A 123706-nucleotide genomic window follows, 5' to 3' on the forward strand; every position below is an offset into this window, starting at 1 on the left:
CTGGGCTAAGGGACACCCCCTCTGCCCTGTGCATGAATTTCATGCACCAGCCATCTAGTAGTACCATAATCTAGTCTGTGAGCTGTAAAACAATACAGGGACCAACTGTCCCAATTTACTCTGAAGCTGGGACTTTTGGAGCTAAAACTAGGAGTATCTCAGGCAAGCCTGGAAAAAAGTTGATCACCTACGCTGATAACATTGCTGATGCATAGTAATGGTTAAGGAAGAATAGTGGAAATTGGAGTTGGGACATGTGAATCAGTAGTAGTTGAAGTAGCTGTAAATTCCCAGAGGATTGAAGGGTTTGCACTAAATGATCTTTTCCATCTGTACAATCTCTAGGTCTAGGGTAGGGGGATCACAAACTTCATTAAACATTAGTATCACCTAGAGAGAAATTTTAAAATGTTGATCTCTGGGCCCTGGCCATTCCAGTATAATTGGTTTAGGGAGGAGCTCAGGCATGAGTCATTTAAAAATGCCCCCAGTGATTCTCAAGTACAGTCAAAGTTGAGAACCTGTGGCTTAGATGGTCTTTACTTTTCAGAGTGCGGGGCCCCTTCCACGAGCAGCATTGGCTTGTTAGAAATGCAATTTCAGGCTCCACCCCAACTGTATCAGAAACTCTGGGTGGGGCCCAGAAAACTGTGGTAACATGCCCTTCTGGTGATTCTGATGCACACTCAAGTTTGAAAACCACTGATTTAGAGCGCTGGTCTCAGCCTTGCACATTAGATTCACCTGGGGGACTATTCCTTTTTTTGGGTGGGGGGGGACCATTTAAATGAGTCCTCTGGGCTTCATCCCTTCCGATATTCTGATTTAATTAATTTTGGGTGTGGTCCTAACATTACTGTTTTAGAAATTCCCCAGATGACTATAATGTGCAGGTAAGCATGAGAATCACGGTCTAGGATTTTTTTCCCCAAGCTCAATGTTTGGCTTGATGAGTAAAAGTGCACATCAATTTGCAGATAAAAACTAACTAGCTGGATAATACTAACCAATAGGCTAAATACAGGCACACCCCATTTTATTGCATCTTGATTTACAAATTGAAGGCAAGACCCTCTACCAGCAAAAAGATTAGGACTCACTTTATTACAATGGTCTGGAACTGACTCCAAAATAACTCCAAGGTATGCCTATAGCTTGCTTTTCTACTTCCTCCTTGTCTAGAGTCTCAGACCAGTGGTTTGCCTATCTTTTTAAAGGTTTGCATCCCTTAAAGCAGGCGTCTTCAAACTACGGCCCGCGGGCCACATGCGGCCCACAGAGGAGTCTGATCCGGCCCGCCAGGTTTTTTGGGCAGTGAGCGCAGCCGAGGTGTTACAGTAGGAATTAGTAGTTCATATAGTCCGGCCCTCCAGCTCTCTGAGGGACCGTGATCTGGCCCCCACTTTAAAAGGTTTGAGGACCCTTGCAAGCCTTCCCTTTCCCATTCTTCCTGCGGTTATTTTGATGAGTGTGGTAGAGAGTGGGGTTTAGAGACAATCAATTGCTGGTAATTCCAACTAAACATTACAATTTCCTACAGGACGAGAGAAAAGTGATCTCATTTTAATATTAAATTAGGACAATTGCTCTAAGGTAGGGGTGTTGAACTCAATCAGAGAAGGGGCCAAAATCTAAAATCCAGCCTAAATCGCGGGCCGAATGGTTTACTGAACAGTCATAAACTGTCATTGTGATGGAAACGCAGCGGAGTGCAGTGACGACAGCGCGGTTTGGGCCACATTGCAAGGCCTGGTGGGACGGATTTGGCCCGCGGGTCTTGTGTTTGACACATGTGCTCTAAGGGATTTGTCCTCAGCATGCTTCTTATCTGTCTTCCAGAACAGTCTTCTCATTAGGTTCATGTCCAAGTTGCTGATTTTGCCTTTATTGCAGTTTGGGATTTTCACCTATGGCAGTGGTTCCCAGTCCTGGCTGAACATTGAACTCCTGTGGTAACTTTAAAAAAATCCTAGTTACTGGGGCTTGGCCCTACCCCCAGATATTCTGATTTGATTGGTCTGGGTGTGGCCCAAGCATCTGAACTTTTAACTGATCCCCCAAGGTGCTTGGAATATGCAGCAAGGAGTATGGTCCTCTGATTAGGGCTATGGTTGCCAAACTTGTTTGCATGCAAAATCCCCTAGGGATCTTTTAAAACTTCCAAAACCCAGGCCACACCCCAGGCCAATGAAATAATCACTATCTCTGGGTATTGGCAATTTTTGAAGTTTCCTTGGTGATTTCAATGTGCAGCCAGTGTTGAGAACCCTGGGATAGAGTATTTGATTGTTTTGGGTTTGGAAGGGAGAAAAGAATGATTGGCATTTGCTGATATTTAAATCTTTCAGCCCTTCACCTTCAAAATCACATTGCCAATTTATAATTTACAGGGTCATGGTCATTTTTTTTTTGAGAAATATATTATAAAATGGCATGCCCATAAAGCGCAGTCATGAACCAACTGAAGCTCTCTTAGAGCTTACCAATTAATGCAAGGGCAAAGGGACAATTAAAATGAAATATACTTATTATGTCTTAGACTTAGAAGTTTTCAATCAGCTGATTCCATCTGTGGACAAAAAGGGGCCACATGCTAACCTGACAAGCTCAGAGAAGGCCTGTCTGGCAGCCTTACAAGTTCAGAGACCTAAAGTAACCACAAAGGAAGGTCTGAGATTAAAACTTCTTAACTAAAAGCAGTTTATGGCAAGTAGTCATGTCCTAGGCTAGAATTTTCCCTGACAAAAGTCCGTCTTTTAACTGAGCCTGTTGTCTATGACTAGAAATTCATACAAGGGGCTCAGCCCCCGAAGCCATGATGGCTGCCTCTGCCTCAGCCCTCGCAGCAGCCCTGGGACAGGAAGGATGTCCAGTCAAATTAGCATATAACACTTTTATTATTATAGATAACATACCTTTGGAATGTCAGAGTAAATTCCCCTTTACAGACCCCTCAGGGCACAACCAATGTATCACAGCAGAGACTAGAAATCATCTTTGTTATTTTTTATTGTGTTAATTGTTGACTGTTACCTATCCTATATCCACCTATATAAAAAATATATCATTTTACTTTTTATTCAATCCCAGAGGTCTCTCCTTGCTTTGCTTTCTCCCGCCTCCTTAATCTATCACCAATGAAATCATAATCCACTTATGTCTTCTCTTTGGATTGTAATGCATAAAATAAGGTGCAAAACTGCCGTTCTCTGGAGCATTACCTCGATGTGTAGAGATTTTTGCTTCCTGGAAATTGTCCACAGTTTGGCTTAAATAAGCTCACAAAAATTCTTTACGGGTTTGAATGTTTCTTACATTGACATTTACTTAGTGTAGTGCAACAGGATTGCAAAGAAGCTCATTCAGGACCACCCCTAAGACCCAGACCTGGTGCTGGGATCCAGAAAAGGGCCCATTGAGCCTGCCAGATGCTGCCACATCAGGTGAACGTGGGTGAGTTGTCTCTTGGATCCAGACCTTCCCTTGCTTGTGGCAGAGGATTTGACTTTATTTGAGCTGGGGTTTTTTTGTTTGTTTTTTTAAATCCTCAAAGTGGAACTATGGTTATGGGTTGAAAGAACCCAGGCTAAAGTGGGACAGGAGGAAAAAATGAGTGGCTGGTTTTTAACTTTGGCTTTTCCATTGGAATTACTTTCTTAGTGTCTGAACAAATCCTTCACTATATAAATTAAAGCTAAATAGAAGACATAAGTGGGTTATGATTTCACTGGTGATAGATTAGGGAGGTGGGAAAAGGCAAACTGGGGGGGGGGGGCGGTTGGTCTCGGAGTGAGGAAACCTCTGGAAATGGATAAAAAATAATATGATAGACATATAACAGATAGTTAACAGTCAACAATTAATATGATAACAGTAACAATGAGAGGATTTATCATCTCTGCCCTGGTGCATTGGCTGTGCCTTGAGGAGTCTGAAAAAAAGGGGAGTTACCCTGATATTCCAAAGATATGTTATGGTAGATGCAAAGGACAATAACCTGAGTCAAAGTAAAGAATGACTTTTGTCAGGGAAGAATCTAACCTAGGACATGACTACCTGTCCTAAACTGCTTTCAATTAAGAAGTTTTAGTTTCAGACCATTGTTTGTGGTTATTTTAAATGTCTGAGTTTGCAAGACCACCAAGCAGGCCTTCCCTGAGCTTGTCAAGTTAGCATGTGGCCTCTTTTCATCTCCACCATATCAATTCCAATAGAAGCTGTAATGGCTATAAAAACACTGCCCTCTATAACTGCTGCCAAAACACAAGAAATTTACTTATGAAACTCTTACTGTCCTCCAGGCCTCTGAATTTGGATAGTAATTATAACATACAGTGGTGCCTCACACAACGAACTTAATTCGTTCCAGGAGCAAGTTTGTTATGCAAAAAGTTCGTTATGTGAAACGCGTTTTCCCATAACAATACATGTTAAAAAAAATAATTCGTTCTGTAGCATAAAATATGCTAAGATGACATAAAAAAGATAAATTTTTTGTTATTATTTTTATTTAGATACATCATGATATAAAAAAAATATTGAGTTTAACTTAAAAGGACGACTGCCGTGATACGTGCGTGATTTAATTCGTAATGAAGAACGATTGCCGCGATACGTGCTTAAGTTAAGCGCAGTGACTAACGACTGCCTGCAGTGCCTGCGCGGAAGGATGCAATACATCGGCAGCGATCGTGGAAGCTCGGGCGAAGCAGTCGTGGAAGCTCGGGCAAAGCGGTCGTGGAAGCTCGGGCGACTTCGTTGTGTGAAACGAAGTTCGTTGTATGAATCATGAAATGAAGTTCGTTGTGTGCAGCGTTCGCTGTGCGAGGCGTTCTTTATGCGAGGCACCACTGTACAATATTACGTTCTTATAGCCTTGGCCTCAATATTTTTTTTTAAAAAAAGTAAGATTTCATCTTTCTATTATATAACTAGCAGTAATTAAATTAATAACAGCACCTAAATGTTTCCAGTGGTAAATAAATGGGCCATAGTAAATAGAAAACCATCTCATGGTCAGATTATAAAAACTGAAAAAGTATATTTTATGTCCTCAAAGTATAAGTGAATGTTATACTAGCTACAAACTATAAAAATGTGAGACAGGCAACAAAACCTGGATCATAATACTGTGTAGTTTAGAAATAATTTAGAGTGTTTTCTTAATAAAGGCCCATAAGGTATGACGGCCTTCCATTTACCTATTTTTCACTTTGGAGGAAAAAAAGTTCAGCCTTGACTTTCATCCAAGATTACAATCTTGCCTCATCCCCAATGCTTCATTATTCAGCAAGATATATACTAACACTGAAACTTCCTATGAATGAGCATTCCTATGAATGAGCACTGTGGAACCTCGTTATCCATCCAAAATGGTTGTCATCAGAACATCTTTTGGATTAATTTATGATGAAAAGAGGGATGTGCTGGACCAATAGACATAGCATCCTAACCTGACAAGCTCAGGGAAAGCTTGTGTGGTGGACTTACAAACTCAGGCACCTAAAGTAACCACAAAGGATGGTCTGAACTTAAAACTTTTTAAAAAAATATATTTTTATTGATTTCAGAGAGGAAGGGAGAGGGAGAGAGAAACATCAATGAGAGAGAATCATTGGTCAGCTGTCTCCCACATGCCCCTCACTGGGGATCAAGCCAGTGGCTAAATGCCCCCCACTGGGGATCAAGCCCATAACCCTGGCATGTGCCCTTGACCGAAATCAAACCTGGGACCATTCAGTCCACAGGCTGATGCTCTACCCACTGAACCAGAGCAGCTAGGGCCTGAACGTAAAACTTTTTATTTATTTATTTATTTATTTATTTATTTATTATTATTATTATTTTACTAATACATTTTTATTGTTCAGATTATTACTGTTGTTCCTGCTCCCCCCTTAGTTCCCCTCCACCCTTTTTTCCACCTCCCTGCTCTTACCCCCCTCACTGTCATCCATAGGTGTATGATTGTATGATTTTTGTCCAGTCTCTTCCTGTACCCCCCACACCCCTTTCCCCCTAAGAATTGTCAGTCCACTCCCTTTCTGTGCCCCTGATCTATTATATTCACCAGTTTATTCCGTTCATCAGACTCTTTATTCACTTGTTTTTAGATTCACTTGTTGATAGATACGTATTTGTTTTCACTTTGTTGTTCATAATCTTTGCCTTTACCGTTTTCTTAAAGAATACCCTTCAGCATTTCATATAATGTTGGTTTGGTGGTGATGAGTTCCTTTAATTTTTTATTTTATTTTATCTGTAAAGCTGTTTATCTGACCTTCAATTCTAAATGAGAGCTTTGCTGGGTAGACTAGTCTTGATTGTAGATTCTTACTATTCATCACTTTGAATATTTCTTGCCACTCCCTTCTGGCCTGCATAGTTTCTGTTGAGAAATCAGCTGACAGTCCTATGGCTACTCCCTTGTGGGTAACTAACTGTTTTTCTCTTGCTGCTTTTACTATTCTCTCTTTGTCTTTTGCTCTTGGCATTTTAATTATGATGTGTCTTGGTGTGGTCCTCTTTGGATTCCTCTTGTTTGGGGTTCTGTGCGCTTCCTGGAGATGTAAGTCTATTTCTTTCACCAGGTAGGGGAAGTTTTCTGTCATTATTTCTTCAAATAGGTTTTCAATATCTTGCCCTCTTCTTCTGGCAATCCCATAATTCTGATGTTGGTATGCTTGAAGTTGTCCCAGAGGCTCCTTACACTATCTTCATATTTTTGGATTCTTTTTTCTTTTCCAGTTGGGTGTTTTTTGCTTCTTTGTATTTCAAATCTTTGACTTGATTCTTGGGATCCGCTAGTCTGCTGTTGAATCTCTGTATATTATTATTTATTTCAGTCAATGTATGCTTAATTTCTGACTGGTCCTTTTCCATATCCTTGAGGGTCTCACTAAATTCCTCAGAGGTTTCTAGAAAACTCTTGAGTAACCTTATAACCGTGGTTTTGAACTCTATATCCAATATTTTGCTTTCATCCATTTTTTAAATTTGTGACTTGTTTCTTGTCTCCACATTTTGGCTACTCCCCTGTGTTTGTTTCTATGTCCTGGATAGCTGCTAAGTCTCCTTGAGTTGATAGTGTGGTAGGTGTCCTATAGGGCCCAGTAGTTTAGCCTCCCCAGTCACTTGAGGTGGACGCTCTTGGTGCACCCCTTTGTGGGCTGTGTGCACAGTCTTGTTGCAGTTAACCCTTGATTGCTGTTGGTATCACTGGGAGGAATTGACCTCCAGGCCAATTGGCTGTGAGGACCAGCTGTGTCTACATTGGAAGATCTGTTGTGCAGGAGACACCCTTATGAGGCAGAACTTGTTTCAGTGGGGCTTAGGTGTTCACTGAGTCTGCCCCTTGAGTGTGTCTCTGCAACCTTCTGTTTCCTGCCACTCTCCCTAGGAAAGAAGGGTAATAATAGTGCTTACCTCATGGGATTGTTGTAATGCATTCAGGGAAACAATATATGTAAAGCACTTTGCAAATTGCCTGGTAAAAAGTTGGCATGCATTATGTGAGAGTTATTTTTTAAATATATCTTTATTGATTTCAGAGATGAAAGGAGAGAGATAGAAGGCACACTCCATACTAGGGATCAAGCCTGCAACCTGAGCATGTTCCCTGACCAGGAATTGAACCATGACCTCCTGGTTCACAGGTTGAGGCTCACCCAGCCAGCCAGCTGGGAGAGTTATTCTTAATAATCTGATTATTTGTTGAAGGAGTAAATGGATGCCATAGTCTGCTTTTCCTTCCCTCTCTTGAGATTATCAAGCAAAAAGAACCTAATCAAGTCAGTTTCTGTATGATTTCAATACTTAATTTCAGGTAAACAAAACCGAACACACATTGTAAAGCGTCCCTTCCCTGTTGGCGTGGGTGTTTCTCAGTATTTATATTATAGTCAAATGTTGCTGCTTCTAGTAAAAAGTTTAAATACAGTTTGAAGAAAAATGAAACATAGAAAACAGATAAGGCCAAACCTCTCATTTTATCACCCTCATAATATTGGCTGTTAAAATAGCTAGCTTGTCAAATCCAATCCCTTTGTACTACTGTGAGAAGTGCTAATATAAGACATGTAAAATAACGGTGATGAGGTGTCATGAATTAAGGGCTTTGGTACGGAAGTGATGGAGTTCCCTTCTGAGTAGCATAGCTCAGGATCATAAATTGACCAGAACATCTATTTATTTACCTTTTCCATCTCCTAAAAGGAAACTTGTTTCTAGGGATGGGTTTTTATAAAGCTAACATATTATAAATGCTTCATGGGATCTTGGATTAGATCCTGGTCAGAAAAGGGACACTAATGGAAAAAACTAGTAAAATCTGAAAAAAGTCTGTAATTTAGTAAATAGTATTGTATTAACATTAACTAGTGGCCCAGTGCATTAAATTTGTACATGGGGGGGGGGTGCCCCTCAGCCCGGCCTGCACCCTTTCCAACCTGAGACCCCTCAGGGGATATCCAACTGCTGGATCGGACCTAAACCAGCAGTTGGACATCCCTCTCACTGGCTCCTAACTGTTCATCTACCTGCCAGCCTGATTACCACTAACTACTCCCCCCATTGGCCTTCTCGCCACCAACTGCGCCCTGCCAACCTGATCACCAACAACTGCCCTCCCCTGCTGGCCTCATGCCCCCCAACTGCCCTTCCCTGCCAGCCTCATGGCGCCCAACTTCCCTCCCCAGCTGGCCTGATGGCCCCCAATTGCCTTCCCCTGCTGGCCTGATCTCCTCATCTGCCTGCCCATCCCCCCTCCCCGCTAGCCTGCTCACCTCCAACTGCCCCCCTCCTGCTGGCCAGCTCGCCCCCAACTGCCTCCCATGCCAGCCTGATTGCCTCCAACTGCCTCCCCCATGTCGGCCTCATTGCCCCCAAGTGCCCCCCTGCCAGCCTGCTCTCCCCCAACTGCCCCTCCTGCTGGCCTGATCGCCACCATCTGCGCCCCCAAGCCAGCCTGCTAACCTCAATTAACCCCCCCCCCTGCCAGCCTGCTCGCCCCTAACTGCCCCCCCTCCTGTGCTGGCCTGCTCACCCCCAATTGCCCTCCCTGCCGGCATGGTTGCTCCCAATTGCCCTCCCCCTGCCAGCCTGATCGCCCCTAACAGCCTCTGCATCAGCCCCACCACCATGGCTTTGTCTGGAAGGATGTCCCAAAGGTCTCCTGGTCTAATTAGCATATTACCCTTTTATTAGTATAGATGTCATAGTTTTCTTTTATCAACATACCAAAGTTGTGTGTGGTATTAATGTTAGGGGAAGCTGGATGACAGATATATGGGAACTCTGTGCTACATTTACAACTCTTTTGTAAATCTAAAATTCTTTAAAAATCTAAAGTTAAAAAAAAACACCAATAAATATACTGATTGAAAGCTAATTCTAGAGAAACCAAGGCTGGGTAGGTGTTGAGACCAGGGCTCTAGGGAGAGAATAGTGCTCACCCACATACCCAGATGTAAGCACTATCCTAACAAGGTGACCAGGGGAAGGGAGTAGCATGTGGTAATGCTTTAACAATAAAGAATTTTTGGCAGCCTATAAAATAATTCCCTTCTCTTTGTATAAGCTAGCCTGCTTGAAAACGCAGCAGCCTGATTTAAAAGAGGTCCAAATAGATGTTTTCCTAGCTGCAATCTTAGAGTTTGGTCAGCTAGGTGTTTGGAAGGAATTTCTCATAGTACTACTAAATCTGAAATGGTAACTGTGCTGTATGTGAGAAGGCGTGAGTAGAGGAAGGCTATTTTAAAGTTCCAGCCCCTTTAGCATTCAGTTCTTCTCTATTCTCTGAATATGAGGTAACTTGTGCCATTTAAATAGAAGGTGTCTCAATTACCTAGTATGACCAGCATGACAATTTTTAAAAATATGTGATTATAAAAGGTGTTGGCGATATGGTGGAATGTAAATAAGGACTCTGGTTGCTTCATTCTCTTAAGTTCTTTAGGGATGAACTCTTCTATGTATGTTTTTCATAACTGTGCTCAGCATGTGTACCTATTTTCTATTTTTGTTTTCACTTAACATTATTTCACTTCCTGGTTCCTGCCCACACAGTGCACATAATTGTCATGTTTAATGGTGGTGGGTGTGACATTCCTTTATATGGAATAGCATGGTAGTTCTTAAGACTGGGCTTATTTTTTTTGGGGGGGGGGGGGGTCAGGAAGGGGATTATTTTTCTTCTGAGCAGATAGAAAAGGCCTGCTGTCTCTTAGCACCAGAGGTCTATTTTAGTCTCTGGAAGTGGCAACTAGCATGAGTGTGGAATTGTGTGGGATTCCTTGAGTCATCACACAGCACAGTTTGAGTGCTTTGTTAACATGGCTCTGCCCAACACCCGACAGCAGAACCTCCTGGGCTGCCTGGACCTGAACCAGGCACTTCATGGGCACAGGCATGGGAATTCTATAAGCCCCCTGACTCCTGTGACTCTCAGCTGATACTATTTCTATATCAACAGCGGGAACTTCCCACTGCTTTCTTTTGAATAACTTCACTTGTCTTGCCCACAGAGATTGATGTGAAAGAAAGGGCTAGGGGAATGGGACATTGTGATTATAGCTAAAGGAATAAGGCACAGGTCAAAAGGTCCATGGCTACAGTTCTTTTAGGTGCACCTGTGAAAATGAAGTAGGATGAGGGGATAATTTCAAGGCCTGGAAAGCTGGATAATAGCTCTCATTCTCTATACCCCTTGCTGTCAAAAACCCAAATTTCAGCCATCAGTAAAGATTTACTAATGTGATGTCAGGAAAGTACTCAGAGCCTTCAATTCTGAGTGATAGCTTTGCTGGATAGAGTATTTTTGGCTGTAGGTTCTTGCTATTCATCACCTTGAATATTTCTTGCCATTCCCGTCTGGCCTGCATGGTTTCTATTGAGAAATCAGTTGAAAATTGTATGGGTGCTCCTTTATAGGTAACTACCTACTTTTCTCTTGCTGCTTTTAATATTCTCTCTTTGTCTTTTGCTCTTGGAATTTTAATTATGATGTGTCTTGGTGTGGTCTTCTTTGAATTCTTTTTGTTTGGGGTTCTGTGCACTTCCTGGACTTGTAGGTCTAATTCTTTCACCAGTGGGGGAAGTTTTCTGTTACTATTTCTTTCAGTATGTTTTCGGTATCCTGTTCTCTCTCTTCTTCTGGGACCCCCATAATTCTGATGTTGGTTCGCTTGAAGTTATCCCAGAGGTTTCTTACATTACCTTAAACTTTCTGGATTCTCTTGTCTTCTTGCTTCTGCGGAGGAGTATCTTCTGGCTCTTTATGTTCCAAATCTTTGACTTGATTCTTGCGATCTTTCATTCTGTTTTTAGGACTCTGTATAATATTTTTTTATTTCAGACAATGTATTCTTCATTTCTTGTTGATCCCTTATTATTTCTAGTTGATCCCTTTTCATATCCTCATAGGTCTCATTTATTTTATCGGCCTTTTCTAGGAAATTCTTGAAAAAACTTATAAACGTGGTTTTGAACTCTATCCAGTCGCTTTTTGTCCTCCATTTCTTTTGTTTGTGATCTGTTTCCTTGTCTCAGCATTTTTGCAGCTTCCCTGAGTTGGTAGCCTTAAAAGTCTCTGTGTTTAGCTTGGATGGGCGGAGTTTCAGGGTGGAGCCTACAGCCTTGGCTTCTGTCAGCCCCGCCCTATGAGGCTTCTGAGTCTCAGTGTTCCTCGATATCCTTCAGTACTCGTTGCCAGCACCTCTGAGAGTAAGGTGCCCTCGAGTTTTGCCTTCTACCAAACAGTCTAGGCTCTCCCCCAATGAGCCTGGAACTGGGGTTCAGTTCAGTTGGATGTGGGGTTGGAAGTGGGGTTCAGAGCAGTCTGGAGCTTTTGTCTCCTTCCTGCTAGGGCAATCCAGCGGCACAGTCAACCACCCGTTCTCTGTGTGCAATGTGCACACCTCCAGTTCTTCCTTTCGCCGCTCCCCTGGGTTTCCACCTTACAGCCCAAGCTCCCTCTGTATGAGCCTGAGTCCCCAGGGTCTGGCCTAGAACTGGGGTTCAGTGCAGTCAGAAATGGGGCTCAGCACATCCAGAGCTTTTGTCTCTTTCCTGCTAGGGCAATCTAGCAGCAGAGTCAACAGTCCGTCCTCTGCACTTAATGTGCATGCCTCCAGGGGCTCTGCCTTTCGCCGCTCCCCTGAGATTCCGCCTAATAGCCCAGGCTCCCTCTGTATGAGCCTGGGTCCCCAGGGTCTGGCCTAGCACTGGGGTTCAGTGCTCTGGGATCTGGGGTTCAGCACAGTCTGGAGCTTTTATCTCTTTCCCGCTAGGGAACACCAGCCAGGCACTCAGCCTCCCCCTCCTCTCCAGCTCTGTCCTCTCTGCACGCGCAATGTGTCTCCGTACCTTAGGCTTTTACAGCTCCTCTGCTTTTCCTTCTGGTTTTCTCTTTCCTTCTCGTTGTACCGTGTTTCCCCGAAAATAAAACATCCTCAGAAAATAAGACCTACTTACAGGTTTCCTTCTGAGTGAAATATAAGGCATCCCCCCCGAAAATAAGCTCCCCTCGCCCCGAGGCTCTGTCTCAGAATGAAAATTAATTTACCGTAAACTGGTTGCTAGGGCTGCCCCGACTGGCGTCTAGCAACCAGTGATGTTATAAGGAGTCCTGACATCACGGCTGTGTGGAGGTGGAGCAAAGGTTGGAGTGAGCGGTGAGCACAGGGCAGGAGAGAGGAGGAGACTTTCGCAGATGTGTGTAGAAGAACCGGAGGATTAGAGCTGACGGAAAGCGGCAAAAGTGGTGAGAGCTAGTCTGTCTCTGGTGACACTACCTGATGCTCATGGCCACGCTCATGATGACTGAAGGTTCTCAGTCAGTGGCAGACCCTGCTTCAGCCCAGGCAGGCCCCAGGAGGTAAATGTCTGATAAAGGGGTAGCGTGGATGTCTGGTGAAGGTATTCAGTGGCACAGGGGTGGGGGAAGGGGGATCACTTAAAATGACACAGGAGGATCAGAGGAGGCAATCAAAATGACACAGGAGGATCAAAAGGGGTTACTAAAATGGTAATCCCCCCTCTGATTCTCCTGTGCCATTTGATTCCCCCCTCTGATCACCCCTGTGTCATTTTAAGTGATCCCCCTCCCCCACCTTGATAGCCCAATTCCTTTTTTTTACCCCTAGAAATGAGCGCAAAAAGAAAAAGCTACTCCGTGGAGTACAAGAAAGGAATCGTGGAAGAGTCTTGGGGCCAAAATCTTACTGCTTTCTGCAAAGAGAAGATGTTGAGTATCCGATTGGTCCGAAAATGGCGAGCAGAGTATGGTAACCTCATTGAACAAGTGGACAAGGCAAATGCTAAAAAGCACAAGTGTGGATCAGGTCGGCAACCATTATTTTCCGAGCTGGAAGACCTTATCTGTGAATGGGTTGTTGACAGGAGAGCAAAGGCTTTGGTTGTGAATAGGGCTCAGATTCAAGAATTTACCCTTGCAATGGCACCACAGTTTGACATAGCCCCCAAAGACTTCAAAGCATCACAACACTGGCTGGATAATTTCCTTCAGCAAAGTGAACTGTCTTTAAGAAGATCTACCAGTACAGCATTGTTTAGGTTGGAAGATACTCAAGTTATTATGCGAGCATTTGCATTCAAGTCCTTTATTGATAATGCTGACTTTTCTAAATACAATCTTTCCAACATGATTGCTATGGATGAAACTGCAGTGTTTGTGGGCCAATCACCTCAAACAACAATTGAACAGCGGGATGCCTCCTTAGTGTACATTCCCTCCACTGCTTACGAAAGTGCACGTGTTTCCTGTATTTTGGCAATTCCTCTGGATGGCACTAAAATCCCACCTTTAATCATTTCTAAGGGCAAGAAGGAAAAGATTGAACGTGTTTTGGGCATTTTTATTCTTGAAACTGAAAAAGGCTGGGCCACACAAGCAGTTATAAGGAAGTGGGTCGATTTAATGCTGCCCCTTGTTATGCGAGGGAGCCAAAGAGGTCTGCTAGTCTGGGATGCAGCCAGCACTCACCGCGCTAAAGACATGAAGACATTTCTTCACAAAAGAAAAATAGATCAGATAATAATTCCCATAGGAATGACGGCCTATCTGCAGACTCTTGATCTTGCAATAAACAAGCCATTCAAAGACAATTTGCGCATGGAAATTAATGACTACATTGAAAATGGAATGGAGAGAAATCAGTGTGGAAACTTTATGAAACCTAAACTGGAAGAAGTTGTGACTTGGGTGAAGAATTCATGGGAGAAAAATCACTGACAGATGCATTGTAAATGCACTGTGAGCAGGCTACCTTGACAAGAAGTACTCATTTAAAGACAATGCTATTGCTAAACATGAGAGATTTGGTCCACTGATTCTGAAAGAAATGGAGTCACAAGAAATTCACCAGGAAATTCAGGAATTGGATTGTTATGATGATGTTCCAGAAGATGATGACATGATTGTCATTGAATAAATGAGTAAATTCTTGATGCTGTAGGATTCACAGTTTGTCTGGTTTGTGTTGACAACTACCGTACTACCATACCATATTCAGGTAATAAATTTCCTTTATTTTCACTTGACAAAAATGTGTACCATATTCTTCTTCATGGAAAAATAAGACATCCCCTGAAAATAAGACCTAGCGCATCTTTGGGAGCAAAAATTAATATATGACACTGTCTTATTTTTGGGGAAACAGGGTAGAATTTTCAGTCAGTCGACTTTCCTGTAGTTCTGGGTAATGTCCATTTTGTATTTTAGTTGTATTTTATTGAAATTGTTGTGTGAGGCTGCAGTTAGGTGTTACCCATTTCGCCATCTTGGATTCCTCCTCTTCCCAGACATTTTTATCTAGGCTTCTGCATGGCATGGAATTGGAGAGTTCATATTCTCCCATAGATTTTGGATTGTTATGTTTTCATTGTCATTTGTTGCCATGATGGTTTTTATTTCTTCTTTGATCTCTCTGGTAACCCAGTCATTGTTTAATAGCATGCTATTTAATCTCCAGGTGTTTGATTTTTTTGGATTATTTTTATTGTAGTTGATTTCCAGTTTTATGTCATTTCGATCTGAGAAGATGCTTAATTAATATGATTTCTATCTTCTCGAATTTGAAGAGACTTTGCCTGTGATCCAACATATGATCTATTTTTGAAAATGACCCATGTGAACTTGAGAAGAATATATATTTTATGGCTTTGGGGTGAAATGTTCTGAAGATGTCAATTAAGTCCATCTGATCTATTGAGTTATTTAGGATTGATGTTTCTTTGCTGATTTTTTGTTTAGAGGATTTGTCCAATGGTGATAGTGGGGTATTAAAGTCATCTACTATGACAGTATTACTGTCAATCTCTCCCTTGATATCCTCCAGAAGTTTTTTTTTTTTTTTTTTTTTTTTTTTTTTTTTTTTTTTTTTTTTAATGTATTTGGGTGCTCCTGTATTGGGTGCATATATGTTTACCAGAGTTAAATATTCTTGTTGAATTGCTCCCTTTAGTATTATGAAGTGGCTTTCCTTATCTCTTGTTATGTCCTTCACTTTGAGATCTAATTTGTCAGATATAAGTATTGCTACCCCAGCATTGTTGTGTTTTCATTCCCATTGGCCTGAAAACCATTTTCCATCTCTTTATCATCAGCTTGTGTGAGTCCTTTTTTCTGATGTGCATTTCCGGTAGACAGCAGATGTATGGGTCATGCTTTCTTATCCAATCCATTACCCTATGTCTTTTGATTGGGGCATTTAATCCATTTACATTTAAAGTTATTATTGATAGGTACTTGTTTGTCACCATTTTTATTCTTTATGCCTGTGTTCTTTCTTCACTTCCTATTTCTTCTTTTAATAGCAGACACTTTAGCATTTCTTGCATTGTTGGTTTTGTGGTAATAAACTCCCTTAGTCATTTTTTGTCTGTGAAGCTCCTGATTTCCTCCTCAATTTTGATTGATAGCCTTGCCGGGTACAGTATTCTTGGATTCAGACCCTTCCTTTGCATGAATTTGTATATTTCATTCCATTCCCTTCTGGCCTGATGTGTTTCTGTTGAGAAATCAGTCACTAATCTGATAGGGGATCCTTTGTATTGATAGTTAACCTTCTCTCTCTCTCTGGCTGCTTTCAATATTCTTACTTTGTTGTTGGTGTTCCTCAATTTTATTATAATGTGCCTTGGCATCAGTCTTTTGAGGTTCATTTTGTTTGGGATTCTGTGAGCTTCTTGGACTTGTGTGAGTTTTTTTCTTCCTTATATCAGGGAAATTTTCTGTCATTATTTCTTCAAACAGGTTTTCTATTCCTTGCTCAGTTTCCTTTCCTTCTGGCACCCCTATTATGCAAATGTCATTTCGTGTTTTTTTTTGTTTTTTTTTGTGTGTGTATGTGTGTGTATGTGTGTTTTCTAGAAGCTGCTCTGTTGTGGTCCTCTGCTTCTTCTAGTCTACTGTTGATGCTTTCTATTTTGTTCTTTATAGCAGCAATGTCATTTTTCATTTTTTTCTTGGTTCTTCATTTCATCTTGATTCTTACATATATTGTTGTATATGTCTTTCATTCTTTTCATCCACCTTATGTCCATTTCTCTGAATTCTTTCTCTAACAGGTTTCTTGCTTCCACTTCATTTACTTTCTTTTCTGGTGATGCCTGCTTTTCTTTCATATGAGGGCTGTTTCTTTGTCTCCCCACGATCTCTCTTCTCCTGGTGTCTAATTATGTAGTTCCCTCTCTCTCCTGCATTGATGTAAAGCCACAAAATACAACCCAACAAGGCCCAACACTGAAGGCTCTATACACAAATGTATTAATGATACTAAAAACCCCTAAGAAAGGTCACCACCAGAGAAAAGAGAATTAGGAGATAAGAAAGAAAGAAGAAGAGAAAAAATAGAGAGGAAAAAAAGGAGCACAAAAATGAATTTGAGAAAAGGAATAAAAAGAAAGAAAATTAAAAAGAGGAGAAACTATTTACATGGGGAGAAACTAATAGAACAGCCACTAACATCAACAAATGCCAGCAACTAATACCTAGAGATGAATGCAAACTACAAACAACTACTAATATCTAACGAAGCGAGGGAAAACAGAAGCAAAAAACAAACAACAACAAAAAAGAAAAAGCGAAACAATCTCACAAACAAGCATAAAATAAACCAATATTATCAACAATGAAGCAAACAACAACAGAAGGACAGAGAGGGGGGAAATTTGGATAGTGGAAAAAGAGAAGAGAGAGGTGAGTATGGACTTGGAGCAGGGGATTGGAAATTAGATATATAAGTAGGGTGAAATTTTAACAGGGTAAAAAGAAGGATTAGGGGAAATCTAAAGCAGGAATAGGGTAAGTGAAGCAGGACAACAAAAGAGGAAAAGTGAGGAAGAGAGTGTTGGCATAAAGGTAAATTTAAGATAGAGTAAAATGATGCTAAAGGAAAGATGAAAATAGAATGTAGAACACTGATCACACAATAAAATAAAGAGAAAATAAAATGACACTTAAAAAAAGGTAAAATAGTAATAATAGTGATTAAAAATAAAAATATAATAATTAAAAAGTTAAAATGAAGTGAAGAAAAAGAAAAAAAATGTAGTTTTTTAAGTAAAAGATGAGAAAATAATAAAAATAAAAATGTGCAGTAGTGGAGGTCATTCACATCCTCTACTGTTCTGTTTGGCATACCTGTTTCCTAATCAGGACAGTATTGAAGTTCCCTGCATTCCACTGCTCCTCAGTGTTATAAGCCACAGTCCTGATTTTCAGTCAGTCAGTCAGTACTTCTTTTTTTTTTTTTTTTTTTCCTTATATTCCTTTATTTGTGTTTACACAAGAGTCAATTTGTGATTCAACCCCTGGGTGGCAGTGTTTCTGGATTGACCTCTGGGTCTATAGGTCCTCTCTAGCTAGTGTTTAGATTTTGTTTTCCCTGTGGCACTTAACACTGGTTTGGGTAATGGGCTGCCCAGAGCTGGTTCTCTGGTCGTTATGCCCCCACTCTGATCCTCAGGTTCCACAAAAATAATTTTCCTCTGCAGTCTCTTAGAGTGTCCCCAATTGGGTGATCCTATGTATTGAGTGTAGTAATCAAAAGCAAGGATTTAAAGAGGAAAAAGAAAAGAAAAGAAAAGAAAGGAAAGGGAAGGGGAGGGGAGGGGAGGGGAGGGGAGGGGAGGGGAGGGGAGAGGGGAGGGGAGGAGAGGGGAGGGGAGAGGGGAAGGGAGGGGAGGGGAGGGGAGGGGAGGGGAGGGGAGGGGAGGGGAGGGGAGGGGAGGGGAGGGGAGAGAGCCAGAGTAAGTGTGCAAACTCTGGCACTGCAGCAAAAGTATGTGCAGTCTTTTTTCCCCTTGGGTATAAGTATCCAGCACACTGTTAAAATTTTGAGGCTGCCCTTTTGCGCCCAGTTCAGCTATGGGTTGCTTTTTAAAGTTCCCTTCTGTTAGCAGCCCTATTGATCCCCTTCCAAATTCACGGATCACACCAGCCCCAATGGCCGTGGACTTTTCTGGGCGCAGACTTCCCGGATCTTCTAGCTCCTGCAGTGCGCAGTTTTTTCTCTTGCCTGGACTACAGACCTCACCTTATCCCAGGTGAAATCGGAACTTTCTGTGAGGAGGCGCAGAGCTCCTCATCACTTGGAGACCCGTGTTCCCAGGTTCGCAGCTGTTTGCTGGGTGCCATTGTTGTAAGTTCCTGGGATTTTCAGGCTTCCGACAACATCCACTCTCCCCTTCAAGATGGTGCAGTTCCTGCGTCAGAGCTGGTAACTCCACGAGGGATCCCAGCAGCAGTAGAGGCTGCCTGGTCAGGGGAACCTGGTCTGGCAGTCCCTCACATACACCGGGAGTATAGATGTCCCTCAACTCATAAACAAACAGTCCCCATGCGACCACACACTCTCCCTTTGTTTTCTCATGCACTATCTTGCAGCCTGCCTTTCCTATGGCAGCCATCTTTCTTCCCTTCTTTGTCTGCCCCTTTGACTAATAAGGCCATGGCTGAAAGGACCCTGAGGCATGGTGGACACCGGAGGCAACTGGGTCAATCTGTTTGGAGAGATAGGCTACTGACCTCTGCCAGGGTCACAACTCCTGAGTCAGAACTCCTAGGGCTACCCCATTGTTCTCATGAACAAAAAGGTTAAAGTCTCATGTCACATCTGGGAACCCTAGGGCTGGCACCTCAGTGAGCTTTGTGTTTATGGTTATAGAGTCTCTCATAAAAGGCTGCTGGACTTTCATCAGGCCTCTGGAAAACCTCAGAGGTCTTGGCCATATTAGTAGGCTTCTTGGCCCCAGCCCACAGCCCCTGGAGGAAGGCCAGCCAATATCTCTCTAATCTGGCCCTCCTGTCCTCCGAGTTCAGGTCTCATCTGGGTTCCACATCTGGGAGAGCCTCCCTGGCCCATCTGTCTGTCTAATGTCCCTGGCGGGGCCTGGGTGTGGAACCATTTTCTAGTTTCTGTTATTTATTATTCTCATGCACTCTTCAGTGTTAAGAAGCATGAGGAGTTGTTTGTAGTCAACCCAGATGGGCTTATGGGTCTGAAAAATTGACTCCAGAAGGTCAACTATGGCATGAGCTCTTTCATAATGAGCAGGAGTGTAATGCTTCCAATTTAAGAGATTGGTCATAGTGAAAGGCTGGTAGTAAAAGACTGATCCCCCCCTCTGTGAGTTCCCACTTTCTACAATTATATGAGGATCCTGCATTTCTAGGAGAGGCATCTGGAAAGCTGGGAGTGGTTTGGGTCCCCAATCAGCTGAGTGCAAACGTCATCCAACTGGTTCTGTAGAGTGTGGTTGCGGGGAAATGGAAGGAGGTGGTGTTTCTAAGCTTCCCTGGCTAGGCAAAAGGGCACTGGGTACTGCTTGAGGCACATATGGAGGTGCTAGAACTGGAAGGGCTTCCTCAGGGGGTTCCTTCAGAATAGGAGGCTTATTCTCCTTGTGAGGGGCCTGCCCTTTTTACTTATACAGTGGTGCCTCACACAACGAACTTAATTCGTTCCAGGAGCAAGTTTGCTATGCGAAAAGTTCGTTATGTGAAACGCGTTTTCCCATAACAATACATGTTAAAAAAAATAATTCGTTCTGTAGCATAAAATATGCTAAGATGACATAAAAAAGATAATTTTTTGTTATTATTTTTATTTAGATACATCTAAAAACATAATTTTTTTAAAAAAAAATTATATTAAAAAAATATTGAGTTTAACTTAAAAGGACGACTGCCGTGATACGTGCGTGATTTAATTCGTAATGAAGAACGATTGTTGCGATACGTGCTTAAGTTAAGCGCAGTGACTAACAACTGCCTGCAGTGCCTGCGCGGAAGGATGCAATACATCGGCAGCGATCGTGGAAGCTTGGGCGAAGCAGTCGTGGAAGCTCCGGCAAAGTGGTCGTGGAAGCTCGGGCGACTTCGTTGTGTGAAATGAAGTTCGTTGTATGAATCATGAAATGAAGTTCGTTGTGTGCAGCGTTCGCTGTGCGAGGCGTTCTTTATGCGAGGCACCACTGTATACACAAAACTGGATCCAAAGTGGCTTAAGCTCTGCTATTTCTAGCCACTGGTTTATATATGAGAACTGGTTTGGATGACCTGGGCCTTCTGTGATAATTCTGCGAACATTCCTGATCATGGAGACATCCAATGTGCCCTTTGATGGCCATCCTACTCTAAAAGATGGCCAGTATATTTCACACATTCTTTTTAACTCCCAGGGGACTGGTTTTACCCTGTAGTCTCCACTAAATCCCTTTTTAAAATTCCTTACCATACTTTCTAAGACATTAGAGTTTGAGGAGGAGCTATTATCTATGTTGCAGGGAAGGACCAGTTGCCTCCTCTTTTTTAAGAAAATTCCTGAATAAAAGAACTGATCAAAATAAAGCTTATTTTCTAACTTCATTTGTCCTGTGTGTGGACAGCAAATGACACTAATCATATTTCTGCTATCAGTCTCCCTGAGTACATTGACATAACCTATTTAACCTCCATTTAGGGAGGCAAAATGCAAATCATTTACTCCCAAGTATCTTTGGTTTAGGGAAGACAGGATTTACAAGATGTCTCCAATGTCCTTGATTTAGAGAAGACAGGATTTCTGCTCAGTTTCTCTATTCTACTTGTCCCAGCTTACTGGCCTGTCATCCATTCAATTTTCTTTCAACATTTCTCTTTACCTTCCTCCATTACACAAAACCATACTTTCTTTCCAGACAGAACTCTTAGCCTTAATTTTTATATGACATGTAAATAATTAACATTCCTCAAACTAGCAATACATTCATATTTTTAAGAGATACAAACGGAAATTTCACTAGCTAAGCAATTTAAACAAGCATATTTAAACGATAAAGACAGAAAATATTCCCCACTAAAAACTTTGAATCACTACGGAAACACGGGAGAGATTTAGAAAGGTTAAAAAAACAACAACACAGAAACAAAAGACATCAGTAAATAAACACTTTTACACTGGCACACACCACATTTACACCACAAAATACCCCGCATCACAAAATCAGTTTCAATTGTGCAGAAATACAGAAAAAGTCCCTGAATACAGGCAGTAGAAAATTGCCTAGGAAGTCCCAGAGACAGTGAATACCGTCTAGAAGCCATTCCTCCAGATGATCCGAGCTATCCTGAGGTAAATAATTACCTAGGTAGGGGCCAGCTACTTTTTCTGTCCCATAGGACAGGCCAAAACTCAGACCAATTTCCCTGGGGAAAAACTTAGTTTCAGATGTCTGATTTTGACTTCCCAGGAGGGAAGTTCCAGAAAGGTGTTTCCTTTCTGTTTTGGGCCCGCTGGAGCATGGAGTCACCACAGTCCTTCTGGGCCCCATGAGTTCAGGAATCAGTAAATTTGCCGATGACATGTCTTCCTTGGGTCCCAGAGCCTGAAGCTAGTACCCCAAAGTCTGCTCTCCTCAGCAGTGGCCTAAGAGCCAGCTCAACTGATGTTTCTCAGACAATGTACCAAATGTTATGGCAGAATGCACAGAAGGATCAGCTAGCACTCTGAAGGAGGAAAGTTTAACCTTTGTTTCTCAGATCTGCTTGTCCAGGGGATTCCCGATCCAAAGCCTGAGCTGAACTCAGGGAGGCTCTGGCTTTTATATGTCTCCTCCTGTGATGGGTTCCTGAGGGTCCCTGCAGCTTCCCAATGGGGCCTTGGGGACAAGCTCCATAGCTCCGCCCAAGTCAGCTGTGGCAGGGCCCTGGAGTTAGGCTCTGTAACTCCACCCAAGTCAGTCAAGAGTAGGAAAGTAAGACTACAGTTTTAACCAGATTCTGAACTAGGTTGCAAGCCCTTCCCCCCCCCACCCCCCCATTTTCCCTTTCACCAGTCACTGTTCTTTGTGCTCTTGGCTGGGGCAGAGTGGGCTGCCGGTAAGAAGAGAGGGTGTGCAATTTGAAGCCACCACCCTCCTGATTATCTAGAGTAGGGGTGTCGAACTCAATCAGAGAAGGGGCCAAAATCTAAAATCCAGCCTAAATCACAGGCCGAATGGTTTACTGAACAGTCATAAACTGCCATTGTGATGGAAACGCAACGGAGTGCAGTGATGACAGCGCAGTGCGGGCCACATTGAAAGGCCTGGCGGGACGGATTTGGCCCGCGGGCCTTGTGTTTGACACATGTGATCTAGAGAAAGGAAAGGCCTCTTAAAGCTGTCCAGTCAAGGGCCCACATCCTGATAGGCTTCCTTCTCTGTCATTCCCCAGGAATGAAGGTCTGGTGGGGCTGAGCATGGGGCTAGATTTTGGAGTGTAGAGGTGACTATGGGAACAAAGATTATGAATAGCTTAGGTCAGTAAATGGAGTAGCATTAGGGCTGTGGGTGGGTGGCTTTGACTTGGATTACTTCTGCCCCTCCCCCTGAGGGCGTGAGTTGGGGATCTCAGCTCTACTGTCTCCCACTCCAGCATTAGCCTAGCTTTCCAGGCTGTCTTCAGAGGAGAGCACGCTTCCTTCCTCTAAGACACCAAATCTGGGACAACCTGGGGGAAGTGGCATCACCCCCATTCCCAGTCACTAGCAGACTGAGACTAAAGCATCACTTAATAAAGACCCCTGAAGCCCCCCACCAAAAATGTTTTAGAGGTGAGTGATGACGAAACAGTGATTCCAGGCTTGACATCTACCCCACCCATGGTCAATGGCATTTTATAGTTAAGAATGCTAGTTTGGCCCAGCCTGCATGGCTCAATGGTTGAGGGTAAACCTGTGACCTAAGAGGTCATGGTTCAATTCCCAGTTACGGCACATGCTGGGGTTTCAAGTCTGATCCCCATTGGGGGCGTGCAGGAGGTAGCTAATTAATGATTCCCTCTCATCATTGATGTTTCCCTCCTTTCATCTCTGAAATCAATTAAAAATATTTTTAAAAAGAATATTAGTTGGTACAGTTCTCTTGAGAAGAGTGGTGTTGTGTTTGTTGCATTTCCTTAAGTCTTGCCAGTAGCAATTGCCTTGAAAATGAGTGGTTATGATAGGTTACTAGGAGAGAATAATGATATTCAAAACACAGCTGGTAGGCCCTAGCATTACTGGTTTGCATACTCCAACCCTAAATTATCATATTGTAATTCTTCCTTACCCCTTACTGTGTACTAACTATATGACCCATGTCCTGAAGATCATAGTGGATACCAAACCTGATAATGGGGTACCACAGGATTGGTTGAAACAACATGTGAATGTAGAGTGGTGATCAGAGTTGAGTAGTTGAAAACCATTCAGAGCAGAGAGACCCCTCTACCTATGTATATTGACTTCTCTAGTCAGAAAGTCCAGGCCTGTCTTGTAAAACAAAATGGACAAGTACCCAAAGCCATGTGTGGCTTGTTGAATGATGGACCAGGTTCATATGTTTGAAGTGACTCTAACAGGAGCTAGTCCTTAAAAGACCTTGACAATGAAAGGAGAGAAACTCCAAGGCAACCACTTACCTGAAAGAAAATATGCTCGCTGGGCTCAATAAACTATTGTTAATCTTGGTCTCTCAGTTGCCATGCTGAGACAGATTTGTAAGAGCTCTTTGGAGCATTTAGGATTCTCGAGGACAAGGATGAGAGCCAGTGGTTGGCAGTGATTATAGGTACCCTAGATTCTCTGTGCTCTTTGTACCTTAGAATCTAAGACATCTCTCTTTGTGTTGTTCTTTGCAGAAAAGAGGTATAGCTATCTAATAATCTAATCTCCTCCCCCTAATAAAAATAATAGTAACTAATATGTAATGAGGTACTCATTATGTGCCAAGCTCTATGCTAAGCATTTTGATATGGATTGTCCCCTTTGATCCTCACAACAAGCCTATGAGGTAGGTAAGGTACTCTGATTCCTGTCTTCACTTGGAGAAATTCCCAGATCAGCTAGCTTGATAAGGGGTTCTACAATACAGTAACAGCCAGTGGTAACAAAATTAAAATTCATTAAAAAATAAATGAGAATGTTGCCTGTATTTTTGGAATATTCTTTAGGGAACTTCTTGTGATTGATGGATTCCATGTAGAAAAATTTCGTTGACACATTGTATGAAGGGAAGTGTCTCAATATATTGAAATTCAGTTTGGTCAGAGGTGGTTTCAAACTAAATTCATCCTGCATACATTCATAGATGGCACTCCTATCCCCCTTTAGTTACACTTCCCCCTCCCTCTGAGTTGAGAAAGTATGTCTGCTTCATAAACACACATGCCATAAAGAAATGTGGATGGTACAATCTTCTTGAAAACCTTGGTTTATTGAATTATAATTTCCTGTCTGATAAAATTCTTCTTTAGTAGTTATTTGTTGTATCTCTGGGTGAGAATGATTGTCAGCATGGTCAGTGATACTATTGGGAAAACTGTAGGGATGTAGGTGGGTAAAGAGTGGCCATAGAAGACACAGAGAAGATGTAGATCATGTACTACATAATGACATTGGGGTCAATGATAGATTGAATATATGACAGCAGATTATATGGAGTATAAGAAAAAAGTTTGTTTGCGATATTGAGAGGAAAGGCTGAACCCTACTAAGATGTTGAATTTACTGGTAGTTCTGGGTGGTTTAAATAGACGAGAAGACTCAACATGTTTTCTATCCACCGTGTTCCTGCCCCAGGCTTGGGCCTGGAGTTGCCAGAAGGAGGAAGGGAGCATGGGAGATCACAACCCCCATACCCACCAACCCTCTGTTTCTCCTCACTCCCTCTCTCTCACCTCTTTCTTTTATTATTTCTCCTCTAGAGCTTTATTTCTCTGCATCTCTTTTGATCTATGCTCTCCCTTTTCTCCCCTTCTCTTTTTTCCCTTTCTCCATTCCTTACTCGCTTCTCCTAATGTTTTTTCTCTCTCAGACAGTGCTTTCCTCCACAGCCCTCCCCTAGCCCCCGCAATGTGTGTGTGCATGCATGTACGCACACACACACACGTACTTTATCTTTAATAAAATATTTTACTGTACCTTTCCTATGTTTAGATATGTTTAGATACACAAATAGTTACCAGTATATTACAATTGCTTAAAGTATTCAGTACAGTAACATGATATACAGGTTTATAACCTAGAAGCAATAGGCTACATCATAGGTATATAGTGGGTTATATCACCTAGGTTTGTGTAAGTTTGTACAATGACAGAATTGCCTAGCCATGTATTCCTCAGAATGTATCCCCCGCATTAAGTGATTCATGACTATATTTGGATAGGGAGGACAGAGCTCTGGCTCAGGCACACAGACATGAATTTTAGGAGCAGCTATCAGTGAACAGCTGTAAAGTCTTGGGCAAGTCAACGTCTCTGAACCCCAAGTTCTTCATCTGGTTAACGACTGGGTTGGACTAGAGGCTCTATAACATTCCTTCCAGCTCTATGACTAATAGGCTAAATCCTGGTCAGAATCTGGTCAGATCCACAAGGTTCCTGGGTGGTTCCCTTGGAGATGAGGCCATATTGCAATGTATAATAGGAAATGACACAGACTTGGTGTCAGACTCTCTAGGTTTTTATCTCTCAGAAACAGTTATAGTAGGCTAGTTGGTTTATGCTGCATGGTGAGACTGTATCAAGTAGGAGTTAAGAATATGAATTATAGCCGAAACCGGTTTGGCTCAGTGGTAGAGCGTCGGTCTGCAGACTGAAAGGTCCCAGGTTCGATTATGGTCAAGGGCATGTACCTGAGTTGCGGGCACATCCCCAGTAGGGGTGTGCAAAAGGCAGCTGGTCGATGTTTCTCTCTCATCGACGTTTCTAGCTCTCTATATCTCTCCCTTCCTCTCTGTAAAAAATCAATAAAATAAAATTAAAAAAAAAAAAAAAATATATATATATATATATATATATATATATATATATATATATATATAGAGAGAGAGAGAGAGAGAGAGAGAGAGAGAGAGAGAGAGAATATGAATTATAGCTGAAACCAGTTTGGCTCAGTGGATAGAGTGTCGGCCTGCAGACTGAAAAGTCCCAGGTTTGATTCTGGTCAAGGGCATGTACCTTGGTTGCGGGCACATCCCCAGTAGTGGGTTTGCAAGAGGCAGCTGATCAATGATTCTCTCTCATTGATGTTTCTAACTCTCTATCCCTCTCTCTTCCTCTCTGTAAAAAAAAAAATCTATAAAAATATATTTAAAAAAGAGAATATGAATTATGGGGTTGGACCTTAGTTTGAAAACCAGTTCTGCTGCTTCCTAGGGGTGCCTTGGGACAAATGATTTCACCTCTCTGAGCATCAGTTTCTGGGTCTCTAAGATGAGTACCTCATAGGCTTGTGAAGATGAAAGGCATTAATGTATTGTAAAGTACTTAGCTCAGCACCTGGCAAAATGGAAGTGCCCAGTCAGCCATGTCTATGACTACCACTCATTGCTATCAACATAATTCTCCTGACATGGGCATGTCTAAGTTTCATTATTTTTCCTGGATTTAGCTTTATCTTTCGGGATGGAATTTGAGAAATGTATAAACATATCTTTCTGGCCAAAGCATCTGTAGAGTAAGATCAGGGTTTAGTTCCTTGCTCTTCTTACAGGCTCTGGGACCTTAGGCAAATTATTTAACATCTCTGTCCTTATCTGTAAAATGCAGACAGATATAGTACCTACCCCCAAGGGTTGTGATGAATATAATGAATGTGGATAACTTAGTGCTGTGCCTGACATTTATAAGTCACTAAATAAGTGGTGGCTATAATACTGATAGTGAAAATAACCAGTGTTGTGAGAATAATGATTGCCTCCACTACTACTACCCTTGTTGGCATCGAGCTTTGAGTGTGTTCAAGTTTGTACAGTTTTTGCATACCTAACCAAAGTGTTAGGAGAGGCAGCTGTTCCTGTTCCTGAAGGGACAGCAAAAGAGTTGTTGCCAGACTTCACTGACAGTGGCTGGGAATTTAAAACTGAGTTGTTTTTGGAGGCACGAGAAAAATGATTCGGCAGACCATATTCTCAGCAGAAAAGTTCTATTTATTTCTGCCAGTCCCATTATATCCAAAAACTGTTGGGGAAAAATGTAATTCTAAACTGGCCCTGTACTTCTAAGACTCAATTTCAGTCGGTCAGCCAGGGCATGTTGTTCATAGGCTTCCTGGGGAGCATCTGGGTGCAAAAATGTAAGGTCTCTATTCTTTGTCAAGGTTGTCTTCATTCTCAAATGGATGCTAACTGTTCTTGAGCCTCTCCGTGGGTGTAACATTCATTTGATGGATAGATGTACAGGAAGCATGGGATTTCTCAGGAATAAGATGTTCGAGTAGGTAAAGTTGTATGGGACTGTAGAGGTATTAGTTAAATGGAAATTTTAAAAAACTGAAATCATCCTAATGGTTCTTGAGATGAATGCATTTACTGAGGGAGGGATATTAGATGTTTCTTTTTATGTCCCTCCGTTTTTCTCTTTAGTAGTCTGTTAAAAGTAAAAAAAGAGACAGAAAATAGCCAGTCACTGCAAGCAAAGCTAAGCTCCAGGTTTCCTGTCCTTCCCAGACCACTCCAGATTAGGAGGGTATTGGCCACTTTCAAAGGGAGTGTAGACTCCACCTCAGCAGGCACCTACCCTCTAGCCTGGATTTTCTCTCACTCTTGATTTTTCCCTTCTCCCCTTCCTTAATACTAACCACAGGTTTCAAAGATGTCTTCATAGGCATCTTCCAGCATCATCTCCTCTACATACCAGGTAGGCATTCTCTTTTTGGGGCTGGGTTCTGAGGTTATAGAAAAGAAAAATGGATTTCAATTTTGTACAGAGATTTAGGGGTAATTTCAGATATCTATAAAAACACTTCCTCTATTCTTCCCCCAGATTTCTTCTACTCAGTGCTCATCTTCACCCCTCATTTCAGATCAGTGCCTCTCTCCTCTTCTGTGTCCCTGGGCAAGTCTAGGTCTCTTTGTATAGATATAATAATCCAAGACTCTGGGGTAGCCTGAGAGCCAGATCCCTGGAGAGCAGAGATGAAATTATAATATTGATACTTGACCAGCATGGTGACTGGGGTCCCAGCAAACACTGAGAATGAGGGGCAAAATAAGAACAATAGGCCTTCAAGTCCTCACAGCTATTTTTCTTTAATGACTTTATTATATTGGGGGAAATCATATAGCTTATTATAAAAAGAAAATTTCCAATAAGACAAAAATCCAAAGAAAGGCACCTAGGCCTTTTATTTCTCTCCTAGTATATCACACCTATAGAAAATCACTGCTAATGTTTTAGTGATTTTTCTCCAAATATTCTGTGTGTGTAAACATCATGCTTCACATGCTATGTTCTGACTTCCCTTTTTCTTTAACCAAACATCAGGCTGTGGAAAACTTTTCATGTCAGTAAATATAAGTCAACAATAGCCCTTTTAATGTCTGCATAGTATTCCATTGTATAGATGTACCATACTTTATTTAGTTGTTTTGCATTGTTAGACATTTAGCCTGTTTCTAACGTTTAGCTATTGTACATAATAGTGTAAGTGGACAATCTCAAGCATCCCTTTTTGGGATACTTGTGTAATTATCTTTGGATATAGATAAAGAAATGAGTTAATTGGTTCACAAGGTTTCCATATTATCAAAGATATATATATATATATATATTGAGAACAAAAGGGAGAAGACAACCAAAGTACTCTCCATAAAGATTGTGCCAATTTGTACCTCCACCATTGGAAATTATAACTTTTAAGTGATATATAAATTATAACCTATACCCATTCAGACAAAGATCTTGTGTCAGCCAGTGCTGGAGTACTAGGTGATGGTATCCAAGGACTCTTTCTGTCCTTCATCTACTTCTCCTGACCACCAACCATAGTATGAGAAAAGAATTTCAGACTCAAAATAGGAATACTGTTTTATACTTTGTGAGAAAAAGGTCTCTATATAGGGTGTCCCTTCAAAATGGATACATACTTAACAGCTGATAGCTCGATTGATGTTTCTTTTCAGATTTAACCCATTGGAATTAATCATTATTCAAAGTGCGTATACATTTTTGGGGACACCTGTATTTTTTCTTCTCTGACTAACCACTTATCTAGCATTACCTTCAATAAGATCATCATCATAATCATCATCATCATCATCATCATCATAGACGTACTCATTGTCATCATTGGTATAAGTTGCTGGAAGCTGAACATCAGCTTTATAGTTGTAGTGAAGCTCAGTAGTGTTTTGAGTTCCATTTACCTCAGAACATTCATCTTCCTCCATGGGTTCATCTAAAGCAAATGTCACTGATACATTCTTTTTAGGTCTTAATCTTATGTCTTCTTTCTGTACAGCAAGGTGAAGGGGGGAAAGTCAGTTGGTTCCCAACAGTTTAGAAATTGGTCCCTGGGGTAATAATATTTAAAGAGCCATTTACCAGTAGGATTGGCTTTAGGGGCCTAGTTTCCATTGAATTTTGTCCTTCTTTTTCCTCCGTCATTTCTATGTTGGTAGAGAAGCTGGGGAACATAGAAAGGACAAAGCAATAGTGAAATTAGACACACTTCAAGCTCCTTAATTAAATTCAGCTGTTATCCCCTTCCTGCATATTTATTTGAACAATGAAAGGGACAACAGAGCAAGAGGACATTTCAGCCTTTTATCCCTCAAAACCTTGATCACCTTCTGTTTTCTTATTTTTCTTTTTCATATTCCTCTTCTCCCCAATATTTTCTTATTACTGGATCAGATAACTGCAAGTAGAGAATGTGGGGTGGCTCCAGGACATTTATATAGAGACTATTGCCTAGAAGTTCCTTAAGGGGCTTGTGTTCCTTTTCTTCTCCACATGGCAAATCAGGGAATAAAAATCCTGTTTTAGAAAAGCTCTAAATTGATAGTTTGACTTTCCCTTTCTGCAACTCATCCCACTAATGTGACCACTTAAGTTGTGCCAGGGGGAGGGTATACCTAACAATGTTGGAAAGTTTATGGTCACTGACTTAGCCTCATTTGAGCCAACTGATCTTGAACGATTTGGTCAGAACCACACAGAATCCAAGCATTTCCCAGAACTCCTTGCTTATGTTGAATATTGATTCCTGCATCTTTTTAAAAAATTATATTTTTATTGATTTAAGCGAGGAAGGGAGAGGGAGAGGGAGAAGGAGAGGGAGAGGGAGAGGGAGAGGGAGAGGGAGAGGGAGAGGGAGAGGGAGGGAGGGAGAGGGAGGGAGGGAGGGAGGGAGGGAGGGAGAGAGAGAGAGGAGAGAGAGAGAGAGAGAGAGAGAGAGAGAGAGAGAGAGAGAGAGAAACATCAAAGATGAGAGAAAATCATTGATTGGCTGCCTCCTGCATGCCCCACACTGGAGATCAAGCCTACAACCAGGGCATGTGCCCTAACCGGGAATCAAATTGTGACCTCCTGGTTCATAGGTAGACTCTCAACCACTGAGCCATGCTAGTTGGGCCTTATCAACCTAATAGAGGCAGCTCAGTACCTGACTGATGCACATTCATCTTCAGAGCCTCTGGTGTCCTTGGAGGTTGGGGTATTCGAGGTGAGTGACTGTTGGTGAGCACACAACTCTTCCTGTTTATTCTGAATGGCAGTTAACAGCCAGCGCAGCCCTTCAAGTAGGGGCTGATGGTTGTTTCTTTGGAGGTCTTGAATAGCTGAACAAGGTTCCTGTGACCAAAAGAACCTGAGATCACTGGGGATCAAATTCCCTTTCACTCTCAGCCAAGGAGCAGGGGTACACATAAGCTCTGTAGTGCCTAGAGAGGCTTTAAGACATCCTAGGAGAACTCGGTGCTCACACCTGAGAATGTAAGTAAAAGCTAAAAAAGCTAAGGTCATTTAATAAAGTGGTTGTGATATAATGTCTTAGATATGTGACTTTGGGCCTCATCCATAAAATTAGGATGTTGAAGCTTCCAGCTTTACAGAGCAATTTTGAAGGTCTAATAAGAAAACAGATGTGAGAGTGGCTAAAAGTGTGATATTATCATCACCGAGTCAGAAATCATCACTATAGATATTGCCTGGCAGGAAGAGACTTTGCCTGAGATCTAGCATATGGAGCTGATTGTGGAATGGCGCAAGGTATGCTTCAGCTGGGCTTGAGAGGGTAAAGGAGGGGAGGGGTTGACACTTACCAATCGGCACATGAACTTGTTGTCACTCATTATCCTTTCCAGGAATAGATTTTTAATAATATCACAAGGTAAGAGGGCATTATTCTTGTCTTGTTTATTTGCCAGTCTAGAGCAGGGTACAAGAGAGAGATTAGGAAGAAGAGAGGAAGAGTAAAACAAATGGAGGCAAGAAAAGAAGGGAAATAGGGAGAGAACCTATTATAGTACAATTGCTATATATTCAAGAACTAGCTTTAAAGACATACACAATGAGATGAACCAGACATTTTTTCTAGTCAATTCTCAATGGAGGAAAGAATAGCACAAATAATTTGAATCAAGATCACCCCCAGATCTAATTTCTCGCTTCATTTCTACACTATGCAATCGAACTTTAATTAGAATTACTAACTGGGATATGAACAGATTTGGAGTTTTTAAACAGCTTCTGCCAAACTCTGTTCATACTTGAGTTGGGGGTGCTAATGAGGAACAAAAAATGCAAAAAGGAGGTGGGAGTGATGATTGATTGGGCCATCTGAAGTATCACCCTGGAATCAGACATGACTCTTGGGTACTCTGTGAAGGGAGGAGGCCATTGGCATTATTATACAAAATAGAGGTGGTTTTCTACCATCATTTCAGGGGTATAGACTGAAGCCAAAAAAGAGAAACAAAGGAAGATAATCTCCAGAAACAGTCAAGGGATGGAGGTAGGAAATCCAGATATTACTCTCCCTTTCCCTTTGATGCTTGCTTTCAAAATTACATTTACACAATTAGGTAACATTTTCACCCATGGCAGTGTGTAGTAGAAAGTAGCTCTTAAAAACAGACGCCAGAAGACTGGGTTTCCCCCTCCACACACACACTGAGCTAAAGGAAAGAGGATCTAGCTGTATGTAAGTGACAAAGGGACCATTCATCTCTTCCTTTGTCTACTTGTCTTCTGAAGGCACAAAATGGGAAGGGGGAATTGAACACAAAGGCAGAGGCTTACAGTAGGATGGGTTTTCCTGCCACTCTTGCATCAGACAGCAGATGTGATAAAGTGGTCTTCACTTCCTGCATGCGTCCTAAGTCACTGGAATCCAGGACAAAAACAAGCCCGTGTGCTTGTGCGTAGTAGTTGGGCCAGATTTCTCGTCCCTTCATATCTCCATTCAGATCATAGATAGAAACTTCATATTCATCTAGCAGAACTGTTGTCAGTTTAGATTTCATATAACTGTGTATCTTGCTAGGAAGTACTATGCATAAGGGAAGAGAGGAGAAGCAACCACAAAGCAGAAGGATATAGTTAGATGAAAGAATTTGTTAAACAAATGTTGACTAGAGCCTGTCCTGAGGAATGCTACTGAAGGATCTTGCCATCCTGTTCACTCATGGATTTATTTTCCTAAACCAGCACTTTTCTCAGGTGACCCTCTCCTGGCTCAGTAATCTTCAGTGAGTGGCCACTGCTCCCAGGAGAGAATACAGACTCCTTTGCTTCCTAACCTGCCAGCCCTATCCCTACCCTGTCTGGTGTCCACAGTGTCCCTGGTACACACCCAGTCTTTTCTTCCCTTTTCTTTCTTGGCTCACTCTCCCTCCACTACACAAGAATGCCATTCTCTTTTGTGCCCTGGGCCTTCACAAGATGCTGTTTTCACAGCTTACAACAATTCTGACACTGCTCTTTCCTTGGTTAATACCTATTTATATATATATATATATATATATATATATATATATATATATATATATATATATATATTATTGATTTTTTACAGAGAGGAAGGGAGAGAGACAGAAAGCCAGAAACGAGAGAGAAACATCGACCAGCTGCCTCTTGCACACACCCCCACCAGGGATGTGCCTGCAACCAAAGTACATGCCCCTGATCAGAATCGAACCTGGGACCTTTCAGCCCGCAGACCGACACTCTACCACTGAGCCAAACTGGTTTCAGCTAATACCTATTTTTAAAAATCTATTTAGATCTTGTTTCCTCTAGAAATTTTCCCCTAACTCACACTGCCATCCACAAGTTTGGATAAGGTACCTTTCTTCTGGGCTTATCACTATAATAGTACTTATGACAGTGTTATAAATTCAACAATTTACTAATATGGATTATACACTGCAATAGTACAGGGACCCTTTCAATTTTATTCACTGCTATCTATATTCACGATGCCAAGGGCAGAGGTGTTCAGTAAATATTTGTTGAATGAGTTTGATGAATGAATGAATAAATGAATGACCAGGAGGTCTTCTCTCCTACCCCTTTTTCAAGGCTCAGGAAGGCTTCTTTAGAGAAGCTTCTCTGACCAGCCCAGCTCCACTTTCTCTCCCTCGTTGAGCACATGGCCTGTTAAGCTGGTCATTTGCCTCACTGTGCATGCCATATCTCCCCAACTAAAATAGTGAAGAAGGGGCTCTGCATTAGTTTACACTCAGTAGGTGTTCAATGCATGTTTATGGTGCCTGTTATTGTGGGTAAGTATGAAGTACTTTTCATATCTCTCCTAAGAAACCATACCAAATTCAGATACATATGCCCTGTCAAGACCATGGACAGATCATACAGTCCCATAGGGCATTCCATACCTAGTCTGACCCCCATAGAAGTGCAGTTCAAAAGGACAATTGTTCTACAAATTCCAGCCCATTGAACTGAAAGTTCTGACCTAGATTTCTGTCCACATAAGCAGCAAAATGATCTTATAGGTTCTCTATACTCAGACTTGGGAGTTCTAAGACCAGAATTAGTAGCTTTCTATTTCTAATCTCAGATCTATATGTGACATTTTCCATAGGATTGCCAGAATGAATCATTTAGCCGAGAAGTTAGTAAAATGGTTTCAAATTTTTGGTAACCTAGTATCATATAGACATTTACATGTGTATATATTTATATTTATGCATATATTATCATTATTACATCTTAATGTGATCTTATAACTTCTGTTTTCATGTAAGTCAATGCTCTTTTTAATTATAGCTTTCAGATAACATACATTTTTAAGTTACAACTTTGATGTGCTATTTTCTATGTCTGCACTAGGCTACTTAAAATAATAAGTGAATAAAGATAGTTTTCATTTGTTTCCAGCATGAAGGAAAACTTTGTTATTTTTCCCTGTCTAGTCAAAACATTTTCCTTAGTTATTTTTTCTTTTTACTTGAAGCCTTACCAATTCCTTCAATAATGCAATCTATTGTTTGTTTGTTTTATTTATTTATTGCTTAAAGTATTGATGCAATCTATTGTTGGCGAACTCTAGAAGCCATGAGAAGTTGTTGTTCCCTGACACTTTACATTTCTCTTATTTCCTCTATTAATTCATAAACTCCCTGAGGACAGGTAATGAGTCTAATTCATCTCTATATCCTGGTAGAGTATTTCATAAATCACAATAGTCTGAGTACTGTCAGCTTCTGAGTTAAATGGTAGTGATAAAGTCCTATCCTACATCAATTGAATCAGAATCTCTATGCTGGGACCCAAGTATTTGCATGTTTAACAAACTCCTGTATTTAACAAAATCTGTAGGTGATACTTCTGCACTTTAAAGTTTGCGACCCACTATCCTAGAGAGCAAAGAAATCCATGCCTGTTGTGTCTCACCATCATCTGGTGCTGCTTGTTAGATTTTGATTCCATGCCCCCAACCCCCAGTTCAAAGTATCTGAGCCTCCAGGTCCCACTAATTAAGTGTAAAAGAATCCCACATTATTCTGATTTTTGGCTTTCAGTACTAATTATGCTTAAGATCACCTATGGAGCTTTTAAAAACCTTCTCTGAGGTTTTGATGCCATAGATCTGGGGTGGGGCTCAAGCATCATGTTCTTTTTAAAAAGCTTCCCAGGTTATTGAAATGTATAGCCAGATTTGAGAGGCACTGCCCTAAATTTACTCATTTAGGGTGGCTGCTTATGCTCATCCTTGGGTTTTTCACCCCATGTGACCTTTCCAGACAAAACAGTTATAGTATATGGCGTCATTGAGAACAATGGTTTCTGATCGCAGATAGTTTATAGCTTCAAAGTTACTACTTATAATAACACAAGTTACTACTTATAGATTGGGATTTCCTTCCTAGGCTATAATCTGTTATCTGAAATCATAAACATTTGCAGGAACAGGAGAGGTACACAACAGCATATTGTGTACAGAGCAGCCTAATAGATTGACTGTAGTAGCCCTGTACGGACTGAGACATTCCTTAGAATGTGACGTCAGTGGAACTTTGCTTCTTGGCCTTTAGAAACTTCTCTGTGAGCGAATTTACAACTCCAGGCTCTATCCTCTAGGAATCAGAATGGAAAGCATATACTATTCTCAAAGACAAAATAGCATATGGCTAATTACAGATGAGTGCTTCCCAAAGCTGGCTGCCCATCAACAACACCTGGTGAGTTCTTAAAATATAGATTCCCTGGCCCTACCCAGGTAGATAATGGAGAAGACAAAATGCTAGGTAGTGGGACAGCATTATAGAAGGCATAGGTATGTGAAATAGATCAGTATGATGGCAGAGGAATGGCAAGTCATTTGTTTTGGCTCTATCAGGTCACATGCAGAGAGCATGAGAAATGAAGCTGGAAGAGAAATCAGAGACCAAATCATGGAAGACCTTGTGTGCCTCTACACAACTTAAATTTTATCATATTTTAATACAATGGGGAGGCATTGAATGCTTTTGAGCAGAAAAAAAGAGCCATTATCAATTTTTAAGTCCTTCAGGCAACTGTGTTGATTGAATGCTAGGGGGACAACTAGAGATGGAAAGATCAGCCAGCAGCCTGTTGCTGTAGTTCAATAAAATTGATGCAGTTTTCCAGTACACCAGTGGGAGAGGAGTCAGGTTAGCCCTTTCCTAGACTTTGCTGAAGGCTTCTAAGTGATATAAAATTCAGCCATATCATCATACCCCTACTTTTATTTAATAAACATCAATGGAGGGCATCATAACCAGCCTGTGTGCTGGGCTCTTTGACTCACTAGCATTTAGCTGTGTCTTCACAACTAGAACAGTAGCTCCCTGCAATTCTGTGTAACTGCTGCTTGAAATGTCAATGTATTAAACTAGAAATCTGGTATTAAACTTGCATATCTCTGAACTGACAACATTTCTCAAGTTCCTCTATATTAACTGTCATAAAGTATTTAATGTCATTAAACTTCTTAAGAGCAAATTCTACTTTAATTGAGCTCTGAAACTAGACACTTTTTCAAACATGCTATCCTTCATAATTGACTGCAGTGCTTTACATAATTTGTCATTCATACTGACACTATATGAGGATGTTCAATTAGAATATCTTGTAAAGGGAGATGGTGACAGACATTACATGAACAAGGTGAGGGTAGGATTGTGTATATGTGTTGGAAAGTGCTTATTTATCTTCAAAAGAGGGAACCTGAGGGCTGTGAAGTAAGGTTAGAAAGGAATAATTATTTCATTTGTCACTGGGGCCCACGAGAGACTTAAACCAGTGTCTAAATGCTCCTAGTTCCTTACGTCTGTGGAAGGCATCCACAAAAACAGTTTTTCCAGCATTCTCCAGACCGATGATGATGATGGTCACATTCCTATTAATGGAAAAGAAAAATGAGCCAAAGCCTTAAAAGCAGTCAATTCTTCTTTTTTTTAGTCAATCTTTATTGTTATTATTACAAATGTTCCTCATTTCTTCCCCCCTCCACCAGGTTCCCACCCCACCCTCTGCCCTTTCCCCACCCCCATTGTCCTCATCCATGGGTGCACAGTCTATGTTCAGTCTCTTCCCGCATCCACCGCTCCCCTTTTCCCCGAGAATTATCAGTCCACTCCCCTCCCGTATCTCTGATTCCATTATAATCAACAGTTGATATTGTTCATCAGGTTTTTTAATTTCCTTGGTTTTTTTAATTAATAAACTTTTATAGTTTTAAGAATAAATTTTAAAATCTAATAATTTTAAACCTTGTTTTTTCTGCCCTGGGAACTGAGAAGCAAACTTGTTTACATGTAAACTTGCCCTTAGGCTATCAAAAGGTGTAGCCATTCAAATGTAAATGAACACATTGTTTAAAGATAGCTGCTGGCTGGAATTGGATTACCTGTTCTGGGTGGGAAGGGCTTGTCCTCCCCTTTCTCCATTAAAATTAAGGTGTTAACTTTAAAACCTCTTTTTGGCTAGAGACATTAAACTTTTAGAACTTTAAATTTTTCAGGTAGTAAATCAATTACTTAGTATTTTCTCAAATCAATAATACCTCCACATGCCCAAGGATACACTTCACACAAAAGACACTTCCAAATACATCAACCAACCTCATCCAGACCCCACACAAGGCACTCAGATCAACACCCCAGCACTACAACAACTCAACACATCCAGATCTAAGCCTTCATCACTTGCTTCAGCAGACCCTCAAGTTCCCCCCAAAGTTTCCAGCCATGTCTGAGAAGCAGCCCTGGGGCATGGGCAGGTGAGGAGCGAGCTGTTACGGCCCGGCTGCTCCGGGTCTGGCCTCTATTGCTCTGGGCTGCTCCACAGCCAGCTGCTCCGGGTCTGGCCACTGCTGCTTGGGGCCTGGTTGCTGCTGCTCTGGGCCTGGTTGCTGCTGCTCCGGGCCTGGCTGCTTCCGACCCGACTGTTCTGGGCCCGGATGCTTCGGGCCTGGCCGCTCCACAAAAGCAGTCAATTCTTAAGCTAAACAAAGAAGTCTACTCTTCCTTGGTATATGGGGATCTTCCTACAGTAGTCCCAATATATGTACCATAAAAGGCACAGCCAAGGTTGTAGAAGGTTATATAGGAATCTCTTCCCAAGGTCTCCAAAGATGTGTTTCTTCCTGAGTCACTTGCCTTGTCCTCAATCTTGCACACACTGACTAATCACTTCCCCTAACAATATACAGTATATCTTGATTTGTCCCATAAGGGACTGTGGGAAGAAACATTGGAGGAAATGGTGGAATAGGTCTAGGGTAATAATTACAATATTACCTTCGAGTTCTATCAGTATTTAGTTGAGGCCAGCAGGATGTCACTAGCTTGAACATGATTCAGCTTTGTTCTGTAATATTAAGGGAAACAAGCAAATAAGAAATCAGCCCCATTATTAACATTGAACTTGTCAGCTTATGACTACATAGGTGCTGATAAACAAAAGCTTGGACTGACAGAAGTCCATTACTTTATTCTAGCTACCTTATCTATAAATGTCATAAAGTGAGGAGTGGGTAATCCTCAATTCTATTGGCATATTCCTGCAAAATGGGATGGTTTCTTGTTAAAGCAATCTATGCAGGCATGATGGCATCAGGTATGGCCTTCCCTTCATCCATAGATCATCCCTGTTGGGAATATCTTAATTCAACAATAGGTGGGGTGGGGTGAAGCCTTGGAGAAGAACGAGCTTAGATTTCAAGGACCTATTTATTGGGAAACCTGTTCTAAGTGACAACCATCTACTGTGCTTGGTTCTCTTATTGCCTCTGGTTAAAAAATGTTGGTGACCATTGTCATAAGTTTTATAAAATTCCTAGAGTTATAAGGGACCTTAGAGATCATCTAGTCTAATAGATAGCAAACATCAGTCCAGTTGCCCCACTCTCAAAGATTCCCAGGGAATTTCATAATCTCTCCAGGAGTTTTCAAAGTGCAACCATATTTGTAAGTGAATGTTTAAGTAAAAAGGATAATTTAGACAATCACCTCAAGGTTCATCCATGTTGTAGCATATATTAGTATTTTTTTCCTTTTTATGGATGAATAATATCCCATTGTATGGATATACCACTTTTTGTTTATTCATTAGTTTATGGACATTTGGCTCTTGTCAATAATGCTGCTATAGACATTTTTGTACAACTTTGTCGACATATGTTTTCAGTCTTCATGGATACATGTACTTAGAAATGTAGTTGTTGGGTCATATAACTCTACATTTAAACTTTTGAGGAGGTGCCAGACTGTTTTTCCAAGTGATTGCAACATTTCACATTCCCACTAGCAGTGCAGGAGGGTTCCAATTTCTCCACATTCTTGCCAACACTTGTGGTCTTTTGTTTATAGCCATCCTAGGGGGTGTGTAGTGGTATGTGATTGTGGTTTTGATTTACATTTCCCAAATGACTAATATAATAGAGCTCAGAGCTGGGGGAACTCTGGTTGAGCTACCAAAGTATTTCAGCTGATCCTCAGATGGGCTTTGCTTAGCTCTCTGATGAGCACACTGTATGTTCCAGTTTATCATTGGATAACATCAGAGTCATCCACTGTTTTGGAGAATTGTCATTCCCAAATAGGGACTCAACATTTTATAACATTTCTTAGAGTACAGTTTGTTCCCTAGGAAATCATTTGGCTTCCTTTAAGAACCTCCTGGAGAGTGGCTCTGGTTTATGCTAGACAAAAGGGAAACCATATATATGGCCTGTGATAAAAACTTTGTTCATAAAGCTGATAAGACCTTGAGCCTGAATCACCAGAACCTGACTGTCTGGGTTCGGACAGTAGGCATCTCTCTTTGAGACAAGGCCAGTAGCAGCTTCATGTCTATATCTTTACAATGGGAAGAGCCTCCGAACTTGAGCTAAGGCACTCTGTATTTGTTAGTGCCACCAGGAAAGGTCAAACTGGCATTATACAAGTTCTTCCTTAAAACTTATTCTAAAGGGAGATCCAAGATGGTGGTGTAGGTAAATGCCTATACTCACTGCCTCCCATAACCACATCAAAATTACAACTAAAATACAGAACCACCATCATTCAGAACCACCTGAAAGCTGGCTGAATGGAAGTCCTCCAACAAAAGAAGTAAAAAGAAAGCACATTGAGACTGGTAGGAGGGGTGGAGGCGCTGAACAGGCTGGTCTGATACCTAAATGTGCCACTTTTTTTTAATCTGGAGGGAGATCATCTCTGTGGAGGCCTCTCGTAAGAAGCAAGGGGGTCCCAGCCCCACAACAGACCCCCATCCCAGGGTCCCAGAGCTGGGAAGAGAAGTCCCCACAACTATGGCTGTAAAAACCAGTGAGGATTGAGGATGAGAGACATGTAGGCTGCTGGAGACCCAGCTGTTCCTTTTAAAAGGCCAGCACATGCACTCAGACTTGATACCTCTAAGCTCCAGCACCAGGTGCCTCTGGGAGACCCAGACACATATAAAGAGGAGCTGGACTGTCTGGCATCAGAGTAAGAACTCATGGGTGGCTTTCATCTAGAAGGGTTGCTTGCAAGGGTCATTGTTCCTGTGCTGGGACCTCCCATGCCACAAGGCTGACTGGCAGTCATAGCTGAGTCTCAATCAGCCTGGAGAACTCTCTTAGCTCCACTGTGAGGACTACCTGAGACCTCATCCAATTTGCATCCCCATCCAAGCTGTTTGCAGCAGTTTTGCCTTATGAATGGCCTGTCCTGGCTAAAAATCTCTCAAACAAGCTGCAGCTGAGGGCAGAATGCCTCAAATCTATCTATAAAAGGCCCAAGACCCATCACCAGCCTGCCTTGCTTCACAGCTGGGCCTCACTTTCTGCACGGCAGTTCTCCCATTGTAGTTGCAGCTACTCCTCACAGCCAAATTGGCCTATACGTATACTTCTCCCAGAGATGCCAACAGAAATCAAGGCTCAACTACAAAACTGCACACAGCCCACAGAGGGGAACACACAGGGGGTGCACCTAGACTGCCCAGCTCAGGTGGCTGGGGAGGCTCAGCCACTGGGCCCTACAGGACACTCTTCCAATTCCAGGAGACATAACATCTCTGCCTAATAAATTGAAACAAACACAAGGAAGCAGCCAAAATGCGGAGACAAAGAAACATGTCACAAATGAAAGAAATGGAAGCAAGCATACTACTGGATACAGAGTTCAAAAACCATGGTTATAAGATTACTTTAAGGATCTTGATGAGACTTTCAAGAATCTTAGAAGGTCAAATACATGAAAAAAGACCAGACAGAAATTAAGCATATACTAAATCAGTGCTCCGCAAACCGCAGCTCGCAAGCCACATGCAGCTCTTTGGCCCCTTGGGTGTGACTCGGGGTTAGAACACTTCTTCCAAATAGACTCGCCCAGTCCGAAAACTGACTTCTGTGCATTGGCCAAAAAGTTTCAATCGCACTGTAAATGCATGCCCGCACATGGTATTTTGTTGAAGAGTCACACTCAAGGGGCCAAAGAGCCACATGTGGCTCGCGAGCTGTGGTTTGCCAACCACTGCACTAAATGAACTAAAAAGAACAAGTTATAGGGGATTTAGATTGTTGAGGTCTAAGCCCTGAAGGGCCTGGCCAGTGGCTGGCTGTGGGAAGGTTTGGGATCTCCAGGCTCTGTGTAGAGGGAAGGCCTTAGGCCACTGGAATTGCTGAAAGGGGTTAGATGGAACCAAGGGTCTGGAGCCAGAGAACCTAACCCTGGCCTGTGGGTCTGCACAACGTAGCCCAGAAGGAGCTCAACCTCCAGGATTTGGCATATTTGCAGAGGGACTCACCAGAGCACATGCCCTTTTCCGTGTTGCCCTGGTGGCCAGAGTGTGGAGCTGGTCTCCTGGGAGGGTCCTGAGGATCCTGGGTAGGTATGATCAGGAATAGAGTTGAAGGGTGAGGCAGGCAGACAGGGCTGCAGCCAGGGCCCAGTGTTCTTCCTAGAGGTCTGTTGAACCCTGATTAGAGCTGGCTCTGCAGGGCTATCCTGGTGCACAATTCCCTCCCTCTGCATGTCCTTACTTAGCAAGGTTGGCTCTGGATCCTGTTTGCCCTCTGCCAAGTCCAGGGATTGAATTAAGCCTTTTCTACCAGGGCCACCAGCTGAAGAGCCCCCAGGCCCCCATTGCCCCTTCTTTCCTCCTGCCTCCTTCCCCCCTCCCCTTGGCCCTAGCTTGAACCAGCCTCTTCCAGAAGGTAAGGTGATTGCAATCATTTAGAAGTCTGGAGGTTTCCCTTGAGCTGGTGTTGGCATTGTCCTAGGTGGGGTAGTCTACCATATCAGCTCTGGGATCTTGGGAATTTCCTTGACCTGTGTCAGCCTCTATTTCTTATCAATCAGATTGTGGTAATAAAAGAGCCCTCATAGAGTGGTTATGAGAAATGGAAAGGGTATAAAACTCATTTAGCAGGCCTTGGTTTTATTAACTTCTTTTTTAAAATATGTTTTATTGATTTTTTACAGAGAAGAAGGGAGAGAGATAGAGAGCTAGAAACATCATTGAGAGAGAAACATGGATCAGCTGCCTCCTGCACACCTGCAACTGGGGATGTGCCCACAACTAAGGCACATGCCCTTGACCGGAATTGAACCTGGGACCCTTGAGTTTGCAGGCCGACACTCTATCCACTGAGCCACACCAGATAGGGCTTATTAACTTCTTTAGGCCAAGAGTTTTGGGGAGCAGAGACAATAATCACCTTTTATTTTTGGAGTCCCCTATTTTGTGTGTTCACTAGAAATTTGTTTACATGTGAATGTTCCTGCCTGGTCCTCGCCTCTCCAAGTGGCTGGGGTGGGGCCAGGCCAGCCAGCAGCCAGCCCCCTCAGACAAAGACCGCAGCCCCTAGTCCCCCATCCCTACTTCATCCTCAACCACTCCTGGGAGAAAGCCAGCTGCCTGAGTACTGCTCCATCTACTTGTGCATATTCATTTATACAGTAGCATTCTCTGCCTGTACATTTAGGTGGCCACATCTACTGGGATTATAGATACCAATTGTCCTTGGTATATATTAGGCCCTGTCCTACGCACTTTCCATAGTCATATTCTCCACTTGAGAGGCTGATACAGTGCCTAGCTGGTTAATGTCAAATTGAGATTAGAACTGTCAACATAAGAAACATGCAAATCTACAGGGAATTTTTGTGAGTTTATTTGAACCAAACTATTGACAATTGCCAGGAAGCACAATCTCAAGGGATTGAGAAAATGCTCCAGAGAATGGCAGTTTTGCACCTTATTAAAACATGTGCATGCACACACACACACAGACACACACACGTTACAGAATTCAACAGTCGAGTAGAAGATTCCAAGAATCAAATCAATAATTTGTCATATGAGAAAGCAAAAAACACCAAATCAGAAGAGCAAAAAGAACAAAAGAGGAGAAGAAGAAGAAGAAGAAGAAGAAGAAGAAGAAGAAGAAGAAGAAGAAGAAGAAGAAGAAGAAGAAGAAGAAGAAGGAGAAGGAGAAGAAGAAGAAGGAGAAGAAGAAGAAGAAGAAATAGTGTAAGGAGCCTCTTGGACAATTTCAAACATACCAACATTCCAATTATGGGGGTACCAGAGGGGACAACAGAAAGCAAAATATTGAAAACTTATTTGAAGAAATAATAATAGAAAACTTCCCCCACCTGGTGAAAGAAATAGACTTACAAGTCCAGGAAGTACAGAGTTCCAAACAAGAAGAACCCAAAGAGGACCACACCAAGACAGATCATAATTAAAATGCCAAGGGTTAAAGACAGAGAATCTTAAAAAAATAAAATAAAAAAATAAAACAAACAAACAAAAAAACAAACAAAAAAACAGAAAACAAGAGAAAAGAAGTTACCTACAAGGGAGCACTCATACGACTGTCAGCTGATTCCTCAACAGAGACTTTGAGGGCCAGAAGGGAGTGGCAAGAAATATTCAAAGTGATGAATAGTAAGGACCTACAACCAAGATTACTCTACCCAGCAAAGCTCTCATTTATAATTGAGGGTCAGATAAAGAGCTTCACAGATAAGAAAAAGGTAAATGAGTTAATCACCACCAAACCAGTATGATATTAAATGTTGAAGGGTATTATTGAAGAAGAAGAAGGAGGAGGAGGAGAGGAGGAGGAGGAGGAGGAGGAGGAGGAGGAGGAGGAGGAGAAGGAGAAGGAGAAGGAGAAGGAGAAGGAGAAGGAGAAGGAGAAGGAGAAGGAGAAGGAGAAGGAGAAGGAGAAGGAGAAGGAGAAGGAGAAGGAGAAGGAGAAGGAGAAGGAGAAGGAGAAGGAGAAGGAGAAGGAGAAGGAGAAGGAGAAGGAGAAGGAGAAGGAGAAGGAGAAGGAGGGGAGGAGGAGGGGGGGAGGAGGAGGGGGGGGAGGGAAAACAAAAAATATGAATGATAAAATGGCAATAAATACATATCTACCCACAATTGAATCTAAAATTCAAAATAAATGAACAAGAAATCCAATGAACAAAATAAACTGGTGAATAAAACAATTAGGGGTGTGGAAGCATGGAACAAAATCTAAGAGGGAAAGGGGGAAAGAGAACAAGAGATTAACCAAAAATCTTACCTATGGACACAGACATTAGGGTGGTGAAGGCCTGGGATGGGGCAGGAACCTGGTGGAGGAGGACAAGGGAGGGGGGGACTGGGACATTTGTAATACTCTCAAAAACATATTAAAAAACAAAACAAAACAAAAAACCTTATCCTAAGGGAGGATTAATGGGGTAGCCAAGGAGGAAAATTATTAGACTAGGGATTGGTCCTTTCTTTCATTTCCAGTGCCTCCCCTGGGTACCCTGGGATGAAATCACTTAAATTCAGTCTAAACTTTTCAGATTTCTTATTGAAAGAAAGTGCAGAGAGTCCTAATGTACAATAATGATATATTTTTCTTACCTGAGGTGGTTAATTACTGATCAGATTACTGGTTCTTTATGGATGAAAGACATAAGATTTGTAGAGTAATAGGAAGATATGTTGAGATTTCTAGCCTTCATACCAGATTAACACAGCTCAGTTGCCCACTTATGAGGATATAGCAGTGACCTAACAATGGCTCCCAATGTTCTAACATATTTATAGCAACCACTGCCTGGTCCATAGCAACCAAACTCACATCTCCCTACCTTGTATGATGTACAGCTGATTATTAAATGAATTTTTAGTCATCTTTTTTTTTTTAGTTTAAAAAGTATTGACAGAGAATTTACAACATGCCAGTACTCATTTAGGCACTTTATACATATTAATACATTCAATCCTTATTACAAAAAGTAGGGGCTATCATTCCTACTTTTATAAGATGAGGTTCACAGCAAACATTTCTATGAGTAGAAAGAGTACACTCTAAAATAACAAAGTATAGTAGAGTGAATTTTAAAATGAGAAAGAGAGATGAGGTTCAAGGTAATCTGGCTAATAAGTGGTAAATCAGAATTGAAACTCAGGTGGTCTGGCTTCAGAGTCCATATATATTAGGTTAAGGGTCTTACTGTCTATGTAAGTTGAGAAGACCTCGGATATCAGAGAAACTGCCCTGCTCTGGACCTTTTCATCTCTTCTAGTAAAATCTATTTTTTTCAATGAACTTTTTAAAAAGTACGTTGACATACAATATTATATTACCATATTTTCAGGCGTATAAGACGACCCCCTAATTTTACAGTTAAAACATAGGTTTAGGCCTATATTCGCTGTATAAGACTAAGCTCCACTTCCGAGGCAACACCAGTTCTTTTTTTAATAGACCACCTCTCTGACTCTGGCCAATCTGAGCAGGCTTTTTACTAGAACACAGTGTAGCTTCGGGTACAGAACGTGTATAATTTGCATGCATAAAAAGCCTGCTTGGATTGGCTGAGTTAGAGAGGTGGTCTATTAAAAAAAGAACTGGTGTTGCCTCGGAAGTGAGGAGTAGTCTTATACAGTGAATGAATATAGGCCTAAACCTATGTTTTTACTATAAAATTAGGGAGTCGTCTTATACGCTGGAAAATACGGTAGTTTCAGGTGTACAACATTGTGATTTGACATTTATATACCTTAGTAGAGGCCCAGTGCACGAAATTTGTGCATGGGGGTAGGGAGGATCCCCTCAGCCCAGCCTGCACCCTATCCAACCCAGGACCCCTTGTAGGATGCCCAGCTGCTGGTTTACGCCCAATCCTGGGAATCAGGTCAAAACCGGCAGTAGGACATCCCTCTCACAATCTGGGACCACTGGCTCCTAACTGCTCACCTGCCTGCCCACCTGATCACCCCTAACTGCCCCCCAAATGACCTGGTCACCCCCAACTGTCCCCCTTTGCCAGCATGGACACCCCTCACTGGCCCGCCCTGTCAGCCTGGTCACCCCATCCAGCCTGCTGTTCGTTCATTTGGTCGCCCCTCTCTAACACCCCTACTGGCCTGGTTGCCCCATGTGGCCTGCTGCTCAGTCATTTGGTCATCCCTCACTTCCCCTCCCACTGGCCTAGTCACCCCCAATTGCCCCCTGCAGGCCTGGTCACCCCTTGAAGCCTGCTGTTCAGTCATTTGGTCACCCCTCACTAACACCCCTGCCGGCCTAGCTGCCCCACACAGCCTGTTCATCATCCATTTGCTTGTTTTGGATGTGATGGTCACTTAGCCTTTCATATATATAGATGATGTGATCACCACAATAAGACTAGTAACCACCTGTCACTATAAAAAAGTTATTTAGTGAACTTTAAAAAAATAAACTTTATTTTAAATGGTTTTAGATATACAGAAAAATTACAAAGATACTACAGAGAGTTCTCATATTCCCTGAACACAGTCTTTCCTATTGTTTTGTTGTTGTTAATCCTCATCTGAGGATATTTTTCCATTAATTTTTAGAAAGAATGGAAGGGAGGGAGGGAGGGAAGGAGGGAGGAAGGGAGAGAAGAAGGGGGGGGGGAGAGAGAGAGAGAGAGAGAGAGAGAGAGAGAGAGAGAGAGAGAGCGAGAGAGGGAGAGAGAGAGAGAGATATTGATGTGAGAGACATTCAGTGATTGGTTGCCTACTGCATGCACCCCTATCAGGGACAGGGATTGAGCCTGTAACCAGGGTATGTGTCTAGGCCCCACCCCCTATTCTTAATACCTTACACTAGTATGGCACATTTGTTACAATGAGTGAACTGATGTTGATATGTGATTATTTACTAAAATTCATGCTTTATTCACATTTTCTTAGTTTTTACTTAATGTCATTTTTCTTTCCAAATATCCCATTTAGGATACCACAGTACATTTACTTGTCAAGTGTCCTTAACTTACTCTTGGTTGTGACAGTTGTGCAGCCTTTGATGACTTAGACAGGAGCACTGGTCAATTTTGTAGAATGTCCTCACTTGGTGTTTGTTTGGTATTATTCTCAATATTACACTGGATTTATGTGTTTTGGGGAGGAAAACTACAGGGGTAAAGGCTCTTCTCATCACATCATATCATGAGTAATGCTATCAATATGGCTTATTGCTGATGATGTTGACCTTGATCACTTGACTGAGGTGGTATTTATCAGGTATTTCCACAGTGGAGTTACTTTATTCTCCTTTTCATGCTCTATATTTTGGAAGAAAATTACTATGTGCAGCCTACACTTAAAATGGTGAATTATGCTCTACCTTCTTGAGGGTGGAGTATCTACATAAATTATTTTGAATTATTATATGGGAAGTTTATCTAGTCTCAACCCTCTGTTTATTAAATCATTTATTAATACAGTATGGGCTAATAGGTATTCATTTTATACACTGAGTTATAATCCAATACTACTTTATTTACTTGCTCAATTTGTTCCAGCTTTTGTATTGGGAGTTCTTTCTTTCTTTTTTTAAAAATATAATTTATTGATTTTTTGCAGAGAGGAAGAGAGAGAGATTGAGAGTTAGAAACATGGATGAGAGAGAATCATCCATCAGCTGCCTCTTGCACACCCCCTACTGAGGATGTGCCCGCAACCAAGGTACATGCCCTTGACCGGAATCAAACCTGGGACCTTTCAGTCTGCAGGCCGATGCTCTATCCACTGAGCCAAATCGGTTTCGGCTGTATTGGGAGTTCTTTCAACTGACTTCTCTATCCCTTTAACATATATCCAGTGTTGTGGTTTTTTTTTTTTTTTTTTAGAACATCCTCTCTTGCTAGCACTGTGAGAGGCTTCAGGCTCATTTTCTGTATTCTGTGCGTAGTCTTAGAATCAGCCATTTCTCTACGGAGCCCTGGATCCTTTCATTAGAGAATGGTCTTAGAAACTGACATGTGGGTACTAGATATGCTCATTGCTACTGGAGTCACATTGCCTCTAGGCCCTCTCAGATGACAGAGCAAGGAAATATATGTAGGTTTACTAGCGTGGGTGTGTACACATATCTATAAACATTTATGTGACCATGTTTATCTATATTGAACTAGACATGAGATCATACTGATGTTTTCAACTCTGACCTATCACAGTGTGTATCATTCTAACCTTCTCCCTTTGCTTGGCTGTAACCTCCCATTACAACAATGAAAAACCTGGCTTCTACCATCCACAATCTATTTACTTGATTGCTTAATTCCAATATACATGTATAACAGTATCAGAATTGTTAACTCATATACCCCCTGTGGGAAGCCACTTGATCAGCTAGAGCACATGTGTCAAACACAAGGCCCGCGGGCCAAATCCGTCCCGCCAGGCCTTGCAATGTGGCCCGCACCGCGCTGTCATCACTGCACTCCGCTGCGTTTCCATCACAATGACAGTTCATGACTGTTCAGTAAACCATTCGGCCCGCGATTTAGGCTGGATTTTAGATTTTGGCCCCTTCTCTGATTGAGTTTGACACCCCTAAGCTAGAGTATAGTTCCATATACAGTTCCTTTTACCTTTAATGTTACAGACTCCACTTATTTCCAAAATTACTTTGGTCATCACACTTATACTACCCCCTTCAATGAACTTGTTTCATACATTTTTAATGCACATCCTGTGATAATTTTATGTGTAACTTAAGTGGACCATGAAATGACCAGATATTTCATCAAAATAATTTTGGGTGTTTCTGTGAGGGTGAGTTAGGATGACAGTAACATTTAAATAGATTGTCTAAAGACAATTGTGTTCCCTAATATGTAGACCTTATACATTCAATTGAGGGCTTGAATAAAACAAGAAGGTTGACCCTCTCCTGAGAAAAATCGGATTCTCTATGCCTAATTGCATTCAAAATGGGACAGTGGCTTTTTTCCTGACTTCAAACTCACACTAAAATAGTGGTTCTTCCTGGATTTTGAGCCTGCTACTTTCAGACTGGAACTATACCAATCAGCTCTCCTAGATCTATAGTTTGTATATTAATTTTACAGATCTTGGAACTTACCAGACTCCAAAATTTCACGAACCAATACCTTATAATAAATATATACATACAGAAAGATATACAACAAATAAAGAGGAAGGAATACAAACACAACACTATAGAATGTTATCAGCATACAAGAGAAGAGAATAAGAGAACAAAAAGGAACAGAAAAGAACTACAAAAATAAAAAAAACACAATAAAATGGAAATAACTACATACTTATCAGTAATTACTTTAAATGTAAGTGGATTAAATGTTTCAATCAAAGGACATAGGGTGGCTGAATGGATAAGAAAATATGACCTATACACATGCTGCCTAAAAGAACCCATTACAGGTAGAAAAGCACACACAGACTAAAAGTAAAGGGATGGAAAAAGATGATTTGTACAAATGGAAATGAAAAAAGCAAAATAGACTTTAAAACAAAGGCCAGGAATCCAAGATGGTAGCAGTAGGTGGAAGCTATACTCAACTCCTCCCAGGATCAAACTGTAATTGCAAATAAGTTATAGAACAGTCATCCTGGATAACTATCTAAAGACTAGTTTAAGAGAGTCTTATAACCAAGGAATTTCAGAAGAAGCCACATAGAGACTGGTTAGAAGGGCAGACACAAAACACGCTGGCCCTGTTCCTACAGGCAGTGGCTGAGATTCCAGAAGAATTATTTGTACAGATTATCATTTTCTATTAGCTGTGGGATATCCCCCTGAGAAGCATAGGATCTCAAGCGAAAGCCAGGCTTCCAAGCCCAGAGCACCAGAGCCATGAAGGAGTACCCACATAGCATCGGGCTGTGAAAAATGGGGTTTCTATCTGTTGGAGAGAAGCAGGAGTCCACTAGATACACAGGAACCCTCTTAAAGGGTCAACACACAAAATTTTGTTCATAGCCACTAACCCTGGGCTCTAGCACAGGGAGGACTGAGCAGACTGGAGTCACATAAGGAGAGACTGGGGTTTGTAGTTCTGGGGAGAGAGCTGAAGGATCCCTATGCTGATCACTCTTCCATATTGCAGATGCCATCTTTCTTGGGTGGAGAACTACATTCTGTGTAGTATGATCCTGGGGGAAATTAATAGTCCCACTCTTTGGACCCCATTTGCCCCACACTGTAGAGAAACACCTTGCTAAGGAGACAGCTGCCTTGATCAGGTTGTACAGGTTTGGACAGACTCAGGGGGAGTCAGTAATTGAGTTGAGTTTTGGGGCTGGGGTCATTCCCCAATCATTACGTAAACTGGACTGGCTCTTATTCCTCACTGGAGACCTGTCAGAACCACCCTTAGGGCACCAGAGGACCTACCTGCCCAACTCCTAATGGCTCTGCCTGACCAAGGTGAGGCAAAAATTCAGGACAGACTGAGTTGTGTGGCTCTGGGGTAGGAAACACAACCCTTCACCTTCCCCAAAGCCTGACAAGCATCTCCCACTCTTTGGACAACTACTCACCCCTACTTGGTAACACACTGTAAACCTACTTACTGCAACTTGAGTACTGCCAGAGGCTCTTTCAGTACTAAGCCTAACAGGAGCTGGTGTCTGATATTGGCCTGCACCAGAGTTTCCTCCAAGACATCTCAAACCTGTGGCCAGATTCAGACAACATCAGAGTAGGATCCAATAAGCTTCACAATCAGCATATCCAAAGGGAGATCTAGGTAGGGACCAAAACCTATTGAGGCTAATTTGGCTTCATGTGGTCAGGACATACACATTAGCTCACACACCATGGTCAGGATTGATCTACACAGTCAGCATGCAAGAGGGTCGATCCCAGGCATGAATGGGCCAAGAGCAATCACAACTTAAGTACAACAGGAAGGCCCACATAATCCACACAAGGGACATTCCTTGAGTATTCAACTCACTTGATCAAAGAGACTGTACCACTAGATCCCACAGGACACCTATATCATAAGGCCACCACAGAAAGAGTAGGAGTCATGGCAGATCTATCTAATACATAGAAATAAACAAAAAGGGAATAAAATAGGGAGACAAAGAAACAAGCCCCAAATGAAATAACAAGAGAACTCTTCAGAATAAGAGCTAAATTAAACGGAGGCAAGCAATTTATCAGATATAGAGTTCAAAGTAATGGTTATAATGTTGGTCAACAGCATGAAAGAGGACATAGAAATAATAACAAAAGGATTAATCAGAAATGAAGAATAATATATATGAAATGAAGAATTCACTGGAAGGAATAAGCAGTAGGTTGGAAGGAGCAGAGGACTAAATCAATGATTTGGAATACAATGTAGAAAAAAAAAAACACATGCCCAATCAGAGCGACTAAAAGAAAAATTAGTTTAAAAGAAGAAGTATAATTTAAGGGACCATTGGAACAACATAAAGTGCAACAACAGAAGGAGAAAAGAGAGAGCAAGGGATTTAGATTCTATTTGAAGAAATAATGACTGAAAACTTACCTAACTTGATGAAGGGAAAAAACCACACACAAGTTTAGGAAGCATAGAGAGTCCCAAACAAGATGAACCCAAAGAGGCCTACACAAAGACACATCATAATTTAAATGGCAAAGATAAAAGACAAAAGGGAATCTTAAAAGCAGCAAGAGAAAAGCAATTCGTGACCTAAAAGGGAGCTCCCATAATACTATCAGTTGCCTTTCCAACAGAAATATTTCAAGCCAAAAGGGATTGGCATGAAATATTCAAAGTAATGAAAAGCAAGGATATAAAATCAAGACTACTCAATCCAGCAAGGCTATCATTCAAAATAGAATATGAAATAGAGAGCTTCCAAGACAAAATATGCTAAAGTAGCTTATTACCACAAAATCAGCACTGCAAGAAATGTTAAAGGGACTGCTATAAGAAGAAGAAACTAAGAGAGAGGAACATAGGCATAAAGAATTAAAATGACAATAATTAAGTGCCTATCATTAATCACTTTACTAGTAAATGTAAATGGCTTAAATGCTCCAATCAAAAGACATAGGGCATCTGAATGGATACGAAAGCAAGACATATATATGCTGACCATAGCACAATTCATATTAAAATACCAATGGAATATTTTAGAGGTCTAGAACAAATACTCCAAAAGTTTATATGTAACCACAAAATAACCCAATCAGCCACAGCAACCTTGAGAATGAACAAGTAGAAGGGATCACAATACTGGATATCAAATTATACCACAAAGCTATTGTAAATAAAACAACCTCGTACTGGCACAAGAATAGGCATATAGATCAACAGAATAGATCAGAGAACCCAGAAATTGACCCAAGCCACTACGCTCAATATTTGCCAAAGGACACAAGAGCATACAATGGAGTCAAGACAGTCTTTCAAAAAAAGGTGCTGGAAAAATTGGATATATATATATATATATATACACACACACACACACACATACATATACCAACAACTTATACTGTACATAAGAATAAATAAAAATGGATAAATTACTTAAATATAAGTTGTGAAATCATAAAAATCCTAGAAGAAACCATAGATAGCAAAATCTCAGACATCTCTTGTAGCAATATGTTTGCTGATATATCTCTGGGAGCCTGGGAGCGAGGGAAACAAAGGAAAAAATAAGCAAATGCGACTACATAAAAATAAAATCTTCACAGCAAAAGAATCCATCAACAAAATGAAAAGGGAGCCAAAACCTGTTTGGCTCAGTGGATAGAGCATCAGCCTACAGACTAAAAGGTCCCAGGTTCGATTCCAGTCAAGGGCATGTACCTTGGTTGCGGGCACATCCCCAGTAGGGGGTGTGCAGGCGGCAGCTGATTGATGTTTCTAATTCTCTATCTCTCTCTCTTCCTCTCTGTAAAAAATCAATAAAATATTTTTTTTAAATGAAAAGGGAGCCCACTTTATGGGAGTACATATTTAGCAATGATACACCTGATAAGGGGTTAATTTGCAAAATATATAAAGAATTCATACAACTTAACAAAAGGAAGACAAACAATACAATTTAAAAATGGGCAAAGGACTTAAATAGATACTTCTCCAAAGTGGACATATAGATGGCCAAGAGACATGAAAAAAATGATCAAAGTCACTAATCATCAGAGAGATGCAAATTAAAAAGACAATGAGGTATCAACTCACATCTGTCAGAATGGCTACCATCAATAACTCAATAAACAAGTGTTGGCGAGGATGTGGAGAAAAAGGAACCCTAATAAACTGATGGTGGGAATGCAGATTGGTACAACCACTATAGAAAAGTGTGGAGTTGCCTTAAAAAATTTAAAAGTGGAACTGCCCCTTGACCCAGTGATCCCACTTCTAGGAATATCCTAATAAAGAGGGAATATGCAAATTGACCGTCACACCATACAAAATGGCTGTGCCCACAGTGGAGGCAGGGATTCTGTAACACAAGATGGCTGCTCCTACAGCAGAGGCGGGTATCCCATAACACAAGATGGTTGTGCCCACAGCAGAGGCCAAGTTGCCGTAACAAGCCTTAACCAGCAATAATCAGGTATCTGAGGCTGCATGTTGCTAGGCTGGGACAGAAGACCTGAGGCTGTGCCCCCAGCCTGGTGGGGTTTGACAGGGGACCTCAGGTGGCATCTCCCACCCTGGTGCTGGGCCAGGGGACCTCAGGCCATGCCCCCACCTCAGTGCCCGGCAGGGAGACCTCAGGCCATGCCCCCTGCCCTGGCACCAGGCCAGGGAACCAGAGGCCATGCCCCATGCCATGTGGGGCTTGATGGGAGACCTCAGGCAGTGCCCCCTGCCCCTGCCTGTGGGGGATGACAGGAGCTTGACAGGGGACCTCAGGCCATGCCCCTTAGCCTGGGCCAGAGGACCACAGGCCGCATCCCCTCCCCCCCCAACATTGGGATAGGTGACCTGAGGCCAGGCACCCAACCCAGCAGGGCTTGACGGGGGTGGAGCCAGCTGGGTCTGAATCTAGTCCAATGGGGTGGGGTTGCCTGGGTCTGGGTCTCGCGTGATTTCGAGGCACACATGGGTGGTCATGGACTTGACTCTGGTTCCCATGGAATGCCCAGATTCTGTCAGGAGGGAGATTTTCATATACATTTTACTAATTTTCTTTCATCTCTGACACTTCTATTATAGAGAAAGGGCAAATAGCAATATTAAAATATTTCCTACAATTAATTCCTTTTTCTTTTTTTTATTGTTTATAGTATTACAAATAGTAGTACTTATGTCTCCTTTTTTCCCCATTGACCTTCCCCCAGTCTCCCTTACATACCAGCACATGCCTTCACTTCACCCTACCCCCAGTGACTTGTGTCCATTGGTTATGATTCTATGCATGTATACAAGTCCTTTGGTTAATCTCTTACCATCCCCGCAATACTCCCCAGCCTTCTGGCTATAATTTGACAGTCTGTTCAATGCTTCTCTGCCTCTGTATCTATTGTTTTGTTCATCAGGTTATAATGCTATTTATTATCCATAAATGAGTGAGATCATGTGGCATTTTTCTTTCACTGACTGGCTTATTTCACTTAGCATAATGCTCTCTAGTACCATCCAGGCTGCTGAAAATGGTAAGAATTACTTCTTCTTCTTCTTTTTTTTTTTTTTTTTATAGCACCATAGTATTCCATTGTGTAGATGTGCCATAGTTTTCTAATCCACTCATCTGCTGATGGACATTTAAGCTGTTTCTTAAATGTGAATTAATTGTGAATTAATTGTGCTGCTATGAACATAGGAGTGCATATATCCTTTCTGATTGGTGTTTCTGTTTTCTTGGGATATATTTCTTGAAGTGGTATTACTTGGTCAAATGGAAGTTCCATTTTTTAATTTTTTTGAGGAAACTCCATGTTGTTCTCCACAGTGGCTCCATCAGTCTGCATTCCCACCAGCAGTGCATGAGGATTCCTTTCGTTCTGCATCCTCTCCAGCACTTGTCATTTGTTGATTTGTTGATGGTAGCCATTCTGACAGTTGTGAGGTTGTACCTCATTGTCGTTTTGATTTGCATCTCTCAGATGATTGCTGACTTTAAGCATGTTTTTATCTGTCTCTTGGCTTTCTGAATGTCCTCTTTAGAAAAGTGCCTATTTAGGTCTTTTGCCCATTTGTTAATTGGATTATATTCCTTTTGTTAAGTTGTATAAGTTCGCTGTAAATGTTGGAGATTAAACCCTTATCGGAGATAACATTGGCAAATACGTTCTCCCATGCAGTGGGCTTTCTTGTTGTTTTGTTGATGGTTTCTCTTGTTGTGCAGAAGCTTTTTATTTTGATGTAGTGCAATTTGTTTATTTTCCCCTTAGTCTCTCTTGCCCTAGTATCTGTGTCTATAAAGATATTGCTATGACATATGCCTGCAATTTTGCTGTCTATGGAGTCTGTAAGATTTTTATGGTTTCCCGTCTTATATTCAAGTCCTTTAGACATTTTGAGTTTGTTTTTGAGTATGGTGTTAAGTTGATGATTTAGTTTCATTTTTTGCATATATCTGACCAAATTTCCCGGTACCATTTATTAAAGACACTGTTTTGACTCCATTGTAGGCTCTTGCCCCCTTTGTCAAAAATTAATTGAGTATAATGGCTTGGGTCCATTTCTGGATCCTCTACTCTTTTCCATTGGTCTATATGACTGTTCTCGTGATGGTACCAAGCAGTTTTGAGAACTGTTGCTTGGTAATATAACTTGACATCTGGTATTGTGATCCCTCCAACTTTGTTGTTCTTTCTCAGGATACCTGTGGATATTCAGGGTCTTTTTTTTTTGTTTTGTTCCAGATGAATTTTTGGAGAGCTTGTTGAAATATGCCATTGGTATTTTAATGGGTATTGCATTGAATCTATAGATTGCGTTAGGTAGTATGGACATTTTAATGATGTTGATTCTACCAATCCATGAACATGGTATGTTCTTACATTTGTTTATGTATTCCTCTATCTATTTTTTCAATGTCCTGTACTTTTCCAAGTACATGTCTTTTATGTCCTTGGGTAAGTTTATTCCTAGGTAACTTAAGTTTTTTGGTGCAATGGTAAATGGGATTTTTTTTTCCATTTCTCTTTCTGTGAGTTCATTATTGGTGTATAAAAAGGCCATAGATTTCTGGGCATTAATTTTGTATCCTTCTACATTGCCAAATTCATTTATTAGGACTAGTAGCTTTTTGATGGAGTCTTTGGGGTTTTCTATGTATAGTATCTTGTCATCTGCGAATAAGGATATTTTTACTTCTTCTTTTCCAATTTGGATGCCTTTTATTTCTTCTTCTTGTCTGATACCTATGGCTAGTACTTCTAATACTATGTCGAACAGGAGTGGTGAAAGTGAGCATCCTTGTCTGATTCCTGTTCTTAGGGGAAATGGTTTTAGTTTTTGCCCATTGAGTATGATGTTGGCTGTAGGTTTGTCATATAGGACTCTTATTATGTTGAGGTATGATTGCTCTATTCTCACTTTGCTGAGTTTTTATCAAGAAAGTGTGTTTGATTTTGTCAAATGCTTTTCTGCATCAATTGATATGATTATGTGATTTTTATCTCTCAGTTTGTTTATGTGATGTATCTCATTTATTGATTTGCAGATATTGTACCATCCTTGCATCCCAAGTATAAATACCACTTGGTCATGATCTTTCTTATGTATTGCTGAATCTGATTTGCTAAAATTTTGTTGAGGATTTTAGCATCTTTGTTCATCAAGGATATTGGCCTATAGTCCTCTTTTTTGAGGTGTCTTTATCTGGTTTTGGTATTAGGGAGATGCTGGCTTCATAGATTGAGCTTGGAAGTGTTCCTTCCTCTTGAATTTTTTGGAATAGTCTGAGGAAGATAGGTTTTAGTTTTTCCTTGAATGTTTGCTAAAACTCCCCTGTGAAGCTGGCTGGCCACAGGCTTTTGTTTGCTGAAAGCTTTTTGATGATTGCTTCAATTTCTTCCATAGTTATTGGCATATTGAGCTGTTTAGATTCTTCCTGATTGATTTTGGGCAGGCTGTATTTTTCTAGGAATATGTCCATTTCATCTACGTTGTCCAGTTCGTTTGAATAGAGTTGTTTATAGTATTCTTTAACAATTCTTTGTATTCCTGTGGGGTCTGTTGTTATTTCTCCTCTTTCATTTCTGATTTTATTTATTTGGGTCTTGTCTCTTTGCCTCTTGGTGAGCCTGTCTCTTGGTTCATCAATCTTTTTTATCCTTTCAAAGAACCAGCTTTCGGTTTTGTTGATATTTTTTTTGACTCTGTGTTGTTTATCTTTGCTATGATCTTTATTACCGCATTTTCCAGCATATAAAACGACCCCCTAATTTTACAGTTAAAACATAGGTTTAGGCCTATATTCGCTGTATAAGACTACCCCCCACTTCCGAGGCAACACCAGTTCTTTTTTTAATAGATCGCCTCTCTGACTCTGGCCAATCTGAGCAGGCTTTTTACTAGAACACAGTGTCATCTTATATGCCGGAAAATACGGTATTTCCTTCCTTCTGCCAACTATGGGCTTTTCTTGTTTCTCTCTTTCTAACTCTTTGAGTTGTAGGGTTAAGTAATTTATTACCATTGTTTCCTGTTTTTTTTGCAGTAGGCTTGTAGAGCTATAAATCTCTCTCTCAAGACTGCTTTTGCTGTGATCCATAGATTTTGGATTGTTGTTTTTTTCATTGTCGTTTGTTGCCATGATGTTTTTTATTTCTTCTTTGATCTCTCTGGTAACCCAGTCATTGTTTAATAGCATGCTATTTAGTCTCCAGGTGTTTAATTTTTTTAATTGTTTTTATTGTAGTTGATTTCCAGTTTTATTCCATTGTGATATGAGAAGATGCTTGATATTATTTCTATCTCCTTGAATTTGAAGAGATTTTCCCTGTCACCCAATATATGGTCTATCTTTGAAAATGATTCATGTGCACTTGAGAAGAATATATTTTATGGCTTTGGGGTAAAATGTTCTGAAGATATCAATTCATTCCATCTGGTCTAGTGAGTCATTTAGGATTGATGTTTCTTTGCTAATTTTTTGTTTAGAGGATTTTTCCAATGGTGACAGTGGGGTATTAAAGTTCCCTACTGTGACTCTATGCTGTCAATATCTCCTTTGATATCCTCCAGAAGTGTTTTTTTTGTTTGTTTGTTTTGTTTTTTAATGTATTTGGGTGCTCTTGTATTGGGTGCATATATGTTTACCAGAGTTATTTCTTCTTATTGTATTTCTACCTTTAGTATTATAAAGTGGATCTCCTTAGGTCTTGTTATGTCCTTCACTTTGAGATCTAATTTTTCAGATAGAAGTATTGCTATCCCAGATTTTTTTTTTTTTTCATTTCCATTCGCCTGGAAAATCTTTTTCCATCCCTTCACACTCAACCTGTGTGAGTCCTTTTTTCTGATGTGCATTTCTGGTAGACAGCAGATATATAGGTCAGTTTTCTTATCCAATCCGTTATCCTATGTCTTTTGATTGGGGCATTTAATCCATTTACATTTGAAGTTATTATTGATAGGTACTTTTTTATCACCATTTTCAGTCTTTACCCCGGTGTTCCTTCTTCGCTTTTATTTCTTCTTTTTATAGCAGACCCTTTATCATTTCTGGCATTGCTGGTTTGGTGGTAATTAACTCCCTTAGTCATTTTTTGTTTCTGAAGCTTCTGATTTCCCCCTCAATTTTGATTGATAGCCTTGCTGGGTACAGTATTCTTGGATTCAGACCCTTCCTTTGCATGACTTTGTGTATTTCATTCCATTCCCTTCTGGTCTGATGTGTTTCTGTTGAGAAATCAGTCACTAGTCTGATGGGTTATCCTTTGTAGGTAACTTTCTCTCTCTCTCTGGCTGCTTTTAATATTCTTACTTTGTTGTTGGTGTTTGCCATTTTTATTATAATGTGTCAGTCTTTTAGGGTTCGTTTTGTTTGGGACTCTGTGAGCTTCTTGGATTTGTGTGAGTTTTTTCTTCCCTATATCAAAGAATTTTTCTGCCATTATTTCTTCAGACAGGTTTCCTATTTCTTGCTTAGTTTCCTTTCCTTCTGGAACTCTTATTATGCAGATGTTGTTTTGTTTATTTTTGTCCCAAAGTACCCTTAGCTCTCCTCCTGTTTTTTATTTATTTATTTTTTTACTAGATGCTGCTCTGCTTGGGTATTTTTTCTACCTTGTCTTCTAGTTCACTGATGCAGTCCTCTGCTTTTTATAGTCTAATTTTGATGCTTTCTATTGAGTTCTATATAGCAGCGATCTCATTTTACATTTTTTCTTGGTTCTTCTTCATTTCCTCTTGGTTCTTACACATATTGTTGAATTTGTCTTCAATTCTTTTCAGTGACCTTATGACCATTTCTTTGAATTCCTTTTCTGACATATTGCTTGCCTCCATTTGGTTTACTTCCTTTTCTGGTGATGCCTGCTTTTCTTTCATATGAGAGCTGTTTCTCCCCATGATCTCTGATCTCTGGTTATCTGATTCTCTCTCTGCTACATTCATTTAAAAGCACAAAATACAACACAACAAGCACAATGCACAAGGCACGGAACACCAATGTATTCACTATACTAATAACCTCAAATACAGGTGGCTACCAGAGAAAAAAGAATTAGGGGATAAAAAATAAAGGACTGCAGAAATGATGTTGAGAAAAGTGAAAAAGGTAAGAGAGAAAAGAAAAAGAATAAAAAGGGGACGGAACTATTTGTATGGGGAGAAAAATCCAATAGATTGACCACTAATCCCCAAAAATGCAAACAACAAACATTTAGAGATAAATGCAAGCTACAAACAACAATAACAAGTGATGAGAGGAAAAACAGATGCAAAAAAACAACAACAAATGAAAACAAGAACAGAAGAGTAATAATCTCACCAATAAGCAGAACAACAACCAATCTAATAATCAAGCAAAGAACAACAATAGGACAGAAAGAAAGCAAGACAAAACAAAACAAAACAAAACACAAAACCCTAGAACAAAAACCCAAAAACAGAACAACAACAAAAACAATAACCACAACAAAAAACAGACAAACAAAAAAAGGGCAGAGAGAGAAAAAAAGATTTTGATATTGAAGAAAGAGAAGAGAGAGGTGAGTATGGACTTAGAGCAGGGGATTGGGAATTAGATATATAAATAGGGTGAATTTTTAACTGGGCATAAAAAGAAGGAATAAGGAAAATCTAAAGCTGGAATAGGATAAGAGAAAGAGGACAGCAAAAGGGGGAAAGTGAGGAAGAGAGTATTGGCATAAAGGTAAAGTTGAGATAGAGTAAAATGATGCTAAAAATAAAAATAAAATAAAATGTAAAACACTAATCCCAAAATAAAATAAAATAAAGAGAAGATAAAATAACACTTTTAAAAATGTAAAATAATAGTTGTAATAATATTGATTAAAAATAAAAATATAATAATTAAAAAGGAAATCAAGTGAGGAAAAAATGATTTAAAATTTATTTTCTTAAGTAAAAGATGGAAAAAAAAAGTGCAGTAGTGAAGGTCATTCACTTCCTCTACAGTTCTGATTGGTAAGCCTGTATCCTGTCTGATAGTCAGGACAGTATTAAAGTTCCCTCATTCATCTACTTTTCTGGGTTTTAAACCACAGTCCTGATTTTCAAGCAGGCAGTATTTCTTTGTTTCTTAGACTCCATTTTGTGTTTACACAAGAGTCAATTTGTGATTCAACCCCCAGGCATCAGTGTTTCTGCATTGACCTCCAGGACTATAAGTCCTATCTAGACAGTATTTATTATTTATTTATTTATTTATTAAATTATTATCTGTGTACATATTTATAACATTGCCCCCCCATCCCATACATACCCTTTCTCGCCAGAGTTTTGTGTCCATTGGTTGTACTTATATGCATGTATACAAGTCCTTCGGTTGATCTCTTATCTCCCCCAGATCTCCCTACCCTCCATGCTGTAATTTGACAGTCTGCTTGTTGCTTTACTGCACTTGGGTCAAACACAAGGCCCGAGGGCCAAATCCGTCCCGCCAGGCCATGCAATGTGGCCCGCACCGCGCTGTCATCACTATGACAGTTTATGACTGTTCAGTAAACCATTCGGCCCGCGATTTAGGCTGGATTTTAGATTTTGGCCCCTTCTCTGATTGAGTTCGACACCCCTACTTTACTGTCTTTATATCTGACTTTGGGTTCATCAGTTTATAATGTTCTTTAATATCCATAAATGAATGAGGTCATGTGGTATTTCTCTTTCATTGACTGGCTTATTTCACTCAGCATGATATTCTCCAATTCCATCCAGGTTGCTGCAAATGATGAGAATTCCTTCTTTTTTATGGCAGCATAGTATTCCATTGTGTAGATGTACCATGGTTTTTTTGATCCAATCATCTGCTGACGGGCACCTAGGCTGTTTCCAGATTCTAGCTATTGTACATTGTGCTGCTATGAGCACAGGGGTGCATATATCCTTTCTGATTGGTGCTTCTAGTTTCTTGGGATATATTCCTAGGAGTGGGATTACTGGGTCAAATGGGAGTTCCATTTTCAGTTTTTTGAGGAAACTCCACACTGTTCTCCACAGTGGTTGCACCAGTTTGCATTCCCACCAGCAGTGCACAAGGGTTCTTTTTCTCAGCAACCTTGTCAACACTTGTCGTTTGTTGATTTGTTGATGTTGGCTATTCTGACAGGTGTGAGATGGTACCGCATTGTTGTTTTGATTTGCATCTCTCGATAATTAGTGACTTTGAGCATGTTTTCATGTGCCTCTTAGCCTTCCTTCTGTCTTCTTTTGAAAATATTCTATTATGTCCATTGCCCATTTTTTAATCGGATCATTCATCTTCCTTTTATTTAGTTGTATAAGCTGTCTGTAGATATTGGAGATTAAACCTTTATCAGCGATAACATTTGCAAATATGTTCTCCCATACAGTGGGCTTTCTTGTTGCTTTGTTGATGGTTTCTTTTGCTGTAAAAAAGCTTTTTATTTTGATGTAGTCCCATTTGTTTTTTTTTTTTTTAGCTTCCATTGCCCTAGGGGCAGTATCAGTGAAGAAGTTCTTTTGGCATATGTCTGAGATTTTGCTGCCTGTGGATGCCTCTAGTATTTTTATGGTTTTCTGTCTTATGTTTAAGTCCTGTATCCATTTTGAGTTTATTTTTGTATATGGTGTAAGTTGGTGATCTAGTTTCATTCTTTTGCATGTATCTGTCCAATTTTCCCAACACCATTTATTGAAGAGACTTTCTTGACTCCATTGTATATTTGTGCCTCTTTTGTCAAATATTAACCGAGCATAGTGATTTGGGTTGATATCTGGATTCTCAATTCTATCCCATGGATCTATATGTCTGTTCTTGTGCCAGTACCAGGCTGTTTTGAGAACAGTGGCTTTGTAATGCAGCTTGAAGTCTGGTATTGAGATCCCTCCTACTTTACTCTTCTTTCTCAGGATTGCTGTGGCTATTAGGGGTCTTTTATTGTTCCAAATGAACTTTTGGAGAGTTCTTTCTAGGTCAGTAAAATATGCCATTGGTATTTTAATGGGGAATGCATTGAACCTATATATTGCTTTAGGAAGTATGGACATTTTGATGATGTTGATTCTACCAATCCATGAACATGGTATGTTCTTCCATCTGTTTACATCTTCCTCTATCTCTTTTTTTCAGTGTTGTGTAGTTTTCCGCATATAGTTCCTTTACTTCATTAGTTAAGTTTATTCCTAGGTATCTTAATTTTTCTGGTGCAATTTTAAATGGAATTGCTTTTTTAGTCTCTGTTTCTATAAGTTCGCTGTTGGTGTATAGAAATGCCATAGATTTCTTGGCATTAATTTTGTATCCTGCTACATCGCCAAATTCATTTATTACGTCAATTAGTTTAATGGAGTCTTTGGGGTTTTTTATGTACAATATCATGTCATCTGCAAATAAGGATAACTTTACTTCTTCTTTTCCAATTTGGATGCCTTTTATTTCCTCACATTGTCTAATTGTGATGGTTAGTACTTCCAGTACTATGTCAAAGAGGAGTGGCGAAAGTGGGCATCCCTTTCTTGTTCCTGTTCTTAGAGGGAATAGTTTTAGTTTTTTCCCACTGAGTATGATGTTGGCTGTGGGTTTATCATATATAGCTTTTATTATATTGAGGTATGATCCTTGTACTCCCACCTTGTTGAGAGTTTTTATCAGGAAAGGGTGTTGGGTTTTATCAAATGCTTTTTTTGCATCAATTGATATGACTATATGATTTTTATCTTTCAATTTGTTTATGTGATGTATCACGTTTATTGATTTGTGGATATTGTACCATCCTTGCATTCCTGGGATAAATCCTACTTGGTCATGGTGTATGATCTTTGTGATGCTCTGCTGGAGCCGATTTGCTAGAATTTTGTTGAGAATTTTGGCATCTATGTTCTTGATGGTATTGGCCTGTAATTCTCTTTCATTGAGTTGTCTTTATCTGGTTTTGGTATTAGGGTGATGCTGGCTTCATAGAAGGAGTTTGGAAGTGTTCCTTCCTCTTGAACTTTTTGGAATAGTCTGAGGAGGATAGGTTTTAGTTCTTCCTTGAATGTTTGGTAAAACTCTCCTGTGAAGTCATCTGGCCCTGGGCTTTTGTTTGCTGGAAGCTTTTTGATGACTGTTCCCAATTCACTGCTCTATTGATATTTTTAGATTCTTCCTGATTTTTGGAAGATTGTATTTTTCTAGGAATATGTCCATTTCCTCCAGGTTGTTCAGTTTGTTGGAATAGAGTTGTTTGTAGTATTTTGTAACAATCCTTTGTATTTCGGCGGGGACTGTTGTTATTTCACCTCTTTTGTTTCTGATTTTGTTTATTTGAATTCTCTCTCTTTGTTTCTTGGTTAGCCTGGCTAGAGGTTCATCTATCTTGTTTATCCTTTCAAAGAACCAGCTCTTGGTTTTGTTGATCTTATGTATTGTTTCTTTGGTCTCTATGTCATTTATCTCCACTCTGATTTTTGTTATTTCCTTTCTTCTGCTTACACTGGGCTTTTCTTGTTGCTCTTTTTCTAACTCTTTGACTTGTAGAGTTAGATAATTTGTTACCATTTTTTCTTGTTTTTTGCAATAGGCTTGTAAGGATATGAACTTCCCTCTCAAAACTGCTTTTGCTGTGTCCCATAGATTTTGGATAGTTGTGTTTTCATTGTCATTTGTTTCCAGGATGTTTTTAATTTTTTCCTTGATTTCTCTGGTAACCCAGTCCTTGTTTAATAGCATGCTGTTTAGTCTCCATGTTTTTGATTTCTTTGGATTACTTTTATTGTAGTTAATTTCCAGTTTTATGCCACTATGATCTGAGAATATGCTTGATATGGTTTCTATCTTCTTGAATTTGAAGAGACTTTGCCTATATCCCAAAATGTGGTCTATCTTTGAGAATGTCCCATGTGTGCTTGAGAAGAATACATATTCTGTAGCTTTGGGATGGAATGTTCTGAAGATGTCAGTTAATTCCATCTGGTCTAGCGAGTCATTTAGGATTGATATTTCTTTGCTGATTTTTTGTTTAGATGATTTGTCAAAGGGTGACAGTAGGGTATTAAAATTTCCTACTATGATTGTATTGCTATTAATCTCTCCCTTAATGTCCTCCAGCAGTTTTTTTTTTTATGTATTTGGCTGCTCCCACATTGGGTGCATATATATTTACCAGGGTTATTTCTTCTTGTTGGATTGCTCCCTTTAGTATTATGAAGTGGCCTTCATTATATCTTGTTTTGTCCTTCACTCTGAGATCTAATTTGTCAGATATAAGTATTGCTACCCCAGCTTTTGTTTCATTTCCATTCACCTGGAAAACATTTTTCCATCCCTTCACCCCCAGTCTGTGTGCTTTTTTTTTTTTTTTTTTCTGAAGTGGGTTTCTTTAGACAACAGATATATGGGTCTTGTTTTCTTATCCAATCCGTTACCCTATGTCTTTTGATTAGAGCATTTAATTCATTTACATTTACAGTTATTATTGATAGGTATTTATTTGATGCCATTTTTATTCTATACCCATGTGTTCCTTCTTTGCTTTCTATTTCTTTAATTTTACAGTTTACCTTTTAGCATTACTTGCATTGCTGGTTTGGTGGAGATAAAGTCCCTTAGTCTGTTTTTGTCTGTGAAGCTCCTGATTTCACCTTCAGTTTTGATTGATAGCCTTGCTGGGTACAGTATTCTTGGATTCAGACCCTTCCTTTGCATGACTTTGTATATTTCATCTCATTCCCTTCTGGCCTGATGAGTTTCTGTGGAGAAATAAGTTGCTAGTCTGATGGAGGTTCCTTTATATGTAACTTTCTGTCTCTCTCTGGCTGCTTTTAAAATTCTTTTTTGGCATTGTTGTTTGCCAGTTTAATTATAATGTGCCTTGGGGTCGGTCTTCTGGGGTTCATTTTGCTTGGGACTCTGCGAGCATCTCGGATTTGTGTGGGTTTTTTCTTCTCTATCTCAGGAAAGTTTTCTTTCATTATTTCTTGAAATACATTTTGCATGTCTTCCTCAGTTTCCTTTCCTTCTGGAACCCCTATTATTCTTATATTGTTTTGTTTTGTGTTGTCCCAAAGTTCCCTTAGGCTCTCCTCCTGCTTTTTAATTTTTTTTTTCTAGAAGCTGCTCTAATTGGGTATTTTTTTCCATCTTGTCTTCTAGCTCACTGATGCGGTCCTCTGCTTCTTCTAGTCTACTTTTGATGCTTTCTATTGAGTTCTTTACAGTAGCGATGTCATTTTTCATTTCTTCTTGGTTCTTCTTCATTTCCTCTTTGTTCTTACTCATATTGTCAAATTTTTGTCTTCCATTCTTTTTAGCCATCTTATGATCATTAGTCTGAATTCTTGCTGTGGTAGGTTGCTTGCCTCTATCTCATTTACTTCCTTTTCTGGTGAAGCCTGCTTTTCTTTCATATGAGGGCTGTTTCTTTGTCTTCCCATGATTTCTCTTTTTAGGACATCTGGTTGTGTAGTTCTCTCTCTCCTGCTTTCATTTAAAGGCACAAAATACAACACAACCAGGTACAACACACAAGGCACTGAATAGAAATGTGTTTGCGATATTAATAACCACCAGTAAAGGTGACTGGAACCCAGCTAAGAAAAACATACAATCAAACAAAAAGAATAGGCAAATCAATCTTATAAAAAAGTATACAACTGCAGTATAGTTAACATTCAACATACAACTTCAAAGAGATAAAGACTTGTTTTTTATTGTTGTTGTTTTTTGTTTTTAGGACAGTGGTGAGGGAGGTGTGAATGGGCTTGGAGCAGGGGGTTGGAAATTAGATATATATAAGTAGGGTGAAATTTTAGGAGGGGGTAGACAGAAAGAATGGGGAAAATCTAGAGCAGGAAAGGGTTAAGGTAAACAGGGTACCAAAAGAAAAGTTTGGAAAGAGAGTGAAGGCATACAGGTAGGGTTGAGATAGAATAAAGCGTTGGAGATGGAAAAATAAAGACTATAGGACAGTAATCCTGAAATTAAAAAAATTTAAAAATAAAATAAAATAAAAATAATAAAAATAAACAAAAGAAAATAAGATAAAAAAGTTAAAATAGTAGTAGTAATAATGTTGATTATGTATACAATGTGATAATTATAAAGATAAAATCAAGTGAGGAAAAAGAAAAAAATAGTTTCTTGAGTAAACGTTGCAAATAATGAAAACAAATATAAAAAACAAAAATTTTAAAATTAAAAAATAATAAAATTTTAAAAATTTAAATAAAATTTGCAGTAATGAAGGTCATTCGCTTCCTCTATTGATCCAGTCCTGATTTTTAAGCAGGTTTTGCTTTGTTTTTATTACACTAGAGTCAATTTGTTATTTAGCCTCTGGGTGGCAGTGTTTCTGGGTTGACTTCCCAGGCTCTAAAGCCTCTCCAGCTTTTTTTCCCCCTCTCTGGGACAGGATCTATGGAGGCGGGGAGGGGGTAAGTCCAAGTCAACTGCAATCTCACACAACTCTCCGATATCCCTCCAAGCCAGATCCAAATGTGTTGCTCTTTAGATATCTCCCCTGTTAGGAGCCCCGTCCACTTTCACGGGTGACACCCGCCCAACAGCTGGGGCTTCTACTTGTAATCACGGCCCCTGTCCTCCAGTATCCACGCGCTGGCTTTGTCTTCGCCGCCAGCGCTCACTCACCCTCTCCCCGCAAAGTCTGACCTTTTCGCCATGCGGTGGGGCACTCCTGTGAGCCCAAGTGTTCGGCCGCCTGGGATCCGGGTTCTTCCTCTCAAGATGGCGAGGTTTCCCCGTCCAAGCCGGTAGGTAGTTCTGGGAAGGGAGGTAGCCCTGTGTGGGTGCTTCCCTGGGAGGGGCAGCCTTGTCAGCGGCCCCCCAGCAGTTTCTTCTGGTGATCACTGTCTCCCAGCTTGCTGATAAACACTCACAGCACAAGACCGTCAGCTGCTCTCTCTTTCTGTTTGGGACAGGGCTCAGAATCCGCCTGTCTATTCTTCCGCCATTTTGTCTCCCTTCTCCACGATTTTTAAAAAAAGGGCTTTCTTTCACTGCCTTTTATCCCTGAGCCGGGCTCCGCCCTCCTCCTCGCTGGAGAAAGCAGTGGCCCTTCTCAGACCCGCCTCCTCAGTGTCGCAGGAGGCGGGAACTTCCAGGCTGATTTCTCCGTGATGGGATTTTCACCCCTTCCGCCCACCCTCCCCGCCTACCCCGCGTCTCGTGCCCCAGCGCCTACAGCCCATTGGTCACCTTACTCTGAGAGCACCGCGGCGGCGGCCGACCATAAAGGGCTAGGCAGTATTTAGATATTATTTTCACTGTCGCACTTAATACTGGTTTAGGAGTATGGACTGCCCCAGAGCTGGTTCTCTTATCGTTACTCCCTGCTCTGATCCCTAGGTTCCACAAAAACAACTTTCCTCTGCAGTCTCGGAGAGTGTCCCCAATTGGGGGATCCTATGTACTTGGGCTTACCAATGAAAAGCAAGGATTTAAAGAAAAAAAAAGCAGTGCCTCTCGGGGGCGAGGATGGCCGTTTAGGCTTGGGGGATGCGACTGAATGAATGAGGACTCTGGCTGCTGCTCCTGTCTCCCCCAGTGCTTCCCCCTGGCCTCTTCTTAGGCACCCCGAGTCCCGGTCTCCCTCCACCGAAGCCTCGGGTGAGAAGATGCCAGGATGGACGGCAGCTGCAAAGGGGTCCTGGCCGCGCTGGTCGTGGTGGCTGGCCTAGCAGCCTTTGGATCCGGCTACCAGATCATAGAAGTGCCCAAGAACGCCAAGCTGCGGGCGGGCCAGGAGGCCCGCTTCAACTGCACCATCTCCCAGGGCTGGAGCCTCCTCATGTGGGCCCTGAACGGCCCGGTGGTTCTGAGCATCACGCCCAAGGAGGTCATCATCACCAGCAACCGCTTCACCGCCGAGAACTACACGGAGGGCGGCAACTTCACCTCCGACATGATCATCAACGACGTGCAGCTCAGCGACACGGGGCGCATCAAGTGCAGCCTCCAGAACAGTGGCCGCGAGGGATTCGCCTTTCTTTCCGTCCAAGGCAGTGCTGATCAACTAGGTGCCTCGTTGCCTACCTGGGCCATAGTCCTACTTGCAGTGTCATTCTCATTGCTTTTCATCCTGATCATTGTTCTGATTGTCATCTCTGCTGCTGCTGTGTCTCCCGGAAAGAGAAAGCAGAATCCAGTTCTCTAAGGAAATCTGCAGATGTGGAGACAAACCAAGAAACGTTTGAGCCAAAGTTAAAAAATGGGAATGAGAACTATGGCTACAGTGCAGAGTCAGCTTCTCCCCCTGCGAAGTCCCCCGGCCCCAGCCTTCCCGCGCAGCCGCAGCCGCAGCCCAGCAGCAGGCAGCCCCGCAGCAGACCGCCAAAGCAGGCAGCAGCTCCCGCTCCTGCTCCTGCTTCATTCCATGGAACCAGGTCTGAGAGCAGGTGACCTTGGATTTGTCATCAGTGCAGCAACTACCCTGTACGGTGTCTGTCCCGTCCGCACTCCGGCTCTCCTACCTGCCTTCCCACCTGCCTGACCTGCCGGTCTTACCAGCCCGCGGCACTTTCCCAAGGTCTCAGCCACTGGTGGCCATGGACGCCCCACGGTCAGCACAGACTCCCTGGGGCCTCCCGCATCTCTCCTCCTCTAGGTGGCGTGGCCCACGCCCAGCTGTGTTGTCACAGCCAGGGGATGGGGAGTGTGTGCGCAGGAGGTACGCCCCTCTGACGAGCCTCACCGTCCAGGCAGGACAAAGGTGTTGGAGAGACGCAGGTGAATGGCAGGAACCCGATCTCCATCAGCAGGCCCCTACGAGTCGCCCGCACATCTCCTTTTACACGGCCGGTCCCAGGATAACCAGGAATGTGACGTTGGCGTAGCGAGGGTGCTGCCCTTAGCTGACGACCTGTGCCATGACCGAGTCAGTACGCTCTCCTGAGGCCCTTGGTGTATAGCTGTCCCAGCACGCTCTCCCATAATCCCTTGGTGTATAGCTGTCCCTCACCCATAAATATTCACTCCCTGTGCGTCCAATACACTCTCCTTTCCTTCTCTCACACACTACCTTGTAGTCTGCCTTCCAATCTGCAGCCATCTTCCAGGAGTCTCTCTAGAAAGTCTAATTCTCTGCCGGGACCGGTTTGGCTCAATGGATAGAGCGTCGGCTTGGGGACTGAAGGGCCGCAGGTTCGATTCCGGTCAAGGGCATGTACCTTGGTTGTGGGCATATCCCCAGTAGGGGGTGTGCAAGAGGCAGCTGATCAATGACTCTCTCTCATTGATGTTTCTAACTCTCTATCTCTCTCCCTTCCTCTCTGTACAAAAATCAATAAAATATATTAAAAAAAATAGAAAGTCTAATTCTCTTTTAATGTGCAGGAATTTTGTGCACTAAGTCACTAGTATCTTAGGAAACATGAAACACCAATCAGAAAGAAAATACGCACCCCTATGTTCATAGCAGCATTATTTACATTGGCTAAGATCTGGAAACAGCCTAAGTGCCCATCAGTAGATGAGTGGATAAAAAAGCAGTGATACATTTACACCATGGAATACTATGTAGCTATAAAAAAGAAGGATCTCTTACTTTTAGAGTCATCATGGAAGGACCTGGAGAATATTATGCTAAGCAAAATAAGCCAGTCAAAGGAAGACAAGCATCACAGGATCTTACTTATAAATAGAATCTAATGAACGAAATAAACTGACAAATAAATAGATTCAGAGACATGGAAGCATGGAACAGACAAATTTCAGAGGGGGGAGGAGGCAGAAAGAGACTAACCAAAGAATTTATATGCATATGTGTATAACTCATGGACACAGGCAATAGTGAAGGTCTGGGGGTGGGGCAGGAGCAGGGTGGAGGGGATTAATGGGAGAAAAAAGGAGGACATCTGTAATACTTTCAACAATAAAGTTACACTTAAAAATTATATATATATATATAAAATCTGGAAATCACCTTCTCCTCATTCCCCTAGTTTTTCTGTTTTTGATTGTTGAGGGTTGTTGTCATTTGTTTACTTAGTGATCTTTCCAAATTATTTTTGCAAAAACTTTATTCCATGTTATGTGTTGTCACTGAAGTTTATTTTAGCTCATTTTTACCTGGTATTTTGAAGAGATATTTGGAACACTAGGACCTAAAACAAACAAACATCTCACTTTTTTTCAGTCTTTGTAGATTGGCTCTGTGTTCAAGGACTCCTTCAGTCCTCATTCTGGCTGTTTACACCTTGGACTTAGACTTCACTTCCTGCTTGAACTCAACCTGGAAATTAACCAGAGGTGAAACCTTAAAGTCTTTTCTGATCATGCATTTTCCCTGCATATGTCTGTGGCTTTCTAAATTCCCCAGTATACTCACTCACTTTTGAATGTTCTAATTTCTCAAAGGAATTTTCTCTGTCTTTTCCTCTCAGGCTTTGGGTGGTATATTACATTGCTCAACATAATCTTTATCCCAGGCAGCTGCAGGGTTTTGTTTGCCTTACAATATTTTCAAGCAATGCCCATCACTTTTTCCCCTGATTGAATGCTGAATTAGACAAAACAGAGACCAGAAGCTTGTATCAGTCCTTTAGGTAGCCCCCAGACAAGTTAGAACATACCTACACAATAATTTGTGAATAAGTTCTGCTCTGTCCTATTTAGAACCAGTGTCCAGGATTATACACTGTGAATAAAGGTTGCTACCTTAAGACCACCACTTAGCTGTGGAAAGTTGTTTGATTAGTGCTGGGTAGAAAGATCACTTACCAACAAAAGTGACTATGTGAAGTGATAAATATGTTAATTATCTTGATTGTAGGAATCATTTCACTATTTTTATATTAAAACATCTTGTTGTACACCTTAAATATATGCAGTTGTATTTTGTCATTATACTTCAATAAAGCTGGGGAGAAAGAATATTTAACCTTCTGTGCTCTTTAACATTGGCATCATCTGGCCTTCTAGCTGGAATCTGTAAAGCCAGTGCTATCATTTTTTGAGACAGGGGCATTAAGAGGCAGTTGGGAACCTAAACTGATGAGAGATGCCAGGAAGCAATTGGAGCTGCTGCTGATGTAGAAAGGAGAGCTTGGACCAGGTTGCTGCCAGAAGTTTTTTATTATTGGACTTCAAACATATTTTATGTGCACTTTTACATGCACCTTTATGGCACCTGTAGCTGCTGCACTTAAGACACTCCTGAATCTGTGTATACCTAGCTAGTATGCAGAAAACTGGTCTGCTCAGAAATTTTGATTTAATGCCCTTAGGCTTTCCTTTCTACAGTGTTTGCTTTCTATCCCAATTTCTTAGGCATGTTAATCTAAAAATAAAAAGCCAAAATGAAAGGCAACAAGCATTTGGGATTAAAATTAAAAAGCTATTCAGGATGCACTGATTCAGGCAGAAGCCCAAATGATCTTCCAATTTGGAGACAAATGCAATTAGTATTTATGAGAAAGGAAAGGGGAACAATTACTTCAATAGAAGGAAGGCATTTCAAGTGGTGCAGATAAGCTAACATAATGATGCTAATTCTAAACATTTTTTTTTAATTTTCAGTCTAGTAGTCATAATATATGCTTTCTTGTTATCTTTGCATCAGTTCTTTGGGACACAATGCCTACTCCAAGGTTATTTTGCCCCGTTTTAACATTCCACAGGTTTGAGGCAGAATACATATACGGCAGTTCCTCTGGGATGGCAGTACCAACTCCATTTTAATGTGGTTTCATTTGTATTAATTTTTTTTACAGTCCTACTCCCTGCTATGTACTTCCTCTCACTTATTTCTTATCCCTGTCTATATCTGCTTTAAGAAAGCATATCAGAAGATAAACCTATGAAATGTGCTCCAGCTCACTAGTTATCAAGGAAATTCAAACTAAAAACACAAGATACTACTACATACCCATCAGAGTGGCTAAAATGAAAGAGAAAAGAAAAGAAAGAAACACACACACACACACACACACACACACACACACACACACCAACAATACCATGTATTGATAGAGACATGGACCAATTGGAACGTTCATCAACTCTTAGTAGTAGCGTAAATTTGTACTTTGGAAAGCTATTTCACAATATCTACTGAAGCTGAACTTATATACAACCTATGACCAAGTAAGTCCACTCAGATTTTTAATCAATAGAAACTCTTGCATCTGTACACAAGGATACACATGCATAAACAAATGTCCATGGAAGAGTTTTCTTTGTGATAGTAAAAACTGGAAAACAAATGACCATCAACACATGAATATATAAATTATGGTGTATTCATTTGATGGAATTCCATAAAGCACTTAAAATGAATTATAAGTACATGTAGCAACACAGAACTAGAGTAAAATGTATCAAAACCTCACTGAGGTAAAAAGTCACATAAGATTCTGTATAATTACATGTATGTAAAATATCCTATAATGTTTATGATAAAAGCATCTTATCTAATAAAAGAGTAATATGCAAATTGACTGTCACTCCAACACACAAGATGGCTGCCCCCATGTGGACACAAGATGATCGGCAGGGGAGGGCAGTTAGAAGTGATCAGGCTGGCAGAAGAGGGCAGTTGGGCATGACTAGACCTGCAGGGGAGGGGAGGTGGGGGAAATCAGGCCTGCAGGGGAGAGCAGTTGGGGGTGAATGGGCTGGCAGGTGAAGGCAGTTAGGGTTGACCAGCCTGGCAGGGGAGTACAGTAAGGGGTGACCAGGCTGGCGGGGGGGGGGAGCAGTTAGGGGCAATCAGGCCAGCAGAACAGTTAGGCTTTGATCAGGCTGGCAGGGGAGTTGTTAGGAGTGATCAGGCTGGCAGGCATGTGAGTGGTTGGGTGCCAGCAGTACTGGAATGTGAGGGGGATGTCCAGCTGCCTTCAAGGGGTCCCAGATTGGAGAGGGTGCAGGCTGGGCTAAGAGACACACACACACACATGCATGAATTTCATGCACCAGGCCTCTCGTAGATAATAAAAGAAAAAAGTTCTTACTAAATATTTATACAAACATACACACAAATCCAGTTAGTTGCAGAGCTATACAAAAAGCCAGTATTCCTATTTCTTCTTCTACTCCTCCTCCTCCACCTGACTTTATCTTGTAGAGCAGTTTAAAGTTCACAGCAAAATTGAGGGTGACAGAGATTTTCCATATTCCATATTCTTCTTTAACCTAAGTAATGGAGGCTTCAAATTCCAAAGGGTCTGCACAATCATTAACTTAGCTCCCTGTTTCCAGTAGCTAGGCTTTGTGTAGATCAGAACACATTTTGGGAGCCTGGTGAGTTTGAGGAATCAATAGGGTTAACTAATTCTTTTACACAAAGGTAGGGGGCAAGGTTGCTATAAGCTTTTTTCCCCTACATCCTCACCCTCTGTCTACTGGCCATGAATGCTGAGTTTGACCTGCTTAAGAGTATCAGTAAACAGGGTAATGTGAAACACTAGTAAGCAGGTCACTGCTCCAACATAAAGCCGAACTCCTTCAGTACTTCTCTGATTAGCTTTGGCTGCAACTTCTGGTCACAGAATATAAAAGCTGTAAATGGTCTTTGGTGTAATTAAAATGGACTATTGACAGAGTACTTGAATCAAAATTATAAGTTTTGAGCAACACAGGTTTTAATGTTAAGGACCTATAAGGTATTTAGGAGAAAACAGAATTCTTGGAAATGGAAGGCAGTAAACAGTCCCTTCTCTCCCTGACCTACTGTAGTTACCTTTTCTCAATTACCCTGTTTCCCCGAAAATAAGACAGTGTCTTACATTAATTTTTTCTCCCAAAGTTGTGCTAGGTCTTATTTTCGGAGGATGTCTTATTTTCAGGGAAACACGGTATTAATTGGCTTTAAATTCCCCGGGCTGTTAAGACCTTGAAAATCTATCAGAGGGTATGTAAGATAGAATAAGGTAAACTTTTAGAAGGGCAGGAAAAAAAGGAGACTGCCTTGAATAATTTTTTTGTTGTTGTTCTTTGATGTTGGAATTGATGGTCTGTCCTGCCTGTTTTGGACATCTGACCTGGTAGTGACTCAAGAAGGAGCCTTAAAAGAGGTTTATATACTCAGCATCACCACTAACCTGCTCTGTGACCTTAAACAAATCAATTAACCTCTTTGAACTTTAGATACTTCATATATAAAATAGTGATAATGGTAAAGCACAGTGGTAAAATAGTGGTAATGGTAAAGACACTTAGCACAGTGTCTATCATGTGGTAAGAGCTCAATAAGTTAGTGATGCTCATTCTTATTGTTACAGTATCTTGGAAGCAAAGGAGGAGAGCATTTTGAGTAGGAGAGTGAAATCTACTCTATATAATGCCAAATGTAATAGAGAGGGTGACAACTGAGAAAAGGCATGGGCTTTGAGGCTTAATTAGAAATTCTGAGTGTTATTTATATCAGATTTCTCTTCTGAGCTACTTATTATTACTATACATGGGAATCAAAGTTCAAAGTGAAATAAATGGTGACAGAAAGAGATATGACTTGGGATGGTAAACACACATCATGCAATATACAGATGATGTAGTACAGAATTGCATACCTTAAACCTATATAATTTTATTAAACAATATAACCCCAATAATTTCAATTAAAAAACTTTAAAAAATAATTACTACAAATAATTTCTCTAAAATGAACTCAATTCTATGTTGTCATCAAAGCACCCAAATAAAAAATGATATTATAAATAAAAAAGAAAATCTCTCATTTTTTTGTGGTCAGGATACATATTTACTTTATCTTTGAAGCAAGCTATGGTTATAGGTGTAAGAAAGTAGCTAGAGCTGTGACAGCATAGCAAACTCCTAACAAGCTGTCCAAGCTGTCTGTAATGTGGAAATGTTTTCTATCTGCACTGACCAATACACATGTGGCTACTGAGCACTTAAAATGTGGCTACTGTGACAGAGAAACTGAAATTTTAATTATATTTAATCATAATTATTGTAGTTTAAATTTAAAGAGCCATGTGTGAGTACTGTCAACCATCACTCTAACTGAGGAAGCAAGGCATATCCTCTTGAAACCAGGTAAATACAAAATGGATCGGGGGTAAGACAGTAGAGACTCTGTTCAGAAAAAGAGAATACCCTTATGGGCTGTAGAACTTACAGAGAACAGATGAAACTTGGGTGTGACCTTGAGGGATGTTCAGTGTCTGCATAGGAGACAAGGCAGTAAGGTCATTCTAAATGGGCTGGAGGGGATAAGAAAATATTTAGAGTTATAAATACCTCCTGTATGAGAATTTTGAAGAAAAAAGTCAGTTCTAGAATAGAACATTCATATTAGGAATTAGGTGGGTTTGAGCCGGGTCGTGGATGGCCGTGAATACTAGAACAAAGTATTTGGCTCTGCACTACTTAATTCAGTGCAAAAATTTGGGACAGACTGAGTTGTGTGACTCAGGTGGGGAATCACATCCACCACCTATCCTGAAGTCTGAAAGGCACCCCATGAGGGATCCACTACCCTCGTCATCTTGATTCCATCAGAGGCTCTTTCAGTGACTAAGCCTAATTGGCAGCCAGCAGACAGAGGCAGGTGGAGATGGATTATGGGGTGCTTTGGGACTTTTGCTGACCTGCCCCTTGGCCTGGTGTTGGTAAAAGCCAGTCTTGGTGTACAGCTTGGTCCTCCCCATGCACAACCAAGCCCAGTGGAGGCAGCCATAAACTGTGGATTGCTTATAACTCCAAACGGGTTGCCCAGGGTCATGCACAGTGTCTAATATTGGCCTACACTAGAGTCTCTCCCAAGAGGCCCAGAAGCAGCATACCCAGTGACTAGCTTCAGACAACATCAGAGTAGGATCCAATAAGCTTCACAAACTGCATATCCAAAGGGAGATCTCAGCAGGTACTAAACCTTGCTGAGGCAATTCTGCTTCATGTGGTCGGCACTTGCACAGCAGCTCTCATGCTATGGTCAGGGTTGAGCCTCACAGTCATCCAACCTGAGAGTCTATCCCATGCACAGATGGGCCAACAGAAATAAAGACTCAATTATAACATGAAGGCACAGATGATGCACACAAGGGAGATTTCCAGAGCACCCAGCTCAGGTATCAAGCAGACTGTGTCATTAAGCCCCACAAGACACCTATTACATAAGGCCATTCCCATGAAGACTGGAAGTCACAGCAAATCTATCTAATACATAGAAACAAACACAAAGATGCAGGAAAAATGGTGAGACAAAGAAAAAGGGCCCCAAATGAAATAAGAAAATTCTCCAAAAAAATATCTAAATTAAAGGGATGCAAACCCAGCTGGTATGGCTCAGTGGATTGAGCATCATCCCATGCACTAAGAGGTCACTGGTTCATTTCCCAGCCAGGGCACATGCCTGGTTTGCACATGCCTGGTAGATGGTGTGCAAGCGGCAACCTATTGATGTTTCTCTCTCACCAATGTTTCTCTCTCTCTCTCTCTTGCTCTCCCTTTGCCCCTACCTAAAAAGCAATAAAAACATACGGTATTTCAAAAAAAAAAAAAGTGACTGATTACTTTAAGATAAATTAATTAAATGGAGATAAGCAATTTATCATATACATAATTCAAAGTAATGGTTACAAGGATGCTCAATAGCATGAAAGAGGACATAGAAACCATTAAAAAAAAGACTAGTCAGAAATGAAGAATACAGTATCTGAAATAAAAAAATACGCTGGAAAAGATAAAAAGTAGGTTGGATGAAGCATATGATTGAATTAGCAATTTGGAAGAAAAGGTAGGTAAAAAAAAAAAACCACCCAATTAGAGCAGCTAAAAGAAAAATGAATGGGGGAAAAATGAGGTTTAAGGGACCTTTGAGACAGCATGAAGCATAACAACATCCAAAATAATAGGGGTACAAGAATGAGAAGAGCAAGTGAGTGAAGAATTGAGAATATATTTGAATAAATAATGACTGAAAACTTCCTTAACCTGGTAAAGGAAAAAGACACACAAGTCCAGAAAACACAGAGTCCCAAACAAGATGAGCCCAAAGAAGTCTGCACAAAGACCCATCGTAATTTAAATGGCAAAGATAAAAGACAAAAGGGAATCTTAGAAGCATCAAGAGAAAGGCAAAGTGTTACTTACAAAGTAGTTCATGTTCGACAAGGAAGCTCCAATAAGACTATCAGCTGATTACTCAACAAAATATTTCAGGCAAGAAGGGATTGGCATCAAGTATTCAAAGTAATTAGAGGCAAGGATTTGAAGCCAAGACCACTCTATCCAATAAGGCTGTAATTTAAAATTGAAAGTGAAATAAAGAGCTTCCAAGAAGGCTAAAGAAGTGTATTACCACCAAACCAGCATTGCAATAAATGTCAAAGGGACAGCTAGAAGAAGAGACTAGTCAGAAATGAAGAATACAGTATCTGAAATAAAATAGAGAATGAGGGAGGAACATAGGCATAAAGAATAAAAATGGCAATAAATAAGTGCCTATCAATAATCACTTTAAATATAAATGGCTTAAATGCTCCAGTCAAAAGACATAGGGTAGCTGAATGTATAAGAAAGACCCATATATATGCTGACTACAAGAGACCCACCTCAAAACAAAAGATACATACAGCCCTAACTGCTTTGGTTCAGTTGATAGAGCATTGGCCTGCGGACTCAAGGGTCCCAGGTTCAATTCCAGTCAAGGGCATGCACCTTGGTTGCGGGCAGGAGACAGCTGATCGATGTTTCTCTCTCATTGATGTTTCTAACTCTCTGTCCATCTTCCTTCCTCTCTGCAAAAATCAAATATATATATATATATATATATATATATATATATATATATATATATATATATATATATTTAAAGATACATACAGACTAAAAGTAAAGGTTTGAAAAAAGATATTTCATGTAAATGAAAAAAATTTGGTATAGCAACACATATATGAAAATATAGACTAAAATAAAGGCTAAGAGACAAAGAAGGACACCACATAATGATACAGGGAGCAATCCAACAGGAGAACATAACCCTTGTAAACATTTATGCACCCAACTTTAGAGGGACTAAATATGTAAAGCAAATGTTGATGGACATAAAGGGAGAGATAAAAAGTAATACAGTCATAGTAGGGGATTTTAACATCTCATTGACATCAATGGATAAGTTTTTCAGACAGAAAATCAACAAGGAAATGGTGACCTCTAATCACATGCTAGATCAGATGGATTTTTAGCATTTAACATTTAACATTAACATTTAGCATTAACATTTAGCATTTAACCTTCATAGCATTTAACCCCAAAGCAACTGAATATATATCGTTTTCAGGTGCACATGGAACATTTTTTATGGTAGACCACATGTTAGGTGACACAAAACAAATCTCAAATTTAAGAAAACTGAAATCATATCAAACATCTTCTCTAACTATAATGGTATGAAATTAGAAATCAATCACAAGACAAAAACTGAAAAACACACAAAGACATGGAGGCTAAATAACATTTTCCTAAACAATGGATTGGTTACAATGAGATCAAGGAAGAAATCAAAAGATGCTTTGAAACAAATGAAAACGAGAACACAACAACCCAAAATCTGTAGATCACAGGGAAAGCAGTCCCTAGAGGGAAGTTCTTGAGGCCCACCTCAAGAAGCAAGAAAAATCTCAAGTAAATAATCTAATTTTACACTTAAAGGAACTGAAAAAATAACAACAAAGACCAAAGTGAGAACAAGGAAGAGCAGAATCAGAGCAGAAATAAATGACATAGAGTCCATAAAAACAATGCAAAAGGTCAATGAAACCAAGAGTTAGTTCTTTGAAAAGATAAACAAAACTGACAAAACTTTAACTTTTACATATTTAAGTCCTCTTACATTGGGTACATAAATGTTTATAAGGTTATGTTCTCTTGTTGGATTGTTCCCTATATCATGTAGTGTCCTTCTTTGTCTCTTACTTTAGCCTTTGTGGCTTTTTTTCTCAAGAAAAAAAAGAGAGAACTCCCCACAAAAATAAAATCAGAAATGAAAGATGAGAAGTAACAACTGACATCACAGAAATACAAAAGATTGTCAGAAAATATTATGAACAAATATATGCCAACAAATTGGATAAGCTGGAAGAAATGAATATCTTAGAAACATACAATTTTCCAAAACTGAATCAGGAAGAATCAGAGAATCTGAATAGATAGATGACAACTAGTGAAATTGAAGAATTAAAAAACTCCCAACAAACAAAAGTCCTGGACCCCATGGCTTCATAGGTGAATTTTACCATACTATCAAAGAAGAACTAACATCTATCCTTAGCAAACTATTCCAAAAATTTTAAGAGGAGGGAAGACTTCTATGCTCATTTTACGAAGCCAGCATTATCCTAATTCCAAAACCAGATAAAGACACTATAGAGAAAATTATGGTCCAATATCCCTAATTAACATAGAAGCTAAAAAAATATTAGCAAACCAAATCCATCAATGCATTAAGAAGGTCATATACCATGATTGGAATTTATTATAAGGGTGTAAGGTTAGTGTAATATCTGCAAATTAATAAACATGAAACATCACATAAACATAATGAAGGATAAAATCCACATGATCATTTCAATAGATATAGAAAAAGTATCTGATAAAATCCAGCACCTATCTCTATATATAAAAGGCTAATATGTTAAGTATCCAACCATCCAACTGATTGCTATGACACAAACTGACCACCAGGAGGCAGTCGCTCAATGCAGGAGCTGCCATGATGTGCACTGGCCATTTACAGAGAAATGGCACCATGGACCTGGCTCCCACAAAGCAACACTCAGCTTCCCCCAAGTGGGACACAGGACCTGCCACCACCCAGAGCAACACCCTATCAAATTGCAGCTGACGCTACTGAGATTCCATGGCACAAAATGTGGCCCACAGCCCAGCCCAGAAACAATCGCTGTGGGAGCTGGGTAATGATGTCACGTAGCAAGGCCTGGCTTTCTCTCCCTAGTGACTAGTCTCCTTGCAGTTTCTTCAGCCCAAGAACACGGCTTGCTTTTTAGCCAGGTGAAAACATTTCACACTTTAACCAAATGTCTGTGAAGCATTTTCCCGTGCCTCATCTCATTTGATTCTCACAGAAGTCCTGGAGTAGGTGGATAGGAAACTCATCAGAATCCTGTTTTCTTTTCATTACCTGGAAAACAGAGATTTAGAAAGCTTAGAAACTTGACTTGACTGAGAAGAAGTAAGAAATGGTGGACCTTAAAAAATGACTTCAGGTTTTCTCACTGTGCAGAATATAGTCAAACACTGCTGCAGGTAAATACTTTACCCTTTGTTCTCCCTTTGTGATCTACAATAATAATCTGCTTCATGTTGATATTTACCTGTGTTTCTGACAATTACCTGAAAGAGAAGTTGGGGTGCTTCACTGGGCTGAAAAAAGTTTAGCTAAATCAGAAAGCAGGACTAATTAAGCAAGTTTAAATATATATATAGTTCTCGTGGGTGCCAATAGCACATGTGTGTTTCCATCTGTCATTGTTGATCATGAATTTGGTTGACACTTCTATTATAGAGAAAGGGTGAATAGTGATCTTAAAATATTTCTTCTAATTAATTTCCTTTCAATGTGCACAAATCCATGTTCCTGGCAACTAGTTTATGATAAACACTCTCTTCAAAGTGGGAATAGAGGAAACATACCTCAATATAATAAAGGCCATATATGACAAACCCACAGCCAACATCATACTCAATGGGCAAATCTACACGCATTTCCCTTAAGATCAGGAACAATACAGGGATGTCCACTTTCACCATTTATATTCAACACAGTACTGGAAGTCCTAACTATAGCAATCATACAAGAAGGAAAATAAAATGCATTAAAATTAGAACAATACAGATTCTGCCAAAACAAAACAAAACAAAAAACAAACACACACACACACACAAATAAAACTGATAAATGAGTTAAAGTAGCAAGATAGAAAACAAATACCCAGAAATTATTTGCGTTTTTATTTATTTATTTATTTATTTATTTATTTATTTAGCATATTAGGTTTTATTATATAAGATAGTGTTAAAATTGTTCTATGTTATTGGTGTTAATCTCTTACTGTTCCTAATTTATAAATTATCATAGGTATGCATATGTAGGAACAAACATAATTCATATAGGGTTCAGTGCTATCCCCAGTTTCAGGCATCCACTCAGGGTCTTGGAACATGTCCTCTGTGGATAAGAGTAACTACTATTGTTTTTAAAATTCTCTAGTGAGTCTAATGCAAAGCCTGAGTCTCTTCCTGACATTTTTGCCTCTGCCAGTCCTTTACCCTGTAGCCACCTTCCCATGCGAACCCTCCAAAACCCCCAGGTCCAGGTTATGTGCTCCTAAGCTTTACACCCAGATTTTGTGATCTCCACGGACCACCAGGGAGCTGAGTCCAATGCAAATGCAGAAAGCCTGAATTCCATGCTAACATGGGCTCTGTTCCACTCACCCTGACAGCGTGGTGGAAGAAAGACCGAACTTTGACAGGTCAAAGGGTTTTATAGGGGTGGTGATGTCACTGCTTTGGCTGACCCTGATTGGTTGGGTGAGGGCTAGGGTCCAGTTACACAAAATGGAGGATAGCTCCGCCCTGCCCCACAGTACAAAATGGAGTCAGGAGTTAGCCCCGCCCCGCCCTGACCTCTCATTCCTCCCTTGTCTTATGTGCATGAGTCAAATCATTGAATCAGACTATTTCCTTTTAGGGTTGTTATGGTTATCTAGTCTTACTTAGTCTTGAACTTTCTCACTGGCTAGTAAACAACAAATACAGTTACCAAGACCCTTAGTACCACAGTTCCCATCAGTATTGTCCTCACTCATTTGCATTTTTAAGCACCGATAATGAACTATCAGAAAGAGAAACTAAGTAAACAATTGCATTCATAATTGCTTAAAAAATAACAAAAAACAAACAAACAGGAATAAATTTAATCTAGGATGTAAAAGGACCTATACTAGAAAATTATAAGATATTGAAGAATATACAAGTGGAAACATATACCACATTCACTGGATAGGAAGAATTATATTAAAATTGACTATCCCAAGCAACCTTTATAGTCAATGCAATTCCTATCAATGGCATATTTCACAAAACATGAACAAACATTCCAAAAATTTATATGAAAACACAAAAGACCCTGAATAGCCACAGCAATTTTGAGAAAGAAGAACAAAGTGGGAGTTATCATGCTGTCTATGTCAAACTATACTACAAGGACATAGTAACCAAAAGAGAATGGTACTGCCATTAAAAACAGAGATATAGATCAAGGAACAGAATAGATAGCTCATAAATAAACCCACACCTTTATAGGCAATTAATATTTGACAAAAGAGGTAAAAACATACAATAAGGTAAAAGCAGACAATTCAATAAATGCTGCTGGGAAAGTTGGACAGATACATGCAAAAAAAGAAGTTATATTGTACACAAGAATAAACTCAATATGAATTAAAAACTTAAATGTTAGACTGAAAACCATAAAAATCTTAGAAGAAATCATAGGCAGTAAAGTCTCAGACATTTCTTGTAACAATATTTTTTTTTTTCTGATATAGCTTCTAGGACAAGGGAAACAAAAGAAAAACAAATGAAACTACATCAAACTGAAAAGATTTTGCACTGCAAAGGAAACCATTAACAAAATAAGAAGACAGCCCACTAAATGGGAGAACATATTTGCTGAAACATCTGATATGGGGTTAACATCCAAAATTTATAAAGAACTTATAAAACTCAACATCAAAAAACAAACAGTGAAATTAAGAAATGGGCAAAGGACATAAATATCTTCTCTAAAGAGGATATACTGGTGGTCAGTAGACAATTGAAAGGATTCTCATCATCACTAATCACAGAAATGATAATTAAAACCACAATGTGATATCACCTCACATCTGCTAGAATGGCTGCCATCAATAAGTGGCAGGAATGTGGAAAAAAGGGAACCCTTGTGAACTGTTGGTGGGAATGTACATTGACTTGGATATAGCCACTGTAAAGCAGTATGGAGTTACCTCAAAAAATTAAAAATGGACCCTGGTTGGTATTGCTCAGTGGTTAGAATGTCTTTCGATTATGATTCACACACACAAAAACAAAGTCTTGGTGGGTGTAGGTAAATGGTTAGTGCCCTGGCACTGAAAGGTCATGGGTTTGATTCCAGCTCAAAGACACATACTTGAGTTGCAGGTTCGATTACCAGCCCTGACCAGGATGCATGTGGGAGGCAACTAATCAATGTGTCTCTCTCACATCGATGTTTTTATTTAAGAAAAAAAAGAAAGAAAGAAAGAAAGAAAGAAAGAAAGAAAGAAAGAAAGAAAGAAAGAAAGAAAGAAAGAGGAAAAAATCAATGTGGTTGCTGGCACATCTACATCTATTTAAATTTTTTTTAAATGAAACTTCCTCATAACCCAGCAATTCTACTTATGAGAATATATCCAAAGAAGCATTAAACACTAATTCGAAAGAATATATACACCCTTATGTTCATTGCAGTGTTATTTGCAATAGCTAAGATTTGGAAGCAACCCAAAGGCCCATCAGTAGATAAGTAGATAAAAAATCCATGGTACATTTACACCAAGGAATACTACTCAGATGAAAAAAAAAAAAAAAAAAAGGAAATCTGCCAAAACCGGTTTGGCTCAATGGATAGAGCATCGGCTTGGGGACTGAAGGGTCCCGAGTTCGATTCTGGTCAAGGGCATGTACCTTGGTTGTGGGCATATCCCCAGTAGGGGGTGTGCAAGAGGCAGCTGATCGATGACTCTCTCTCATCAATGTTTCTAACTCTCTATCTCTCTCCCTTCCTATCTGTACAAAATCAATAAAATATATTTTTTAAAAAAAAGAGGAAATCTTAACCTTTTGTGACTGCATGGATGGAGAGTATCATACTAAATGAAATAAGCCAGGCAGAGGGACAAATGCCATATGATTTTACATATGATGTGGAATCTAATGAAAGAAATAAACTAATAAAGTGGAGATAGATTCATGGATACAGAGGACAGACTAACAGTTGTCAGAAGAAAGAGTTTTGAGTATTGGGCGAGAAGGTTGAAGGTATTAAGAAAATAAAATGAAAGAAAGACTCATGGAGGCAAACAACAGTATGGTGATTGCCAGAGGGAAGGTGGGTTGGGAAGAAGAAAAGTAAAGGTGGGATAAATGGTGATGGAAGCAGACTTGACTTGGGGTGGTAAACACACAACACAGTATACAGATGATGTACGGTAGAATTGTATACCTGAAACCTGTATAATTTTATTATCCAATGTCACCCCCATAAGTTCAATAAAATTTTAAAATAAATAAACAGCTCTGCTCCCGTGCCTGCCTGCTCTGGCAAGATATCTGGTATTTCAGCTCAGCCAGAAAAACACAATCTTCAGTGTACATGGTAAGTTCAGGGCCTGATCCAGTGGGAAGCTGGCATATATAGACAAAAGTCCCCACCCTTAGTCCCTAATTGTTTCATCCTCATGCAAATGAGGACTCAAATCGATGCAGTTTGATTGGTCTAAAAGGCACTGTCCTGATTGGTCAGAAATGAGCTGCTTTGATTGGTTGGTGATGATGAATGGGGATATAGCTGCACAGCTCTGACTGGATGGGTAAAGTCTCCATCCTTTCTTGAAAAAGCATTCCAGGAATCTTTTATAAGGGCTGGCTCACATGGCAGAAACACAAAGCAGATAGGCAGTTCAGTGCAGAGGCAGGTAATTCAGTACAGGCTTCTCCCTGAAGTGCAGTTTTCGTGAAAGGCCCCTGTAAGAAATGGCTGCTCGGCTCTGTGTTTTTGTGTGTGTGTTTTTAAACGGAGCCCAGTTAGCCACCAGGAGCTCTTCTTAGTAGGTACGTTCTTTCTCAGTGTCCACAGTGTTTAACTTCGTATGTAGTTTGTTAACTCGATGGCTGATGCTTCTCTCTTCATGCAGGTCTCACCTGAACAAAAGCTTCTCTTGGCCTCTTCAGTTTCCTTTGACAGTCAGCTGCATTAGGCTTTACTCAAGATGAACTCTCCAGTCTTGAGGACAGACAGGGAAGGAAACTAGCTAGCCACCTAGACACTTCTGAGACATGCTAAACTAAGAACTTGCCTTTAACTCTTCTTTCTGTTTTCAGTAACAAAGGTACTCCTAACTTCTTCATTTAGGTTCTGTTACATGGTTTAAAAAGATGGGTCTGTGATAATGGTTGGTTAAGGTTATTAAAAAATGTTTTGAACAGATTAATACTTTCCCTACCATCTCCCTAGTTGTTCCTTTCCCTTCCCTGGATTCATTACTATTACCAGTTTCTTATGTATCTCCCAGAAATATTATCTTCATACTTGTATATATTCAACCTTTCATTTTATACAAATTATAACATACCATAAATGCTAGTTTAAAACTTGCTTTGTTTCAATTAATATATAGAATACTGTTTCATATCAGTGCACACAGAGCTTCTTTATGGCTAGATGGCTGCACAGTATTCTGTAATTATTGGAGATGTACCAGAATTTATTTAACCAGTCTTTGTTGGTGGATGTCCATATTTGTCTATTACAAATCATGCTTACGATTTGTAATGTTATGTTTCACATGTGAGAGTATATCTCTAGGAGAAATTTTTTAATACACTTCTATCATTGGCTTGTTCAGTCCCTTGATGCTTATAAAACCACAGTACTACATGTGGAATCAGATTCTAGGATGCCTAGACATGCCTAACCACACAGATGTCACAGGATGTTAAGCTACAAGGGATCTTAGAGATCCCAGAAAGGGCTAAAATCACACAGAGATGTAGAAACTATCCAAGATCAAAACCCACAGTGGTTGTTTTTTGTTTGTTTTTGTTTTGTTTGTTTGTTTTTACTGCAGTCTATAACAAAACTCTTCAGCATGGCTTGATCCCTGTCTCAACTGAGAAGACTGCATTAACTGGTTTGCTGTGATCCCCCTACTCTGTCTTCACCTGATTTCTCTTTCTAGAGTTTGACTTTGCTAACTTAATTTAACCTACTTTGCTGGCTGTTCTGACTTTCCCACTAATAACTTCATCTTTTAAAACTTAGAGCTGAAATCTTCTATGATTTGGGACCCATTAATAGTAAAGTCAAGTAGGAAAGGCAGGCATGCTGGGGATTTGATCTGGTAATACCACATGATTCTCGATCTTGCCTATTGATTTCTACTCTTAGCTTAGCCATTGAGTCAGCATGCAATCCAGATAGGGCAATCCCTCTCTCTTCTTGGCACTGATAGAATATCTCCTTCCCCTGGTCATAGGTTGAGTATGTCAAGGACATAGTTTGACCCATAAGAAAGAACATGAAAGTTGTGCAGATAGTTTAATTCTTACTGAATTTTATTGGGGAGAAAACTACAGGTGATATTGTTGTGGGCAGCCTTAGGAAATCAAGGGTTTTGGTGTCAGGGACAGTCCCTTGTGTATGGAATTACTCTTAAGTCTGTCTTAACTCTGGCCCAGGCCACAGAGGGGCCAACTGCTACCAATATTTATAAAATGTACACTATGATAACAGATAAACATCATTCTAGGGACAGATTGTAAAACTGTCCCTAGGATAGTTTTTCTTAAAGTATGGTTCTCTGAGCATCTGCATTGCTCAAAGGATGAGACCCTGGAATCTGCAAGTAGTCCTACTCCCCAAATAATTATTCTGGGAATTTAACTATGAGAACTACTGCCCAAGGAATGGTAAATTGGGAAGATGATCATTAGATTTGAATTTGAGGTGGACTATAAAATTAGTGACAAGAGCTGACTAGCAATTCCAATTATTTCATTTGAAATTTCATAAAGACTGAATTAGGTGCTCCCTACGTCCTCCCACAGACTATGTGAATCTATCATAACCCTTACCATGCTGTGTCATAATTGAATGCTTTGTCCCTTCTTTATATAATCTAGATCAGTGGTTCTCAACCTTTCTAATGCTGCGACCCTTTAATACTGTTCCTCATGTTGTGGTGACCCCCAACCATAAAATTATTTTCATTGCTATTTCATAACTGTAATTTTGCTACTTATATGAATTGTAATGTAAATATCTATGTTTTCCAATGGTCTTAGGCGACCCTGCTAGTGGTTCTCAACCTGTGGGTCGTGATTCACATGTTGAGAATCATTGCTGTAGAGCACATGTGTCAAACACAAGGCCCGCGGGCCAAATCCGTCCCGCCAGGCCTTGCAATGTGGCCCGCACCGTGCTGTCATCACTGCACTCCGCTGCGTTTCCATCACAATGACAGTTTATGACTGTTCAGTAAACCATTCGGCCCGCGATTTAGGCTGGATTTTAGATTTTGGCCCCTTCTCTGATTGAGTTCGACACCCCTACTGTAGAGCCTAAGACCACCAGAAAACACAGATATTTATATTGCGATTCATTAACAGTAGCAAAACTACAGTTATGAAGTAGCAACAAAATAATTTTATGGGTGGGGGTCACCACAACATGAAGAACTGTATTAAAGAGTCGTGGCATTAGAAAGGTTGAGAACCACTGATCTAGAGGGTTTTTTAGTTAGAGCAACGGAAATTTACTGGCTAATTTAAGAAGAAAATGTTCTCTTGAAAGCAAATTGAATAGCTCATAAATCACACCTTTCATTGGAAAATCAGACTCAAAGCTACACAGCTGCCATAGTTACCACCACTGTCACTGCTAGCACTGTTAGTGTGTTAGCTCAAGTCCTTGGAGGAGCAGATACCAAGCTGGGATTAGACATGGAAGAGATTTCTTGGGGAAAATGCTTGTGAGAGAAAATAGTGAGTAAGCTGGAGGAAACTTGGAGAGCTGTCTGACTGGTGTAAAATTGACCTTATGGGTGAGAGAAGGAAAGAAGGTTGGATAGAAAGCGTCATAGACTGAAGTGCAGTGCTAATAAAGTTTAGTAAGGCTAATGGAATGTCCTGTTGCCAAAGTCACAGGTCACATAGTCGTGTGTCTCCCTGAAATTGACCTGACTTAGTATCCCAATGCTTAGTCATTGGCTGGGAGCAGTGTAGCCTCAAAGCAAAGCAGCAAATATTGGAGTGAATGAGAGCACAACTGCTGGAACAAAGGTCAATTACACTCTCCACCTTGGGAGAACCAAGAAGCACATTTTCATGACTGTCTCAGTTGGAGAAGATTGTCCACTTCTGTGGGTCACTGGCTCCATATTCAAGGGATGGATCCTTGGATTGAGTGAGCCCAAGTTACATGCCTATGCCTGGACTGTAAAGGAGACCTGCTTCCTATCAAGATTCCTATATTCTCTCCCCCAAATAAGGGGGTTCAAATGCTGGACAGCAACACCCTCAAAGGACAAAATGTATTCTATACTCCCTGAGAGCAGAGATCTTTGCCTTGCTTGTTGCTATTACAAATATTTACAAATAAATGTTTATTGAAGTAATTGAAAGAACATGACCAGCTGGTATTCAAATGACTTACACACACACACACACACACACACACACACACACACACAGAGAGAGAGAGAGAGAGAGAGAGAGAGAGAGAGAGAATCAATCACTTTAGCTATCACAGAAATGCAAATAAAAAACCACTGTGTGGCTATAATAAAAAGACAGATAACAGGTGTTGTCAAGGATATGGAGAAGTACACTGCTGATGGAAATATAAAACGGTGCAGTCACTTTGGAAAAGTCTGGCAATCCCTCAAAATTTTACATGTACTTGACACATGATCCAACTTTTTACTTGTAGGCATATACACAAGTGAATTGAAAACATGTTTATGCAAAAATGTGTACACAAATATTCCTAACTGCATTATTTATAATAACCAAAAAGTAGAAACAACTCTATGATGGTTAATTTTATGTGACAACTTGGCTAGGCTATGGTGCCCAGTTGTTTGGTCAAATGCAGTCTAGATGTGTTGTGAAGGTATTTTTTAGATATGATTGACATTTAAATTAGTAGATATTGAATAAAACAGATTAGGAGCAAAGATTGAGGCCCCCTGAAAAAGAAGGAATTCTGCTTCCAGACTGCAACATAAAAATTCTGCCTGTTTCCAGCTTTTGTACTCAAGACTGCATCCCCTCTTTCCTGATTTATAGCCTGCTGGCATGTCTACAAACCAGGCCCCATAATTGTGTGAACTAATTCCTTAAATCTCTCTCTCTCTCTCTCTCTCCCTTCCCCTCCCCATTCTGTTTCTCTGAAAAACACTAATACAAACCCTTATTCCACCAACAGATTAATAGATAAATAAAATGTGGTATATCCATGCAATGGAATATTATTCACCATAAAAAGAAATGAAGTACTGACATATGCTACAGAATGGATGAACTTTGATAACATTATGATAAGTAAAAGGAGCCAGACACACAAAAGGTCATATATTAATTATATTATCACATTTATATGGACTGTTCAGAATAGAAAAATTCCATAGAGATAGAAAGTGGATTAGTGATTTTTTAGGCTGAGGGTGGGGGAGGGGGGAAAGGAGTAATGGCGAGTGAAAACTTAATGGGTATTGGGTTTCTTTTTGAGGTGATGAAAATATTCTGGAACTAGGTAGTGGTAATGGCTGCACAACATTGTACTAAAACCACTGAATTGTATACTTTAATAAGCAAATAGTGTGGTCTATAAATTATATCACAATACAGCCATTATTTAAAGAATAAATAATTTCTCTTAAATAAATAACCCCCCTTTCTCAATCCTTCCCTCCATCAGAACTGCCTGGAAAAATCCTTCACCCCCTGATTCCATGCTGCCTTTTGTGGTAGTATTTCTTTGCCTTCAGTGCTAACTGAGACGATCATTTTAACATATTTTTTTTAAAAAAAATTCTAGGGGTGAGGGCTTCAGGGAACTCCCTTGTGTTTTGACTCCAGGCCCAGATTCCACCTATGGAGGATACTGATGAGGAAGTGGCTTAGAACAGGATAAGCAAAAATCTGTCCTCAGGGAGCTTACAGGGAAAAGAGAAGGCCCAGAACATACACGAATGATTTTGCATTGGGTATCTTTTAAAAATTCTAACAGTCCAAACTCATAATTCTACAGAAGAAATCCATTCTTCCATCCTAGCTACCGATTCTCCAGGCCTTGCACATCACTTTCTATCAACTAGTGTTCTGTGACTGGAATATATCCACTTGCTGCACATCTCTCTCTCTCTGTCCTCTCCGCTTGGGATTGCCAGCTAGTTCTTATAAATCAGCTCTGGTTGCAGTGATTTGGAAAGCTCAAACCTATCCCCAAGTCTTATATGATTCAAAGGGGTTCTGAATCCTGATAAAGATGTCAAGAGCTTTTAGACCCATTTTTTGCTCCTGCTGAATTGGAAGTTGGAGATAGGGGTGGGTGAGGAGTCAAATTTGGGTAACCCTTTCCTACAGAACTTTGGTTCTGCATGAAGAAGAGGAAATTGCCCCCCAAATACTACTTAGCAGTCAGGGGACAGGTAGCCTAGAGGTACCATTTCAGTTGACCAGACCTTGGAAGATCAGTACTTTTAATGAGGAAGGCGTTCACAGGGCCTCAGCAGTTTCCTGACTGTCAACATTTCCAGTCTTGTCCTATGAAGAGTAAAGGGTTGAAGTCTGGAGATTGCTAGAAAGAGAAAAGAAAGTTGGACAGATACGGCAAATTCTCAGTTTCTCCCAGCAGAGCAACGGAACAGGGAAATAAGAGACCAGAGGATTTAGTGACCTAAAGCGCCAGAGAGTCCTGGGGCTGAAAATAGAGAAGCAGGCGGGTGAGGGGGATCAGATGGCAGGGAATTTACAGGTCTATACTAGCCATGGGGGAATCCAGAAAAAGTGTAACAGCGGGGGCTCTGCCTTTAAAGAACATATTATAATTTAGTTGTGGGATAAAAATTAATGTAGTTGAAATAATTTGTAATTTGGTGCTAAACTGTGGTATCTACAAAAAAAGCACTGTAGGAACTTGGAGGAAAGATCATGTAGGTTGGCATCATCTGTGAGCTGAATGGCTGCCTTAGGCAGTGTGTGTACCAAGGGATGTTATGCCCTGGCTACAGTGGCTATATCTTTTAGAGATGAGTGTGCCTGAGTCTAGCACGGTTTCCTGGAGGAAGCATGGGGGAGGAAGTTTCATTATCATCACTATTTGCCAATCACTATTGTTATCAACAAGAACTACAGTAAACATGAATTGAGCATCTCTCCCTTAGTATACAAATTTGTTGGAGAGACAGGGCAAACACCGAAATTGTTGAAGAACTAGTACAAGATAGCATGTGCAAGTAGCAAAAAGACAGAGGGAAAAGTGAAGGTTGGGAAGTGAGAGAAAGCTTCCGCTGGAGGAGTAGTACAGGCATATCTTGGAGATTTTGTGGGTTCAGTTTCAGACCACTGCAGTAAAGTGACGTGTAATATTTTTGCTGGTGGAGGGTCTTGCCTTCAAGCACAATGAAGTGAGGGACAACAAAACAAAGTATGCCTGTACTTGAGCTGACCCTTAAAGGAAGGGTCGGGTTTGGACTATAGAAAAAAGAGTGAAGGGGTGTGTAGATGACCTTAATAAGGCACAGAGGTTGGAGTGAACAAGGTAGGTATGATTAAGTGATACAAACTACTGGACTGGAGCAAAGGGTGTGGGTAAAGTGGGCAATAAACTTGGAGAGGGAAGTAGTAGTGTGGTGATTATAAAGAGTCTTGGATGGCAGACAAAAGGGTTGGTTTGGAACAAAAGAGGAAGCCCTTGTAGATTTATGTATTCAGGGAGTGATGAAGGCACAGGGAAGGAGAACAGGCTAAAGGAAAAAATACTGGGATTCCACAATTTCCCTAGCTTCAGTCCCCAGTGGTAGAGTGACTAACTCATCCTATCTCAACAGACTTGAGATGAGTTTGTCACCTTACTTGGATTCCATCTTGAGAACAGGTTCCTAAAAAGCCCCCAAGAAGTTCTGCATCATATACTGTTGGTGGAGAACCTATGCCAGTTGGAAAGTCCCAAATAATCAACACTATGTGTGAGATGTTCTCAGATAGTGTTAAAACCACATTGTGAAACAAAAAAGAGGAAAGATCAGCCTGCTAGCCCAGCTGGTGGCACAGGTGCAGACCAAGATGGGGCAACTGTTTCAAAGGCAACACACTTTATCAATTGATCTGTCTATGAATCAGCCCTTGGAGAAGGAGGCAGCAATTACAGGGATTTTAACAACTAACATGAAAACAAGACTAAGTCTTTCATTATTTTGGTGGCTGCTACTTGGCCACTCCTCACATACAATAGATTCTTTTTACTAACTTCCTGCAGCAAAATCAGATCGGCACAGGCACTGCTACATTTATATTACTACCAGGATGCAGATGTTTCTCTGGTTTAGAATTATGCAAAGGAAGGCATGAAAACAAAAGCTCAGTGAGGTGGGGAAGTATTGCTCTTAAGAATCCAGGCTGTTTTTTAAGACACCCCTCTTAGTTTTTATTAACAGCTCTCTTGGCTCCTCTCCAGTTTATTTAGTTTTTGGCACCTCTTCAGAACATTCCAGCCCCAAACCTGTAAATTCATTCTAAAGTTCCTATAGTGGCCTCATTTTGCAAGTGGAGAAATCAAGGCATATAATATGAGCTTTCAGTGTCTGTGGGCTAACATGGAGTCTTGACCTCTCCCTATCATTTTCTATCTTCCCTCTGCTGCATAGAATCTTGCCTTGAAAAGAAACAACTATGGCCCAATTGCCTCCCAGGTCTTCCCTCAACCACACAGTGGCATTATCTGGAGGGCAATAGGACCTAGGGAGGTCCAACCCTGAAACCCAGAGAGACACACCTGCCCAAGCGTGGGTTGAGCGAGTGTGGGAGCAAGCTAGTTAGGGAGGGCGGAGTAGAAGCAGGCTTCTACAGCGACAGAAGTCTGCTGCTTCTGGGAAGACAGTAGCTGTGGCTCCCTTTGGGGTCCGGAGTCCTGGCGAGAAGTGCTTCTGAAGATTGATCCAAGCCCCTTTTTGTCGTGCCTCTCCACATCCCGCCCTGGAACTCTCAAGCCGGCTTTGTTTGGCCCCAGTTTTCCTCCCTTTTAGCCAGCCCTAGTCATCAGTGCCTTAGTTCCAGAAGCCACCCGTCCTCTCACTGCTGAACTAGGACCCCTGCAGCATCCGGCAGCGGATGGCACTCAAGTTTGGCGACATCTGCCCGGCACTCGTCGTGCTTCACGCAAACTTTTTTCGTGGGAAAGAAGCCCCTCCAGCTTTCTCTTAATCCTGTACGCGTGCGCGCTCAGCTTCTCTTCCCGAAGACGGCGCTCAGTGACAGGGTTGTGGCCTCGCTCCGGCCCAGCCCCCACCCCCTGCCTTAGGGGCGGAGCTTGAGGATTCTAAGAAGCCATCCTGAGAGAACCTTCGACTAAGCGTGGGTTCAGAGAGAACTCGGCGAGAAGGCAAGCTAAGAGCCACTCAGGCTATGTCCCCTCTTCTACCCTGGCTCAGTTTTTGGCTGGTTTGAGAGGGCACATTGGGCAGGACTCCTTGAGAGGAGCTGCTGAGTGTTAGTACTCAACAGAGCGGCTATCCTCCTGCCTGAGGCGGGGATGTGAGGGTGTGAGGGGGGGTGTGACTGAGAAAGGAGGAGCCCACACGGAAACAGCTGTCCTCATGGCCCTTCAACTGCCTGGAACTGGATTTTGAATTGGGCACAAAAATGCCTGCTTTTGCCTTGTCCAAGTTTCGGAGCTCATATGTTGACAATTGGAATCCTGAGCCAATCGAGAATCAAGTTCAAAGTGGTACTTCTGGCTCTCCATCCTAGACCTCAAGTCTAATTTGAGACTAGAAGAGAGGGGTCTCCTGCTCTATTAGATCTCCGTTCTGGAATTGGACTTGACAGCTCTTCTCGCCAACACCTGGACTGCAGTGGCTTCAGGGTTCTCTTAGGAGGTTTGGGAAGGGTTCTCTTTGAAGACCAGACCAAAACGCTCAGCACCTTGACAATGGACCGAGTTTATGAAATGCCTGAGGAGCCAAATGTGGATCCAATTTCATCTCTGGAAGAAGATGTCATCCGTGGGGCCAACCCCCGATTTACCTTTCCATTTGGCATCCTTTTCTCCACCTTTCTGTACTGTGGGGAGGCTGCATCTGCCTTGTACATGGTTAGAATCTATCGAAAGAATAGTGAAACCTACTGGATGGCATACACCCTTTCCTTCTTTATGTTTTCATCCATTATGGTCCAGTTGACACTCATTTTTGTCCACAGAGATCTGGCCAAAGACAAGCCACTGTCATTGTTTATGCATCTAATACTTTTGGGGCCTGTTATCAGGTGAGTAACCTTTTAATCTCTTCCCATCTCCCCTCTTCCCCCATACCACCACCACTACCCCAAATTTGTGCAGAGAAAGATGAAGTTAATGTTTACGAGACTGATACTGTGCCTCCAACTGATTCTCTCATTTCCTCCCACTCTTGGCTTCCCTGCCTACTATCGAAAAAATATTATCTGAAGTCTTAAATGCCACCAAGATGAACATGTGGCATGTACCTGTGTTCCAAAATTATGTATGGTACCATTGATACACCTAGATTAGACAAAATTTGCTATCTGGATTTGGATTGGGAAAATTGGTAGGGACCAACTGATGTGGTCACCTTGTGCACATAGGCCATATTTCACTGAAGAGTGTGTTATTTTGAATCTGCCTTTTAGATGCTCTATAAATTGAATGAAAGTTCCTAATCTCTACATCTCATCTCAAATTCAGTTTCTTTATCTTGAATTTCTTGGGCTGGATATTTTAAGCCATCTGTGGTCATCTGTAATTCATTTTTCTCTGCCAGTTCATACAATACCTGTTTATCTCTTTGTATCTTTTTGAAGTAAATGTACATGGTTAGAAATGGGCAAAGAAAGATGGTCCATTTGTCCATCTTGATGCTGTAGCACAATGTAGTAGCATCAAGCATTACTATTTGATTGCCTTGAAGATACAAGAATGTGCCGTATTCCAGGGAGATAGGCATCTACGTCAGCAGTCTCATCTGGACGCTATTGGATTATCCAGATAGGGAGATGTTGTAAAACTTATGAAGTCAGGAGAAAGGAATGGACCAAGTTTGTCTTGATTGCAAGAGAGGCAGAAACTCACAGTCAGCTGAGGAATATAGGTCAGAGTGCTGATGTTGTAATTTTAATAGGAAGATATCTTATCCTTGTGGAATTAAACACAGTCCCAAACTGATTAAGTATGGAACTTCCACTTTAAAATTTTAAAAATATATGTTTAAACAGGGAGGGATTGGTTAGGTTCCATCAGAACAAATATGAGATAAAAACAGAAACAATGGCCTGGAATTCAGGAGACCTGTTATTTAGCCCAAACTGTATCACTGACTAGTTGCATGGCCTTGATAAAATCTTTGAAGATGCCTTGGCCCACAGTTTCTTCATCTGTAAAATAAATGAGTTGTATGGGTTAGATCATGGGTCTCAAATGTTTGTTTACAGAGGTCAGGCAGGCATCATAAATTAATAAAATGGACCATGTATGAGTAAAACAGTAGCTTCATGTGTAATGATAAATGAAAAGACAGTTCCATGTTAAATTATGGAGAGTAGTGATGACTGTGGCAATCTGGAGTCCACATGATCTGCCTCCTTTGAAGCAGACTCTAGAGCTCCTGCCCATTGTTTCCTTGTTGAAATTCAGACCCAATATCGCCAAATCCCCCAACTTTTCAGGAGAAGCTCCCAGAATAAATTTTGAGATGAAATACTATGATTTTAAAATTTGGCACATGACTAATAAAATAAAAACATGATATATGCCAAACAAATTACAGCTAGTGAACATATGTGACTTAGCTGGCCTATATCTAATCTTTGGACTAGGTCGGTGGTCTGCAAACCACGGCTCTCAAGCCACATGCGCTTCTTTGACCCCTTGAGTGTGGCTCTTCCACAAAATACCACGTACCATAATTAAGTTAATAACAATGTACCTACCTATATAGCTTAAGTTAAAAAAAATTGGTTCTCAAAAGAAATTTCAATCATTGTACTGTTGATGATATTTGGCTCTGTTGACTAATGAATTTGCTGGCCACTGGACTAGGTAATCTAAAAAGGTCCTTTTCAGTTTTGAATCTTTGAAGTTAAGCTGTAAAAGGAAGACCTCATCAACTTAGAAGCAAGAAATTTGGAGATGTCTCTAGAGGAGCATGGAATCCATTCTTCTCTCCCTTTTCAAACGCAAGATGTTGAGTTAATAGATCAAGTACTCTCAAGATGCAAATGTCAGTAAGTTCATACCAGCCCCAGTTCTGACTTCCCCTTTTTGCTTTGTAGTCTCCCAAGCCAGCCTTGATTTGGACACCACCGTATGGAGTTTTGAATACTATATTTTTGTCATTTAGCTTCTACCAGAAATAATTGGAAAGCATTTACAATATCAGTCAGTTAGCCCTACAGCATGGAAAAAAATTAAAAGCTCATAAATTATATCCTCGATATGCTTATTTTCAAAACAAATAACTTTTTAGGTAGATAGGAACTTGATTAGTGCTATTAGGCAAATGAAGGTATTTGGAGGACCTAGCTCCTTTTAAAAATATTTTTATTGATTTTAGAAAGAGGGGAAGGGAGGGAGGGGGGAGGGAGAGAGAGGAGAGAGAGAGAGAGAGAGAGAGAGAGAGAGAGAGAGGTGAGAGAGAGAGGTGAGAGAATGTGAGATAGAAACATTGATTGGCTGCCTCCTCCACAACCCCTACTGGCCATCAAGCCTGAAACCCAGGCACGTGCCCTGTCTGGGAATCAAATTTTTGACCTCTCGGTGCATGGGACAGTGCTCATCCAACTGAGCCACACTGGCCAGGGCTGGGTTCCCTTATATAAATGCAAAGATAACTTCTGGAAATGAAAATGTACTCTAATTTACTGAAGCTTATAATGAAGGCAAACACCCTTACTTAAACCAGAACTAGTAAATATCCTTAAGATTAGAAGCATAAAAGAGAATGCTTAATGCAAGTGCCACCCTCAAAATTTTATTCAGCAATAGCATTCATAGACTTGGGTTAAAATCTAAAATCTTTTGTTAGAAATGCTCTTAGAATTTTCCCTGAATAGGAAGAGAATGTTGCTTTTTTCTTCTCTGTTCTCTCTTTTTTCTCTCCTGGGTTTTAGAGTTTGTCCCTAGAAAGTGTGTGTTTCAAACTACATGCTTCAGGCTGTCATACAAGCACCAATCTCAAAGGGATCCTGTGGAGAATGGCAGCACATGTTCCTCTTGGGAGCCAAAGGCCTAGGGAGCATACTGTATACATCTCTGTCTGTGGTCTATTTTTTAAAATTAAATTATGCTGCTATTATTATTATACTCTCCTCTCATTATTTCTCACCTTGTTTTCTTTACTTTTTTCTCACTCTTTCACTTATTCAGCAAATACCCATTTATCAATTACCCACTATGTGATAAGGGGGGGGGCAAGATAAATATACCCCCCTCCCACCCTCAGCCTATCAGAAAAGATGGCTTAATTTTCACAACTGTTCTTACTTATTATTATATAGTCCACAGTTTCCATTCATTTCAGGGTGAATAAGAGGAAGTGGTAATTCAGGTGTTTAAAAACAAGATGATCTAGTTGCTTGTCTTCAATCCATTACATCAGAACTGCGAATGACTTCTTCTTAATATGGAGGAGATGGAAGGGGTACAGTAAGAAATGTGGTCTTATTTTCAAGGGCAGTAGGCTCTCATTAGTATGTTTTCCTCTTTGTAAAGACATAATGGAATTTAAAAGGCTGCTGTTCCCAAACAGGCCCATAGGCCTCAAAAGCAACCTTTAGAGAAATCTTTTGAGATGCCCTAGGTATATAGTACATTAGGTTCTGAGTTGTCAGTCTTTTAAGTCCCTTTGTTGCTAAATGGTTTTCCCATGTATGTGAGAGGTTTTCTCTTGATTCCCAGTAAAAATGTGTTTGGCTGAGACACTCATAGTTGTGAGTTTTGTCTTGAAAAAGCAGAACTCAAAAGCCCCAATTATGGGGCTGAATGCTTTGAATAAGAAACACTTGACCTCAGGAACTTGAGGTATTATGACAACCAAGACCTCTTATCTTAATGTTTAAGACACTTTCCTGCCTGTAAGTTTATTCTTAAGGAGGCAAAATAATTTCTTAATTCCTCAAAGAGACACTTCTGAAATGGTGTTCTGAGGTTGAAGGGTAGCTGACTGAAAAAGAAAAGAAAGGATTTAGATTCAAATAACTTGCAGAAAGCACCACCAACTCTTTAACTCACAAGAAATGTGTAGAATGGGACAGAAGGAATGGCAAAAAGTAGCACTACTTCTCTGAGTTACCCCTCATCCCCCACTAAAACCTCCCTTTCCAGGACAGCTTTAGTTAAGTTCCATGATGCTTTACCTCTGCAGATGTTTGGAGGCCATGATTAAGTACCTCACACTGTGGAAGAAAGAGGGGCAGGAGGAGCCCTATGTCAGCCTCACCCGAAAGAAGATGCTAATAAATGGCGAGGAGGTGCTGATAGAATGGGAGGTGGGCCACTCCATCCGGACCCTGGCTATGCACCGCAATGCCTACAAGCGTATGTCACAGATCCAAGCCTTCCTGGGTTCAGTGCCCCAGCTGACCTATCAGCTCTATGTGACCCTGATCTCTGCAGAGGTCCCCCTGGGTAGAGGTGAGTAGAGTCAGGATTGGGGAGGGCTCCACTTAAATCAAGGGTCTTAGAAATTTAGAGCTGCGCTGTCTAATACACTGGCCAACAGCTTCCTGTGGCTATTATATTTATTACATAAAAAATTACTTTTTCAGACGTACTAGCTATATGTCAATTGTTCAATAACTATGTGTAGCTAGTGGTCACTTATTGTACAGCACATATGATACAGAACATTTCCATCATTGTATAAAGTTCTGGATAGCACTGGTAGATAGTCAAAGAACATGGAAATCCAGACATCTCAGGCCTACCACATTTCTTAGACTGATGTAAGCTATTTAGACTAAAAATGCCATAGACAAGCCCTCTTTAGACTAGTAATAAATGCTCTCAGAAGAAGCTAGTAATCCCAGTAGTCAGTAGGACATTTTCTCTAGCCTATAGTGTTTAAATTATACTGAGGAGTTTTTGTTTGGTTGATTGGTTTCTTTAGGAATGACCATATTTAAATAAGAGGTACCCTAATGTTACTGATCATGAAGTTCCTTTTTACAATTACATTTTCTACTCAGTCCTGATTCAATCTGAGTGTGGGGAAGATAGGAATCTGTATTTTTAATGTAGCTAGTTGAGTCTGATCAGCCATATTTGGAAGCCATTGATTTAATTACTTCTCCCAACTCCAGTGGGGAGAAAGAAATGGGGTGTGAAGTGAATACTGCTGAGAGTCACACCTGATCCCATTTCTGACCTTCTCTGTGATCTTTGGAGAAAGTTACCAAAGAGATCCCTGTCTTAATTCCCCATTTGTAAAAGAGATCCTAAGATAAATAAAAACTTTGGCAGAGGATGAAATGTGAATCAGTGTTTTCAAAGTTGAGATAAAGTATGGTTTATGACTTTTAATAGCCTTAGATTAGCTTCATCTGCTTGGGCTGGAGCTGCTATAGCTGTTGGTACAATTTTGGATCATTTTCTTATTATTAGGTGCTGACACTACTTTGCAAAGCTCCATGTCTCGACTAAGTGTAAGGAGAAAAATTTCCCTCTTTTGTATTTTTCTCCATTAAGAATTGTTCATGAAGTTTGATTGGTCTTGAAGCTTTTCAGATATCTAGAATGGACAATAGTGGGAGGAGAAAGAAATGATAATGCTTAAAGAAATGATAATGATAAAATCATCTAATCAAAATATGTATATGTTACAGAAGTAATACACACACAAATCAATTGACCTACAAGTAATTGTATATGCAAAGAAAAATTTATGAAAGATATGCAAGAAACAATTTACCTCTGGGGAGTGGAAATGAGTCAGCCAACTTTTACTTTTTACTTTATACCTTTTTATATAATTTGAAATTGTTATCATGATCTTGTTTTTATTTTTTATTTTGGGTTCTTATTTTAAAACTAGAGGCCTGGTGCACAAAATTCGTGCATGGGGGTGGTGGTTTTTTGGGGGGAGGGCATTGTCCCTCAGCCCAACCTGCACCCTCTCCAATCTAGGACTCTCTCTCACAATCCAGGACTACTGGCTCCCAACTGCTCACCTGCCTGCCTTCCTGATTGCCTCTAACCGCTTGTGCCTGCCAGCCTGATCATCCCCTAACTACTCTGCTGCCAGCCTGATTGATGTCTAACTGCTCCCCTGCCAACCTGTTTGCCCCCAACTTCCCTCCTCTGCTGGCCTGGTCATCCCTAACTGCCCTCCCCTGGAGGGTTGATTGCCTTCAACTGCCCTTCCTTGCAGCTCGGTCTCTCTCAACTGCCCTCCGTTGCAGGCCTGGTCCCTCCCAACTGCCCTCCCCTGCTGACCATCTTATGGTGGCCATCTTGGGTCCACATAGGGGCAGGATATTTGACCACTTGGGGGCAGCCATATTGTGTGTTGGAGTGCTGGTCAATTTGCATATTACTCTTTTATTAGATAGGATAGAGGCCTGGTTCACAAGTGGGGGCCAGCTGGTTTGCCCTGAAGGGTGTCCTGGATCAGGGTGGGGTTCCCTTGGGGCATGGGGCAGCCTGAGTGAGGAGCCTGTGGTGGTTTGCAGGCTGGCCATGCCCCCCAGTGACCCAAGTGGAGGCCCTGGTATCTGGGATATATCGGGTCTAGTAATAATTAATGTCGTTTTTAAACATTCGTTTAAAATCTTGCTTGGCGTTGACTTGTATTGACATAACCTTCAAACACGTGGTATCTACAGAACGTGTGAAGTGCAATTAACAAGTTTTGCTTGAAAAAGTTTGTGTTTGGTTTGGTTTTTGTTGCAAAACTAGGGCTAAGAAGATGGCGGATGAAGAGCATATTCGGCACTGCATGCTTTACGAGTTCCAATTAGGAAGAAAAGCAAGTGAGGCTGCAAAAAACATCTGTAGTGCTCTTGGTCAAGATGCAGTTAGCACCAGAAAATGCCAGTGTTGGTTTGAGAAATTTCGCGAGGGAAATTTTTCGTTAGATGACAAGAGTGGTCGAGGTCGTGTGTCCAATTTTGATCCAGAAGCTCTTCAAGCTCTTTTGGTGCAAAATCCTCAAATTACCCAACAAGAGCTTGCGACAACTTTAAATTGTTCACAAAAAACAATTTCCAATCAATTTCGTGCACTTGGCAAAGTCCAAAAGTTTGGAAAATGGGTTCCTTGTGAGTTGACCGACAACAACCGTAATCAAAGAGTCACAATTTGCAGTTCGCTCCTCTCTCGTCAAAACTGTTTGCCGTTTTTAGAGCAAATTGTTACCGGAGATGAAGAATGGGTGCAGTATGTTAATTTGAAAAGGCGGCCTCAATGGTTGGACAAAAATGAGGCTCCGCAGCCCACGCCAAAACCTGACTTGCATGCGAAAAAAGTGATGTTGTGTGTTTGGTGGAATTTTAAAGGAATTCTTCATTATGAACTTTTACCATCTAACCAAACCATTACAAGTGCAGTGTATAGTGCCCAATTGGAAAGGTTAGCCCAAGCTTTAAGAGAAAAAGAACCCGCGCTGATTAATCGGAAGGGCGTAATTCTTCACCACGATAACGCACGACCGCATACTGCAAGAATCGCTGCTGAAAAACTGCGCCAGTTGGAATGGGAAGTTCTCCCTCAACCTGCATATTCTCCTGATATTGCCCCTTCCGATTACCATTTGTTTCGTTCTTTGCAAAACTTTCTTCTTGGAAAAAAATTTAATAATGAAGAATGCCTCAAAAATGCATTGACCGAATTTTTTGCATCAAAATCACAAGAATTTTACAACAAAGGGATTAAAATGCTTCCCGAGCATTGGGTACAAGTAGTAGAAAACAACGGCAACTATATTGTTGATTAAATTTTGTTGTATTGTTTAAATAAATTCGATTTAAAAAAGGTATTAGAAAACGACATTAATTATTACTAGACCTAATATTTACTTTCTATAATTGAAATTTTGTGGCCTGGAGCAGAGCCAAGCCTCCTGCTTACTCCACAGTGGCAGCTGTTTCTGTTTGGATTTGTTTACTTTCTATAATTGAAACTTTGTAGCTTGGAGTGGAGGCTTAGGCCTGCTAGGGCAGGCAGAAAGCTTGGCTTCTTTCGTTGCCAGAGAAACCAAGCCTCTGTGGCCACAGCCATCATGGTTGGGGTTAATTTGCATACACACTCTGATTATCTTGTGGGCATGGTCTGTGGAGTGGAGTGATGGGTAATTGCATATTATTATTTTATTAGGTAGGATTTTTAAAGGTAATATTATTTTTATCCTTAGTTTTTAATTATAAAAATATGATAAGGTAAAGACTCAAAACCATACAGAATATATATAAAAGAGATGTAATCTCACTTCCAAAAGGTAATCTGTTAATCATTCAGTATATATCCTTCCAGACTTAATTTTACTATCTATAAAAATAAAAGCATAAGATGCTAATTAGACTGGATGTCTTTCTGGACGACCTCCCAGATAAAGCAGAGGCTGTGAGGGAATCCTGGGTCCCAGATGCCAGAGGGAAGTCAGTGCTGGCAGCTGGGGAAAGGAAGGGGACACTTTACATATTAGCCTTTTATATATATAGATAAGAGCTATTTATTGTATATTATACAAATTTCATGCATCAGGCCTCTAGTGTAAATATAAACATACATACAACATATACATGTATGTATGTTTTTGCCAAAAAAGAACTGTATTAAATATTCTGTTAAGCAGCATCTTTTTAAAAATTGAGCCAGTATGTTTTTCTTTTCAGTTATTTATACATACACATATAATAATAAAAATGTTAAATATATAATATATATTTTCCTTATATGAATTGGACCATTCTTTCTTATTTCCCCAGTCTTCTTTTGGTAGGATTGAAGTTTGTTTCTAATTATTCATGCAAAATATTTTTCTAATTATAAACTATGTTCCAATGAACATCTATGTACTGGAATGAGACTTTGTTTGATAAATCCTGAGCAGTAGAATTTCTGGGAAAAGGATATTTGTGTTTAGAATTTTATCATATTGCCAAATACCACCCCCTAAAAAAGATTGGATGCATTTATATTCTCACCAATAATATATGAATGTGCCTGTTTCTTTATATCTTAAGCTAAATATTATTTACTTGTATAATTATAAAATTTAACTTATTTTAAGGCATAATTTGCATTATTTATTATGAATGAAGCTCTACATCTTTTCATGTTTGGTCATTATGTTCTTTAAATTGCTTGTTTACATATTTTAGCCACTCTTTCTAGTGGTTTGTCTTTTTATTAATTTACTAGAGGCCTGGTGCACAAAATTTGTGCACCGGTAGGGTCCCTAGACCTGGCTGGCACTCAAGGTCGATTGGGGTCTTCTGGCTGCTGGCCAGAGCCTTCCTTCCAGCCACCAGTTGGGGCCATCCTTCATTCTGTGCAGCCCCCTGGTGGTCAGCACACATCATAGCAAGTGATCGAACTCCTGGTCAAACTCCAAGGGGACACTTTACATATTAGCCTTTTATATATATAGATAAGAGCTATTTATTGTATATTATTTATATATTCTGGCTATTAATCTTTTATCTGCTGTGGACAAGTATATGTGTATACATGTGTATGTCTTTTGTGTATATACACATATTTTAAATGTGCACTATACAGGTCATACATGTAACATGCAGCACATATGCGCAACACAAGTGTAAGATCAACACTATACTTGTATCTTTTGGAATTCCGAAAGGTTAAATGTTTATGTATTTAAATTTTTTTATTGCTTTTAGATATTGTGGCTTTTTTTACAAAGGCCTTTCACAACTCATATCTGATAGAGCAATTTATCCTGATCTTCCAAATAGATGATTTTCCATCATCAATTTGTCAACTCCCCCACCAAAAAACAAAACAAAGCAAACAATAACAATGGTAAATGAAATAACAGTTCATTGACTGTTATTGCGATTACATTAAATTATTTAGACTATTTTGGAAGGAATTTATATTTTTATAGGATCAATCAATTTCATATTAGAAGATATATTTCTTCATTTAATTAAGTATTTTTAAATCACTGCTTGAGGTACAACTAATAAATTAAAACCTGTATCTATTTAATATGTACAACTTGATAAGTTTGGAGACAAGTATACCTCCATGAAATCTCACTACAATCTATGCTGTAATCCTATAACAAGAAAACTATTCTTGTTATAGGTCATTCAAATTTTATAAGGCTTATTTCTAGGTGTTTTATCAGTTTTAAAATTGCTTGATTTCCAAAGTGTCCTGGTAGTGCCAAAGTAAATGCACCTACTACACTTTTGGAAATAGGGGATGATGATGATAATGATAGTAGTAGCTATCAGATAGCATTTACTATGTTCCAGGCATTTGTCTAAGCCCTTTACATGTAATTATTTCATTTAATCCTCACAACAATCCTATGAGATAATTATTGTTATTATACCCATCGTATAAATGAGGAAATAGAAGCACTGAGAGGTTAAGCAAATTCCCCAAGGTTCCATAAGTAAAAAGTAGCAAAGACTGGATTGGAATTCAGGATGTCTGCCTTTAGATCCTGTGTTTCTTTTTAAAAAAAAAAAAAAATATATATATATATATATATATTATTGATTTTTTACAGAGAGGAAGGGAGAGGAATAGAGAGTTAGAAACATCTATGAGAGAGAGATATTGATCAGCTGCCTCCCGCATGCCCCCCACTGGTGATGCGCCTGCAACCAAGGTACATGCCCTTGACCAGAATCGAACCCTGGACCTTTCAGTCTGCAGACACTCTATCCACTGAGCCAAACCGGTTTTGGCTAGATCCTGTGTTTCTAACATATTACTATTTTTTCAAAGGTTATAAAGGAAGCTTTTTAAAAAAACTTTCTGACAATACAATGTCTTTTAAAGTTTTGTAAACAACTTTTTGGTTTAGTTTTCCTCTTCTTTTTGCTACCCCGTTTCTAATCCCCTTTTCTCTTGGAGGCATTTGGATTAGCATAGGTGATCAAATTCTTTCACAGTATTATGAGCTCTTTCTGCATGAGTCTATTTGTAAGAAGGAAGATTGAAGCTATTTTTACATTTATTTGGAAGCATCAGCCTTTCATTCTTTTATTACACTACTATGAGTAAGTGAATTCTAATGAAAGGCAAAGCATCACCACACTTGGATAGGTATATGCACACTCTGACTTTCCCAACTCTTGAGCATTCAGTCTCAAGGATGGGAGTGAGACTGGTTTAGAAAGCTGACTATATCACATAATTATGTTGCACACCTTAAACTAATACAATGCTATGTATCAATTATATCTTAATAAAAGTTGAAAAAATAAAAATAATAAAGCTAAGAATAGAGCCTTTAAGAAAGTCTCTCATTCCAGTCTTTGAGATTCCAACACTCTACTTAGAGCTGAAAAAGATGTAGAAAACAAATCCTTTAGGATGTCCATGGGGATGTTGTCACTTTTCTTGCAGATTATCTCACTGCTCTAGTTCCTTGAATGCAGTGTTTTCATGGGAACATAAAGCTCAAGTAGTTTTGGTTTTTGGATAAGTACCCCTCAGATCCTCTTATTCTCCTTGTGAGAACTAGATATTTCTTAGTTATCAGTATTATTTGCTATAAAGGAATAAAAGAAAGGTGGCCATGGTGTTGTCTATAGTTAAGATTTAGTATAGCAGGTTAGGAAGTATTCCAATCCTTCAGGCTCCTCTACTCTAACATTCAGTGGTATGGATGTTATAGGCTAGGAAATGGAATTTTTATATTTTAAACCACTCTGCTAGAAGTTTGGCAATTCCTAAAGTATACCAAAACATTGGGATGGCAAATTGCCATTGATAATGATTGATACAAGTAACTCTAGAGTATCTCAGTTAATTGGGAGAACTGAGGTACATAGTTACTCAGTGACTTTCACAAACTTTCACACAGCTGAACCAAGGACTTTTAAACATAAGTATTTTAAGCTGCCTCTCTAAACTCAGAATTCTTCATTAGTTCCACAAACATTTATTGAGCACATACTATATTTCAGGCAGTGTGTTAAGCTCTGGGGATATAGCAGTAAATAAAATAGACATGGTCACTTCTGCCCTCATGGAATTTCCAGTATACATTTTGACACATTCTTGAAGTACTCACAAACAAGATTAATTCCTTGAAGCAGAAACACACCAAGGAAGGAATTTCTATAACCAAAGGCATTCTCTGTGAATCTCCTAAGACTGGATTATTTTTCAGATAAGAGCTCTTTCTGCCTCTCTCATTGTTTGCTCAGAAGCCTGTTTCATCAGGTAGATGCTGTCCTTTATCTTTATACGTGCTCCTCTTATGTTAGTGACCTCTTGTTGCTAGTTTTGAGATCCATTCTTTTTTAAAAGTTCATTTTGTATGTTTATCAAAATATTACAGTATTTGTTCATCATTAGAAAATAGAGAAACAGAAAAAGATTATAAAAACTGATGTAATCTTTATTATGAAAATACATATATTAGTTTATTTTTTTTTTCATTTTCTTTCTGGGTTTGCTATTTGTTTACATAGCTATGCTCATACATGTGTTTGCTCTTAATTGGGGCCTTCAAGTCTCCCTATAATCTTTCTGGACCTCTGGTTAGAATATAAGCTTCATCAACATTGACTTAATGCCTATTTTTTGTTTCTTTTTTTTCTCCTTACAGTTGTGCTAATGGTCTTTTCCCTGATATCTGTCACCTATGGGGCTACCCTCTGCAATATGTTGGCTATCCAGATCAAGTATGATGAATACAAGATTCGCCTCGGGCCACTAGAAGTTCTCTGCATCACCATCTGGAGGACATTGGAAATTACTTCCCGCCTCTTGATTTTGGTGCTCTTCTCAGCCACTTTGAAATTGAAGGCTCTACCATTCTTATTGCTCAACTTCCTGATTATCTTCTTTGAGCCTTGGGTTAAATTCTGGAGGAGTGGTGCCCAGATGCCCAATAACATTGAAAAAAATTTCAGCCAGGTTGGCACTCTTGTGGTGCTGATTTCCATTACCGTACTCTATGCTGGCATCAACTTCTCTTGCTGGTCAGCATTGCAGTTGAAGTTGGCAGACAGGGACCTTGTTGAAAAAGGTCAGAACTGGGGACATATGGGCCTGCACTATAGTGTGAGATTGGTAGAGAATGTGATCATGGTCCTGGTTTTTAAATTATTTGGAGTGAAAGTGCTATTGAATTACTGCCATTCCTTGATTGCCTTGCAGCTCATTATTGCTTACCTGATTTCCATTGGTTTTATGCTCCTTTTCTTTCAGTACTTGCATCCATTGCGCTCACTGTTCACCCACAACATAGTGGATTACCTCCACTGTGTCTGTTGCCACCGGCACCCTCGGAGCAGGGTTGAGAACTTGGAGCCATCATTTGATGCTGAAGCAAGGCAAAGTGTTGTCTAATTCTATCTCCTGGGTATTTGGGGACTGGTTTAGGGTGGCCAAGAACAACTGTGAAATTTAAGGAGAGAATGAGGCTCATAGCTGAATACCCACCAGAATATTTTCTTGATTATATGGTAATATAGGGTGTTTTTTTTCCTTAAGATTGACAGCTATGTTTGGACACCAAGAGAGCCACCATCTATTCATAAGGGTCAGAGATAGCATTTACACTCCTTCCACTCAGGTCAACTGTCTCGTCTCCCTATGGAATAACTTACTTCCATGCACCTTAGGCTCTCTGTGACCTTCTAGATCTGCTCATTTGCTTGAGGTGCATTACTGAGCTTTCCCGTGGCTAAGGTGAAAGCCCAGAATCCTACTAGAATATATCCTGACTGATCAGAGGATGTGACTGTTTACTATGTCTACCCTTCAGGAAACATTCTGACTAATGTGGAACATGTAAGTGTGGCTGGGGTCTTTAATCCCAACGAGAAACTGATTAAGAAGAAAAAATTCTACTATTAAAAGAGCTGCCCCCCAAATGAGTTAGCTTTCCATTAGGATTTTACTAATGATCCTTCATCAAGGACCTCTCTTTTCAGCGGCCTATTGTAGGCACACTCTGAGGAGGGAGTGGAGAGAAGGAATCCTTCAGGGAATATGCCAGAATGACTTTTTCTCAGGGACCTGCATGGGCCTGCAGCTTGTACATAAAGTAGAGTGGTTGAGTAAAATCTCTCACTTTGTACTCATTATCAGGGTTTCCCTCCAACTCGTCTTTTCGGTGCTTCTGTCATTTTACTACTTGATATGAACCTCAGAGAAGGTGAACTGTAATTAAAAACGTTTCTAATGTGTGTAAGAAATGAAGATTTCATTGTGTCTTCTACTGTCTCGAGTATTTTGTTGATTTGTTGTTTTCTTAAGGAAGAGAGAATAGCTTGGATATCACCTTCATGTTGTTTAGGGATGAGATGGTGGCTGACACTCTAAGATAGAGTGAAGGCAGAGGAGGGAAATAAGATCACAGTAAATCATGTGACGTGGGATTTTATTTTCTAATTTGGAGCATATGTTTATCATTCCCATACCCCTAATGGGTGAATGCAGATCTCCCTTTCTCATGTATCTCAATGTTTACACCTCAAACCATTTGGATATTTTGATGAGGATGTCACCTGGATACCTCTAAGATAATGAAGGAATTGAGGTTACTATATCTATTACCTATTGGAACCAAGAATCCCAGCAGTTATCTAAATAATGCTTGCCCCTCACAGACCAGGAAGGTGAGAACTCACTAGTATCATGTACTAGTACCACAATTGCTGTGAGGTGCCATGAAAATTCCAACCTAAGACTTCTCATTCCCATCCAATTTTACTCTTGGAATTGTGCTAATAATTTATCTTTAACCATTTCCCTTCCTCTTATTCAGTCAGGACATGTTGTAGAAGCTCCCTCTTCTATCGGATCTAGTAATAATTAATGTCGTTTTTAAACATTCGTTTAAAATCTTGCTTGGCGTTGACTTGTATTGACATAACCTTCAAACACGTGGTATCTACAGAACGTGTGAAGTGTAATTAACAAGTTTTGCTTGAAAAAGTTTGTGTTTGGTTTGGTTTTTGTTGCAAAACTAGGGCTAAGAAGATGGCGGATGAAGAGCATATTCGGCACTGCATGCTTTACGAGTTCCAATTAGGAAGAAAAGCAAGTGAGGCTGCAAAAAACATCTGTAGTGCTCTTGGTCAAGATGCAGTTAGCGCCAGAAAATGCCAGCGTTGGTTTGAGAAATTTCACGAGGGAAATTTTTCGTTAGATGACAAGAGTGGTCGAGGCCGTGTGTCCAATTTTGATCCAGAAGCTCTTCAAGCTCTTTTGGTGCAAAATCCTCAAATTACCCAACAAGAGCTTGCGACAACTTTAAATTGTTCACAAAAAACAATTTCCAATCAATTTCGTGCACTTGGCAAAGTCCAAAAGTTTGGAAAATGGGTTCCTTGTGAGTTGACCGACAACAACCGTAATCAAAGAGTCACAATTTGCAGTTCGCTCCTCTCTCATCAAAACCGTTTGCCGCTTTTAGAGCAAATTGTTACCGGAGATGAAGAATGGGTGCAGTATGTTAATTTGAAAAGGCGGCCTCAATGGTTGGACAAAAATGAGGCTCCACAGCCCACGCCAAAACCTGACTTGCATGCGAAAAAAGTGATGTTGTGTGTTTGGTGGAATTTTAAAGGAATTCTTCATTATGAACTTTTACCATCTAACCAAACCATTACAAGTGCAGTGTATAGTGCCCAATTGGAAAGGTTAGCCCAAGCTTTAAGAGAAAAAGAACCCGCGCTGATTAATCGGAAGGGCGTAATTCTTCACCACGATAACGCATGACCGCATACTGCAAGAATTGCTGCTGAAAAACTGCGCCAGTTGGAATGGGAAGTTCTCCCTCAACCTGCATATTCTCCTGATATTGCCCCTTCCGATTACTATTTGTTTCGTTCTTTGCAAAACTTTCTTCTTGGAAAAAAATTTAATAATGAAGAATGCCTCAAAAATGCATTGACCGAATTTTTTGCATCAAAATCACAAGAATTTTACAACAGAGGGATTAAAATGCTTCCTGAGCGTTGGGCACAAGTAGTAGAAAACAGCGGCAACTATATTGTTGAATAAATTCGATTTAAAAAAGTATTAGAAAACGACATTAATTATTACTAGACCTAATAAGTAAGTAGCAGAGCTGTTAGCCAGAATTGTCCTATTTTATGGAATATCTAATGTGGTTTTCACATCTTCAATCACCGTTGGTGGCTAAAAGGATTGGAAAATACTTAATTTTGGGGGGGAGCTGAAGTGACTTGCTTTGGAGCAGTGGATATTTTCTTTTTCAACCCAACTCCCTCAGTCCATCTTTCATGATGAAGAAGAGACTTAGATGGTCATAAAAAGCTTGCACCTCTGTCTTATATGTGATTCAAGGTGAATTTGAAAGAAATAATCTATCAGCCCTCCAGAAGAACATACTTCCTTTTTGGAATTCTAACAAGAATTTCTACCCAGTGGTTAATATGTCCTATATTAAAAGCAGAAGTACTGTGGAACTATAATTAGGTCCATAAAAGCTATGGGAATCAACTACTTAAAGGGCGTGTGCTATGGGAACATAGAGAGGGAATGGGATAAGCAGGCCAATTAGAGCTAGAGAGATGATACACAGTGTGGAAAAGCATGTCTTGGTACTGAACCAGGAATATTTTCCCAAGGTATCCTCCCTAGCCTCAGTGACTTAATATCCCGGGAATGTAGGAAGTTTAGGGTGTAGGGTGTGGAGCAACTTCTGACCTGAAAAACCTGCTGCCTTTACCCAAGGAGAAGAGATTCTAGTGATACACTATGTAAATGAATATTCAGTATCTCCTATAGGTGGTAGTCTTTCTGTTCTACAGCAGTCTTCTAGATACAGAGAAGATGGAATTGTGGAATATGATGGTGGGGCAGGGGAAATGCCCCCTTTCAAACACTTCTTTAATAGACTATTCTCTTTTTACCTCTGAAATCGTAAAGCAACACAGGGTACTAGTGTAGGGGCAAGTCTGACTGAGTGGGAGAGGAGGCAGAGATTGGGCCAGAAAATTGGTCTTGGAAGAAGGCAGAACCATGAAGTGGGGAAAAGGAGATAGGCTTTTATAACAGCAGCTTTTCTCATACTGGAAATTTGGTGGGCAAATGAATATAGTAAAGATTTTCAACCAGTGTGCTGCAATAATTTTTAAAACATGCAAGCCTGTCTAGTCAGGGGCACTGACCTCTTTTCTCTTAGATTAGCAAATAAAAAAATGACAACAGCCAACACAACAATAACTATCCATTGTGAATGAATCAAAATTATATCTATTTTTTTTATTAGATCATTGTGCCACAGAATTTTAGTAATTTTAGTTTATATGTGCCATGAGATAAAAAAAAATGTTGAAAATCACTGATCAATACTAATTGTTGTCAATTTTATTTGCTCCATAAATGTTTTTAATATTATGGTCATAGAATTATGAGGCACTGTAGGAGAATTAAATAATAGCTAATATTAATGAGCACTTACTACATGTCTAGCATTGTGCTATACATTATTTATTTCATTCAATCCTCAGAAAACCCTTATGTGGTAAGTACTGATATTATCCCACATTTTGCAGATGAAGATTCAAAGGCACAGAACAGTGAAGTGAACTGCCCAAGGTCACAGCTAGTATCAGAGCCAGGATTCAGTCTTAGACACTAAGGCTCCAGAGCTTACATTCTTAATTATGATACAGGCCTCTAAATCCTCCTAGGTCCTTTATGAGATTATTTTAATAGGTTAGTAATTTCAGGAATATTTTCTGGGCTATGGCTGAAAGTGTTCATATCAAACATTCTTTCTCACAAACACTCCTTATCAAGAGGCACTACTCAATTTACTCTAGGGAGAGGAGTCAAAACTTAAAAGGCCTGGGATGAAAACCGAGTGTGTGTTCACATATACCTGAAGGTTGGTACAGAATGGGGATGGCTCGAAGGAGTATGGTAAAGGGACCTATTTCCTTTCTAGTTTCAGGATTTTACCTCCCATATGTTCTTAAACACACATTTTTCAGACCCTGGTTGTGGGAATAAAAATGGAGGGAGCAATTTTCACTCAGGTTTGTATGAATTCTTCCTCCAGAAACAACCTATCAGATCAGGGCAGTGCTGAAGCCCATTCTTTTAAAATTTATTTTATTTTTTTAAATTTTTTATTTTGAAAATATGTCTTTCCCTAGCTGATTTGGCTCAGTGGATAGAGCATCAGCCTGCAGACTGTGGGGTCCCAGGTTCAATTCCAATCAGGGGCATATGCTGGGGTTACAGGCTCGATCCCCAGGGGGGGGGGTATCAGGAGGCAACCAATCAATGATTCTCTCTCGTCATTGATGTTTCTATCTCTCCCTCTTCCTTCTTCTCTGAAATCAATAAAAATATTTTAAAAATATGTCTTTATTGATTTTAGATGGAAGAAGGGGAGGGGTAAAGAGAAAGAAACATTGATGAGAAAGAAACATTGATCGGCTGCCTCCTGCATGCCCCCTCATCAGGGATCAAGCCCACAACCCGGGCATGTGCCCTGACAGGGAATGGAATCAGTGGCCTATTGATTCATGGGTCAATGCTCAACCACTGAACAACACCAGCCAGGCTGAAAACCATTCTTTTATACTTCCTCTTGCCAACACTGCCCTTACTCTCACTGAGAAGCTGACTTCTAGACCTTAGAGCAGACCACAGAAATTGAGTGGGAGAGAATAGTACCCCTCCCCTGAGCTATTACAATCCTGAGAGCCTAGGTCAAACTTCAGTGCTCTTTACGCTAGCTCCCTCAAGCCTGCATCTCACAATGTCATGATCATTAGCATTACAGAGTTAATTGCTATTTCACAATGTGAACATGGAGTGGGGAACTATAGTGTAAGGTACTCACCAGGACATTCCATCTGAACCCATGGGGCTTTGTCTCTGAGAAAGCCTTTATTACAAAATCAGTGGACCCTCCAAAATATTACCTGCCTCAAAGTGGGAATCCTCGTTCTCTGAAGTCTTTGCTATTGGGCTTTATTACTACCTTCAGGGGAAACATATGCCCATTATCTTATTGTTTTCCTCCTGAAGGACTGGCACCATCAGTCACACACTTTGGACCTTAGAGCCTCTGGGGTTCCCAGTGAAAGTTACTTCATGAAGCCCTGGCAACAAAGCAGAGAGCATGTGAAACTGGCAAGTAGCCTGGCCAACCTGAGTGAGAGATGAAAACTAAGGGTGAAAACACATTTCTGTGTATGGAAGTAATAGTTGAATAGCACAATATTAAAAGGCACACTTATATATATTAGCTCTGTTATTGTTATATCAGTGTTAGGATAAGTCTCCTGAGTTGTACAAGTGGATTTGCATTGTTCTAACCTTCAATTCATCAAACAATTATTAAATTCTTATTTTATGCCAGGAAAACCTATGTGAATATCTCAAAGTGCTTTGTAGAGGCTCAAAGACTTAAATACCAAGTACTGAGCATAAGTCACGTTGGAGATAAATAAACAGGCACTCTCATTACTGGTATAAGAGTAAAGTATTGACACACATTTTTGGAAGACAATTTGTCAGTATTTGTCACAATTAAAAAAAATGGGTATATTTTTTATCTTAGGATTTTAACCTCTAAGAATTTTTCTTCTGGAAACATAGCTACCATTGTTCAAAGAGATATGTATAAGAATGTTCATTGAAGCATTTTGTGATGGTAACAACTTAATTAACAATTTAATTACTATAGGGAAATAATTCAATTCTGGCAACTCTAAAATTGGAATGCTGTTTAGTTAAGAAGAATGGGGTAGCCCAGACAGTGTGGTCACTAGTTGAGGGTCAACCTATGTACCAGGAGGTCACAGTTCAATTCCTGGTCTGGATATATGCCCGGGTTTTGGGCTCAATCCCCAGTGTGTGGGGTGTGTAGGAGGTGGCTGATCAATGTTTCTCTGTCATCATTGATGTTTCTATCTCTCTCTCCATCTCCCTCTCTGAAACCAATAAAACTATATATTTAAAAAAGAAGAATGATGTATATGTGTACAGCATTACTAAGTGAAAGGAGAGGTGGAAAAAGCAAGAGAAAAAATGTTTAGAGTGAGGTTAGGAAGAATTACTCAAAATTTGGAAACAAGGGTTTGACAGGAAGAATAATATACTCTCCCAAATATCTCCCACACCCTGATCCTCAGAACCTATGGATATATTATGTTACATGTTAAGGGAGAGTTGAGTGAGGGATTGAGATAGCTAATTAGTTGACCTTGAAATGGGGAGTTTCCCTGAATTATCCAGGTGTGCTATATGTAACCATAAAGGTTCTTATATGAGAGAAGGTGATATAAAGATAGAAGAAAAAATATTTAGAAATATTACACTGTTGGCTTTAAAGATGGAGAAAGGAGTCACAAACCAGAAATACCACTCTAGAAAGCTGTAAAAAGTAAGAAAATATTATAGATTCTCCCAGAGAGCCTCCAGAATAAGCAGAACAGTACTAATACCTTGATTTTTGGCTCAGTGAAACTGATTTTGGACTTCTGACTTCCAGAACTGTAAGAAAATGTTTTTTAAAAACCAACTAGTATATGGAAATTTATTATAGCAGTGCTAGGAAATTAATACAAAGGAAATAGATGATTACCTAATGTTTTAATGTCCCATTAAGAACATTTCTAACAGGCCTGTCCAAGTGTCATTTGATTCTCTAGGTTTATAGAATTGTAATTTAACACAATTCTTTAAGTTCCAGTCATTTTACAATTCTGTAAAACTGATAAGATGCAATGGTATTATTTTTTTTCCACCTAATGAAGACGCCAAAATTTTGGTTCTTGCTACCTTATGCAACATTAATCAGCTTTGATTTTAACTTAGCAATATTATTTTAGCATTACTTTTTTTTAACTGACTTATACAGCAGTTCTCATATTCTCTTTTGAGTTAATTTTGCCACCCTGCTGTTTTCCTCCTTCATGAGTTAAAATTAAACTTTGACACGTGTTCACTCTATTTGTATGAAATAAAAAAAAAAAGCATTTAGAGAATCATACTTTAACAATGACCCACATTTATAAAAACAACAATATGATGGTGAGGGGAGCTGGCAAAGAATGCTCCAAACTCTTTATAGCAGTTCTCTGGTTGAGGAGGTGGGGGAGATTATTAGGGATATCTTCGGTGTTAAGTATTTTACAATATTTAAATTTGGCGTAATATTACATAATATTTGTAATCAGAAAAATATATTACTTCAAAAAGTAAATATATACAACTGAAATAAGCCAGTTAGAGAAAGACAAATACCATATGATTGCACTCATATGTGGAATCTAATGAACAAAATATAAACAAACTCATAGATAAAAAGAACAGACTGACAGTTGTCAGAGTGGAGGGGTTTTGGGAGTCTGGGTGAAAAAGGTGAAAGGATTAAGCAAACACACACACACACACACACACACACACACACGTATACACACACACACACACACACATACACGCAACAGTATGGTGATTACCAGAGGGAAAGGGGGGTGGAAAGAAGTAGGAGAGGGTAAAGGGGGGATAAATGGTAATGAAAGGAGACTTGAGTTTGGGTGGTGAACACACAATACAATATACAGATGATTTATTATATAATTGTACACTTGAGACCTGTATCATTTATTAACCAATGCCATGACAATAAACTACAAATTTAATAAAAATTTAAAAAGTAAATATATGTAGAAACAAACATTGACAATATAAAATAACAAAACTAATTACTTATTTTGGGGATAATAACAAGATGAATTGCAATAGTACAGCACAATAATAGAGGGTAATCTATTGTATATAAGCTGCTGACGTAGGCCCACACTGCTGACTTTCCTAAAATCTCTCAAAAGTTCACAAACCCCAATCAAGCAGCAGCTGGCCTTGGCATGCTCTATACCTCTTGCCAAGCAGCCCCAAGCCAGGTACTAGTGGCAGCCAGCCTTGGTCCACAGCATAATCACACCAAGGTACCTCCAAGCCCAGCATAGGCAGATACCAACCACAGATCAATTTGTAGCTCCTACCAGATGTCCCTGGACTGAGAAAAGGCAGTGGCTGGCCTGCTCCTACACTGGAGCCCCTCCAGAGAGGCCCCAGAATCAACACACCTGGTGTCTAATTTCAAACCACACCAGAACACTATTCAATTAGTGCCATACACACTCAAAGTGCAGACTCAGCAGGCACTACAGCCTAGTGAAAGTGAATCCCACTCCATGGGGTCAGCCCCTGCACAACAGCTTATCCACTGTAGTCACAGCCAATTCTCACAGACAGTCAGCCTGAGGATCAATCTCACCTACCAACATGCTCAACTAGAACAGGAGGGCATACACAACCCACTCTATATACACAGTTCAGGTGACAAGGGAGGCTGCATACTGGGCCCTATAAGACACATGCTACATAAGGCCACCCTTCCAAGACTAGAAGATCTACTTAATATATAGACACAAACACAGGAAGGCAGCTAAATAAGACAAAGAAATCTGTCCCAAATGGGAGAACAGAACAATATTCCAGGAAATTGGAGGCCAGGAATCTACCAGATATAGAGTTCAAAACACTGGTTATAAGTCTGACCAATGAACTTAGGGGAAGCATAGATGATCTCAATGAGCACTTCAACAAAGAGATTTTTAAAAAATGAAAAAGGAGATAGGGAACATAAAGCAGTAAGAAATGAATATTACTATAACTGAAATGAAGAATACATAAGATGGAATCAACAGCAGATTAGATAAAGCAGAGGACTGAATCAGTGATTTGGAAGACAAGGTAGTGGAAAACACCAAATCATATCAGCAAATAAGAAAAATACTTTTAAAAATGAGGATAGTGTAAGGCACCTGGGGAAATTATCAAGCATAACAACATTCACATCATTGGGATGCCAGAACAAGAAAAGAGAGAGCAAGAAATTGAAAACATATTTAAAGAAATTATTGAAAACTTTCCTAACCTGTGAAGGAAATAGACATACAAGTCTAGGAAATGCAGAGAGTCCCAAAAAAGATGAACCCAAAGAGGCCCACACCAAGACACATCATAATTAAAATGCAAATGGTGAAGTTTAAAAGCAGCAAGAGAAAAGCAGTTAGTTACAAAGGAACTCTCATAAGACTGTCAGCTGATTTCTCATCAGAAACTTTGCAGGTCAGAAGGGAGTGGCAAAAAATATTCAAAGTGATGAAAAGCAAGGACCTACAAACAAGATTACTCTACCTAGCAAAGCTATCATTTAGAATTGAAGGAGAGGTAAAGAGTTTCCCAAAAAAGAAAAAGCTGAAAAATTTCATCACCACCAAATCAATATTACAAGGAATATTAGAGACTTTTAAGGAGATAAGAAATAAGAAAATATTTCAAAGAAATTCTCAGTTACAAAGGCCAACAGATAATAAAAACAATGGATCAAACAAGTATAAAGGTAGTACAAAGTTTAAAAGGCAAACGTAGGAAGACTGTGTAATTACAACAGTAAGTTACAAGGTACACACACACACAAAAGAAGTGAAAAATAATGACAAAATATAAACATGGAAGAATGAGTAAAAACGGTAGTGTTCAAACTTGAGTGACCATCAACTTAAAATAGACTGCTATAGATAGTTTGCTTGGCACATGATAACCATAAACCAAAATCTACAAGAGAAAAATAAGAAATAAAGAGAAAGGAATCTAAAAACAACACTACAGAAAGTCATCAACATATTATACAAGAGAAAAGAACAAGAAAATATGAAAGGAACAGGGAAGAACTATAAAAACAACCAGAAAAAATAAAATGGCAATAAGTACATACTTATTAATAATTACTTTAAATTTAAATGAATTAAGTGCTCCAATTAAAAGATGAATGGATAAAAAGATGGTACATATATACAACTAATATCCTAGTGCACAAAATTCGTGCATGGGGAGATGTCCCTCAGCCCAGCCTGCACCTTCTCCAATCTGGGACCCCTCGGGGGATGTCTGACTACATGGACTATTTGGAGTTTGTATTCCACATGGTCCACGTACCATATTGACTTTACAATTTGAAAAAGTTGAGGACACTGGTCTTCATCTAGAATTTCTGCCTTAACTATACAGTCAATGTCATTTTCTGTTTGTAATTTGGATTCACTGTCTAATATCAATGCTATGTGAGTGTGAGGCAGTCCACATTTCTGAAATTCAATGACATGAATTTTAGCTATTACTTTGCCAAATAAATGGAATTTACATATATCATTTAAAAGAGCATTCAGCTTAATATTAAAAACTCTGGCTACGAGTCAGATCTGTTTTTAACTTTTTGCCAGCATTGTAAATTGTTTGTAATATCTGCTCATTTGGGGTTGCATATCATGGTTATGAATAAATCAGGCTTGCCATACTTTGTTACAATTGCCAGAGCATCCTGATATTGCTGCATATTTCTGGGACTACCCTCAAAAGATGATGGAAGTGTTATCATTTTACCAATTGGCACATTGTCATTTTCAGATCTAGATGTGAAATAATCCATCAAATCACTATATTTTTCAACTCTCAAGTTAGATTGGTTTGCTTTAATGAAATTTATATGATTGGCCTTCATTTTTTTTAATATGAATCCACAATAAACTACGGAGTTAATTTTTCTGCACTTAAAACAGGATTGAACATGTCCCGCACAGAGAAATGAAATCCATAATACTGCATTTGCATGGCTCGTGTCCTTACATTTTGTCTAGTATCGTTGTTGATTACACTGTTGTCTCTGAGTCTTAATGTAATATACGTTCCCCAGCCTTTTTCACCAGGTGGAAAAAGAATAGGATATGTCATTGCATCTAATGTAGGAAACAGGATACTGATTTGTTTCATTTTGTAGCATTCAGATTGTTGGGATCTGGTTTACAATGAAATGGCAAGTCCCTTTCAAAAGGAGGTTCGCCATCTTCATTTCTGAAGATGATGGCTACCTCGGTTACACGGGAAGAGTTATATCTACCTGGATCATTGTTACAATCGTATTTAATTCCCATTGTTACTTCAGTGGGAGCAATAACTTTTGCTGCTGCTTCAGATTGGGGTTTCTTTTCTGCCTCATGTAGCATATTGTACAATTTTGTTAATTCGTTTATTTCTTGCATGAGGTTGTTGGTGTTGATCATGAGTCTTTCTGAGCAGCCCTGGTTTTCTGGCATTGCTAATCTTTTACTTTACCTTTGCTACAACATTGAGTGAATTTTCCATCAGATGGTTTTTCATCAGAGAAATTTAGTGTTAGGCAAAATTGACATCTAACAGTCATTCCGCCACAACTATGTTCAAGAATTGCATCCTCATGTACTCCATTTTCACTGGGAAGGCAGTTCCTACCAGTATTGATAGTACTTGTTGATGACTGTACTTTAGATATATTTTGTCATCATCCTCCTTCTTTCAGCTTCAGAGACACATTGCTCTTCAAACATTTTCTGTCGATGATGCCAGCTTCTTTTGGCTGCAGAGCTACGTTGTGCCAATAATTGCTCTTCAGATACATTCTGTCACCCATGCCGCCTTCTTTCAGCTTCAGAGGCATGTTGGTCTTCAGACATTTTCTGTCTATAATGCTGGCTTCTTTCCACTGCAGAGGTACATTGTGTTAATAGTTGCTCTTTAGACATATTCCCATCTCCCTGATGTCAGGGTCTGGGATGCAGGTGAATGATAGTTCTAGCTCTCAAGCCACTGAGAGCTGGCTGACCAATGGCTGATTCTGTGGGGGATGGTACTCTCTTCTCCCTGTTGTCAGAGTCTGGGCCGGTGCCCACAAGGACACAGCATCAAGTCCGCCTGCGCAGAGACCCAGAGTCAAGTCCCCGCCCACTTGCATGTGCCTCAAAATTCCACGAGATCCAGACCTACCTGATGGATGCAACATCAAGCTGTATGGAGCCGCAGGACCCCCTTGGAGCTGCCCCTGCAGCACTTGAGGTTGAGGGAACCACAGTGGAAGCCATGCAGAGCAGCAGCTGAGATCTTCCCCCTGGTAGGGCTGAGGGAACTCCAGTGGCAGGCACACAGAGAAGCTGGTCCCGCCCCCGCTATGTGTGCTGCCATCTTGTGCCGGCGTTATGGGGTAAGGGTTAATTTGCATATTACCTCTTTATTGTATAGGATGGAATATTACTGGGCCGTAAAAAAGAATGAAATCTTACCATTTGTGGGCATAGATGGACCTAAAGGGAACTATGCTTAGTGAAATAACTCAGAGAAAGACAAATACCATATGATTTTACTTATGTGTGAAATCTAATAAACAAAAACAAACAAACAAAACAGAAACAGGCTCATAGGTACAGAGAACAACTGATGGTTGCCACAGAAGAGGGTGGTTGAGGGGCTGAGTGAAAAAGGTGATGGGATTAAGAAGTGCAAATTGGCAGTTATAAAATAGTCATAGAGATGTAAAGTACAATATAAAAATAATATTACAATATTATTAATTATTATAATAACTATGTATGGTAAAATGGGTACTGGACTTATGGGGGATTACTTTGTACAGTAAATAATTGTCTAACTGCTATTCTGAACACCCAAAACTAATACTGAATGTAATTGAAAAATAAAAATATTTTAAAGTAAATATATGTGAAAATGATTCACACAGAGTCTTCCCTCAACAAGTTTAAGATTTGGTTAGGGAGAGACATATACTACATATAACTAACTACAAATATAAGTCAAATTATGATAGGTGCCCTTGAAGAAAGGGGGCTTGTCATCTATTGAGTGCTTATTAGATACCAAGGTCCATGTTGGATTGTTTATTTAATTTCACTTCATTATCATAGTGATTCTCAGAGGTAGATGCTAAATATCTCTATTTCTCATATGATGAAGGATTAATCTGAGAATGAGCTGCTCAAGGTCATAAAACTATTAAGGGAAAGAGCCAGAATTTAAATCCTGGTCTTTCTGAGTCCAAAGTTCATATTCTTTACATTCTACCATGCTGCCTCCAATAGTCTGGAGTGGGTAGGACTGAAGTCAGTGTGTATTATATATTCATCTTTGGCTTTTTTAATGGGACAGACCAATTCACACATAGCATAGAGGGGAATAAACAAATGGCCCCACCACTAATATTTAAAAAAAAAACACACAACACTATGGCTTAGCCTGTTCTATGGTTCTCTGGTCTCCATGTGCTCATATTCTTGGCTTTGGGCTCTAGTTCTTCCTTGTTTACTTGACCTACTTGGCACTTCCACTGTTGTTTACCATCCCCTGCCTGCCACATTTGACTTTCAATTTGGTCTTCCTCATTGGATTGGCTCACTTGCCAATGAGACATTCCTCCCGCCAGCCTCAGCCCCACATACCCACACACACCTGCTAGGTAAGCTCTCTTGTCTTCCAGCCAAGAGCGTGAGATTGAACAGGCATAGCCAGGTCAGAAAACTAGAATGTCCCTGGGAGTGGCATGGAAGAATCATGCATAGGGGGCCAAGTCAGGAAGAATTCAGAGCTAGAGCAGAAAAGCTGGAACTTATTTATTTATTTATTTATTTATTTATTTATTTATTTATTTTAATAAATCTTTATTGTTCATATTATTACAAATGTTCCTCATTTTTTTTCTCCCTCCATTGCTCCCCTCCACCAGGTTCCCACCCCACCCTCTGCCCTTTCCCCACGCACCATTGTCCTCATCCATAGGTGCACAGTTTATGTTCTGTCTCTTCCCACACCCCCCACTCCCTTTTTCCCTAAGAATCGTCAATTCACTCCCCTTCCATACCTCTGATTCTATTATATTCACCAGTTAATATTGTTCATCAGATTTTTTTTTTAATTCCCTTGGCTTTTAGATTCACTTGTTGATAGTTACATATTTGTTGTTCATAATTTTTATCTTTATTTTCTTCCTCTTCCTAAAGAACCCCCTTCAGCAATTCATATAATTCTGGTTTGGCGGTGATGAACTCCTTTAGCTTTTTTTTTTTTTTTTTTTTTATTAGTGAAGCTCCTTTTCTAGCCTTTGATTCTGAGTGATAGCTTTGCTGGGTAGATTATTTTTGGCTGTAGGTTCTTGCTATTCATCACCTTGAATATTTGTTGCCATTCCCATCTGGCCTGCATGGTTTCTGTTGAGAAATCAGCTGACAATTGTATGGGTGCTCCTTTATAGGTAACTACCTGCTTTTCTCTTGCAGCTTTTAATATCCTCTCTTTGTTTTTTGCTCTTGGAATTTTAATTATGATGTGTCTTAGTGTGATCTTCTTTGGATTCCTTTTGTTTGGGGTTCTGTGCGCTTCCTGGACTTGTAGGTCTAATTCTTTCACCAGGTGGGGAAAGTTTTCTGTCACTATTTCTTTCAGTATGTTTTCGGTATCTTTCTCTCTCTCTTCTTCTGGGACCCCCATAATTCTGATGTTGGTTCGCTTGAAGTTGTCCCAGAGGTTTCTTACATTATCTTCAACTTTTTGGATCCTTTTGTCTTCT

At 40.2% G+C, this 123706-nt stretch overlaps 3 protein-coding genes across 4 annotated transcripts; 2 read left to right on the plus strand and 1 right to left on the minus strand.

Moving 5' to 3' along the window:
• Positions 1-29440: 29440 nt before the first annotated feature.
• Positions 29441-38592, minus strand: ARL13A (ADP ribosylation factor like GTPase 13A). The gene is made up of 7 exons (XM_036440131.2): positions 38537-38592; positions 37064-37134; positions 32550-32799; positions 31571-31676; positions 30913-31100; positions 29850-29931; positions 29441-29758 (listed from the first exon to the last, which is right to left on the minus strand). The coding sequence occupies exons 1-7, from the start codon at positions 38590-38592 to the stop codon at positions 29513-29515; spliced, it is 999 nt and encodes a 332-aa protein (XP_036296024.2). The 3' UTR covers positions 29441-29512.
• Positions 38593-68627: 30035 nt separating this feature from the next.
• Positions 68628-69414, plus strand: LOC118720082 (immunoglobulin superfamily member 5-like). The gene has a single exon (XM_036440038.2). The coding sequence runs from the start codon at positions 68698-68700 to the stop codon at positions 69226-69228; it is 531 nt and encodes a 176-aa protein (XP_036295931.1). The 5' UTR covers positions 68628-68697; the 3' UTR covers positions 69229-69414.
• Positions 69415-93639: 24225 nt separating this feature from the next.
• On the plus strand, positions 93640-109474 carry XKRX (XK related X-linked). Of its 2 annotated transcripts, XM_045582428.1 has the most exons (5): positions 93640-94575; positions 94653-95348; positions 99461-99729; positions 107855-108277; positions 108460-109474. In XM_045582428.1, exons 2-5 carry the CDS (start codon positions 95014-95016, stop codon positions 108549-108551), a joined length of 1119 nt encoding a protein of 372 aa, XP_045438384.1. In that variant the 5' UTR covers positions 93640-94575; positions 94653-95013; the 3' UTR covers positions 108552-109474. The 2 variants fall into 2 exon arrangements, with proteins under 2 accessions (XP_045438384.1, XP_036295902.1); XM_036440009.2 differs by having other exon boundaries at positions 93655-94575; positions 107855-109474.
• The last annotated feature ends 14232 nt before the right edge of the window (positions 109475-123706 follow it).

The sequence above is a fragment of the Pipistrellus kuhlii genome, unplaced genomic scaffold, assembly GCF_014108245.1.
Source record: "Pipistrellus kuhlii isolate mPipKuh1 unplaced genomic scaffold, mPipKuh1.p scaffold_m20_p_16, whole genome shotgun sequence".
Taxonomy (NCBI): Eukaryota; Metazoa; Chordata; class Mammalia; order Chiroptera; family Vespertilionidae; genus Pipistrellus; species Pipistrellus kuhlii.

Coding starts and splice junctions, on each gene's coding strand:
- XKRX (XM_036440009.2), top strand. CDS start 95,014: ATGGACCGAGTTTATGAAATGCCTGAGGAGCCAAATGTGGATCCAATT. Junction 95,349..99,460: donor CTTTTGGGGCCTGTTATCAG/GTGAGTAACCTT, acceptor TTACCTCTGCAG/ATGTTTGGAGGCCATGATTA. Junction 99,730..107,854: donor AGAGGTCCCCCTGGGTAGAG/GTGAGTAGAGTC, acceptor TTCTCCTTACAG/TTGTGCTAATGGTCTTTTCC.
- LOC118720082 (XM_036440038.2), top strand. CDS start 68,698: ATGGACGGCAGCTGCAAAGGGGTCCTGGCCGCGCTGGTCGTGGTGGCT.
- ARL13A (XM_036440131.2), bottom strand. CDS start 38,592: ATGTTCAAGCTAGTGACATCCTGCTGGCCTCAACTAAATACTGATAGA. Junction 37,135..38,536: donor AATACTGATAGAACTCGAAG/GTAATATTGTAA, acceptor TTCCATTAATAG/GAATGTGACCATCATCATCA. Junction 31,677..32,549: donor GCAGGAAAACCCATCCTACT/GTAAGCCTCTGC, acceptor ACCCTGCTCTAG/ACTGGCAAATAAACAAGACA.